General features: G+C 38.3%; 10 protein-coding genes and 2 long non-coding RNA genes across 15 annotated transcripts; 7 read left to right on the top strand and 5 right to left on the bottom strand.

The window, feature by feature from the left end:
* Window positions 1–24,424: 24,424 nt before the first annotated feature.
* On the bottom strand, window positions 24,425–25,490 carry LOC130732560 (uncharacterized). The gene is made up of 3 exons (XM_057584583.1): window positions 25,244–25,490; window positions 25,074–25,129; window positions 24,425–24,767 (listed from the first exon to the last, which is right to left on the bottom strand). Exons 1-3 carry the CDS (start codon window positions 25,326–25,328, stop codon window positions 24,621–24,623), a joined length of 288 nt encoding a protein of 95 aa, XP_057440566.1. The 5' UTR covers window positions 25,329–25,490; the 3' UTR covers window positions 24,425–24,620.
* Window positions 25,491–31,553: 6,063 nt separating this feature from the next.
* LOC130729944 (phosphoribosylglycinamide formyltransferase, chloroplastic) lies at window positions 31,554–36,972 on the bottom strand. The gene is made up of 6 exons (XM_057581798.1): window positions 36,666–36,972; window positions 33,367–34,061; window positions 32,891–33,002; window positions 32,389–32,565; window positions 32,157–32,283; window positions 31,554–31,946 (listed from the first exon to the last, which is right to left on the bottom strand). The coding sequence occupies exons 2-6, from the start codon at window positions 33,779–33,781 to the stop codon at window positions 31,833–31,835; spliced, it is 945 nt and encodes a 314-aa protein (XP_057437781.1). The 5' UTR covers window positions 33,782–34,061; window positions 36,666–36,972; the 3' UTR covers window positions 31,554–31,832.
* Window positions 36,973–44,991: 8,019 nt separating this feature from the next.
* Window positions 44,992–50,081, top strand: LOC130729945 (frataxin, mitochondrial). 3 transcript variants are annotated; one of them, XM_057581799.1, is made up of 7 exons: window positions 44,992–45,259; window positions 45,971–45,995; window positions 46,201–46,477; window positions 46,825–46,897; window positions 47,141–47,188; window positions 47,482–47,576; window positions 49,691–50,081. In XM_057581799.1, the coding sequence occupies exons 1-7, from the start codon at window positions 45,125–45,127 to the stop codon at window positions 49,818–49,820; spliced, it is 783 nt and encodes a 260-aa protein (XP_057437782.1). In that variant the 5' UTR covers window positions 44,992–45,124; the 3' UTR covers window positions 49,821–50,081. The 3 variants fall into 3 exon arrangements, with proteins under 3 accessions (XP_057437782.1, XP_057437783.1, XP_057437784.1); XM_057581800.1 differs by having other exon boundaries at window positions 45,120–45,259; window positions 45,908–45,995; XM_057581801.1 differs by lacking the exon at window positions 45,971–45,995 and having other exon boundaries at window positions 45,120–45,259.
* Window positions 50,082–51,687: 1,606 nt separating this feature from the next.
* LOC130729946 (zinc finger protein VAR3, chloroplastic) lies at window positions 51,688–57,190 on the top strand. The gene is made up of 5 exons (XM_057581802.1): window positions 51,688–52,153; window positions 52,241–52,358; window positions 54,726–55,006; window positions 55,180–55,278; window positions 55,363–57,190. The coding sequence occupies exons 1-5, from the start codon at window positions 51,756–51,758 to the stop codon at window positions 57,020–57,022; spliced, it is 2,556 nt and encodes an 851-aa protein (XP_057437785.1). The 5' UTR covers window positions 51,688–51,755; the 3' UTR covers window positions 57,023–57,190.
* A 5,960-nt stretch (window positions 57,191–63,150) lies between these two features.
* On the bottom strand, window positions 63,151–64,234 carry LOC130722524 (uncharacterized). The gene is made up of 2 exons (XM_057573276.1): window positions 63,367–64,234; window positions 63,151–63,260 (listed from the first exon to the last, which is right to left on the bottom strand). Exons 1-2 carry the CDS (start codon window positions 64,232–64,234, stop codon window positions 63,151–63,153), a joined length of 978 nt encoding a protein of 325 aa, XP_057429259.1.
* A 595-nt stretch (window positions 64,235–64,829) lies between these two features.
* On the top strand, window positions 64,830–66,885 carry LOC130729947 (uncharacterized). The gene is made up of 2 exons (XR_009016179.1): window positions 64,830–65,130; window positions 66,033–66,885. It is a non-coding gene; the product is annotated as an uncharacterized LOC130729947 (long non-coding RNA).
* Window positions 66,886–69,277: 2,392 nt separating this feature from the next.
* LOC130729948 (probable lysophospholipase BODYGUARD 4) lies at window positions 69,278–71,815 on the top strand. Its single transcript, XM_057581803.1, has 4 exons — window positions 69,278–69,806; window positions 70,091–70,434; window positions 70,812–71,008; window positions 71,318–71,815. Exons 1-4 carry the CDS (start codon window positions 69,380–69,382, stop codon window positions 71,649–71,651), a joined length of 1,302 nt encoding a protein of 433 aa, XP_057437786.1. The 5' UTR covers window positions 69,278–69,379; the 3' UTR covers window positions 71,652–71,815.
* A 1,970-nt stretch (window positions 71,816–73,785) lies between these two features.
* LOC130729952 (NADH--cytochrome b5 reductase 1) lies at window positions 73,786–78,180 on the top strand. The gene is made up of 9 exons (XM_057581807.1): window positions 73,786–74,091; window positions 74,565–74,706; window positions 74,947–75,037; window positions 75,133–75,210; window positions 75,669–75,749; window positions 75,853–75,942; window positions 76,713–76,778; window positions 77,643–77,729; window positions 77,846–78,180. The coding sequence occupies exons 1-9, from the start codon at window positions 73,983–73,985 to the stop codon at window positions 77,936–77,938; spliced, it is 837 nt and encodes a 278-aa protein (XP_057437790.1). The 5' UTR covers window positions 73,786–73,982; the 3' UTR covers window positions 77,939–78,180.
* Window positions 78,181–79,048: 868 nt separating this feature from the next.
* On the top strand, window positions 79,049–83,318 carry LOC130729949 (probable arabinosyltransferase ARAD1). The gene is made up of 2 exons (XM_057581804.1): window positions 79,049–81,318; window positions 82,382–83,318. The coding sequence occupies exons 1-2, from the start codon at window positions 80,362–80,364 to the stop codon at window positions 82,892–82,894; spliced, it is 1,470 nt and encodes a 489-aa protein (XP_057437787.1). The 5' UTR covers window positions 79,049–80,361; the 3' UTR covers window positions 82,895–83,318.
* An 844-nt stretch (window positions 83,319–84,162) lies between these two features.
* On the top strand, window positions 84,163–89,092 carry LOC130729951 (S-sulfo-L-cysteine synthase (O-acetyl-L-serine-dependent), chloroplastic-like). Of its 2 annotated transcripts, none has more exons than XM_057581806.1 (11): window positions 84,163–84,436; window positions 84,555–84,664; window positions 85,065–85,122; window positions 85,263–85,526; window positions 85,661–85,775; window positions 86,245–86,298; window positions 86,434–86,483; window positions 87,241–87,300; window positions 87,681–87,761; window positions 88,473–88,644; window positions 88,741–89,092. In XM_057581806.1, the coding sequence occupies exons 1-10, from the start codon at window positions 84,170–84,172 to the stop codon at window positions 88,551–88,553; spliced, it is 1,140 nt and encodes a 379-aa protein (XP_057437789.1). In that variant the 5' UTR covers window positions 84,163–84,169; the 3' UTR covers window positions 88,554–88,644; window positions 88,741–89,092. The 2 variants fall into 2 exon arrangements, with proteins under 2 accessions (XP_057437789.1, XP_057437788.1); XM_057581805.1 differs by having other exon boundaries at window positions 84,165–84,436; window positions 85,661–85,798; window positions 86,247–86,298.
* Window positions 89,093–99,242: 10,150 nt separating this feature from the next.
* Window positions 99,243–100,950, bottom strand: LOC130729953 (transcription factor MYB60). The gene is made up of 3 exons (XM_057581809.1): window positions 100,734–100,950; window positions 100,466–100,595; window positions 99,243–100,126 (listed from the first exon to the last, which is right to left on the bottom strand). Exons 1-3 carry the CDS (start codon window positions 100,864–100,866, stop codon window positions 99,457–99,459), a joined length of 933 nt encoding a protein of 310 aa, XP_057437792.1. The 5' UTR covers window positions 100,867–100,950; the 3' UTR covers window positions 99,243–99,456.
* Window positions 100,951–112,123: 11,173 nt separating this feature from the next.
* Window positions 112,124–113,696, bottom strand: LOC130732561 (uncharacterized). The gene is made up of 2 exons (XR_009017067.1): window positions 113,348–113,696; window positions 112,124–112,396 (listed from the first exon to the last, which is right to left on the bottom strand). It is a non-coding gene; the product is annotated as an uncharacterized LOC130732561 (long non-coding RNA).
* Window positions 113,697–120,134: the final 6,438 nt, after the last annotated feature.

The raw sequence follows: 120,134 nt of genomic DNA on the forward strand, positions 1-120,134 counted from the left end.
ACGGACCTCAACCATCATCATTAAACCACAACCATAACCCCTTCACCATCACAAGACCATTGTGGTGGAAACCATTGTAGGCTTCGTAATCTAAGGTACTATTTCTAGGTGTATTGCACAAGATCTAAGCTAGTAGAAACAAAATAGTAAAATTGAGATTGCCATGTTATTTCAATTTTTATTGACAACCGCAACATAGTAAAATAAAAATCATACCATATTTTAAGCAAATTTAAAGTCACAAATAAAAGCAGCATACAACTAACTCAATAAGCGACAATAAGGCGCTAGTGGTGGCACGACACTGGGATGACAATGCGGTAGTGGGATTGGGTGATGGAGGGATCAAGGAAGCGGATCCACTGGCATCGCCAAAGAGATGAGGAAGAGATTGAGAACATGGTTGAGGGTGTAACACCCCGATTTCGGTGGCGTCACTTTAGTAACCAAAATAAACTTAATGCGGAAAAACGTGAATATTTTTTTTTTTAATAATAACTAAGACAAGACGGAATTAAATAAAACCCAACAATAACAAAACTCAGAACTAATATACAATATATAAACAGCCCCCGCTGTAGTAGTAACCTCGTCACGAGTAAACCTCCAGTGACGGAAAGAAAAGTGTAGCGCCCGAAGGCAAAATGTACAAACCAGATCTAAAGGTAAGTGTCCGCAACACTATCCCTCAAAGCTGAGAATAAGCTGGCCCATCGGCCTGAAGCAAGACCTCCTAAGTCCAACCAACTCTCTGTGATTCCCGTAAAGAAACCACACAAAAAGCTATAGGTGGGAAACTACCCTGTCCCGAAAGAAAACAAATGATGTTCAGAGCTAAGACTCTACTCCTACACTAATCCCATCTCGAGGAGCTCACACCAGCACTAAAACCTACATACTAGCATGATCGTCGCCCGAATCTGAATCCAGAACGACCTAGTCTATGTACACCATTCGTCCTCCTCTCGCTACCGCGATACGCTCCAGTTCCCGCATCTCAACCCTAGTTCCTCCCGAAGGATGAACCATCATGAATCAGACCGCCAAAGACATCTGACAAATGGCGTTTGTTCGCCAAAGCACACACAGAAGACGCGAGGGTCAACTCCAAAGAATTATGTAAATAATAGCACCAATAAATATAAATAAGATAATAGCCACTTAGGCTTATAACTAGGGATAACATCCTAGGGTTGCATATTTCCACAAAGAATATAACGACTGTAAATCACAGTTAACATGCATCAAGTAGAACTAACAAGTATCAAACACACTCATCAACTATGTCAGTATGCATGTTGCATGAAATGATATGCAGGTTAACCCAGTCAACCAATATGCAATCCGGAACGGATGGACATCATCGGATCAGCCCTTCACCAGCCACGATGGTGCCATTTCGGCCCGTGATGCCTCTTACTCCAACATCATCATGTAGTCAGATCAGCATAAAACCCGAAGGTCTGTCATTTCGGTCTGCTACTAAGAGTCGCCTAATAGCGCTCTTACGCGGAAATCCGGGTCTTATGACCATTTTGGAATCCACCGAGGTCCGGTATCACGCCGTGTATTAACCTCCAATCCACTGAGGTCCGGTATCACGCCGTGTATTAACCTCCAATCCACTGAGGTCCGGTATCACGCCGTGTATTAACCTCCTATGTATGCATGAGTGCAATGTGATTAGCCAAACAACGTCTCCGACCTCACTCGACACGTCGCCACGTGATCTAGATAAATTAATGTCTCTAAAAGCTTACCCTAAGGTAAAAGTCGATTCTGCGACAAAATACAATAATCATAAAATGAGTGCAACCACTCACGATAACTCTTCGAGTCATCAATGCTCTCACGAAGTCTCACGCTTCAGTGGAGTCTCACATATTCACAAAGTCTCACGCTTCAGTGAAGTTTTATGCTTTCACAAGGTCTCACGCCTCAGTGAATTTACACACTTGCACGAAGTCTCACGCTTCAGTGAAGTTTCATGCTCTCACAAGGTCTCACGCCTCAGTGGAGTTCCATGCTTTCCACAAGGTCTCACGCCTCAGTGGAGTATCCCGCATTCACAAGGTCTCACGCCTCAGTGAAGCTTCATGCTGTTCACGAGGTCTCACGCCTCAGTGAAGATCCATGCTTGAAGGTATGAAAAACGGTAGAAAGGGGGGGTTTGAATAACGTTTTCAGTACAAAAACTACCACCTTAAAGATTTTAACAAATCTTTTCGAGAACTAAGTGCAAAAGATAGAGATAGAAAAGCACACAAGGATTTTATCCTGGTTCACTTGATAAATCACTCAAGCTACTCCAGTCCACCCGTTAAGGTGATTTCTTCCTTCTTAGAATGAAGGCAATCCACTAATCAGGTAAGAGTTACAACTGCACTTGAAACCTACAAGTGACTAACAATTACACTGACTTAGCTCACACTAAGATTCACTCTCTTAGTCTTCTCTAGGATCCGATCAACCTTGATCTCCTAAAGGAAAAATCAAACAACTGTTTGAGGTTGGTGTTTACAAGGGTTTGCTTCTGAATAAGCTGAGTGTAAACTAAAATAAATTACAAGATGAAAGAAAGCTTAGAATATGTCTTGCGCGTGTGTATTGCTTCTTCTTAGTTTCTTAGCCGCTTCTTTCAATCTTCAGCCTCTATATATACTCCAAGGATTAGGGTTGAGCGTTGCATGGAAATGCTACCGTTGGAGTACAGTTCTGGAAAATCCAGCTTCTGCTGTGGCTGAGAACGTTAGGTAGGTCGTCAGGAAGGTACACTTGCTTTTGTACTTGGATAGCGACTTGACCTTTTAACCTAGGAGACTTCTGATCAGAGGAATACTTCATATTGGAACTTGTGAAGCCGGTTGATCAGAGTCAGAGGGAAAGCACAGATCCTCTGACCATTGTATCTTCTGATTCTGAACTCAGAGGGAAGAACATGGCCTTCAGAGTTTCTTGCTTCTGGACTTCAGAGTTTCCACTATTCAGCTTCTGGATCTTCAGAGTCTTCTACACCATCGGAACATCTGAACCTTCAGTGTTTCTTGGTTGTCAGAACTTCTGGATCATCAGAGCTTCTAGCGACTGAGTCCTCATCAGAGTTTGTATAGCTTCAGATCTTCTGAAGCTTTTCCACTGTTCATACTGAACATGGTGAATGCGAAAGCGTTGCTTGGGTTACCCTTTATACACAGTGCTTCTGATTTGTGTGAAATTGAGTCAGGGTCAGAGCCTGTAAATAGCACACTCAGAAAAACACGTTAGAGTACCACAATTGTTCATATCAAAAGGTTAACTTGTAATCATCAAAACATAGAGTTGTACTACTAGATCAAAACTTGATCTTACAATCTCCCCCTTTTTGATGATGACAAAACTAAGATTTTTGATGAACAATTCTTAAACATTAAACTGAATTCACTCAGAGTTTAGAGATATAGAATAAGACTTATCCTGATGTGAATAGTTTATCTTGCTCATTCTGAATTCAAGTCACTGCTTGATTCTGAGCTTAGCTCCCCCTGAATCTAATACTTGATGAAAACGTTAGTAAAGTCTAGATTCTGAGCTAAATCATATAAGAGTTCAGAGTGAAAAGCTTATGACATAGATGAAAAACGAATAATCAGAGCGCATAAGTGATCAGAGTCATGGACAAGGTATCAGAGTCTTGGGTATCAGAGTCAACTTAGAATCACTTCAGAAGAAGTGAAATGTATTCCTTGTATTTGCCCAGTGACACATCTATGGTCATGAAGGTGGAACTCTTAAAATCTCCAAAAGAAAAATAAGTCACACTAACACATCTTACACATCAAAAACTGGGTTTACTCCCCCTTTTTGTCATAAGCAAAAAGCCTGGGGTGTGAAAAACTTAGCTTGAAGTACAAGGTACTCCCCCTTAGAGAAGGTCTAAGTTGAAAGAAAATGAAGACGATGTAAGAATCAGAGTGAGGCGATAATAAATAGAAGAGTTAATGCAAGGGATGAACGTTTACCACCGGTCAAGTGAGGAAATAGAAGGGTCAGTTACCAAGTACTTAACCTCGAGAAACTGTAAGAGCATTAACTTTCAGAGAGAAAGTGAAGCCTATAAAAACGTTGGAGAGAAAGGTAAGCTTCACACCTCGAATAATATTCAGAAAAAAAATGGCATCATACAGAATGGCATTAGAAGAGCTCAGAAGGAAGGCGTTTGAGGAAGATATGTTCCTCAATATTAGGCATCCCGATGGTACAAAGACCATACAAGAGCTGACGAAGACACTGCTTGAAGAAGATCTTGGTCCAGAGATGGAGAAAGATCTGAAGGAGTTCCTCTGCTTCGTGGAAGAGATTCAGGAGCTTTGCCAGCGGGAGCTGAATCTGCTGGAAGAGAAGGAGACTGTGGAAAAGAGACTCAAGACGACAGAAGATAGTCTAGAAGAAGATGATCTGAGCATCAAACTTGGCAACATAGAGTATGCATTGGATCGTCTGGAGAAGGAAAGAGTGGAGCAGCGCCAAGAATGCAGAAGAATGAGGAAGGATCCTCCATTCTAGATATAGGGAATAATGTATGATGGAAAGAATTATGATGTAAACATAGAAAAATTATGAATAAAACAGGTTTTGCAAACATATGTGCCACAAATATATATATGCATATAGAATCACAAATGAACAAATTAAAGTAAGTAAATAAGCAGAGTTTAAATAAAACAACGTTAAATAAAAAGAAAAAAGGAAGAAAAAGAAGAGATCCTAAAAACTAAGATTTGTCAGTACGGCGCAGAAGTTCCATCATCATGTGCTTCATCTCAATCAGCATGGATTCATGAGTGTCAAGACGTTGTTCCATGATGTCGAGTCTGGATGAGCTTGTCGGAGTAGAGCTGGAAGGAACGTTCTGAGCAGCTTGAGGTTCTGGAATGGAAGCAGAAGCAGCAGGAGTAAACAGAACTGGTGCAAGTCGCTCTGCCTCAGCCTCAGCTTCAAGACGTTCGGCCTCAAGTCTGGCTTGTTCAGCCTGAGCTGCTGCTTGACGGGCAGCTTCTTCTTCTTGTTCTTTCTGTCTCTTGGCTTCTTCAATGGCTTCAAGAAGCTTGGTTCTCTGTTCGAGTTCATGAAGAGCCACCCTCCTAGCAAACCTTTGCTTTGCAGCCTCAATGCTCTGACTTCCCTCTGCATGCAGGAGCTGCAGCATAACGGGAAACTGAGCCACCAGCCAAGTGCTCAAATTGTTCCACTCATCAGCCACATTTTCAGCATTCTCACTGAGGTCAGTCTGACCGTGCACATTGCGGAGCCTCAAAGAGGCTTCATGATTGAAAATATTGATGCACTCAGAGAGAGATGTGGGTTGAAGGTGAGTATAGGGAATGATGGAGAGGTTGGGTGCAGGAGAGGCTGGGTGATTGCTGCTATGAGCTTCAGAGGCACCTTGTGGAGAACTAATGTTAATTATGGGAGCATTGGGTTCAGAGGTTCCACGGTGAGGGTCTGAAGTTTCAACCAGAGGGTGAGGTGATCTAACCGAGGATTGGTTAGATACTGATTGTTCAGGTTCAGGGTCTGGTTGAATTGGCTCTTGTTGGTCAGGGACAGGGTGAGCCTGTTGGACTAAGGGGTCTGCCTCTTGGATAGGATTGGCCAAGATAGGTTCATCTGGGTCAACTAGACGTTCAGGTCTAGGGCCAGGATATTGCCTAGGGCTTGGACAGGTAAGGTAATGTTCTTCCAAGGCAGATACCTTCTCTTTCCTAACCTCCATGAATTTTCTAAGTGATTCAGAGGTATTGGAGGGAGGAGAGTCAAAGACATTGATGGGGAAGGATACAGGTGTGAAGGCTGATGAAGAGTCTGTATCCGTGGTTCTGACAGCAGGACGTGCTGATGCTCTGGGAGCAGAGTGATCAGACGTTCTGGGTTGTGGTTCTGTTGGTTTGGGTTCTGGTTGGTTGGGGATGATGGGTTCAGAAGTTAATGGGTCGTATGGAATGGTAAGGAGAGAGGTTGGATCTTCTGACCTAGAGGGTTGGTTCTGAAGCAAATTCCAGAGTGGTGCTTCAGTAGGAGAAGGTTGAAAGAATGAAGATCTTGGGAAATGTGGTGGAGAGGTGGTTTGTGCGGCTGGCTGGGATTCATGAATAGGAGTGAGGGGATTTGAAGAGTGTTGGAGTAAGGCAGAAATTGGGAGTGCATCAAATAAATTCAAATCATCATCAGAGGTAAGTGCAGGCTTACTTGTATGTGCTGATGATCGAGTCACTCTGGCAGGAGGTTCAGTCCTTCTGACCTCTGCAGCAGCTGGTTCCACCCGAGTAGGCTTCACCACAATTCTGACTTTCTTCTGCTTCTTCTTTGGAGGACCATCCTCACTATCATCACCATCATCATCATCAGGCTTGCTCTTCGCCTTCTTGACCAGAGGGACATCAGATTCCTCTGAGGATTCGTCCAGAACCATCTTCCTCTTGGTTTTCTTCTTGGGAGGAGAAGGAAACTCTGGAGCTGGTGGAAGTCTGCTGACGAAATCATCAAGGTCAATCTCGAATCCTTGAGCCCTGAGGTCTTCAACATAGCATCTGATGGCTTCAGGATGGTCTGCTTGAGTCCACAGAGGGTAGTCATTCAGAGGCATTCTTCTTCCTCTGATCTCAGAAGATGTGTCCTCATGAGCAGGAGCAATCTTCTTCTGGACCAAACCCATCTTCTTCAGAGAGTTGGCAGTGAAGACATCGCTAACAATTGTGCTCAAATCCTCTGTGCAACCAGCATTGATCAAATCTTGCACCAAGTTGCTTTCAATGAGAAAGTCTGAGATCAGCCTCCCAAAAGGGATATATTTGATGGCTGACTTGATGGAGGAGGTGGTGCGAGACTTCCGGATGCATTCCTTCAAATAGGAGAACAGGAAGTAGGGAAGGCAGATCTTCTCCTTGTCTTGAATGAAGAACAGCATCGCCTTCTGATTGAAGTTGATGTAGTCTGGAGAACTGCCCTTTGGTCGTTGATTGATGCAGTTGAGCAGGATCTTGTGCCAGACCCTGAGTTTGGGTTGAAGGTCCATCACTTTGTAGCTCGTCTTGCCCGGTTTGAAGGTGGTGTACAGGGCCTTGTTGACGATGTCCTTGGTTCTGGGTTTCAGCTTCGATTCCGTCAGTGAGAACCGATACCCATGAGCAGTTTCTGCACCTAGCAGATTCACGAATGACTTCTCCGTGATGATGATCTTCCTACCCAGTATGTAAGAGACCACCTGAGTGTCATCACAATCAGCGTGCTTCCAGAATTCCTTTACCAGCTTCTCATACACCGGTCCTCGAAGTCGATTGAAGTAGTTTCCCCAACCTTGAGCTTGGACTTCAGGACGGAGATCAAACCCATTTGCAGCCAAGTTGTCGAGGTTGAATCTCCATTCTGCAAGGACTTGGAGTTCCTCAGGAGGAAATACACAGTGAACGGCACAGCCCCGTTCTGCAATAGGAACAATCTCCTCTTGAGCTTGAGCTTGTTCTTGTGCTGGGTTCTCAGAGCCCCGTTGACCCGTTGCCAACCCGACTACCATGTGAGGGAACTGAGGTGCATCTGCAGTAGATCTTCTGGTTTGTCTCACCATTTTGAAGAGGTTGAAGGTTTGAGGTAGAAGATGAAGTTTGAAGGATGAAGAGAGATCGAGAGAGAAATCACGAAGGAGGCGGTTTTGAAAAGCAGGGAGTGCGAGAGTGAAAACCGGAAGTGAGAGAGAACGTGTGTGTATAGTGGGTTTTATCAAATAACCGTTGTTGATTCAAAAAGCACTTTAAGATCAACGGTTGAAAATTAAAGATAGACAGTAACAGTAAAATACACAATCACACACAGAAGATAAGCATATCTACACACAATCACAACAGACTGTCACACGGGCACAAGGAACTATGCATCAGAAATTCTGACGCACGTGTTGTTGTCTCAGCTTCAGAGTCAGTACCAGTGGGCACACACACTCTGATTGAGTTACCTACTGGACTAGACATCTTCTGATCAAGAAGTATCATAGTCAGAGGTTCTGATCTATCTTCACTCTGGACAAAAGTCCATGTTTAGATTTTTCAGAATAAAATTAAATCTATCTTCAGCTAAGGGCTTTGTAAAGATATCTGCCCATTGATGGTCAGTATCAACAAACTTCAGAAGAAGTACGCCCTTCTGCACATAATCTCTAATGAAGTGATATTTTACCTCAATGTGCTTTGCCCTTGAATGCAAGATAGGATTCTTGCTCAACGAAATTGCAGCAGTGTTATCACAATAGATTGGGATATTGCTCTCAAGGATCTGATAATCCTCCAGCTGATGTTTCATCCAGAGCATCTGAGTGCTGCATATTGCTGCTGAGATATATTCTGCCTCTGCAGTTGATAGAGCAATGGTTGATTGCCTCTTGCTTGCCCATGAGACTAGATTGCTTCCCAGAAATTGACAATTTCCAGAAGTACTTTTTCTCTCTGTTCTATCTCCAGCATAATCAGCATCACAATAACCTGAAAGCTTATACTCTGATGTTTTCTTATACATCAAGCCAAGGTTAGTGGTGCCTTTCAGATACCTTAGGATCCTCTTAACAGCAGTTAAGTGGGTTTCCCTTGGATCTGATTGGAAACGAGCACATAAATGAACACTAAATAGTATGTCTGGCCTAGATGCAGTTAAGTACAGAAGTGAACCTATCATGCCACGATAGAGCTTCTGACATACTTTACCACTTATATCTTCTTTTTCCAGAATGCATGTTGGATGCATTGGAGTCTTGGCCACTGTAGATTCCAGCATATTGAACTTCTTCAGAAGTTCCTTAGTGTACTTGCTCTGATGGATATATGTTCCTTCTGGTGTTTGATCAACTTGTATTCCCAGAAAGTACTTTAATTCTCCCATCATACTCATCTCAAATTCAGCCTGCATCATCTCAGAAAATTCTTTGCATAGAGATTGATTAGCAGAACCAAATATAATATCATCAACATAAATTTGCACAATTAAGATATCATCTTTATAAGTCTTGCAAAAGAGAGTTGTATCTACTTTACCCCTTACAAACTCATTCTCCAGAAGGAATGAGCTAAGTCTCTCATACCATGCTCTGGGAGCTTGCTTCAGACCGTAGAGTGATTTCTTCAATTTGAACACATGGTCTGGTTTCTTTTCATCTTCAAAACCTGGGGGTTGATGAACATAGACTTCCTCTGAGATATAACCATTTAGGAAGGCACTCTTTACGTCCATCTGATGTAGAACTATGTTGTGATTTACTGAGAAAGAAATCAATAGTCTGATTGCTTCCAGTCTTGCTACTGGAGCAAATGTTTCAGTGTAGTCTATTCCTTCCTGCTGGCTGTAGCCTTGAGCAACTAGCCTTGCCTTGTTTCTGACTACATCTCCTTTCTCATTTAGCTTGTTTCTGAATACCCATTTCGTTCCAATAACATGGACATTCTCAGGCTTCTTCACTAAGCTCCAAACATCGTTCTTGGAGAATTGATTCAATTCTTCTTCCATGGCCAGAATCCAATCCTTGTCCTGAAGAGCTTCATCTATGGACTTGGGTTCAATTAAGGACACCAATCCTTTCAGACTCAGCAAGGTCTCTTCAGAGGGTCTGAAGGCAGATCTGGTTCTGACTGGTTCATCTTTGTTGCCCAGAATCAATTCCTTAGGATGAGCTGCAGTGATTCTGCTCTTCTTCAGAGTTTGTGAGTTAGAGGGACCAGCTTCTTCCTCTGGTTCATCTTCCTCTGGCTCAACTTCCTCTGGAGCTTTGCCTTTGTCAGAAACATTAATGCTTAAATCTGCAAACTTTTCAACTAGCTTTGACTGGTCAGAGTCAAGCTTATCATCAAATCTAACATGAATAGATTCTTCAATAGTCTTAGCATCAGTATTATAAAATCTAAAACCTTTAGATCTATCAGAATAACCAAGTAATAGACACTTAGAAGATTTAGCATCAAATTTATGCAATCTATCCTTAGTATTGAGAACATAACAAACACAGCCAAAAGGATGAAAATAAGAAATGTTGGGTTTTATGTTCTTCCACAATTCATAAGGAGTCTTTTTCAGAATTGGTCTCACAGAGATTCTGTTCTGAATGTAACATGCTGTATTTACTGCCTCTGCCCAAAAGTGCTTAGCCATGCCAGTTTCTTGGAGCATGGTTCTAGCCATCTCCTGAAGAGTTCTATTCTTCCTCTCAACAACACCATTTTGTTGAGGAGTTCTGGGACAAGAGAAATCATGTGTAATTCCATAGGAATCAAACAGACTCTCAAACTTGTCATTCTCAAACTCTCCACCATGGTCACTTCTGACACGCACAATTCTACAAGCCTTCTCGTTTTGCACTTGAGCAATGAAGGTAGAGAACACAGCATGAGACTCATCCTTGCGGGTTAGAAACTTTACCCATGTCCAGCGGCTATAGTCATCAACGATAACCATCCCATATCTCTTGCCACCTATAGACTCAGTTTTCACTGGTCCAAACAGGTCGATATGCAGAAGTTCTAACGGCCTTGAGGTTGAGACAACATTCTTTGCCTTGAAAGGGACTTTTGTGAATTTGCCTTTCTGACATGCTTCACAAAGAGCGTCTGAAGCGAACTTCAGATTGGGTAAGCCCCTGACAAGGTTTAGCTTGCTCAGCTGAGAAATCTTTCTCATACTGGCATGCCCTAACCGTCTATGCCATACCCACTGCTCTTCATTAACAGACAGAAGGCACTTCACATTCTGAGCCTCCAACTCAGATAATCTGATCTTATAAATGTTGTTCTTCCTCTTGCTGTTAAACAGAACAGAGCCATCGATCTGACTTACAGCCCGGCAGGACTTTTGATTGAATATAACATCATAACCCTTGTCAGCTAATTGACTTATAGACAATAAGTTATGTGTTAAGCCGTCTACCAATAAAACATTATCAATGCATGGACTACTATCTACACAAATAGTACCAGTACCAATAATTTTACCCTTTTCATTTCCTCCAAAACCAACTTCGCCTCCAGGCTTAAGTTTCAGCTCTCGGAACATACGCTTTTCTCCCGTCATGTGACGCGAGCATCCACTGTCCAGATACCATGATTGGTGTTTCAGTGGAGCTATCAAGGATATCTGCAACATAGATAATCTTGTCCTTAGGTACCCACTTTCTGGGTCCTCTTTTGTTAGTTACCCCAAGGGTTCTGATCACCTTGGGTGTCTCAACATGATATTTTAAAGGAATATTTGCATGATATTTAGTCATAGAGAAAGATCCCTTTTTAAGAGGGTTTTTAGCAACTTCAGCAGGTACAGAATCAGGCAATATGGTACCAGAGGGAACAAAGCATTCATACAAGGATTTAGCTTTAGACACAGAAGGCTCATTTCTAATTGATTTAGAATAGCCAATGCCATGCATTCCATTTCTGCTTACACCATAGATCATTGAAGCCATTAAGCTTCTATCTACGCTTTTAGCCAGGAATCTTTGAAAAGATTTTTCATACTTAGATTCATGCTTACTATCAGAGGCATCGCAGGCAATAACTTCTTCTAACTTTGCAATTTGATTCTTAAGCACAGAGTTAGAATTAACTAAAGCATGGTTATCATTTTTCAAATCAGATATGATTTTCTCATGTTCAGAAGGAGTTTTAGAAACAGCAGATAAGTTCTTTTTCAGCTTCTTATGCTTAGACAACAAGGAGTTATACTTATCCATGATATCAGACAAAGCATGTTTCAGTTCAGAGGTAGAGAAGGAAGCAAATACCTCATTTTCATCGTCAGAGTCTGGATCTCCTTCTGATTCTGAGTCAGAGTCAACAGCTTCCTTTGACTCTGTTCCTTTGTCTTTGACAATAGCCATGAGTCCTTGGACTTCACCATCAGAGTCAACATCCTCTGACTCTGATTCATCGAATGTCACCATCAGACTCTTCTTGGTCTTGAAGTGCTTCTTTGGCTTCTTGTCCTTCTTCAATTTTGGACAGTCACTTTTGTAGTGCCCTGATTCTTTGCACTCAAAGCAAGTGACTTCCTTGATTGATGACTTCTTCTGACCTGAGGATTCAGACTTTCCTCTTGCCTTTCCAGAGCCTTTGAACTTGCTCTGCCTGTGCTTCCAGATGCGGTTGAGTCTCTTGGAGATCAGAGTCAGCTCATCTTCATCAGAATCTTCTGATGCTTCTTCAGATTCTTCTTCTTCAGCTTGAAGAGCCTTTGACTTCTCAACCTTAGCCTTTTCAGATTTGGATTTCAAGGCTATGGACTTTTTCCTCAGATCTTGCATCTCTGAGCGCTTCAGCTCATGGCATTTCAAAATGCTGATGAGTTCTTCTAAACTCATATTCTCAACATCTCTCGTGAGCTCTATTGAAGTCACCAAAGGCATCCAACTTTCAGGAAGACACCTGATGACCCTTATGACGTGATCTTTTGTTGTGTAGCTCTTGTTGAGAGGACGTATGCCAGCTACAAGCAGTTGAAATCTGGAGAACATTTCTTCAATGGACTCATTTGGCTCCATGATGAAGGATTCATACTTTTGGATCAAAGACAATGCCTTTGATTCTTTGACTTTCTTGTTTCCTTCATGAGACATCTTCAGAGAATCAAAAATGCCTTTAGCAAACTCACGATCTGTAATCTTCTGGTACTCCTCATAGGAGATAGCACTTAGAAGAATTGCTCTTGCTTTATGATGTTGTGAGTACAGCTTCTTTTGATCTGCAGACATCTCTGACCTTGGGATCTTTTTGCCATCTGCATCAACTGGACGCTCATAGCCATCCACAATAATATCCCAGAGATCTGCATCGAAACCCAGAAAGAAACTTTCCAGTCTATCTTTCCAATATTCGAACCTTTGACCATCGAACATAGGAGGCTTTGCGTTGTAACCATCTCTTTGAGTTTCACTGGTGGTGGCAGCCATTGTTTTTCACACCGGCCCGGATCACTGAACACTGTTAGGTGTGGTAATCAGAACTTGCGCTCTGATACCAATTGAAGGTATGAAAAACGGTAGAAAGGGGGGGTTTGAATAACGTTTTCAGTACAAAAACTACCACCTTAAAGATTTTAACAAATCTTTTCGAGAACTAAGTGCAAAAGATAGAGATAGAAAAGCACACAAGGATTTTATCCTGGTTCACTTGATAAATCACTCAAGCTACTCCAGTCCACCCGTTAAGGTGATTTCTTCCTTCTTAGAATGAAGGCAATCCACTAATCAGGTAAGAGTTACAACTGCACTTGAAACCTACAAGTGACTAACAATTACACTGACTTAGCTCACACTAAGATTCACTCTCTTAGTCTTCTCTAGGATCCGATCAACCTTGATCTCCTAAAGGAAAAATCAAACAACTGTTTGAGGTTGGTGTTTACAAGGGTTTGCTTCTGAATAAGCTGAGTGTAAACTAAAATAAATTACAAGATGAAAGAAAGCTTAGAATATGTCTTGCGCGTGTGTATTGCTTCTTCTTAGTTTCTTAGCCGCTTCTTTCAATCTTCAGCCTCTATATATACTCCAAGGATTAGGGTTGAGCGTTGCATGGAAATGCTACCGTTGGAGTACAGTTCTGGAAAATCCAGCTTCTGCTGTGGCTGAGAACGTTAGGTAGGTCGTCAGGAAGGTACACTTGCTTTTGTACTTGGATAGCGACTTGACCTTTTAACCTAGGAGACTTCTGATCAGAGGAATACTTCATATTGGAACTTGTGAAGCCGGTTGATCAGAGTCAGAGGGAAAGCACAGATCCTCTGACCATTGTATCTTCTGATTCTGAACTCAGAGGGAAGAACATGGCCTTCAGAGTTTCTTGCTTCTGGACTTCAGAGTTTCCACTATTCAGCTTCTGGATCTTCAGAGTCTTCTACACCATCGGAACATCTGAACCTTCAGTGTTTCTTGGTTGTCAGAACTTCTGGATCATCAGAGCTTCTAGCGACTGAGTCCTCATCAGAGTTTGTATAGCTTCAGATCTTCTGAAGCTTTTCCACTGTTCATACTGAACATGGTGAATGCGAAAGCGTTGCTTGGGTTACCCTTTATACACAGTGCTTCTGATTTGTGTGAAATTGAGTCAGGGTCAGAGCCTGTAAATAGCACACTCAGAAAAACACGTTAGAGTACCACAATTGTTCATATCAAAAGGTTAACTTGTAATCATCAAAACATAGAGTTGTACTACTAGATCAAAACTTGATCTTACAATGCTTTCCACAAGGTCTCACGCCTCAGTGGAGTATCACGCATTCACAAGGTCTCACGCCTCAGTGAAGCTTCTCGGCTCATCCCTTGGATGGCTAACAAACTGCTCAACGAGCGAAGGAGTACCAACATACTCAGAACTTACCAAACTCCTCAACACTTGGATCCGACGACACTCCTCGTTTTTCCAAAACTATGATTTGACTTCCAATGCCTTCCTTCGAGGTTGTTATCATTACTTAAAGATTTTGAGGTTATTTAAGGTCTTATGAATTTTCTTTATAAAATAGATTCCATTTTGTCTTATCGCAAGTCTTATACATTTGCAGGATCTCCCAATCCCAAGTCGCTTCCAGAGGATGTCTCGATCCACTAAACAGAACTAAGGCCCGAACCTCGTTCGTCCTATCAAACTTTCTCAAAACTCTCAAAATAAAATCGGCATGACCTGCCCGCTATTCTCACCATTCAGAATCTCAGATTTCCAATGTAAAGCATATTTAAATCATCACAATCAACAACATGTCATATATCAATAAATCGCATCATAAACACTTAGCACTTAGCATATAAAGCATGCACCACACATCCTAGATTACCCACATAGCACATAGCATGTAAGTCAATCTTCAAAACCATTCAGTAGATGAATCATCTACATTGTCAGCCGAAGCCTCAGAAAACATTTTCAATCACACACAATCCCAGTGCATAAACAGTAAACAATGTCGAAACATCGACCCTAAGCATTAACTAGAGATTCAGTGAGAAGCCCTCACCTGAAAGTTCTCCAGAATGATCAACTAGTGCTTCCTCGCACTCAAAGTGTTGGTCCTCCGAGAAATCCTCAAAAGCACATTTACAACAAAATCACAGAATACTATAAGAATCTATCGAAAACTAAGCTATCGATACTTACTAAGGTTACTCGAAGTAATCTATACTCTAAGGTACGATAATCTAGCGCGAAAGGACAAGTTTTCGGAAAAGGAAATTTCCTCCTCCCCCTCTAATAGGCTCGGCCACTTTTCACAATTAAGGGGCTCGATTTTTCTTCGATCAAACTTGGTTCCTATGCTTTCATAAGCCGTAACTAAGGGTATTCTGAACTCGGAAAAATTTTCGGATCAAAAACTGTCGCAGGGGTATTTTGGTCATGATTTTTAACTTAGGATTTTCAAAACTGAAATCCCAAAAACCAAATTTTGCAGGGACGTTACTAACGACGTTTATGACAACTAATCCTACTAACACTAAGCTAAGGCGATAGTTTTTAGCCTAAAGGTTGAAGCTTTACCTCAAAAACTCTAAAAATGGGTATTTAAGGCTAAAATTGATTCCGGCGGAATTCCGGCGACATAACGGAAAATCTAATCCGGCAGAAGTGAACTTGGGCACATATAGAAGAGGTTTAGAATCAGAAATGAAAGATTCAGGATAGTTTTGCAAAAACCCATAAACTATCCACTCAGAAAACTCTACAGAAAAGCTATGGAAAAAGCGATCAGAGGTAAGGATTAGCGACTATACCTCGAAACCTTGAAGCAGCAACTGATTAATCAACGATCAAGCAAGGATTGAACAAAATCTCTTCTCCTCCTCTCCTTAGCAAACTCGCGGCCTTTGGGTGGGTTTTGGGTAGTTTGTTTTGATTTTTTTCTCATTTCTTGGCTATATATAGAAAATGGTAATTCGCGGGAAAATGAAAGTTTCGCGAATCTGATTTTTCCGGCATCATTCTCCATGAATTCTAAGATAGGTTTTGGCAAAGGAATTCCTAAGCTAAGAAGATGTCTCCTTGTATTTTTGGCAACTAATGCAAAGTCGGTGCAAAGTCGGTGTAAAACTATTTTACCCGATAAGTTGCTTTTTGCATCGAATGTCGGAATGGAAAACTTCCTTCTGAAGAAAGATTGAAATCATCAAGAGAAATGGGTGTACGCGTGTAGAATATTCATTTGAAGCTCTGAATAGATAAAGTCTTCATTGTCGAGAAATTCTAGGGTTTTGAAATACCAGGGATTCGGTTTCGGCAAACTTCCGATGATTGGAATCGGACGTTCGTAGATCCTAGAGTTTCGCCTCGAAACGATTGTGATAAATGGAAAAAGAGAAGTTCTAACATTTCTCTGAAGATTTTTGGAATTAACTTCCGTCGTGCCTAAAAGTAAAAATTAGCTATATACTAGGGTTTCTGACCTAGGTTTAAGCGTGTAACGATCGTGCTATAACTTTTATCGATCATAATGCAATCCTTGAACTTTTCCTGAACTTTCTCCTTCATAAATATATTTCATTTAATAAACTTTCGTTCAGGTTTCCCTTCACATTACATCAACCCTAATCGTGAATAAGAAGTTTATTCACTTAGCATGAACTTAAAAACTCGGGCCTTACATTACTACCCTCCAAAAAGAAAGTTTCGTCCTCGAAACTTAAGGGTCAGTAATAGTTCTGGATATTATTCCCTGATCTTTTCCTCTAACTCTCACATAACACCGTCCGTGTCTTTATTCCAAATAATTTTCACTAAAACACTCTGCTTTCCCTTCGATTGTTTCACTCTTCTAGTCCCAATGTTGACCAACGGCGTCTCAACAGACATATCATCTTTCATCTTGCCGAGGTTTAACTACAATCGTCAAAGATGACACCACTAAAACTCTTACTCAAATATGATCTTCAGCTTCCGAAGTCGATCTTTACCCGAAGATTCTCATTCCACTTAGCAAAATTCACTCGCTAATCTCTAGCTTGTATCACCGAAATCCATAACAAGTTTCATTCACTCTTAGACTTTAAGCAACTTGTCCAAATATGACAACCTCAAGTGTTCATCTTAATACTAACACCTCCCTTTTCTGTAACTTGATCACCATCTCGTCAATCAACTTCTTAATCTCTCTATCAAATTCTAACCAACTTCGAGTCCTAGAAACTTAAGACAACAGTTCATAGACTTAAAACCTGAACCTTCACCAAGTTTGGACCTCTAATGTCCGTTAATTCTTCAATGCTTCCTAAATGAATATCCATTTCTTCAAACTATATCTCCTTCGCAAGATAACTTATACTTAATGCGAACTTTTTCCTCCCAGCTCGACTAATCCTCGATCCAATCAAGTTAATCTTACCAATCCTTCTATCAAAGTCCATAGCCAGCTCTGATTCCGAATATCACCCCCTCAATATTAAGTTGATCAAGCCTAATACATCGAAGGTGAAATTTAGAAAAACCCACTGGAACAGTCAATGAGTTCCTATCATCCAATAGTCACAATTATCCTGACCTCACATCCTCAACGATTCCGCTACGGAACTACACGCCCTCGACATCATACGTATACTATCCATAAAAAATCTCTATGAGATTCATTCTTCAGCTTCTAGCTTCCTTTTAAACGCATCGGTAGAAGACTACTTTCTAAGCTTAGCGTGTCATTCTAAACCTCGTATAACTTCTATAGCTAAAATACGAGCTACGGTCAAATAAGGTATTAATAGGCGTAATAACTATAAGGTCAAGCTTAGACAGTATAAATAAGTTAGGTGTGTTTGCACACGCTACGGGAGTAATGGAATATATTATACTAGAATGAGAAAGAATGGTTAGAAAGTTACCATCGTTCTTGCGCTCTCCTCTGGCAAACCCCTCAGCTCTCTCACCGTCCATGGTGTAAACTCTTGCTTTAGCAGCAGGACGCTTTCCACGAGCAGTGTTCACGGTTGACTCCGTCTTGGGTGCTCTGCACTGACCAGCATTATGCCCCATTTTGTTACAATTAAAGCACTTGGGCCTCTTGTCGGGACAAGCATTAGCATAATGCCCCGGCTCCCCACATCTGAAACAGGTCATCTCCTTCGTCAAAGTCTGATCTCCGGAACCTCCAGCAGTACCCGTCATGGGTCTGTAAGATCCTGAAGTAAATCCTTTTCCAGCAGGACGCTGATATGGCCCCCTGCTCTGAAATTTCTCTCTGCTCTGAAAATTTTGGGAGCCCGACCTCATCGGCCCTCCAGTCCTAGCCCGGTTTAATCTCCGGTTCTTCATCAGCTCTACTTCCGTGGCTTTCTCAACCAACGATTGGAATCGCATGATTCCCAGTGGCCTCACTGAGTCCTCAATATCCGGCCTCAGTCCATTAACGAAACGCTTGCACATGTAGCGCTCGTTCACGTGGTCATGAAAGAATTGGAAATGCTTCGCCAAGGATTCCAGCTTTGAAGCAAATTCCGGAACAGACATACCTCCCTGACGGAGGGTCAGAAACTGTGACTCCCGCTCGTCCCGAGCACTTGTTGGAAAGTATTTCTCCAAGAAGGCGTCCCGGAAAGAGTTCCAGTTGATCTCTTCATGGTTAGCTTCCATGATCCCCCTGGTGCCCTTCCACCAGTATTCAGCATCTCCCAGCAGAAGATAAGTCGCCATGCCCACCTTGGCACCCTCTACAGTCTGCAGAACGCCGAAAATCTTCTCGATTCCCTGGATCCAGAGATCCGCTGCGTCTGGATCAGTACCACCAGAGAACTTTGGTGGGTTTTGCCTCCTGAAGTCATTGAGGCCTTTGTTCTGGTCCAGAGTGACTTCCCTCTGGCGCTGATGCTGTTCACGTGCTTCTTCAGTAGTACGCCTCATGGCATTATCATTTGCCTGTGCTGTTACCGCTTGGGCCTGCGCTGTTACCGCTTGGGCCATAGTGGCCATCATCTCAGCTAGCTGATTAGTATTCACCATGTTCTGTTAAGTTTAAACAAACAGTTAGTACTCATCATAAGATAGCATCTAGTATAACTATACAATATGATTAAGCAATAACTTCAATCAATTTTTAAGCGAAAAATCGCTTGCAGACAATCAATTTTCACTCTTTGCAGAGTCACACAACCTAGCACAGAAGACTTATTCCCCAACAACTCCCGAAAGACTCGACCGTGCTCTGATACCACAATGTAACACCCCGATTTCGGTGGCGTCACTTTAGTAACCAAAATAAACTTAATGCGGAAAAACGTGAATATTTTTTTTTTTTTTTAATAATAACTAAGACAAGACGGAATTAAATAAAACCCAACAATAACAAAACTCAGAACTAATATACAATATATAAACAGCCCCCGCTGTAGTAGTAACCTCGTCACGAGTAAACCTCCAGTGACGGAAAGAAAAGTGTAGCGCCCGAAGGCAAAATGTACAAACCAGATCTAAAGGTAAGTGTCTGCAACACTATCCCTCAAAGCTGAGAATAAGCTGGCCCATCGGCCTGAAGCAAGACCTCCTAAGTCCAACCAACTCTCTGTGATTCCCGTAAAGAAACCACACAAAAAGCTATAGGTGGGAAACTACCCTGTCCCGAAAGAAAACAAATGATGTTCAGAGCTAAGACTCTACTCCTACACTAATCCCATCTCGAGGAGCTCACACCAGCACTAAAACCTACATACTAGCATGATCGTCGCCCGAATCTGAATCCAGAACGACCTAGTCTATGTACACCATCCGTCCTCCTCTCGCTACCGCGATACGCTCCAGTTCCCGCATCTCAACCCTAGTTCCTCCCGAAGGATGAACCATCATGAATCAGACCGCCAAAGACATCTGACAAAGGGCGTTTGTTCGCCAAAGCACACACAGAAGACGCGAGGGTCAACTCCAAAGAATTATGTAAATAATAGCACCAATAAATATAAATAAGATAATAGCCACTTAGGCTTATAACTGGGGATAACATCCTAGGGTTGCATATTTCCACAAAGAATATAACGACTGTAAATCACAGTTAACATGCATCAAGTAGAACTAACAAGTATCAAACACACTCATCAACTATGTCAGTATGCATGTTGCATGAAATGATATGCAGGTTAACCCAGTCAACCAATATGCAATCCGGAACGGATGGACATCATCGGATCAGCCCTTCACCAGCCACGGTGGTGCCATTTCGGCCCGTGATGCCTCTTACTCCAACATCATCATGTAGTCAGATCAGCATAAAACCCGAAGGCCTGCCATTTCGGTCTGCTACTAAGAGTCGCCTAATAGCGCTCTTACGCGGAAATCCGGGTCTTATGACCATTTTGGAATCCACCGAGGTCCGGTATCACGCCGTGTATTAACCTCCAATCCACTGAGGTCCGGTATCACGCCGTGTATTAACCTCCAATCCACTGAGGTCCGGTATCACGCCGTGTATTAACCTCCTATGTATGCATGAGTGCAATGTGATTAGCCAAACAACGTCTCCGACCTCACTCGACACGTCGCCACGTGATCTAGATAAATTAATGTCTCTAAAAGCTTACCCTAAGGTAAAAGTCGATTCTGCGACAAAATACAATAATCATAAAATGAGTGCAACCACTCACGATAACTCTTCGAGTCATCAATGCTCTCACGAAGTCTCACGCTTCAGTGGAGTCTCACACATTCACAAAGTCTCACGCTTCAGTGAAGTTTTATGCTTTCACAAGGTCTCACGCCTCAGTGAATTTACACACTTGCACGAAGTCTCACGCTTCAGTGAAGTTTCATGCTCTCACAAGGTCTCACGCCTCAGTGGAGTTCCATGCTTTCCACAAGGTCTCACGCCTCAGTGGAGTATCCCGCATTCACAAGGTCTCACGCCTCAGTGAAGCTTCATGTTGTTCACGAGGTCTCACGCCTCAGTGAAGATCCATGCTTTCCACAAGGTCTCACGCCTCAGTGGAGTATCACGCATTCACAAGGTCTCACGCCTCAGTGAAGCTTCTCGGCTCATCCCTTGGATGGCTAACAAAATGCTCAACGAGCGAAGGAGTACCAACATACTCAGAACTTACCAAACTCCTCAACACTTGGATCCGACGACACTCCTCGTTTTTCCAAAACTATGATTTGACTTCCAATGCCTTCCTTCGAGGTTGTTATCATTACTTAAAGATTTTGAGGTTATTTAAGGTCTTATGAATTTTCTTTATAAAATAGATTTCATTTTGTCTTATCGCAAGTCTTATACATTTGCAGGATCTCCCAATCCCAAGTCGCTTCCAGAGGATGTCTCGATCCACTAAACAGAACTAAGGCCCGAACCTCGTTCGTCCTATCAAACTTTCTCAAAACTCTCAAAATAAAATCGGCATGACCTGCCCGCTATTCTCACCATTCAGAATCTCAGATTTCCAATGTAAAGCATATTTAAATCATCACAATCAACAACATGTCATATATCAATAAATCGCATCATAAACACTTAGCACTTAGCATATAAAGCATGCACCACACATCCTAGATTACCCACATAGCACATAGCATGTAAGTCAATCTTCAAAAACATTCAGTAGATGAATCATCTACATTGTCAGCCGAAGCCTCAGAAAACATTTTCAATCACACACAATCCCAGTGCATAAACAGTAAACAATGTCGAAACATCGACCCTAAGCATTAACTAGAGATTCAGTGAGAAGCCCTCACCTGAAAGTTCTTCAGAATGATCAACTAGTGCTTCCTCGCACTCAAAGTGTTGGTCCTCCGAGAAATCCTCAAAAGCACCTTTACAACAAAATCACAGAATACTATAAGAATCTATCGAAAACTAAGCTATCGATACTTACTAAGGTTACTCGAAGTAATCTATACTCTAAGGTACGATAATCTAGCGCGAAAGGACAAGTTTTCGGAAAAGGAAATTTCCTCCTCCCCCTCTAATAGGCTCGGCCACTTTTCACAATTAAGGGGCTCAATTTTTCTTCGATCAAACTTGGTTCCTATGCTTTCATAAGCCGTAACTAAGGGTATTCTGAACTCGGAAAAATTTTCGGATCAAAAACTGTCGCAGGGGTATTTTGGTCATGATTTTTAACTTAGGATTTTCAAAACTGAAATCCCAAAAACCAAATTTTGCAGGGACGTTACTAACGACGTTTATGACAACTAATCCTACTAACACTAAGCTAAGGCGATAGTTTTTAGCCTAAAGGTTGAAGCTTTACCTCAAAAACTCCAAAAATGGGTATTTAAGGCTAAAATTGATTCCGGCGGAATTCCGGCGACATAACGGAAAATCTAATCCGGCAGAAGTGATCTTGGGCACATATAGAAGAGGTTTAGAATCAGAAATGAAAGATTCAGGATAGTTTTGCAAAAACCCATAAACTATCCACTCAGAAAACTCTACAGAAAAGCTATGGAAAAAGCGATCAGAGGTAAGGATTAGCGACTATACCTCGAAACCTTGAAGCAGCAACTGATTAATCAACGATCAAGCAAGGATTGAACAAAATCTCTTCTCCTCCTCTCCTTAGCAAACTCGCGGCCTTTGGGTGGGTTTTGGGTAGTTTGTTTTGATTTTTTTCTCATTTCTTGGCTATATATAGAAAATGGTAATTCGCGGGAAAATGAAAGTTTCGCGAATCTGATTTTTCCGGCATCATTCTCCATGAATTCTAAGATAGGTTTTGGCAAAGGAATTCCTAAGCTAAGAAGATGTCTCCTTGTATTTTTGGCAACTAATGCAAAGTCGGTGCAAAGTCGGTGTAAAACTATTTTACCCGATAAGTTGCTTTTTGCATCGAATGTCGGAATGGAAAACTTCCTTCTGAAGAAAGATTGAAATCATCAAGAGAAATGGGTGTACGCGTGTAGAATATTCATTTGAATCTCTGAATAGATAAAGTCTTCATTGTCGAGAAATTCTAGGGTTTTGAAATACCAGGGATTCGGTTTCGGCAAACTTCCGATGATTGGAATCGGACGTTCGTAGATCCTAGAGTTTCGCCTCGAAACGATTGTGATAAATGGAAAAAGAGAAGTTCTAACATTTCTCTGAAGATTTTTGGAATTAACTTCCGTCGTGCCTAAAAGTAAAAATTAGCTATATACTAGGGTTTCTGACCTAGGTTTAAGCGTGTAACGATCGTGCTATAACTTATCGATCATAATGCAATCCTTGAACTTTTCCTGAACTTTCTCCTTCATAAATATATTTCATTTAATAAACTTTCGTTCAGGTTTCCCTTCACATTACATCAACCCTAATCGTGATTAAGAAGTTTATTCACTTAGCATGAACTTAAAAACTCGGGCCTTACAGAGGGTGAGGGTTAGGGGGCAGAGTTGAAGGGACGGGCCTTAGGAGAAGGCGTGAAGGCAGCATCACCTCAGGGAGGAGGAAGAGGTTGGGTGAGGGTAAGGTTGGCGGAGGAAGAGGGAGGGGTCGAGTGTGAGGGTGAGAGCGACGTCACCAGAGAGTTGAGAAAAGGTCGAGGGGGAAGGAGAAGGTAGCAGAGAAGGAAGGAGGGGCTAAGGGTGAGGGTGGCAGAGGAGGAGAAAGAGGTGACTGTGAGAGTGGTGTTGGATGGAGGAGGAAAAGGCCTGGGGGAGGAGGAAGAGAGTGATTGTAAGAGTTTAAGGCCAACAGTCCTACACTATAACATTAGCATCAGTAACATTCGATGCTAAATTGACCAGTGAATTCAGTCATACACCTCCGCTAATTGTCAGCAGCTGGATGCTCCATTAGTCGATGGTTTTAGCGTTCGTTGACGCTAAATATCAATATGTCAATGTTAATTGGCCTTGACCATGCTAAAACTAAAATAAGTAATTATATCTATGTATCTAACTTGCTTTCAACAACTGAATTTTTTTGTAAATATAATGCCTTGATTTTTTATTTATTTATTTTAAAAAGATTTGTTTAACTCAATGATATATAGTCTACCAAAAAAAATAACTCAATGATATATCAAAAAGTTATAGTAACTATTTAATTTTAATACCAAAATAATTAAGAATTTTTTCTATTATTTTTATAATTAACAAAAAGATAATTTACTGTTGGGAGAGTTAACCCCACCATGATGTAAATGTTCCCGATTTTGTTCGAATCGTCTCCGAAGAAGGACATTTGTCTGACACAAAAGATATTTCTAAAAAGAAAAGATAGGTGGCACGAGAAAATTGCTTCCACGAACGCACACCTTGTGTGAATGTGCATGTTTTCAATTTATTTTTCAAACTTTATTGGCATGTTTTTTGTTTTAGATTGAATTTAAACCATTGAATCAATTTGTCGTGGGTTTCGTGTGCTATCTTGTCGTACCAAATAGCTTAGCTCATTTCTAAAACATAAAATAACTCTATAACGATTAAAATCAACTTTCTTCTTTGTTTCAAAATAAAATCTTTCTTTTCAAGTTTCATTGAACAAAATGAGATAAATCAAAATCAAAATCAAAATAGTATAAGTAACCCGCCGGCTCAGACAAACAGATTCATCCCCAATACCAAATATGTGATGAAGGAATAATATATTCTAACAGCAAGAATATGCAAGTCCCATACCAAGTTTTGTAACATTCTCTCATGTCTTAATTCTTAATCTATACAAATTATCTAATATACATGTGTCTCTCAATCTCTTCCTGGTGTCTTTGGGTCATGGCTGTTGTTTGCTCCTGTCCCTGGATAGTCATTGCTTTCCAAATCACTTCTTCCCTCTACCATGAACTCTTCTGCCACATCTAATTTTTCCTCTTCATTTCTGAATTCCAGAGGACCCTGCAGCCAAATATGGACATAAAATTGTACCGAGTTACACACCACTTTGATGCAAGCAGAGAGAACATGAATCAGATTCAAAACATGGAGCTTCTTGTAGATAGAGGAAGAGTTTTAATTTTAATTTTAGAATGAATAACTGAAAAATATCCTTAGATCAGCTATCTTTTCTCAAAATCATTGCTGAAACTCAGAAACAAGTCACATAAGCTTCTCGACCGAATTAATTTTAATTTTAGAATGTATAATTGAAAAAAAAAATCCAAACATGCACTAAGATTAATTTTGTCAAGGGTCCAAGCTAACCTGACTATCTAGTCTAGCATGGGTTGTGGATTCTCCCCTGTATGGCAAAAAACTTCCTACAAAGAATGAAACCTTAATATAATATCAAAAGTAATGAGGAAAAACAAATGAAAGGAAAAGTAAAGAGATAGAAAAATTCATGTTGACCAAAGGAGAAGTTTCATCCTTACTAGTAGTTGGGACAGCTTCTGATGAGAGAACAAATAAGAAAACCAGAAGGATTAGGAGCCAGTGCAGGGGAGCTAATTTGGACATGATGTTGGAGAAATAGAAAAGAGATCTAAAATCTAGGAAAGGTGGGGTATAAGCAAGATGATTTTTGAAAACACTTGTGTGGAGTTGCTGCTTATATATCTTATATAGAGATAGAAATCTGAGGCCAGAGAATTGATTTTAATAATATAGGTCAGCCAAGCATAATTGCTCCAACCAAGGTCAACATCAACTTTATATAACTTATCATTTCTTATGGCACAACATTGATGAAAGAAAAATTGTGGGCGGATTTCCACTTGCATGACCTTATCTCTGGTTTTTTCTTTTAATAAGGGTCGTGATTTTTCTTTGATTTTATATTTTTCATGTTATATTCTTGTACATTAATGTGTTTCTACTTTTAATTTCTCTGTGATTTTCCAATAAAATGAATGAAATAAGTTCTCTCTTTATTAATAATTTTTTCAATGAGATGACTTAGAATTATCTTTGAAAGAAGAAAACAAATTCTTCCTGAACACTTTGTTTGGTTGTGGTGAGATAGAGAAGAGATTGAGAGAAGAGATAGAGATAGAGAAGAGATTGTTGAAGCACCCTTGTTTGGTTGCAAAATAGGGAGAGAAGAGATGCTGAATTTATGTGGGCCCTACCCCATTTTTTTTCCCCAATTTGGAGAGAAAGGGAACAGTAAAAGAGGCTGGGTTTTTTTACTTTTTTTTCTTTTGCTTCTTGGTTTTTAGTGGCGGTTTTAAACCCTCACTTTCTTAGACCATATACAATGGTTAAACAAAAAATGTTTTGTTTAACCCTTTTCTACCCCACTTTTTCTCTTCTCAACACTCCACATCATCTTCTCTCTTTAATTCAACAAACTTTCAACAATTACACACTCCAATGGTTTTACTTAACTCTCAACACCCTACCCCACCACTCACCACTCACCCTACCCCACCACTTTTTTATTTCACATTTTTATTTAATTTTATATTTTTGTTTTTATAATTACATAAAATTACAATTATCGATTTAAATTAAATTAAAACAATAAACACTTAACAAATTTTTTTTTTAAATATAGACTATAATTTTTTTTTCTTAACTTAAAATGCAAGACAACAAACTAAGCATACAAGAATTTATTTTATTTTCTTAAAATAAAATGCAAGACAACAAACTAAGCACACAATATCTTAAAATGGGTTGTTTGAAGAATTCTGGGTGTTGAAATGGTGATTGTTGGGATTCATTTCAATACAAATGCTAATAGATAGATAAATAAGATGGTGAGAGAGATAATAAGAGAGTGAAAAAACTTGGTTTTTTTTCTGTGTCCAAATCAAACGAACCAAGTCTCTATTTATAGAGAAAAAAAAAATCATGAATTTTGGTATAATTTTTTTTTTCAGAAAATATTTTTTTTGATGAAATAATTGAGTTCAAAAGATAAGGAAAAACGAAATCTGGAGCAACCAACTAGAGGAAGCCACGTGACAACGGCTGAAATTTTTTTTTTATCTCTCCTGCAGACAACTGCGCGTGTAGCACACGCGCCTGCGGTGGCCACTGGCCTCGCGCCACGTGGCACACCGCAGGCTCTTTAATTATGTTGAAAATCTTCAACAATTTTCTTCTCTCTCCCCCCTTTCAACCAACTTCAACAACCATTAAACCCCTTCAACAAAATTCAACAAACTTAAACAATGGTTTCAACCATCCATTGTGGATGGTCTTACGTTTTTTTCAAACGGCGTTTTTTACTTTTTTTTTTCTACTTTTGGGCTTTTAGTGGCGGTTTTAAACCGCCACTTTCTTACAATTTTTCAAAAAATATTATTTTAATTAAAAGTTAATTTTTTTCTCTCTTTCACCTCATTATTTCTCATCTCTCTCTCCTTTATCTCTATCATACCAAATAACCTTTAAATATTTCTCTCTACTTAACTTCTTTCTTCTCTAATTTCTCTTCTCTATCTCTCTTTACCACCAAACATAGTGGAAGTGATTAGTGGAGAATGGATAAGTTAGGCTCTAAACACTATGGATACTGATCATGAATCCAACGCAATCTATTAGTCAGATTCTGAAATCTGTCCGGATTGGATTTTATTCGTGCATGATCCTGGCTGGTCAATAAACATAATCATCACAAATTTATTATTTCTTATACGATTGGAATAGCACCAAAACTATGTAGCTCATCTTCAACTTTTGTTTTCTTCTTCTAATTAAGTCATCTTCGTTCTTATCATATAAACTTGGTCTCAAACGAGAACCGCACAGTTTAATGGAGGGCGAATTCCTTTACAATTCACAAGGATGCATTTGGGTTAATTAAATATGTTCATTATTATAGGTTTTGCATGCCTTAAAAATGAATGGATACGATACGAACAATGAATGAAATCACATGAATCTTTGATTGATGTTGGACCAAACAAGCAATGAGTCAGGTTGGTGGCAGGAGTGGCACAAAAAGTCAACCTTGGGCGGTGGAGCTATATGAAGACATGACATCCTCCTTTGTCACATACTAGTTCATGTGTGTGCTTGTGAGCATGACAAGCATTCATGTTATGTCCCAATATCCTTTTGTGTTGATTTCCACTTCTACTCATGTGAGTTATTGTTGATTCAATGAAGTTTATAAATATTTTAGTGGAAAAGTTAGGAGGCATGCATCGAAATAATCGGAGTTTGATGTCCCTATCTTCTAAATTTCACCACCATCTCACTCCATTTTCAAAGCAAATGTTTTTTTCACTCCACTTATGGAAAAGGTATAGAGGAAGAAAAGAGAAAGTATAATATGTAATATATGTGGGGACGGATCCTCTCAATTTTTTGCGGTTGACATTTGAATTGTAATGAACCGCCACAAATGTTGCCAATATTTTACAACTACATTTGTGGCGGTCTGGTAATATTTTGTGGTGGCTTAAAATCGTCACAAATGTACATTGTAGAAAATTTAGAGAAAATAAAATTGAGAGGAATAAAAAGAATGGAAAGAGAAATAAAAATAAAATTAGGTGAAAATAAACTGGAAAAAAACGTAAGATTGTGAATGAATTAAAGTTGAATTTCAATCTATTCTAAAAAAAATTGAGTCTATTCAATTTTAGGTCAATTTTAATACATTTACATTCATCTTGCTCTTCCATCTCAATTTCATTTTTTTCTTCTTATCTTTCTCTTCGGGATTGCTTATATCATGTGACACTTTGACCCCACACAAGAGTAGGGGCAGAGAAAGAAATTTCACAAGAGTTACCAAGATTTAAAGGAATATGATTTATAAAAAAAAAATCAATTTTTCTAACATAAACTCATAAAGAATGTGAAAAAAATGCATATACAACTAATAAGTTTTTATAAGCATAAAAAATGTATACTTAATTTGAGTGAAGGGATACCAATTGGTTAATAAGTAATAAGCATTCTAGCGAGTACAAAAAATAATAATTAAAATATCAATATTAATTACTTTTGGGTTAATTTTTACAAATTTTGAAGGAGGTGACCAGACAAGTTGCTTTATAATTGATTATGATGATTGTCCAAATTCAACAATACTTTTAACATTAGCAAAGGCTTAATTGTCAATGGATGAAATTCTTGAGGACAACCCTTCAAGAAGGTAAAGAAAAGCCCTAGTAATATTAGAAGTGAGAACCCACAAAAACAGTGATAGCCCAGGAAAATTATTAACAACTCACTTCTCATACTACAACACTACCACCAATAAATTTTGAAGAAAAAAGCTAGATGAACCTTCTATTCACCCAGTACAAACTGCCCATTAAGAGCAACCATTAGACCACCACACAATACTACTATAGCGATACCATGCCATCTGATCCAAGCTATGAAACGATATAATAGAAAGTTTTAATTTTTGGACTTGACACAGAAACAAAAAACCTCTCGCAGCCTTCCCACCTACTTCTCCAAAGCCACAAGTTCAGGGGCCATAGAGGCCTCCCTATTTAAGTATTATAACTGTAAGAAATTTGAAGACGAGGGGATGACCTTGGCCCCTGAATGTCCCCAATGGAATCCGGGAAAGAATCAGAAAGGTAATCTCACTATATTTCTGACTAGGAACAGGGCTTACCCCAAGAATATTTTTTCATGGGACTGTAGCTTTGAAAAGACAGATTGCCCATCTTTTCTTTAATCTCGGGCAAAATACGATCGACATGGACCAATTCAAAACCAGGGCTTAGCCCAAGACTATTTTTTCATGGGACAGTAGATTTGAAAAGACATATTGCCCATTTTTTCTTTAATCTCGGGCGAAATGTGATCGACAAGGACCAATTCAAACCCTTATGGTAAAATAAGAACAACCCCTACATTTAAAGCGCCCCTTGCATATCATAAGAAATTTGAACAACTTCTTCAAATACAGTGTCGGGAAGCACCGTTTGTGGGACCTCAATATCCACAGGCTTATTGGCTAAATCGCAATTAGCACATACAATACGCTCTTATCTATTCCTTCTTCGAGTGCTAAGCAACTCAGATTAATCAACAAGGATGGAGATGCTCTAACAAAGTCCAACCACCAATAAAAAATACTAAATGAGAAGTAAAAGTGGAGGCCTCTACAACCTTTTAACTTGCTAAGGTAATTATTTTATTTTTTATTTTTTTCTTTCAATAAACCTAAATTAACTTAATTTACTAACTTAATTAAATCAAAACAAAATTAAACCCAACATTATCTTCTTCCTCCTCCTTCTTCCTCTTTCCATCTTCTTCTCCCAACCCATCAGGCCACCACCAAACCCCCCTCTCTCATCCAATACCACCACCACCACCGAAACCCCTCAAATCCATAATCAAAGCAAAATCATCACCACCAGAAGCCTATTGCTGCAGATCCTTAGGGTCCTTCCCATCAACCATACAACCACCAGACACACAAGTCCCAAGAATCTCCTTGATGGTGCCACTGAGATCTTTTTCAATGGATCTCGGCTTCATCACCCTCACGATCTCGACGACGACGTCGTCGAGCGAGATGTTTCCATTGTGCTTGATGTTCTTCGTCTTCCTCCTGTCCCTCTCTAGTGTTTCCTCTGGTTGTAGGGAGTCGAGGAAGAGACTTCTATGGGTTTCTCAATTTGATTGGATAAGGTTGGGGCTTTGGTTGGAAAGCTTGGGTTCGGTGGTTTCGGTGTTGGATAGGACTGTAATGGAGGAGGAAGGGATATGTTATGGAGGAAAGTGGGGTTTCAGATCTGGTGGTTGTGGCGAAGGGTGGGGTGGTGGTGGTGGTGGTTCTAGTTTTTTTGCTCTTCATTCAGTTCGGTTATGGCCTCTGGGTAAGCACGAAGGAAGAAGGGTGGTCTCCTTCATGATGTCTTCTTGGATCTTCTTCAAGGACAGACCAAGGGGATCGAACTACAACGCGAGGGAACTCGCCGCACCAACCTCACCGCTGGTAACCTGGACGTAGATGTCCACCATCTGGGATGTATTGAACTTCGACAGCATCTTCTTCTGCGTAGAGATGGGAGTGTTGTTCCTAGAAGAAGATGAAGGTTGAGGGAGGTCGATGTTGTGATTATTTTTCTTTAGCTTATGGATTTGGGGGGTTTCAGTGGTGGTGTTGGGTGAGAGAGGGGAGGTTTGGTGGTGGTGGGAGTCTGATGGGTTGGGAGAAGATGATGTTGGTTTGTTTTTTTGGGTTACAGGATAATGTTGGATTTAATTTTGTTTTAAGGTTTATTGAAAGAAAATAAAAAATAGAAATGAAAATAATTACCTGTGCTAACAGGTCAAAAGGTTGTGGTGTAATTTTTTTGCACAATAAAAAACTTGTGCTTGGTAGAGGCCTCCAGTAAAAGTAGATTAGTTTCTTCCTGCTGTTTCATAGACGATATGCAGTTACCTTGACTTATAAGGTCTTGGATTCTATATAGTGCACCATATATTTGCCTTCTAAAATAATCATACATGGAGAACTTCCTCATCAACATTAGTCAAAGTTTAACTGGGGTGTAAACAATCTTCCAGTCAAGCATGCTTAACAAAATAAAACTCAAATTATAAGGTGGCAAGGGACATCAGCATAGTAGCAGAAGCTTTGGATTCAGAGTCGGTTTAATGTGCTCAAGTCTTTTAGACTCAAATTAATCATAAGTTAGGATACAAATCCTTATGACACATCAAATTTCTTATCTAAATGGAATCTTGTAAGGAAAAATTCATGATAACTAAATGGAATCTTGTAAGGGGAGTGAAGGAGTCCCAAAATAAGAGCAGCAGACGAATGCTAATATGAGCTAAAAGCAGATTAAGAGAGGTTTATACAGAACAGGTCAGGAGAATTTTTTTTGGCTCCCTACTTATTGTATTCTTGGAGGACACCAGAGCATACCTACTTATGATCAAAATTCCCTGCAAGAGGAACTAAGTCCCCTCAGATGCAAGGCTTTGTAATCAAAAGATGAAGAAATGAAATAAACTATATAAACTATTACAATGGAAATCTCAAATTAAAAGGACATCAAGTGAATTTCAGACCATAGACAATCAGCGAAACTCATTGGGATTTTCCTTGTTTTGTATGAGAGGAACACCATCTTTCCTCAACACTACGCGATCTTCACATAATGCCTCTACTGCCTCCACATATAATTGATGCTCCTAATTTTGGCAATGAAAACAAACAATAATCAATTGGAATCCATCCTGGCAGTATGCTAAACTGCTAGCATGTTGGTTGCATAAATGTCAAGGCTCATGAATGCATCTTAGGACAAGTATATTTATTGAATTTTATTCAGGATTATAGTTGTTCAATGAATTAAATTGCCACCATTTTAGGGAGCTGATTGATGATATGAACTGCATTACCTCCCTGAGAACCCTTGCAGCCAACTCCTCAGCAGTATCATTAGCAAGCACAGGGACCACACGCTGAGCCAGGATACGACCTGTGTCATAGTGCTCATCCACAAAATGAATTGTAGCACCTGAAAATCTAACACAAAAAAAAACGATGCACAGATAAGTAGTCAAGAACCAATTACAGCAGTGTTTCACAGAAACAAATTTACTTATGATAGATACTCTGACAGAAGTATACCTAGCTCCAGAAGCAATTACCGCTTTATGCACATTCATACCATAGAAGCCCTTGCCTCCAAAAGCTGGAAGAAGAGATGGGTGAATGTTTATTATAGATCTTTCATAAGCTCGGATCAATTCCACTGGTATAAGTTTGAGGTATCCAGCTAAAAGAACAAAATCAACCTCGAATCTCCTGATGGAAAAATGTATATGTTAATGATATAACCACATCTCCATGTAGCATATCAACATTCTTTTTGCCTACTTTTGCAGATTTTGTTTTAGTTAAATTGATTTTTTTTATTTGAGTTTCAATTTTAAAGTGAAGCACCCACAGATCAGAATTACTCAAATACATCTCCATGTAGTATCAACTACTTTTTGTCGATTATTGCAGATTTTTTTTTAATATCTGCATTTTAACTTTGAAGTAAATCAACCCACACATTTGATTCATTAAAATACTAAACTCTAAAATTAAATGCATTTGGAAGAAATAAAATAAAGAAGCATTTGACCTTAGTGCATCAACAAGGTCACTTGGTGATAATCCGTCGGATTCATCCTTTGCTTTAGGGAACAATATAACAGGGATACCATTATTTCTTGCATACTCTGCACCTCCACATCCTGGTATTAAAATAAAAATAAAAAAACAATGAGAATTTTTTTGCAGACTACGACTCAAAGTAAACGTAAATCAAAACATAGTTCCAATATCGTGGTGTCACATGTGACTAGCAGCTTAAGTACTCCTAGAAGTTTTCTTCTTCTAGCCACATGTATAATAAATATATTTTTCAAGGCATGCCATCTTAATCAAGTGACTATTATCAATTAAAATTGAAGAAAATGTGCTTCTAGGAAAAGTACCACAACTATAGGGCATGCAAGAATGTAGCTAAGAATAATGATAATACAGAGCTGTAAAAAATTACAATATGATACAGAAGGTAAGAAATGAAAGTAAAAGGGGGGTTAGTTAGACCATTACCGCTTTTATTGGTAACCAATACAACAACATCTCCATGAAGTGATCCTTCTTTAGATGCCGCATGAATTGATCTGAAATTGGATCCACCACCAGACACAAACACAGCCAGCTTTTTCCTTCTCACTGTAACCTGAGATCTCACCTCATGCCCCTCGTTTGGTTCTGCAATGCTATTAAGACTACTGCTACACCATATGTTCCTTTGATAACTAGAACGTACTTTGTTGTGAGGTATGCTTATAGGGTGGAAAGCTCCACCTGGAACCGTAACATTCTGGGATTGAATAAAAGGGTATGAAGAAGAAGAAGAAGATAAAGGGGGGAATTTTAAAGAGGAAAGTTGTTTTGCGATTGGATTTGATGGAAGTGATGGTGCTATTGGACAAAACTCGAACAAAATTTGTTTGACTTCCATGAATTTTAATTTAAATAAAATTTCACAAATCTTTGTTCAATTCAATATTCTGTGTTGTTGGTGATGATAGAAATAGTGGTTATAGGAATGATTTGGACGGTGCAAGGGATGGTGGCAGCAATTTTGCCACTAAAGGTAAAGTGGGGAGGTTCAAGGGATCAAAAGGAACAGCACAACTACACTCTTCAAGAGAGCAATACGAGGTGTGTTTGTGTCAAGAAGTTTGCCTAAACTTCCAAAGGATGCATCACAAAGGAGCTCACGTCACGTCATTTTGTAACTGTAAAGAAAAATAAGACCATCAATGCAACATGCAAAAAAAATTATAAGTAAAAACCTATCAAATCTTAATAACATCGAAATTTAAAATCATCTGCAGGATTTGTAATCATTAGATATCCAAACCCATCTTAAAATATGTGTGCATATGCGCACACATAAAGAACTCACGGCACACAGATAGCAAGCAAAAGAACACAGCCACAAAATTTCACCGGAAATACGTATAAATTATTTTTAAAAAGAAGTTAAACAATTTAAGAAAAGCAAGGATCATGAAAAAAAAAAATCAAGTGAAACAGATTTGTTTAGAAGAGAATGGATAGTGAATGAGACAAGAAAGCAGTGAGATATGTTTCTATGAAAAATGAACCATATACTTGAAGCTTCCAAAAAGTAAAGGAGTAAGCTCATTAATGTAAAAAATTGTTTGCTACCAAAGAATAATAGAAAAATAACAAATTATAGTTCTATGTCACTTTTAATGCAACTCCCAAGAGATAATAAAAAATGCTTTAAAAACTAGCAAAGACAAGTAAATGGCCTGTAAACAAACAGCTTGAAGGCACCCTTATCAGACCCAATATTATTCTCAATCAATATCGTGTTTTAGCAATTCGGAGTCCAACCACAGTGAAAGACTAAACAAAAGTTATGCTTATGTTGTTATATTTGCTATCGAGAACCTTAAACCACAATTCATGTTCCGAATGATCTTTAGTAGCTTACAAATGCCGGTGTATATTTGAACAAACTCATTGCAGTTCTATTAATTAAAAACAAGAAGCAAAGAGTGGTCATAACAAATGATACATTAACAATGGTACCAATGTTGTTATATCAATATGTCAAAAAGCAATTCTACTACAGAACAAGAATGTTCACACACAATTATATGTCAGTTCACATCCACAGACATGTCCAACAATTAAAGACCACCGTCACGGTCACGCCAAACAAAAATCCATAAGAAACAACAAAGCTAAGCATACAAAGTATCAAAACCCAGGAAAGTCATTAAGCAAAGTCAGAAGCTTTATTCTAATTTCTACCCAATTCTACACTTACTGTCAAAAAGAATTCTACAGTGCTTCTTGTATGCTAATGCTTCAAGTTTTTGGTCCTTCTGAGGAACTAGGTTATTGAAAACCGACAAGAATTATTGAAATGAACTAAGTTATAGAGAAAGAAAGTGAAATGCTTCATCTGTGATAGTCAAAATACAGAGCTTCAAAAAAGTAGCATTGCGTTTAGCCAGTGGCGGATCCAGGACCCCGGGTCAGGGGATTCAAATTTTTCAAAAGAGCACATCGATAAAAATATAATTAAAAACAATTGTAATATGTTTATACATCAGGAAAAAACATACCATTGCTCACTTGATGGTTGCATTTCATTATAGAAAGCATATGAAACAAGTAACAATTGTAAGAAAATGACTAAAGATTATTCATATTCATCAAGATTGAAGCAGCTCAGTTTATAGAAAGATATAGAATAACCCATAAAATTAAACACTTTCCAAGGGTACATTGAATTAAGGCTACATGATTGTTCCTCAAAGTACCATAATCAAAAGAAAAACTGGAGTTTCATAAATAACCAATTGGAAATTTATATGTAAGAGTACCAAATGTACAATTATAAAAGAAGATCACTATCATCTGAACAGATTGTACAGAAACAATATTCAATGTAGAAGCAAACTAGCTTTACACAGCCATCGACCAAAGTATGAACAATTGGACAGCAAGGTAACTCAGAATCTAACAGGTAAGCAGCAATTAAGATAAACACTGAGCCAAGTTCAAATGCAGATTTTAGGTGCAAGCTTTTAACAAACAAATGATCAAAGAGAAGACACTAGATTCTTCTCCTGTCACCGAAAACCATACCCAACATAAAGGGAAAACCCACATATCCAGCAAACATCTAAGACTCTAAGAAGCTCAAGCAAGAGTAGCTAAGATATTAGCAATTTTCAAGACCTCACTCTCATATCAAACAATTGAGCTAAACAAGATAAAGAAGCTTCGAAATTAACCAAAATCCTTGTTCAACTAGTTGTGAAGTCAATTATTCATTGCTAACCTCAATGGAAACTACAATGGAAACATGAATAAAAGTCTCTCAGTTATTTCTTCAAACTTGTAAGCATTAAATCATTCAGAGCAATATGGCTGGGAGATTCATTTACTCAATTCATTCATGACAAACTTGAGCAATCTGAAATCATTTCCCTTCACATTCCTAATTTCCAATCTCAAACCAAGACAACAAGCTTATTTCTCAGTCTAATTTCACTTCAATTTCATATACACAAACTAAATTCAGCAAAAGGAAAAGCAAGACAACAAGCTTATAACTCAATTCCTACATCAGGACAACAAGCTTATGCTAAATAAACTAAACTCAATTCCCTTCATATATGATATACACAATTCCTAACTAACTAAACTCAAACTCAATTCCTAACTTTCAAGCTTCAACAGCAGCAGAGAGAGAGAGTTGGGGTTTCAATTTCCCTTCACTTCACATTTCAATTTGGGGGTTTAGGTTTTCAATTTGGGGTTTTTTAATTTGGGGTTTTCAATTTCTAACTAACCTTCAAGCTTCAAGTCTTCAACAGCAGCATCTTGAGAGAGAGTGGTGGTGCGTTGGCGGCCGCCAGTGGGCGGTGGTGGTGGACTGGTGGCGTTGGTGGCTGCCGCCTGGTGGGTTGCAGCGTTGATGAATGATGAGTGCGTGAGAGAGAGAGAACACTGAATCGGATCGGTGGTGGTGGCTGGGGCCTGGTGTGGTGGTACCGTGGTGGCCGGCGGTGGATCAGTGGTGGTCTGGATCGTGATTCGTGAGTGAATGAGGTGAGAGTTGAGACCGTGAGAGAGTGAGTGCGTGAGGAAGAGAGAGAGAGAGGAGTGAGGAATGAGTGACCGAGGGTTGGGGAGTGGGACCTGGGACCTGGGTGCAATTTTCAAATTTCAGGGGGTTCAAAAAAAAATCACTCTAGGGGGGTAAGTAGGAATTTTTTTTTTCAGGGGGTTCAGTTGAACCCCCTCAGTTCAACGTGGGTCCGCCCCTGCGTTTAGCATTCATTCTACGATGACTGAAAGTTGAAACAGATGGATGCAGAAATTACGAAACCTGAGGGTGTTTAGGGTTTAGGGTTGAGGGTTGAGACAGATTGCCAGAGTATTATGGGCGCTGAAGAAGAAGTGGAAGTACAACAGGTTGGAAATTGTCAGTTGATGGCGAGTGGGGGTGGATGTGTGTCTGCTTCGTCACATGAGGATTCTTCTTGTTCCCCAACTGAGTGTAATTCGGAAGGGCTCGCCGTGGTGATTCGCAGTGATCCCACAAGAGGTAGACCAAGAATTGTTTCAATTCATTCAGGTCAGTCCCCATCCTCTTCTAATTTGCGAGTCAATTCCTTGGGTTCGGAATCTAGGGACCTAGGCCGTCAGGTGGAATCAGCGTGCAATTCTGTGGAAGGTTCAGATGTGGCAAATTGTAATGGCGTGTTTTGGCTGAGGCATAGAGCGAGAGAGGCAAGGATGTTGTGGGAGATGAGTCAGGAGATAGGTGTGCGCTTTGAAGGAAACCATGAAGTTATCATTAACAAACTTGAAGCTATGGAGGAAAGGGATGTTTTAGGGAACAGAAGTAATGGGGACGTGAACTCTAGGAGGGCTTTGAACCAAGTTAATCAATGATTTTTCTGACCTATAACACCAGGGGGATCGGGGGCACAGTAAAAACTAGAGCAATTAGGAAGTTAATTCAAAGTGAGAAGGTTGATTTTGCTTGCTTCCAGGAAACAAAAGCTGATGTGGTAAATGAAAGTGTCTGTCAGAACATGTGGGGGAATGAAGAGATAGAGTGGATCCATTCACCTGCGATTAATCATGGGGGTGGTATTCTGTGTATTTGGCGTAAGGGCTGTTTTGCTGTCACCTCTGTTACTTGCAATTCGAGATGGATAGGGCTGAAGGGAAAATTGATGGGAAGAGATGATGACTGTGTATTGATAAATGTGTATGCACCATGTAACTTTGAAGGAAAGCGTCATCTGTGGGAAGAGATCAGAGATTGGAAAACAAGAAATGATGCTGATTTGTGTTGCATAATGGGTGATTTCAACTCTGTACGCAATGAAGATGAAAGGCGGGGGATTGGGCCATTCTCAAGTCAGAATAGAAGAGATTCAGATTTGTTCAACGAATTCCTTGAGGCTATTGAAGTAGTTGACATCCCTTTGACGAGAAAGAAATTTACTTGGGTTAGGCCCAACGGATCTTCTATGAGCAGGCTGGACCGTTGCCTGGTATCATTAGGATGGCTGGAGGCGTGGCCTAAAAGTATTCAGCAGGTCCAGGATCGCGATGTTTCAGACCACTGCCCCATTCTCTTAAAGCAATTGGACTTGGATTGGGGCCCAAAACCATTCCGAGTCCTCAATTGTTGGCAGCAGGATTCGAGATTTGCAAAGTATGTAGAGGAACATTGGTCCAAATTGGATGTGCAAGGAAGAGGTCTGTTTGTTTTGAAAGAGAAATTGAAGTGTCTCAAGGGTGATTTAAAAAGATGGAATGCCGAAATTTTTTGAGATCTTAGTGCTAAAAAGAGGGAAACAGTTGAGAGAATAAATGCATTAGAATTAAAAGCTGAAATCTCACCACTTTTGGTGGGTGAGCTAGAGGAAAGAAAACTGTTATCTATGGAGTTTTGGAAAATATCAAATCTTCAGGAGTCTTTGATGTCTCAGAAGTCTAGAATCCGTTGGTTAAAGGAAGGAGATGAAAATAGCTGTTTTTTCCACGGAATGGTCAAATGGAGACAGAGAGTGAATTCCATAAATGGGCTGTTGATGAATGGTGAGTGGATTGAAGAACCGGTAGCAGTTAAAGAGGGAGTAAAGTTATTCTTTGAAGAAAAATTTAAAGAAGCAGAAGGTGATGATCCGAACTTGGATGGCATTCTATTTAAACAGTTGTCAGAGGAGGATAACACGTGGCTGGTTGAGGATTTTGACATGGCAGAGATTAAAGCTGCTGTTTGGGAGTGCGAAGGCGACAAAAGCCCAGGCCCTGATGGGTATAACTTCAGCTTTTTAAAGAAATTCTGGGACTTAGTGAGCTCTGATGTTAAGAAAATGATGGAGGACTTTTTTGCTCATGAGAGATGGCCACGTGGTACTAACAGTTCTTTTATCACACTTATTCCTAAGTGTGCTTCCCCTCAAGGCCTGAACGACTATAGACCTATATCTTTGGTGGGATGTATGTATAAAATAATAGCGAAAATTCTTGCTGCAAGAATGAAGTGGGTGCTCCCTAAGGTCATTGATGATTCTCAGTTTGCTTTTCTTGAAGGGAGAGGCATGTTAGACAGCGCGGTGATAGCTAATGAGGTTATTCATGAGGCTAAATGCATGGGGAAACCGTCTATGGTCTTTAAAGTCGACTTCGAAAAGGCCTACGATTCAGTGCGTTGGAAGTTTCTTTTCTATATGTTGAGGAGATTGAACTTTGGGGAAAAATGGATCCGTTGGATAAAAGGTTGTTTGGTGTCTAGCTATGTATCGATACTCGTCAATGGGAGTCCGACTAGTGAGTTTAAAATGGAGAAGGGGGTTAGGCAAGGCGACCCCCTTGCTCCTTTCTTGTTTCTAGTTGTTGCCGAGGGTCTAAATGGGCTCTTCCGGAATGCTGTATTGACTGAAAACTTTAAGCCGTGCAAGGTTGGTAGGGGATTAGGAGTTGAGGTGGGTCTTCTTCAATTTGCAGACGATGCCTTATTCCTTGGGGAGGCATCCTTATCAAACATGGTAGCTCTCAAGTGCATCCTGAGGTGTTTTGAACTAACTTCAGGTATGAAAATTAACTTCCATAAAAGCAAAATTGTTGGTATTTCTGTATCAAATTTTGTTACAAATCAGTACGCTGCCCTATTGAACTGCAAAGCGATGTCCATTCCATTTATCTATTTGGGGTTACCCGTGGGGGCAAATCCAAGACGCTTGGCAACTTGGGATCCACTGTTGAATAAACTGAGAAGCAGACTTTCGTCTTGGAAGGCTAAAAAATTATCCTTTGGAGGGAGAGTATGTTTGATCAAGAGTGTCCTGACTGCCCTTCCATTATATTATATCTCGTTCTTCAGGATGCCGAAAGGAATAGTTAGGAAATGCCAGCAGTTAATGGTGAGATTTTTGTGGGGAGGTTCCGATGACGTAAGGAAAATAGCTTGGATTGGATGGGAACAATGTTGCAAACCGAAATCAGAAGGTGGTTTAGGGATGAAAGACTTGGAAAGCTTCAATCTTGTGTTACTTGGAAAATGGAGATGGCGTATTTTACATGAAAAAGAGAGCCTTTGGTGTAAAGTTCTGCTTGCCAAATACGGTGATGGACTTTCTACTAAATTTTCTGTTTGGTGGAAAGATTTACTCCTCTCTTGTGTTGGTCCTGAGTCTGGTAGCTGGTTCGAAAATGGACTTTGTTGGCGCATTGGTGACGGGGCTGCAACTTGGTTCTGGGAAGACAACTGGAGTGGGAAAGGCATCCTTAAAGATTCTTTTGAAGGGCTGTATGACATCTCTCAGCAGCAGGATATGAGACTTTCTGAAATGGGAAAATGGACTGAGGGCTCTTGGGAATGGAACCTGCAATGTCTGCAAGTGTGGAAGGGGAAAATGTTCTGAAATTGGGAGTGTTATCTCAAATTATATCCTCCTTCTCTTTAATTCAAGGTCAGAAGGATAAGTGGGTGTGGACTAAGGATGGAAGTGGCACGTATACTGTTAAATCCGGGTATGATTCTATCTATGATTTTGAAATTGAAGAGTATGGCCATGTGTTTGATTTAATCTGGAAGACTTGGGCTCCTTCGAATGCTAGAGCTTTTGGGTGGAGAGTTTTTCATAACCGTATACAAACCAAATCCAATCTGGTTAGGAGGAATATACCGATTCAGAATCCTACTTGTTCTTGGTGTGGAAATGAAGAAGAAACCACTAGCCACCTACTATTTCATTGCACTTTTGCGTGGAGGGTTTGGACTCTAACCTTGAATTGGTTAGGTATTTCACTTGTGCTCCCTCTGGACCAAAAGGATCATTTTTCTCAATTCTCTGGTTGCTGGTCTTTGCCCAAGAGGAATGGGTTATCAACTATTTGGATAGCTGTCATATGGCAGCTGTGGTTATGCAGGAACAATGCTGTGTTTAGAGATGAGGAAGCAGAGGTAGCTAGGGTCTTTGAGGATGCTAAGGCTAAGTCTTGGCTATGGTTGCGAGTGCGCAGTAATTCATTTATTCATAGCATCTCTGAGTGGTTTAATCATCCCTTGGATTGCTTGAAGGACATGTAATGTAAGATTAGTCATGGGAACTGGTTGCTTAAATTCGTGTGGTGTGAAGATTGGATAGTTATGCTTGTCTAACTCATCTATTTGGTGACATGGTACCTAAATTTGACTCTGTGCAAGTGAAGATGGGATACAGTTTGGGGTTGTGTTTTTTTACCAAGAGAGGAGGAGCTTCAGAAATGCTAATGTTTTTTATCTATCTGGTTCATTTTGATGGTGACTTACCTGTTGGGTTCTGGTATATGGAGGATTAGCAATTGGGTTTTGGGGTGGGTTGATAGACTTTTTGTAAACTTCCTTGATAATTTAGTCTTGTCTCTTCATAATCGGTACTCTTTTTCCTTACTAGGTTTTCCCAAGAGGGTTTTATCCTAGTCAGGTTTTAATGAGGCTGATTATGGAGAGACTATTTTCAAGGAGGTATTAGGTGGGGTAGCTTTGACATTGGTAGGTTCTTACTATAGTTCATTCTTTCTAGCTCTTTCTCCCTTCTTTCTCTGTATTGGGTTGAAGTACCCCTTGTACTTCTATTCAATATATTCTAATTGCCTATCAAAAAAAAAAAAAAACGAAACCTGAGGGTGTTGTGGGTAAGGATGATCTCTTCCGCTGTGAACCGCTTCCTCTACGACGGACGGCAGGCGGCGGTGACAAAGGCAAGATTCTGGGGTTGAAGTCGTGAATGTGAGAGGCTGTGCACTGTGCGTGTCTTTTATTCAGGGTTTAATTGGTTCCAAAAACTTTTTTTAAAAAAAAGTTGATTCCGAAAAAACCACATGAAACTACGTAGTTTTGAGGTAAAAGACCCCTAGAAGGTGTTGTATTTATTTATTTATTGAATATTTGTTTCAAAGTTTTGTAATCTTGACATTCCCTCTTTGTGGTGCCTGCTAGGGTGGGCAAATTTCAAACTGGTCCACCGGTGGACCATCATCATATGTCGTTGGATCTTGAAATCTAAGAATATTCCTTAGATGAATGGTTAGGATTGAAGGGATGATAGAAGGGTATAAATGTAATGTTCTTTTTTTTTCAGGTTTCTTTTTTTTTTGGAAAATACTTCATCTTCTTCCCTTAGTTCTCCAACCATTTCCCTCACAGCACCACCACCGATCTCCCCCCCCCCATAAACCACTTCCTCTGCCACAATCATCACCTCCACCACCAAATCGTTTTCACCCAGCCATCCCAACCCCCACCACCAGAAACCCAGAAGATAAGAAGAATTAATAGGAACCCAGAAAAAAGGTCTTCAAAGAGAGGAACTTAGATATGCATAGCTAACAAATTTGTGGGAACAAGATATATATAGCTAACAAAATTGGGTTACAATTAAAACTGAACATTCACTCGTTAATTCTATTTCTTGGGAGGGGGATAAAGAATTAACATTGGCATGATATTACATAATGAAGCTTCAGTTGCATTTTTTTCCAGGCGCCGAATCTCGCAAGTGCTTGAAAATTGCAATTCAACAAGCTCGCATTGGATTAATATAACACCAACGACCATGCTTTATGAGACCTTCTTGAAAAGGTTCTTCATGCCATAACCAACACACTTGAGAAACACTGACTGTGTATTTGGATCTGGTTGGATAATAAACTTCAAATTGAGAAAGTCCCTTATGTTTCTTCTTTGTGCTGGGAAAGTTTTCCAACACGAACCTTGGAAACATCTTGAGGACATAGAGCACAAAGAAGAAATAGCAAACCCTGATGTGTTGAATCTACAACTCTACATTGAGCTATCTCCCCTAGTAAAGAATTAGCAATCTCCTTCCCAATATCTTCTAGGGGCATCAGATCCCTTTTCACATCATCTGCAAGGCTAGAAGTATCTTCATCCCTAGCATGAGAAGCAGCAGTATCTACAGAGATGAAGCACCCAGAAGTAGTATCCGCAACAAGTGAAATTCCATATCCAGGTGAGTTTCCAGCCTGTTCACTATTTTTTTAACTAAAGCAAAGAGGAAAAGTCCAACAGAAAAGACAAAAAGATGAAAGCTTTCCCAAACACCCTCGGATCTGACCGGAGAAGCCAGTTACAGACAGTGGTTGCTCGCCGGAAAACCTTCGATCTGCGGCGAAGCTAGGCCTAGGTGATTTTTGGGCACTCATTTACTGTCTAGTAGGGCAGATCGTGAAACCTTGAGGTGTTTTGGGTTGGATTTGAGTGCAAAACACGATGGTGGCTGTTGGTGGGGTTTCGCCGGAAAATAGCAGAGAAGATGATGGTGGCGGCGACCTCCTCCATGGTTTCTCTTGAAGATCTTGCCGTGTCCAAAGGAAAGAGGGATCAGCGATGATGAGGAGATGAAGAAGGAAGGCCATGGTGGTGGGGGTTGCTGTCAGAAGAAGAAGAAACGTGATGAAGATTGAGAGAGAGACACGTGACTGAGGATTTCTTTTTAGGGATTTGAATTTTTTTTTAGCTTTTGTAAATTACCAATATAGCCATGGGTGCACCGGCGGACCAGTTTGAAACTTGTCCACCCTAGTGGGTACCCTCTCTTGTTAGGGTACAAAAGTGAAGAAAAGAAAACAAAAAAAAGTTACAATCTAAAGGCGGGAACACCAACAACATCGGGATAAAATGTCTTGCAAGTGGGTCCCTTGAAAGTTTATAGGGGAAGAGAAGTGAAACAAGAGGTCAATTGTAGAAGAAATCCTCAGCTTTGCAAGAAAATATGCTATTATGTTTTTTTCACGAGACAAATACTTTAAGGATTTTTCACTGCAACTGTAACATCCCTTTGATAGAAGCAATGATTGATGCAAAACAATGTTAAGGAGACTTTTATTTTCAAGCGAAACTACATTCACTAAAGTTGGCACAGGGAGCCGCTCCGAGTGTGAGAATATGATGTCGGGGTGGTGGTGGGGAAAGAAAAGCGATGTTTTTGGTATGCATGATGGAAGAGGAGAATTGCGTTGAATCGCCAATAAGGAGTTTGAAGAAATCACCACACGTTGAAATCCCAATTGCCAACAAAGGTTTAACCATGAAAGATGATCAATAATTCAGCATTTCAAAATCCTTAAAAACCCACAATAACCCAAAAACTAAGCATCCAAACACCCCCAATGTACCTAAGCAAACCCTCAAACCCAGCTTGGCCAGTGTTGAGAATTCAAGTGCGGAGTTGGAGTCTCACATTGGTTAAGTTTGGGTGATGAGAAGAATTTATAAGTGATGTGACTCATAAACTTAATGTCTTAAGGTTTTGAGTTAAGATGTGATGTCGATATCTCTTGGTGTCTCCCCTCGACCTTTACCCGTGAATCCTCACCGCTACTCTCTCCTCCAACCAGAATTACCAAGGGTGGCCTAGGAAGTAATTCATTCTTTGGATAATTCTTAAGAGACTTGTATATTAACGGTCTATATTAATTAATTTGAAAATGTATTTTTATTGAGTTATATGCTATATATTTAATTAATTTTTTTTATTAATTTTACAATATTAATATCAATATTAGTACTAGGAGTACTATGATACATACACACGAACATAGGCACAGGTGCGAGGACAACTACTACTACTGCTACATCCCTAGCTGCATTGTGCATCACTCTATGTTTACGAGGGAAAGGTAAACCTCTGTTTTTCTCGGAGGTGATAGCGCACGCACGCTACGGGCGGACCCACTCACAGGCTAGGTGTGGCTTGGTTTTTTTTTTTTAAAAATTTATATGGTTGAAAAAAAAAAGAAAAACCCTTTCTGTTTTCTCTCACGCACCACGCTCCCTCTCTGTTTTCTCTCACGAGTCACGACTCCCGCACCACTCTCCCTCTCGGCCTCTCTCTGCTCTCTCTGCTCTCTGAAGGTAATGTTTTCTGCCTTTCTCACTTCCCTGAATTTTCTTTGTATTGGGTATTTGGGTTTTCTGAATTCTGATTCTGAAAAAGGGTTTGGGACTTTGGGTTCTTGTTCTAGGGTTTGAGGAAATTGAAATTGACAGTGTGAGTGTCCTCCGTACAATTGTATTTCACTTCTGTTCAGCAAGTTGCGTTTCCTCTATTGAAGTAACTTGACTAGTTAAGTTGACTCAGAGGCTATGTTGGACATCTAATGATAGCTGTAATGAAATAAAATAAGATGAAATGGAATGTAACATAATAAGGCTATGTTGGCCTGTTATTGCTGTTTATGCTGTTGTTGTCTTGCTGGTTGAAAGAAAATTAGGATGATGCTGTCTTGCTGTTTTGTTGCTGTTGCTGTCTTGCTGTTGGAAAATTATGTTGTTGCTGTCTTTACTGTCTTGCTGTTGTTGCTGTCTTTACTGGCTTGCTGTTTTCACTGTTTTATTTCTTTTGTTATATATCGTTGTAAGCCTAGTCCTTCTTGGATTATAATGTAAACTCTTCTATTTCCATGAGAAACTTTCTCTCATGGTTTTATCTATAATATTTCTCTTTTTCAAAAAAATAAATATTTTCAATATATTTTAGTCTATAATTGCTTTTATGTTTAGCCTCACTGATATTTGTGGTCTGGATCCGCCCATGAGTCGCTACTACTCGGTTTTTCTACTCAGTCGGCAACAAGAAGCAACCGAACAGGTTCTCTCCTTCTCGCATATAAATTCCTGGGTTCTTGTAATCCTTAATTTTCTGATTTCTTATCAATTTCTGTTTGCTAATTGCTCTAAGTGTTGAGCATGATCACACACACGCATAATTTCATGCGAACATGACTCAGTTGCTAATTTTCACTGCTTCAGAATTGTGCCCACAAGGTGTTTGCTAAATTGCCACTTTGACACAGGAACATTCACTGCTGAGGTGACCAAAGCTATGGCTGCCAAGCTGCTTTTGCAGAGAAGGCTCCTCAGGTTCTTGACACTGTCACCACCCTCATTACACTCCTCTTCTTCTGGTTACATTAATGGGGCACGGTTGCTTTCTCTGAAAGTATCAGAAATAGTGGGTCTCTTCAAGGGTAATGCACTTCTTTCTCCTTTTTCAACTTCTTCTAGAAGCTTCTGCTCTCGGGGTTCCAATCTTCTGGATGAGTCTGAAGTCCCCACGGCCGTTGATTACCGGTATGACATACCCTTTTGTGCTTTCTGTTCATGTGTTCTTATTTGATTCATGGATACAATACAAAATTTGAACTTTTAACTGTTTTGGCTGTTTTTTTGAAGGAAAAAACATATCCTTTGTTAGCTTTTAAATTTCAGTTTTGGTTTTTTCTTTTAAAAAATCAATTGTTGAAATTCAAAGCATTTTCTAGAGAGGGTCTGACATTGGGGTTTGTGAGTGTTGGAAGAGCATCCAAATGTCAGTCACCCTTGCTAATGCCTCAGTCCATCGAAATGGTTGCTGTATTTTTATTTTTGGATTTTTCAATGGCTAGAAATGAATTTGCCAATGGTGAATGCGAATGCAGGTCTCTAATGGAGGAGAGTGAATACCACAGCCTGGCTGAGTCCACAATACATAACCTACAGGAAAAATTAGAGGTATCTCTAGCGTTGATTCATGTTTTGCACTGACTTAAATTTGTATTGTACATAAAACCTGGTTCCTTCCTGACATCCGTTGTAAATTTTGCCCTTCATTTTGCAACCTCACATTGTTTGGTAAATATGCATAAGTGATAAATTATGCTTAAATCAAATTTATTTTACTGGAAAACACAGTCTTATGTTATTCAAAGTTTAACCTGTATCAGTTGTTATTTTGTTTTGGTTGTTGCTTGGCAGGACTATGGAGACTCTATTGACATAGATGGATTTGACATAGACTATGGGGTGAGAATTCTTTTTTTGTGAGAATTTTATGAAGGGTTGATAACCACAATTACTTGTTAAATAAAAAGTATCCTACAACTTATGTATTCAGAAGACACATGAAGTTTTCTTGTCACATTTATAACTTAATAAGCTTTTTTTTTATGAAACTCTAGTTATTTGGTCTTTAAAAAATAACTACATTTTATTTCTTTTAATATTTTAATTAATTTCTTCCTATTAGTTTTAAGAAGTGTCTTCCCTGTCTGGGAGGTCCGTTTATTAATTGTTTTAACATGGCTGTCCCTTTTCAGAATGATGTTTTGACTGTAAAACTTGGCGATCTGGGCACTTATGTATTGAACAAACAAACACCAAATAGACAGATTTGGCTGTCATCTCCAGTGAGGTATTAGATTAAGTGTGTTTGTGGATCATTTGCTTATCTATGGCTTACTCCTTAGCTAGGAATTATTTTATTTTATTTTTAATCTCTGGCCATCATTATTCAAATATTACATTTCTTGTCAATACTTTATACAAAACTATTTTAGAAATTATATTTCTTGGATATCTTTATGTATGAGAATGAACTGGAGAAAATTCAATAGTTGGAGATAACAAACAACCAAATTGGTGTTAAAAGCAATATCTTTTTTAGAACATAAAAAGATATCTTATAATATCTAGATCATAGAGTAATTTAAGGCAATTTAGATTATTTTTTAGGATTAGTTTATTTATTTCATATTTATATTATTTATTTTCTTTAATCAGGATTAAGATTCTTAATTAGCTCCCCTATTTGACTTTAAAAGTCTACTATTAGTATAAATAAGGGTTAGTGCTTTGTTTTTGTGAGACATAATATATTATATCAATACAATTTTGTTCTATGTATTTCTTTTTTCCTCTTTCTATACTTTAAAGACTAAACCCTTAGTTAAATTTTATCATTATTTTTAATAAATATTATCTTTAGTATTAATACTTAAGTGATGCATTTATTTAGGCAACTCTCTATTTGAAACCATTTGCATATGGACCTGTCTTGTCTTATTGGTGAAGGAGAAAGAAGTAAGGGTTAAGGAATTTGACAGTGTTAGTAGTTTAATAGTTAGTTGAGGTAGTTTTGGTTAGTTTGAGTTAGTTAGAAAGTCAGAGAAAATGTTATAAATAAGACTGAGTTAGAGAGATATATTGTCTTTTGGGATCATTGTAATTGGGCATTGGGAGACGTTTGCATTGTAGTGTTCGCTCGGAATTAGTCAAAGGGGTTATTGCCCCAGCCCACGTGGGTGTAAGGACTGTGGAGCGTGGTGGGATGTTAGGATCCAATTGCAAGGGTGTGGGGTTTATAAGGCCTTCAGCTCTCCAACTACACTGGCTAGTTTTTGTGGTATGGTTCACCCAAGGTTCTTTTCAACAAATCTCCGGGACTGCAATTGCAAATCACCATCCCTACTACAAATCTACCCTCCCTTGCATTTTCATGCACACTATCAATTGCTATCAGCCCACAGCACCAGAACACTTCTTTAATACCAATTTGATAGACACAAGCACTAAAGAAGAAAGAAAGAACTGTTTATTGAAGAAAATTAATAAAACTCCTGGATATTCGAGAGATCCAGGTCTCTCGCAATGGCTAATTACAATTGAAGAAAATTAATAAAACTCCTGGATATTCGAGAGATCCAGGTCTCTCGCAATGGCTAATTACAATGATCCCAAAAGGTAATATTTCTCTCTAATTCTCACTTATTTATAACATTTTCTCATACTCTCTAACTAACTCTCTCAAACTAACCAAAAGTGCCTCAATTAACTAACTAAATCACTGACTATGAGTATCAATATCAGAATTTCAATAAAATTGGTCTTTGGTTTGATTTCATTGTTTAAATTGCTATGTTCATAGTGCGGGGAACTGGGGGTATATATGCCAGGGTTCATTTTAATATTTTTCTTCCTTTAGGTAGAAAGTACTCACAATCCCTTATGAAAACTGAATTGAGATCATGGAGGAGTATCATTATTGATACGATACAGTTCTATTAAGATATAGGTTTAGTTATTTGTAATTGGATGTAGAGATCCTGCTATTTTATGTAGCAAATGACATGGTGTCATACAACATTGTATCTCCCCTCTCTGCTATTTTTATCATCACCCCAATAAAGAAGTAGAACACAGACTGTCTCAAGTGACATTTTGATTGCAATGTCAATTGTCTGTTTATTTTGGAGGCCTTTATGTGATTCCAAGGCTTTAAGTGTAGTTCTATTATTGAAGTGGAATGCAATTTGATCCAAATATTTTACTGGAAAAATGATCTGCTATTTCTTCTGCTGTCTTCTTAATCTGTTTTGCTTAAACTATATGGCATTTGATGTCAAACATAGGCCGAAATAGGTACAATAATCAATTATTCGATATGACTTGTATAATCATATTATCTACTTCTCTTTACATATTCTTCTATCTCTTGGAGCTGTCTAAAAAACTCCATCTCTTTTGCAGTGGTCCATCAAGGTTTGATTGGGATCAGGATACTAAAGCTTGGATTTACAGGCGGAAGAAAGTAAACCTGTATAAGCTTTTAGAAGCCGAGTTGGAGCAGTTGTGTGGCAAACCTTTTGTTCTTTCCTGAGGTATTGAGGTGCCACCTACTCATGCTTTTTGATTAAGAAGGCAAATCATTTATGATGAGCGTTTTGCGTTCCGAAATTATTTTCTCTTTCATCCCTTAGCCACCTTTTACTTATATCAGTTTATGTATCAGCTGTTATCATATCTTTTACAGACATAAAGTGATTGTATCTTCTAAGTTCTAAATAATAACTTCTACAAAGAATTCTTGTGCAAATATGTTATTGTCATTTTACTTGTTTGAAGGATTACAATTGCGACAGGCACTCTAGTAAGTTAGTAATTGCATTTTGGCATCCAATTCGAGGTTTAGACAGATGATAAGTATGCAATGCATGATAAAGGTCAAAGAAAATAGAAAGTTTCTCTAAACAACCATTCTTTTGTTTTAGCCCATGTCAACCATTTGTATTCAAGATGGTTGAAGAAGAATTGTCCACCCTACCCCTAAGGAATCCATAGTTGTTGCCACGAGTTTACTCAGGCTTCAAAACGTGTATGGAACAAGGATCTTGGTAGAGCCCTTAGAGTTAGACAAGCATGAGATTCATGGATACAAGGGCTCATCGACCATACTGCTGAATAATTTATAGGACACTTGATGGTATTTGGATTCTATGACGGGCGCTTGTGGAGCGTTAAAGACCCAAGAAGCACACATTTCACATGGAAGTGTGAGTTTACCATCAATAAAAGATGTTATGAAAATGTGCATTAGGGTTAACAGACAATTCACTACTATGCTTATTTTATGTCAATGGCAACCCCTGGCACCATTACCATCAATTGTGCAAAGCAATAAACTATGACCATATGCATGTTTTCAACTCATGTTCATTGGTCCAAATATGAGTAATAAATTCAAAGGTTTCACCATGAAGATCCATATTTAGCATACAAGAGAATGTAAACTCTCGATCTAATCCGTTGTGGTATTGACTCAACATTGCCTCATTACAAGTGTGTTGACCCCCATTTCAATATAACTTTTATTTGATTTTACTAGTACATTGATTTCATCCTCCAAGAGTGGCCTAGTATATGGTTTGGACAACTAAGGCTGAAAATTGTTGGTTTATATTCAACCACATAAACATCAAGTTTAACCCAACAAGTAGATAGCTGAGTTCTTTAAGCATTTAGTCTAGAGTTTGATCTCAAAGCGATGTGCATGGAGAATGATTTATTGAGAGAAATTTACCCATTTAATGTGATCTCTGAGTTTTGAGTGAATCAGTCTTATGACCGCCGACTAGGTGATACCAAGTGAAAAAAATTCAATCAACTTTTATTATATATAAAGTGTGTAATAGTTATTTGAATAGTGTGCTTGTGCTTGCTATCAAAATGTGAACCCATACAAACTTCATCACTCTTGTATACATAACTTTTCTTTGGTTTATGCTCCATAATTAAATTAACTAAGATAACTTACCAACGAAAATCAATTGAGGAAACTAATTTTAGGATGATTGCATTAATTTCTCTTTTATCTAAATTAATTCTTAAACTCAACACACAAAAAAAAATGAGTTAGAGAATAGTATACAATTATTTTTAATTACTTGAATTATTACCACCCTAACAGTTCTACCAAATTCAAGTAGAATTACCGATACTTTGAAACAAAGTGAAGTGTGTGTTTGGTTTCTCGTTTGAGAATTTCACAATCAATTTTTATAGAATTTTAATAGAGTAGAATTAATTTTAGATACAATGTAGAGGTTTAGAGTTATTTTAGAGAACTAATTTCATAATTTCAAAATCAATTATGCTAGAAGCTTTGAGTTGAACACAATCAATTATAAGCTTTTACTTCATAATTTCAAAATCAATTATACTAGAAGCTTTGAGTTGAAAACAATCAATTATAATTGCACTAAGCCTGAGCCAGAGGCATATCAAAATCGAACCAAGGCAGCTTCACCCGACAAAAATGGGCGGCGCCGCCCCAAGGTTCCTTTTCCTCCTCACCACTCCCCTCCCTCCCCTCCTCCGCCGCAACCTCCGCCTCTTCTCTTCCTCTCTCTCCTCCCATTTCCACCACCGCCTCTCTTCCTCTTCCTCTTTCTCACCCTCTTCTCCTTCTCTCACTCCCAAACTCAAACCCAAAGCTTCCCAGCACCAACAACAACAAAGCCACCTTCACACCCAACCTCCCTCCTCCCTCACCACCCACCCATGGCCCGAATGCTCCAGATTTCTCTCCCACATCTCCTCCGTCGGCTACGCTACCACCGCTCCCGAAACCGGCTTCCCGGCGACCGGGGAGTTGTCGCAGCGCGAGGTCAGTGCCTGCTTGGCGTTCGCCCGCGACCGACCGAACCTTCTCCGGTTAGTTTCTTGTTCCATGTTCCAAGCTTTTGCTTCTGTTTTTGGGTTTGAATCGAATTGTGTTGAATTGGATTGAATGGGTTGTAGGTTGCTTTCGATGAGAGATATTGCGGTTGTGGTTGAACATGGCACTCCCTTTCTGTTTCCAGATGCTGAGGATTCCATGAGGAAGATGAAGTCTCTTGTTCAATATGGTGACTCCACTGTTAGTGCTACTGCTGAGTTTACTCTATTTTGCATATCTGATATTTCTCTTCATTTTCATTTATAAATGGAAGTTCATGCATTACTCATTCTTTATAAAGCTGCATTGGTACTAGTACTTCCATCCTTTTCTATTCAATGTTGAGTTAGTTAGTAGTTTGCCTTTGAATTGATTAATGCTTTTGGTATTAAGCTGAGCGTGTTAGTGTGCTATTGTTAAAGTGCAATTGTTTCATTCCATTAGTCGGGGCCGAATTATTGTGTTTGCAGACAGTAAAACCCATTTTCCTTTAATTGATATTTGATCGGATAATCAGTCAATTTCAACCATAAGTTTGTTTAGAGTCCTTCAAATTCCAAGCTATATTTGTTTCCTCAACTTGGAATGTTACTGATGTTATGTGGCCCTTCTCAAATGGTTGCTATTTTGGATGACTGGATGATATCCTCTATTCTGTAATGGTGCAATTGGTGCTTTGTATCGGTTGGGGCCTGCTATATGAGTATTGGAACTTGCAGATTTCTGTGGGTTTAGTGATCAAACTGGCTTTTTTATTTGTTTAAGCTATCTATCACCTCTCACCTAGCACAAGGCACGTGACTAGGTGCCAGAAGCAAGGGCATTCCCTGACCTTGCAAATGGTGCTTGCATGTTTTGTGGTCTTGCTCAATCAATAACATGTTCTGAGGCTTCTAGCTGTTGGGTAAAGACTTGCGCACACACACATCAAAATCAAGAACACAACACAATGAACATCACAAAGAGAGAACATTGGAAGACATGTGATATTTCTGTGGTTTGGCACCTCTTGCCTACATCCACAGAAATGTCTCATTGCCTCAACAGAAGTATTTCCTATATCAAATAAAGATATAAGGTTTACCGGATAAACTTGAAAACCCACCCAAGTAGTGCATGCCATCACCCTTCAAAGTTCAAACATGTGTCACTCACTCAAGAGTTACAAGGAATGGTAACTTTACTCTCAACGAACCTTCTCACGTCTTGTATGCTTGGGAGATATCCTTCCTTTGTTTCGTATGACCCTGCCTTCAGCTTGGGTGGTGCCATCTCCCTTCACATGACCCTTTATCCTTGATTTATAGTGGTGGTATATGGTGATAGATATAGACCTCCAATTAAAAAGGTCTATCATACAAAGATTAAGAGTGGGCCTGAGCCTGACAAGCTAGAAGGCTGATAAGGTGGTTATAGTTAGTTAGTTGATTGACAACTGTAACTGTCAATTAGTTACTGTTAGCTGAGTAGTTAGGAGTTGTACAATTCCTATAACAGATTGTGATGTAGACAGGAAGGATTTATTCAGATGTTGGATCAGTAAGGAGAGACTAGCCTCTCGAAAGCTAGATTGTTGTACTCTGTTACCATTCAATTCCATAAGAGAATCTTTTCTCTATTCTTTTCTGATTTTCCTTCTACAACTGATCCAATTTCTATCAACTGGCTTCTTGGATAAACACACACATGCTTTTCCCATTTCCAATAGTCCTCCCATTCTCACTATCACTATATTACATTACACCTTGTTCACTCTCCCTTGAATTAATGTTCATAAGATTGAATTTTGTTCTACAACTCTAGCTCCCTTGACATCACCGGCGCACTAATTTCTTGGACTGGAAGCTTTGAATTCTTCAATTTTCATTTTCATTAACATAGGCTAGCTAAATAGGGGAAAAAGAAAAGGGTAACAGTTTAGGTCCACTTTACTTTTTTATGCAATTCTTTGGTATTAAATACTTTTTTGGAGGTTGGGGAGCGGGGTATAACGTATTTAGAGTTAAATTTGCCAGTTTCATTTATTTGCTTTCCTCTCAAGTCTCCTGGATCATGCTTAGCCTTATAATCATTTGTCTTTTTATGTTAGGCCCTTTTAGGCTTTTGGCTTTTTTCAAACAAAATTGGTTATTCTTGTTTAAAATAAATAGATTTACCTCTATTACAAGTTTCAAAATTCATATTTAGTTATAGATCCTTTTTAATTCCTATTATTGGGATTATATATTAAACCCTATAATTTATTTATCCTTTTCTGGTTGGTGTATATAACCAGAAAATAGAGAGCAATTTAAAAAATTACATAGTGGTTGGAAATTTTGACCATGAAACCTTTTTTTTTAATGCATATTTCTTGTGGATCAAAAAAATGAAGAAAAGTGAGAATTACTTGAAATCCTTAACTTCTGCCTAGGCTCATCTTTTCAATTCATTCCAAAATATTTGAGAATACTTACATGCATATTTTACGGAACATATCTTCTTTCATCTCTTAACGCTTAATTTCAATTTTTGACAAGTGTGTTGAAGCTGTTGCTGATATATTTATGCATGATATGTTTTTCATAGGTGTTGGATACTGATAGGCCAAATATGGTTGACCTAATGAAATTTCTGCTGAGTTATGCAAGTAACCCATCGGCCACTTCAGAAAGTAACAGTCTCTATAACAGGGATCTTGTTGAATCATCTGTCAGAAATCTGTTTGGTGAACTTTTCAAGCTGAGTTACAATGCACCTGGACCTAACTCTTTTGATTCAGTGCAAAATCAAATGCCTGGTAGATTTGAACGGGCAATGCCTCCTGGTCAAAGAATTGAAATGAAAAGGGGTGATTGGATTTGCCCAAGGTAATTGTCTAAATTATTTTTAATTTTTACTTTTGAGTCCCAATGAACTGTGTTACATTTTAATGCAGGATTTACCAAGGTGAGTGCGGTTCAATAGTTATAGCTAATTTCATTTCCTCAAGTATTACCTAACATTCTGATAAGTGAGCATACTCTTTTTCTGTGTTGAGCAGGTGTAATTTCATGAATTTTGCAAGAAATACTAAATGTCTTGATTGTGAGGAAGCTAGACCAAAAAGACAACTAACTGGAGGAGAATGGGAATGTCCTCAGTAAGTATTTTCTGCCTCTAAAATCTTTTTCACCCCCTAACCTTTGATATAGCCATCCAATTAATAAGGATTTTCATTTTCAAGGTGTGATTTCTGTAACTACGGGAGGAACGTGACTTGCTTAAGGTGTGACTGCAAGCGGCCTGGCCAAATATCGTTGGGTGCCACCAATCCCGTATCACATGTGGGGTATGGAAATGGAAACAATTCTGATATGTCAGATGTTGATGCTAGGTTAGCTGCTAATGAAGAGAAGGCGCAGCGTTGGTTTAACAAGGTTTCTCAACTAGACAGTAATGCTGATATTAACAGTGTGATGGCAGATGAGGATTTTCCGGAAATAATGCCGTTAAGGAAAGGAGTTAACAGATTTGTTGTGAGCACAAGGAAAACTCCATTGGAGAGGAGGTTGGGCAATGCTCAATACAAGAGTAACTTGGGAGATAATGACATTCCCGGGGTTGAGGATTTTAAAGCTGGCCTTCCCCAATCCGACAAGAAAAACATTGGTGCAGAACAAGATACCAGTAGATACGGCCCACCTTCAATTGCTAGCAATGCTTCAAATTTCAAAGATGTGAAAGGGAGCAACAGTAGTTCCATGCCTCCCTTTCCATTTTCTTCAGATGCGCTTCCCCAAAAGTCTGAGAACTTGCGAGCAGAGGATAGAAAAACCGCGCCATTGGGCGCCAATGTTGGATATGTCAGTCCTGGTGGTGACAATCCACACTTTTCTAATAACACTACAAGTGAAAATGTGGAAAAGGAGAAAGAGCAAGCTGAAAAATCTGAGAGGTGGTTTAGAAAGGTTGTGGAGCTGCATGATGCTTCAGATATGACAAGTGCGGTATCTGATGAGGATTTCCCTGACATAATGCCTATGCGTAAAGGAGAAAATCGATTTGTTGTTAGCAAGAAAAAAGACCGCTCCTTGACATCACCGGCATACAAGAGACGTTTGGCCGTGGAGCAATCTGGAAACACCAACTTTGTCCCCTTTGTCCCTTTCCCCCCAGATTACTTTGCCAAGAAGGACAAGCAACAACAGGAAGATGGAACAGAATCAACAGTTAGGTCCAGTGTTGAATCATCTTCAATATCGGATGATGCTAGTGCTAGATCTGGACAGAGTCCAAAACCTTCTGAACAGGGCTCAAATAACAACAACCAAGTTGGTTCTATTCATGGGGAAACTAGCAGTAGATATTCAAGCCAGAGTTTCAATCATGTGCCAAATTTCTCTGGGAGTTCATCCCCAGGCTCAGCATCTGAGAACCAGAAGCCAAATTTGAGAGTGAGTTCATCTGCAGGCTCACTGTCTGATAACCAGAATGTCAGAGCAGGATGGACAGGAAAGAGCTTGGAGGGGTCGGCCGTGAAGCCAAATTTGAGAGGGAGTTCATCTGCAGGCTCAGTGTCTGATAACCAGAATGTCAGAGCAGAATGGACAGGAAAGAGCTTGGAGGGGTCGGCCGTGAAGGAACCGGATCCTTTGGACATGTCAGAGGAGGCAAAGGCGGAGAGGTGGTTCCGTCGTGTCTCGCAGATTAAGGATATATCTGAGCTCAGTCAGATTCCAGATGAAGATTTTCCTTCAATAATGCCTATGCGGAAAGGGGTGAATAGATTTGTTGTGAGCAAGAGGAAAACACCATTGGAAAGAAGGTTGACATCTCAGCAGTACAAAAGAAATCTTCCAATTGTGAACTCGGATCCGGTTAAAAGAGAAAATGAAGGTAGCTAAAGAGTGGTGTTATCATTGTCCATTTGATTTAACTTTCACTGTGATGTTAAAAGATTATTAGCAAATATAGAAAAGGAAAATGAAGATGATGGAAAGCTTCTATTGTCATCTCACATCTGCAAGAGAATTTTGATATAAATATTGCTATGTTGAGGTGATCTTCCTTTATATCACGTTGAGGACTTAGCATGTCAAATTTCAGAAGTTAAGATGCATTGAAACCATGTTTTCTTGATTAAAAAAAACCTAATATTTTCATACTCAGTTTATCTATCAGAAGTGTTGAACAAATTTGATATTTTCACACCACCTCTCTTTCATCCCATTTTCATTGACTTTTTCTTTCTATATCTCTCTTCTTTTCCTATTACATCTCTCAATCTCTTCTATTCCTATCTTTTTCTTAGTAGGTGTTGGTGGAATGATGTGAACAATCAATTTTCCAATATAGAAAAGTAGAATTCAAATTTAAATTTAAATTCTTAGGATTAAAGTGTCAGTATTTTTTTTTTTTTTGATAAAAAAGAAATTAGGGTTAGGGGATAGTGCAGTTGTCCAATGCAGCAAAATATGCAGGGTTCAAACAGTACTAATAGAAGACTTACATTTACCTCAGTTTGATGAAGACAAGTGAGGGCTTGAATCTATAGCGTGTGAGAAATGAGGTCTGTGCGCCAACATCTTAAAGTATTATATATTAGTTAAAATATGTATGAAATTAAATTCTCTGTGTCAGCCAGCCACTGCCTCTAGAGAAACATTCACCTCTTTTACAGTCATGTGGCATCCAATTTTTAAGCTTTGGTATCACTTTGACTAGTGGTCGCTTGATCGGTGCTAGGTAAGAAAGTGAGGGGTTGCCCCTTCGATCATTGTCGTAGGTACGACTGTGTAAGAGGGTTTCACATTTTTGGTAGTCGTTCTAAACCTAAAATCATTACCAACATTTTTTTAATTTTTGAATTTGCGTTGGAAATTTCAAGCACTGAGGTGGGGATTTGTTTGAAATTATGCTCCTTCATTTGAAAATTCTAAATCTTTTCCCAATTTTTTGATTTTTTAATATATTTTAAAAAGTATTTTTTATCATTATTTTAATATCAACTGACGACCTAAACCAACTCGACCCTAGGTTCAAAATTAGAAAAGAAAACATAAAATGTGAGTCAACTCAACCCGATTCTTCTTGATCGGTGTGGTTTCTAATTTGGTCAAAACCCGACCTGAACGGACATATGTGCACCCTTACCCAGTTTTATAGCCTCATATGAGATGTAGCTTTAACATATTTAGTGATGAATGAGTTTATTTTTTCCGGTATTGAGGAAGGATTTGAAATTAAAAGTTCTTATGTAATTTTAAAATAATATAAAATATATCTGAAACATTACAACGAGATGGAAAAGTTCGAAAGAATTAAAAAACAAAGGAAAGAAAGTAGGATTTTATTTTGATTATTTTAAAAATAATTTAGTTCGCGCATACATATTCAACTTTCGCTTCAATCAACTGAAACGGAAGTTGAAAATGCATGTTTAAACTAAATTATTCTGAAAATTAATCCAAATGAAATCCTTATTTCTTTCTTTTGTTTTCCAATTCTTCCAAAAAGTCATTATTGTGACTCAAAAGGAAACAATTGAAAGAGGACAGGTCAGCACTCAGCAATGAGTAGCAACAAATCAACGGTAATCAACAACACAAACAAACAAATGACAAACAAAAGAGACAGACAGCTGATTGGCTTCATTTCCTACAACGTGGCCGAACCTTAATCACCATTTCATATTTTACCCCACTCTGCAAACACAATTCCACTTGTTCAATCTCCAATTCATGTGATAGTTTCCTATTTCTTCAACACTGAGCAGTGTATGCTTGGATTCTAGCTTCACCCATCACCATCACTCTCTTTATTTATAGATGAGCAACATCATCAACATTATGGTGGTGTATGATGTGTGGCTAACTCTCTCAATCAACTGAGCTGAGATTTTTCTTTTGAATGTACACAACTGTGAGACCCAAGTTTTTAAGCTTAGAATAAATTAGTGAAATTTTCGATTCACGAATAAGTTCGATGTAACGTGAAGTAAGAAAACTGGATAAACGTTTATTAAATGGAATAAATGTATGGAGAAGATATTTCACGAGAAGGTTAAGGACAAGATTCGAATCGACGAAACTTATGACGCAAGTATTATTCGTTTACGCATAGGACAAGAACCTTAGGAAAAGATTAATTTAACCCTTGGAACACTATAGGAATAAATTCCAAAAATCTTCAAGAGGAATATAAGAATTTCTCTTATTCCTTTCCATAACAAGCGTTTCGATACGAAACCCTGGAATGTACGAAGGTCAAATTCCAATACTCGGAAGTTTGCCGAAACTGAATCACTGATAGTTCAAGAAACCTAAAATCAGCCAACGATGAAGACTTTTTCTATTCGGAGCTTCAAACGAAGATTCCACACGCGTGCACCTATTTCTCTCGATGTTTCTAATCTTTCTTCAGAACGAAGTTTTCTCATCCGACATCAACTGCAAAAAGTAACTTTTCGGGTAAAATCGATTTACACCGACTTTGGATCGTTTGATTTAATTCCAAGAAACCTGTTTTGAGTTCTGGAATTCTGTCACCGGAACCTATCTTAGAATTCAGAGGAATACGTAGGAAAAATCGGAATCGCGAAATTTTCATTTTTCCGCATTTTCCAAAACCTATAAATAGCTTGAAAAATGAAAAAAAAAAAAAAAAAAAAGATCACATTTTCCACCATAGTTGGTCGTGGGTTTGAGTGGAAGGAGGGGAGGAGAGCTTTTCGCCGATTCTTGCCTGATCGTCGCACAGTTCGTTGCTACGCGTAGGTCTCAAGGTACTGATGCTTTTCCTTACCTCTGATTGTAAATTCTGTCGCTTTTCTCTATGTCTTTCTGTGCTCAAAGTTTTGAGCTTTTTGTAAAACTGTCCAAATAACTCGATCTCTTTATCTAAACTTATTCCCTGCATGCCCAAGAGCATGTTTAGCGGATTACATTTCGCCGAATTGCCGCCGAGTTTCAATTCTGCTTGAAATACCCATTTTTGGTTAAAGTTTCACCCTTTCGACTTAAAACCCTCGACTGAGCTTAGCGTTAGTAGGATTAGTCGTCATAATCGTCGTTGGTATCGACCCAATCTAATTTGTTTTTCGAAATTCTGATTTTTAGTTTCTGAGCTAAAAATATTGACCAAAATACCCCTGCGACAGTTTTCGACCCGATAATTTTTCTGAGAGTTTCCCTGGCCTAGATATCGCCTAAGAATACCTAGGAATTGATTTAGATCGAAGAAAAAGTTCGGAAACCCTATTTTTGAGAGTGGCCGAAACCTATTTGTTAGGGTACCGTGTCCAAAAATAATTTTTGGGTCTCTATGACCTGAGCTATAGCGTAGCTCTTTCCGTTGTCGAAATTTTGGCTCCGGTTTCGTGTCATTCCGAGTTCTGTAGCTCGAGTTATGCTCGTTTTAGTGAACGAAGTCTTCGTTGTCCATTCGTGCCTAAATAGGAACTCTGAAGCTTTAAAAACGTTCTTTAAGATTTCGATTAGTATTATTAGATTGTGTTGCTCCTTGTGAAGCTTGTGTTGATGATTGTGTTTCCTTGTTCTAGGTTCACAACTTCCATGCACAACTTCTACTCACGAAGGTAAGGGTAACTCAGTTTTAGCGCGTCTTTGAGTCTTGCATGCTTTTACCGCACTGTCTGCGTTTGAGATGAAGATGTTTATATTAATTGGCATTGGATTATGATTATTATGCTTGCAATGTTGTATGCTTGCTTATATTGACTGTTTCTGAGGCTTGTGCCAAATGTTTTCTGAAGGCTTCGGCCGAGTAAACTTATTGAGACGTGTGTCTCCGTTTTCTGAGAGGCTTCGGCCGTTTACTGGTTTCTGTCATTGAACTGAGTTGGTATGTAATTGAATTGATTTATGTTGGTTGATAATATGAATAACATGTGGTTATCCTGATTTGGATTATTGAATATGAGATTGTTGTTTGAGTGAATTGCTGTGTTGGATGAGATGTTTTGGTTTGCTTGAAGTGGCAGTGGAGTGGATATTTTCACATGACTGTCCCGTCTTTCGGGGCGTTATCAAGTGGTAGTGGAGTGGATATTTTCACATGACTATCCCGTCCTTCGAGGCGTTATCAAGTGGCAGTGGAGTGGATATTTTCACATGACTATCCCGTCCTTCGAGGCGTTATCAAGTGGCAGTGGAGTGGATGTTTTCACATGATTGTCCCGTCTTGCGAGACGTTATCAAGTGGTAGTGTAGTGGATATTTTCACATGACTATCCCGTCCATTGTGGCGTTAAGTGGCGGTGTGGTGGTGATTGTCCCACGTGATCGTCCCGTCTTGCGAGACGTTATCAAGTGGTAGTGGAGTGGATATTTTCACATGACTATCCCGTCCTTCGAGGCGTTACTTAGTGACAGTGGAGTGGATATTTTCACAGGACTGTCCCGTCTTGCGAGACGTTATTGTTGACTGATATTGTTGAGGATTATTGGTATCTGATTTGTGTTTATATTGTTGAGGATTATTGATATCTGATTTGTGTTTATATTGTTGAGGATTATTGATATCGGATTTGTCGTTATATCGTTGAGGATTATTGTTATCTGATTTGTCATGATATTGTTGAGGATTGTCGATACCTGATTTGATGTTATATTGTTGAAGATTATTGTTATCTGATTTGTCGTGATATTGTTGAGGATTATCGATACCTGATTTGATGTTATATTGTTGAGGATTATTGTTATCTGATTTGTCGTGATATTGTTGAGGATTGTTGATATCTGATTTGATGTTATGTTGTTGAAGTTATTGTTATCTGAATTAACCTATGCTGTTAAGTTATTGATTCCTGAGTTAGGCTATGTTGTTAGGTTTTGTTGGTATCTGTTTTAAAACCAAATCGTTGATTTTGCTGATATGCTGATAGGTTTAATTCTGTTAAATATATGATTTGATTTCATGATCGATAGGATGAGTTGTCATCTATCCTGAATTAAATTGGTAGCTTACTTACCATGGCATGTATTAGATTTGAATAACATGCTTTTCTCTTTATTATGTGGTAATTGCATGGAGTTAACCCTTTCTATTTGCTACTTGTTATTTGGGCGCTTAACGCTATTAGGCGATGGAGAGCCTTCCGCTGAAGCTTAGCTGTTCGAGTTGGAGACCGTGACTGTGGGCGGTCGAGTAAGGGTGGATGAAGCAGTTGCTTCTCCTTTTTTGGAGGACTATGTCTGAGTTTCTCCCTCCATCGGAAAACTCTGTTGTTTAAACCTTATTTTCGCCACTTGTCTAAGTGAGCGTACTTATTTTGGAACCCCGTTTATGGTGTCGTGAACTACTCTATGTTATGTATATTATTATGTCGGGAAACAGGTTATTTAAATAAAGTTATGTATGTTTCCAACCTTTTAGCTGAAGTGTTTAGTTGTTTCTCAGAAAAAAATTCCCTTGGATTTTAGGGATTGCAGAATAGTCCTTAGACTTTTTTTAGGTGACTAGTGTGACTCCTCAGTTGAGAAATTGGGGCGTTACAACAACGACTTAAACATGAAACAATGCTTTAAAATAATTAGATATACAACTCAAGTGGTAAAAGTTAAGAGACATAAGGGTTGTGAGGGTGAAGGGTCAGATTTCGAATCCTGAGAAAGACTAATTTACTAACATTACTAACAACTAACATTTGTCTATAAAAAAATCACTTTTAAGCATTTAGAATCTTGTTTCTTTAAAAAGAATTAATTTTTTAGGATTTTACATTTCAAAATCAATTTTATTTTTTAGGTTTCATATCTAGTTTTTTTTTGTTTTTTTTTGGGGGAGCGGTTTGCAGGTTTTATCTTTATTTGTAGGTATAGTGGGGTTTGGGAGGAGAAGATGCTGAAGATGGGTGGTTATGGGGCTTGGCGAGGGTTGGAGAGGAGAAGATGATGAATGTGATTGATTATGGAAGGAGGAGAATATAACCATATGCAAAATTGAAATTTGGCACCAGTTTCTTATTAAACCACCAAATTCTTTTTTTTTTTGAAAGGAAACTGCAAATTCATTAATCAAAAGCAGGCATAGAAGCCATTACATTCTTATGAACCAAAGTTATGGCCTCTCTAGGTACCTCTTCAACCCAAACCATATCAGTATACTTGGAAGCGGTACCAGCTAAGAAATCAGCAACAAAATTGCCCCACGACGAACAAAAGACAAGTCAACATAATCAAAAGAACGAGATAACATAAAGCAATCACCAACAATACTAGATAAATACGATCGACCATCTGGAGGTTTCTTCCAAAGCTGGAACAGCTGCAAACAATCTGTCTAAAAAGAACCCGACGAAACCCCATCTGAATGACAAGCTGCATAGACCAGCGGAAGGCTAAAGCCTCCCCAAGAATCGCTGAAGCTGCATGGTGAAAATATTGTGCTGCAGAAGCAAGGACCTCACCGGACATATTCCTCACAATCAAACCAAAACCCACATCTCCCGTGGTAGCCACAGCTGCATCAAAATTCAGCTTGTAGATACCATAAGGTGGCCGGGCCCAAGTTGCCTCCAACAACGGGGCTGGTCTAGGCACCACCGTCACCTCTGACACCGGCGCGGCAGCTAGCATGGAACATCGCTGGATCACGGCTGCTACGGGCACATGAATCTCACCATCTCGAAAAACCACACGGTTGCGCATCTCCCAAAGAGCGTACACTCCAGCATGCCATAGTGCGAGTGCATCGTCATCAGCTGCTCGGAAAAAGTCCGCCAAGAAGTCCTCCATGGAGCTAAATCCGTGCACACGAAGGGAAAGGGGAGAGCCAAACCAGAAATTCTGGGTCACAGGACAAGACACAGACAAGTGAAACACGGTCTCCTCCTCATTATTACACACCGGGAACAAAGGGTCAACATCCATGCCTCTCCGACGAAGCGCTACACGGACTGGAAGTAAAGATGAAACTACACGCCACGCCACCTCCTTGCAATGGGGCTGGGCACTAGTACGCCAAAACTTCTTCCACAAAGGAGCTGGAAGCGATGGCTGGGAAGAGGTTGACGAACAAGCGCCAAGGAGCTTCCTGCGAACAAAAATATAACTAAATTTGGAACAATAATTGTCATCAACAGTTTCTGGCCACATGAGAGTATCAACACTACCATTCAAAGGTAAATGAATTTTTAAAATATGAGATACAGTGGCTGAGTGGAAAATAAAATCCACCAAATTCTTAATTTTTCATTCTTCAGTTGCATTAAGATACTACACGTGTATCTGAACACTCGACGACAGTAATAGGATTGAACTTCCATTATCTCCATTAATTTTGCCTATGCAACTTGATTAAGAATTGCTCTCTCTAAAAATAGGTGTAAAATTGAAAACAAAAAATTGTTGTTTTCCAGGTTTCTATCCGAACTGAGGAAATGATAAATTGAAAATACTCTAAAAACGTAATGGTAGTCCCTTAAAAATGTGAACTTTGTATTCAATATAAAAAAGATGCTAACTTGTTTTTGGTCATAATGGTTTACTTATTTTTTCAAATAGTGTTATAATATAAGGTGCATTAGTGTGTATGAGTATTGGGCTTGGCTCAAGATGTGAGTTTAGTTCTAGAGTTTTATAAAAAAAATAAAATACAAATGGATCCATTTCAATAAAAAAAGACCCAAAACGGTCAAAGTCACATTCACATTTAAAGAACCCTACCTCTCCAAACTGATCTAAAAAACCCTACCTCACTCACACTCACACTCACACTCACACTCACACTCACAGAGCCTCCTCTCCCTTCACGCTCTGATTCACGGCCTCCCTCTCCCTCTCCTCCCTTTCACTGCCTCTCTCTGAAGGTGTTATCGCTGCTTCCGCACCAACTGTTTCCCTCTCTGCTACATTTTAGACTCTTTGGCTTGGCGGCGCATCCGTGCTGTTCTTCCAATGGTGCGAACCTTAATCCCAACGCAGCTGGATATCCATTATGAAACGGTCCACTCAGCTTTCAACCTCGGAGGAAAAGATACCCGCTATCATCGGTAATGAATAATTATGTTTTATTATTTTGAAAGTTTGAATAATTTTTAAATGGGGTGACTGATTGAATAGTATTATAAGTTCTTGTGAGGGGGGCGGAGCCTTAGAAAAATTGGCAAGGATGTCCGCAGAAGACTAGTTTCTAGTGCGTTATATGCTGTTTAGTTATAAAACATATTTGTTCAAAGTTATGTTAACATCTTATTATTAATGAAGGGATTGTTCCTTTTATGATTCAATGGTGAACTCCCTGCGCTATGGTTTTCATTCTGGGTGGGTATGTATCAATTTGCGTTTGGGTTATTCATGAGAATTTGTAACATTACTCTTTGTCTATCAATGGGTAACAATACTCTTCCCCCAATTTCTAATCTAGGGGCCTGGGGTTTGTTGTTCAAGAGATTGGGTTTTAGGCCGTATGTGGTCACTTAGGTAGGTTTGTTCGCATTAAGTTATAGATTGATAGAATGGATACATTGCATATGAAAACATTGAATTTAAAAGTTAAATTAGTGTGGATTTTGTTCACATTGAAAGATTGTTCACCGAAGTTGTTCAGATGTTTACCGTATATAATTTTTCTGGTTTCATGTCAATTCGCTCCTGTCAAGTGTGTTTCAAACTGTTGGCCCTTGATAGTGATTATGTTCTCCTGTTTTCTGCCTTATGTATAATTATACAGGGGTTGAATTTAGCCCATTATAGTGTCTATGTTTTCATGTTTCCAGCCTTATGTCTAATTATTATACACTGTATTTGCCTTTCAAAAAAAATTTAAATGTGTATACCTTTCACCATTTATTGATTATACTCTGTTCTGATTTGTACATATATAGCTAATCCAGTTGAAATCATCATGTTTTATCCAAATTATTTAATACTTATTACCTATTTTGGGTTCAAGTTTTAGGAGCTACATCTGTTTTGGATACCATGGCACAAGCCAGATTGTCAGGAGGAGCGAATAACTTTATCCTTATCCACCACCCTGACCCAGTAAGCATTTAGCTCTCTAAGAGTTCGGTAAGGAGAAACGAATCCGTGCTAGGGATCAACTGCGGTTCTATAAGACGCACGCATACCGGCTTGAAGTTCGCCGCCACTAGATTATTAGATGATGAAGGGTTATTTATTTTTAATTGTGATGTTTATTTCAGACGATGTTAATTACCTAATGTTCGTTCTTCAATTTTATTTTGTATTGTGTGTTAAGTTTGTAAAATTGTGTTGTTAACTTTCATCAATCATGAGCCAAAGGGCATGCCACATATGTTCAAAACAATGACAGCTCTCTAAGAGTTTGGTAAGGAGAAACGAATACATGCTAGGGATCAACTGCGGTTCTATAAGACGCATGAGCCAGACATGTATCGGCTTGAAGTTCGCCGCCACTAGATTATTAGATAATGAAGGGTTATTTTATTTTTAATTGTGATGTTTATTTCAGACGATGTTAATTACCTAATGTTCTTCAATTTTATTTTGTTTTGTGTGTCAAGTTTGTAAGATTGTGTTGTTAACTTTCATCAATCATGAGCCAAAGGGCATGTCACATATGTTCAAAACAATGTCTGTATTTTCAAATTTGGATTATGACATGTACCAAGGCTGCTTTTGTATCACTCTAAATGCAAGTCTATTATTTCTGTTTTTATTAGCCATATTTTTTCTTGGACATCATTGGGGTTGTGCTAACTAAACAATGTAGTTATAATATGCTTGATATGTGACATTTGATAAAAGAGATAGTTTCAATACATTTGTTTACAAACTGAAAAAATTATGAATAAAGACCCCGTGCTATTTAAAATCCTAGTTAAACAAGTTTGTTAAAAAATTTGGGTATCTCGATAAACGAGGAAGGCTAGTACCACTCCCATTTATATTTTTTTTATAACACTATCATTTTAATTTTTTAAAATTTATGTAGATTTCACAAAATTAGGAGTGAGACATATAATTTAGGCTTAATCCTCATATTAGTCCCTGTCTTTGTGTCCCCGTCTGAACCAGGTCCCTGACCGAAAAAATTGTGGATTAAATCCCTCACTTTTAAAAACGTATGGAGCCAGTCCTCGCCGGAGCTCAGAGCTCCGGCGAGTGATGATATGGTATGCTGACTGTGTAAATGAAGCTGACATGGCACTAAAAAAAATAATAATTAATTTACACATAATATAATTAACATAATTAACCTAACTCTAATTCTAAACCAAAACTAATTAAACAATCTTAATTCCCCCAACTAATCCTAATTCCCTAACCAATTACCCCAACTCATCTTCTTCAGACTCAGAAACACAAAAGCTCACTTGTTCCACCTTCAGCTGAAACATTTGTTCCAGTCAAATCAACAAGCACAGAAAGCACAAACCTTGTTCTTCCAATTAAGGTTTTGGTCACGCTTTTGGCAACAACAGCAACAACAACCTATGAACTGTTATCACGAGATCCAGTTGAAACCGAGAAAAAAATTAAGAAGGAGAAGAGGAGACAGTGTGAAAAATGTTGAGGGTGGGGGTGGGTTTGTTTGCTCCGGTGAGTGATTTTTTTTTTAAACAGCCAAATTAATGAATAAAAAAGGTAGCATTAAGGGATGCTACAAACCCATGTACACAGCAAGCGCCAGATCAGTACAGGAAAAACAAAAGAGTACATGGGCTAGTAAAGAGAGAAGACACTAGACTAAAAGAGACAGCAAAAACCAATAAATGAAGCTCCCGTGGGTTTTTGGGGTTCGGTTGGGGGTTTGATTCTGGGTTAATGGGTTTGATTTGGAAATCTGGATTCTGGGTCATGCTCTGGTCTTCCTTCTTCCTCTCCTGAAAGTTCTGGTTATGGGTCATGCTACTGCAACCTCTTTTCATCTCCTCCCCTTCTTCATCATCTTCATCCTCAATCCCTCCCTCACACAAACCAAAAAAACCCAGATCTGAGCAGATTGCATCCAATGCAGATTTCGTGTTTTTGTTTTCCTTCGCCAAAGCTGGACTCGGTGGTTAGAGAAGAGGAACGAGTGAGGAGAAGGGGAGTGGAGGGGAGAAGAGAAGAGGAAGTGGAACGCGATTGAAGATTTTGTGTTTCGTATACCTCAGATTGTGGAATTCCAGATTGTGTTGTGTGAGGTATATGATTGGGCATTGGGATAATTTGGGGGAAATTAGGAAAAGATTGGGAGGAAATTAGGTTATGTGAATTAGTTTAGGGTTAGGATTAGAAATACTTAATTTATGTTGATTAAACCTTAACTTTTTAATTTTTAATTTTTTTTAAAACCACATCAGCATTAGTAATACAGTCAGCATGCCAAATCATCACTCGCCGGAGCTCCGGGCTCCGGCGAGGACTTGCTCCAGACGTTTTGCATTGATGAGGACCTTTTCCACAAATTTTTCCGGTCAGAGACATGATTCAGACGGCGACACAAAGACAAAGACTAATTTGAGGATTAAGCCTATAATTTAATGAATTTTACGTAAATTTTAACCCATTAAAGAAAGCGTTATAAAGAGAATGTTGTCAGTCTTTATCTTCAATAAACATTTCTCTAAAATTAATTTATAAGAAAATTCTTTCAATTTGCTAAGCTTAATTTTCTTGATGTAGAAAAAGTCTAACATGCCTTATTTTTTGTGTCTTCTATTTAAAAAAAGTCTAATATTAGTATTTTCCTTTGTAACTAAAAAAATTAAATATTTAGTCCATGGTTTGATTAGGTGTTGTGTTTGTTGAAAGATATATACTCACTTAATGTAATTTTCAAAGCTCGAGAGATTAGTCTCATAATTGTCAGCTGTGAAGATACTCGAAAAATAAAAATAAAAAATGCAAGCACGTACGTAATCATGTGTAGATTTCTGTGTTTTAAAGAGTGTATGGGCCTGTTTGATAGCAGTTTTAGTTTTCAATTTTTAAAATAGTTTTCAGAAGCAATTCTTAAAAACAGTTTTCAGAAAAAGAAAACAGTTTGAATGACATGTTTTCGAACATTTAGAAAACTGATATCTGAAAACTAAAAACTGAAACTGAAAACATCTTTTACCTGTTTTGGTTTTTTAGTTTTAAAAACTAAAAACGAGAACTGTTTTCAAAAACAGTTTTTGAAAACAGGTCTCACCAAACAAGTTTTCACTCTTTTGGAAACAGTTATCAAACAGGCCATATGTGTATCAATCATCACCTTATCAGTTTCCTGTCAAAACAAGTGTTTGTATGACACAAAACTGACTCTCACTTTTGTTCCCACTTTCCATGTCTCTACCACTTTCCTCACCAAAATGGTTGACCAATTGTGCTCAAATCCTCAACTCATTCATATGTTTCATTGTTTTCTTCATATTTGATCTTCTCGATGCTGTTTTCTGTGTCATCTACAGAATCCTTGATAAGCACATTGAAGGGGAATCCTCACCTTGTTGCTGCAGTAAATTGGAAAAACAGAACAAGAAGCTGTTGAATCATGAATATGATGGTGAATCAGATAGCCTGTATGAGAGGAAGAGCATCTTCAGAGAAATGGGTTTCCTTCAATTTGGGAGAAAACAGGAAGATTCCAATAGAAAATGTGGTGAAATTAGGCCATTGAATCGTTGGTCTGATTGTGGGTGTGAGTCTTGCCTTTCATGGGTGAATGGTGGTGACTATAAACTTCATTTTGTTGTCAAGGAACCCGTAATGGGTATGTTAATTTAATTCTACTATTTGGTGTTCCTTTTATATTTGTGTCCTTTTTTTTCTGTTATGTATAGCTGATCTTGTTGAGCGTAGTGGTGGTTGCTCACTTCGTCTATTAATCATGAGGTTATGGATTCCATCACCGTCCATGAGAATGAATCATATTTTGTAGTCCATAGTTTACTGTTTAGTGCGAGCCCCCACAACATGATATTAGTTACTGATATCGGCAGTGATACTTGATCTAAAACAAAGAAGCTTAACTTGTTGCCTATTTTTGTTTTGCAGAGCATTGCAGGGGAAATTACCCTTCTGAGAATGTGATATTCTTACATGGATTTCTCTGTTCTTCCTCATTTTGGACTCAGACACTGTTTCCATGTGTTTCTGAAAATGTGAATAACTACTACCGGTTGATTGCCATAGACTTGCTAGGATTTGGGAAGAGCCCAAAGCCAAGAGATTGCTCATACACTTTGAAGGATCATGTGGAGATGATTCAGAAATCTGTGATTCAACCATTGCAATTGAGTTCTTTCCATTTGGTTGCTCACTCCATGGGTTGCATAGTTGCATTGAGCTTGGCTGCAAAGTACCCTACATGTGTAAAATCAATCACCCTTGTTGCACCTGTAAGTACCTTCACCCATGAGAGATATGATTCCTGAAATGATAGAAAAAAATAAAAAGATATGAAGAGAAATTGAGTGAAAATGGCATGAGGGTTTTTAACTCCAGTTGTAGTTAAATTGCTGACAAATGTTGTTTGATGCAACCACAATTAAAGTCGCGATGCCATTTCAAAGACTCAAAAGCAGCTGTAATTGCAATTGTGGACTGCAATTTACAACCTGAATAAGATAGAAAATAAAGTGAATGTGGATATATTAAAGCAGTTGTTTTAAATATGGCAACTATTTCTGCAATCAGAATAAGCATTTTATATTTCAATTTTTGGCTGGTAAGTATCTCCTGAATTTTTCCATTCTCCTTGTGGTTTTGATGGCAGCCATACTCTTCTTCTGAGTCAAGCGATGCTTCTTTAAATGCAATCACCAAGCTTGCTGGAAAGAAATTGTGGCCCATATTATCATTTGGTTCTGCATTTATGTCATGGTATGAGCACTTGGGTCGAACTCTTTGCCTGGTCTATTGCAGAAATCACAGGATATGGGAATGGATTCTAAAATTCATTACTCGCAAGAGGTACTAAATATTTATTACAAGAGTATAATGCAAAAGACATCAAATATTTGTAGTTACATGCAATAAGATAAATCATAAATTCACACGGTCAAGAAATTTGAGTCATTCGATCAAAATATGAAAACTCAAATTTGAGTTTATCTGAGCTGTCCTATTTTGATGAAACCTATGAGTCGTGTGATCTTTGATCGAACGACTAAAATTACTTGAAATCGTGAATTTATGATTGCCTTGATCGCAGGAACTCAGATCTCTTAAATTGCTAAGGACAAAGAGATGTTAAACATTCTTTTGTTTTACCTTTTTCAGGGATCTACATTTTATGACCATAGACTTGACCAAGCATACGCATCATTCGGCTTGGAGTTCCATGCATAATGTGATATGTGGGGGAGCGAAATTTATGGACAGTTACTTGGAAATTTTGACCAAAGCTAGAGTTAGAATTAATGTTATTCAAGGTGATCAAGACCAAGTTGTCCCAATGGAGTGCTGCAGAAACATCAAATTGAAAGCTCCAAATGCTGAAATCAATGTCATTCCAAATGCAGATCATAGCACTGTACTCTTCGGTAGAGAGAAAGAGTTTTCATATAGTCTGGAGCATACATGGGAATCTGTTGATAGAAGTAAATTGCAGTGATGAATCATGAGAATTTCTAATTTTCATATTCAATTCTAAAAAATAGTGGAGAAACTAACTATCCCATTCTTATGATTTAATTTCCATAGAAACCATTTTTTCTCTAAGATTTCTGAAAATAATATTCCCATGATCATATTTTTAGATAATTATTCCTTAAAATATATTTGTAAACCATTTGCGCCCGCTGGTAATCTGAAAAGCTGGAAAAGAAAACCATGTGCGTGACAACCCCTTGTTGTAATAATTACTCAAGGAGTAATAATTACATAGTGTTCCAAAATGACAAGTGTGTTGATTTTGCATTGAATGGATTGGAATGAAGTCCCACATAGAATGTGGAGCAACTTTCCAAAGCATTTATATATCATTAAATGCCAACCATTCAACAAAGAGACAAAGTGAGAATATAGTGCCACATGTGCATGGTTTGGTGGTCCCAAGCTTTTATGTCACATGTTCCATTCACACCATCCCTCGCCGGTGGCGACACCGGCGTGGGCGTAGAGGCGCTAGTGGCGGCTTGTAGACGGCACGACACTTGAGGTAACAGACACAATATATGAAGGGTCGCAACCTTATACATTGTTCTGTTTTTTGCCTATAAATACAGTGCATATTCAGAGTTCAAAATATACATTTTTCATATCTCTGTTTCCAGAAAATCACTTCCCTTCATTTCGAGTTTTCATTAGTCTTATGCAAACTCGAAGCAAGGCTGATTATCCTGGGTATTCTTGCATCCAAACTCTAAGACGAAATCAGAGAGTGCTTGAAATACTTTAAGGAAAGTGATTTCCATCATGATCAAGCCTATTTTTCTAACACCCCTCAACTCTATGGTCAAATAATATTCAACCTTGTTTAATTTCATTTTGATATTTGAATCTTAGTGAAATTCTAATGTATTCCATACCGAACCATTTTAGTCAAATTTGGTGAGAGATTACTTATGAGATAAAATATATCCAAATAATTGCTTAGTCTTGGTCAAGTATAAATGCTTTACTTATTTAAAATATTAGAAAATCACCCATGAATAAAAAAATAGTAATAGAAGAAGTGGATGAGGTTAGATGTAATATTTGAGTAAGTTGAGAGTTTAGTGTCATTTAGAAAATCTTCAAGATAGTGAAGTATAATTTACTCTTTTATATATTTGTATATTTTATTAAATGAAACTGTGTTTTTAAACCTTAAAATGTGTGTTTTCGAATGATAACTCAAATGGTAAGAGTTAGAAGACATGTGAGTTTGGTGGGAGAGATCCAAAGATGCAATTTATATTTCTGATGTAAAAAACACTTAATTTTTTTTATTTAGAACTATTAAGTAAAAGTGTGCAAGCTTAACACTAACCGAGCCTACATCCCTTCGCTTCAGAGGATGGGTATGAGAGGCCTGGTTTGCGAAGCTACTGGAGATGAGATTTTGAGCTTCATGGCTGGCAGCGATGGCGGGATCTCCTCGAAGTGGAACTCTTAGCGTTACGGAGTGAGTTCTATCTTATGTGGGAGACAAGTATTAGCGATGCCATTTGTGAGGTGGACTGCTTAGAGATTGTGGATGTGTTAAGAGATGATGGTTTTCAGTTTCATGAGCTTGCTCATGACTTTTGGGAGGTTCGGCAGCTTTTGCAACACGATTGACGAATTCAACTAATGCATGTTCCTAGGAATGCAAATGATGCAGTAGACTGTCTTGCAAATTTGGGAGCGGATGCTCAATGTCCTCTTCTGCGCTTGGGATCCTCCTCTGCAACTCCATCCCATCTTGGCTAGGAATTTGTTAACCTTATACTAATTTTCCTTCTTATCTTACATTTTCAATGTACCAAAAAAATGTCATTATTTTATTATATCAAAATATAATATAATTTTTAGAATTTACCCCTATACATAATTTTCAAAACACATAATTTTCTTCTAATAATTTTTTTGAGGTTTTGTCAAACTCTTTTTTTTTTTGAACTTAGGTTTTTCCAAACTTTAAATGAATAAAACCTAGAATTCAATAAAAAAAAGAATAAAACCTATCAAAATCACCTCAAGAGTCATGCCATTTTGTTCCTCATGGCCCAAAAAATTGACAAAAAAATGTTAAAAATGTGTGACAAAAGATAAACTGATAAGGTTGGTAGTTGCACCAGATCCCTTTGCTGCCAGTGACAAGTGACAACCCTTCTTCCAATAGCTCACTCTTCTCACCTACCCCACATTCCATTCCACACCCCATTTCTCTTCTTATATTCTCCATTTCCACCATCCCTTGCAAATTTCTCCATTCCATCTACCAATCACAACACAAACCCATCTTCCTCTTCAACCCATTATGGATTTTTTGCAGATACCAGAAAATCAGATAATTGTGGGTGTTGCTGTGGCTATTGTAGCTGTTGGGGTTGGTGCTTACTACCTCTATTCATCTAAGAAGCCCAAAGGTTTGAACTTTTTCAAATTTATGCTTTGCCCATTTTGTAATTTTTCGATTCTGCTTTGATTTCACGCATTAGGCTCGATACTCCCGATGACTTGTCATTTTTTGGGGATTTTGAATTCTGGGTCTTACCCAACATTGTTCTGTCAATTTTTCATGTGAATTTGATGTAAAGGATGGAGCTTTTTGTTTTTTTTAAAGGTGTTATGATTCTCAGTTTTGTTTGTAATGCTAGGTACATAAATGTCTTATTTAACATTGCTCAATATGAAGAGTAGACCTTATGGGTTAAGAAATGTTAATAGTTAATTCAGTGAAATTTGATGGCAGCTTGTGTTAATGTAAAACTCAATGCACTCAGATTTTTTGTGATTAGATTTGAAGGACTAGTTTTTGCTGTTATCATGTCTAATTTGGCTGTTATGTATCTAGTTGAAGGGTTCATTGACTTCATTTTAAATTATCCTATTTTTACAGGTAACTTGGACCCAGATAATTTCAAGGAGTTTAAACTTGTGAAGAAAGCACAGCTGAGCCATAATGTTGCAAAGTTCACATTTGCACTCCCAACACCTACTTCTGTTTTGGGTCTTCCAATTGGCCAACACATAAGTTGCAAGTTCTGTTGTCTTATCTTTTCTTTGTTTTCCTGTTTTCCCTGTCATTGTAAATAGTTCAGCATATTTTTGTGTTTAATTTAGTATCTTCTCACTATGTTCTCTTAATGCTGATTGAGAATGGCTATTGCAAATACTGAATTGTAGAAGTAGCTATTAAATATAATAAAATTTCTTCCTGTTATTTTGTTTGTTTATCAATGTTTCCTTGTCATATGGTTAAAAAGCTTCTTTACAAACAGGGGTAAGGATCCTCAAGGGGATGAGGTTATCAAACCGTATACCCCTACAACTTTGGATTCCGATGTTGGACACTTCGAGCTAGTTATCAAGGTACATTCATAATTAATTGACTTTATCCTTACGTGCATTATTCTTCATTTGCTCCTTAATTATTTGGCTCTCGGTCTAAAATATGACTTTATTAGATGTACCCGCAAGGAAGGATGTCACATCATTTCCGTGAGATGCGTGTTGGTGACTATCTTGCTGTTAAAGGACCCAAGGTAAATGCTTTTAGTACTCATTTGTACACTAAGTTTTAAGGGTTTCCCATTCTCTTAATTCTCCTCGTAACTTTTATGCTTCATTATTGTTCAAATTAAGTATTGGGGAAATTGTCTTAATAATTTCTAGTTTGATATCTTATTTTAGTTTTTATTCTGAGACATGGTGGATTTGTGACTGCAACAAGTCAAAATCATGTTAAATGAAAGATCTGTTTGTGTAACTAATTTTGTCGCATTTTCTTAACAATTTTTTTTTGTTATTCAACTAAATAATACTCTGGCCTAGGTTTTCCCTCTTTGTCTTCGCAATGAACTGTTTCTTTAATCATCCTTTCCTCCAAAAAAGTCATGTTTTTTGTGTAGCACAGTTGAATGCTTTTTGGCTTTTATAGTGTTTTATGCCAAATGAAAGACTTTATTTGGATTCTTGGGTTTTAAGACATAATTGATTCCAGGGACGTTTCAAGTACCAACCTAATGATGTTAGAGCATTCGGGATGCTTGCTGGAGGGTCAGGAATCACTCCAATGTTCCAAGTATATCATTAAGATAAATGCTTTTCTTTTATTCATCTTTAAGAGGTTAATTCTTTCATGGAGTTCTAAGTGTTATTATTTTGGTTGCTTGTTGTGCTTCAAGGTTGCTAGAGCTATATTAGAAAACCCAAATGACAGGACCAAGGTGCATCTTATCTATGCCAATGTTACATATGAGGACATTCTTTTGAAGGTAAATAATAAGCACTTATTCTTCGCCTGATATATGACATTTTTCACTTAATGTAAGAATTTCCAAACTTCACACTTGACTCAATTAATCCTTTGCTTCATACCAGCTATAAGCTCTATGATATTATGTTCACTGTTTGACAAATTGAGAGAGTGAGAATGCATTATGATGGGATTTATGTTCATTACTTGGCATGCCCCACTTAATTTATGTAGTTAATAATCTTGTAGTGAATTGCACTTTACAGTTCATGATCTTTTTGGGACACTAATTAGTTTTGCAGTTTCACATTATGTGATAGCTATTGCAAAAATGCTGAAGTCAATTTGCTAAAGTTTAAAGTTATTCTTCAGGTTCAAAGAAAGGATTTATCGACAATTGGGGATAAATACTTATGTCCATTGGAAAGCTATTATATTGTCTCTCCCTCCTGCATTTTAGCCTCTGGGAGAGTTTACAAAATATTATAGCAACTTCCTATCTTGCCACAAAAGAATATAATTCCTCGATACATTTTTTGCTATAAAGTGGAGAAAATATCACACTGATGGAGGGGGTTTTGTGAGTTCCTTCAAATTACTGATAGTTTTTGAAATCTATTATTCAGAATTTAAGATCTGTTTCCCTGTAGAGACAATGTATACTATCCTCAATTCTCATTTTCTATCCTTAGCTCATTTCCTTGTCGATGCTATCATAGAATAATAAGTTTGCATCTCAAATTCCTCTTACTGGCCAATGCCTAATTAAATCCACTTATGCATGTGCAGGAAGAGCTTGATGGTCTTGCTACTAACTACCCTGATAGCTTTAAAATATACTATGTATTGAATCAGGTTAGTTGCTAAGGCACGCAGATCTTTTTCTTGGTCTTTTGCATTTGTTGCTTTTGCTTTGTTTGTGGAGTGGCCTTACAATTTTTTTGTCTTCATAAACATCAATTTATAATAATTGCTTAAAGTTCAGTTTGGGTTGATTAAATTGGTTTTCAAAATGCAATCTGAAATCGATCCAATAAAAATTTCCGTTTTAATTTTTCTCTCTTTCAATTTACAGTTTTGTGGATTGGTTTTTTCAATTTGTATTGTATTGGATCTGTTGATGAACGCTGTTTGTTAGTAGAACTTGACTGATTTTTTGGAGTTTCCTGATCCAATTAACCTCTAAACAATGGACGTTTGTTTATAAATTTTACAACTACTGTGATGCATCTGCTCCGATGCATATTTGTATTACAGCTTGTTTGATGCATTCACTCTCATGCTATCTGTGTTCTAACTATAAAAAATTAAGGGCTATGACTATTATGTTTATGCTTTCTAGAAACATTTCACCTCTCAGGTTACTGAATGTTGACACAGATTATCTAGTAATATCTTGAGAATATGTTATTTAATCAGTTAGTTATCTAATTGAGGAAATAGTTTAGAAGTTGTTTCCTGATTTTGTAATATTTCCTGTTACTATTAATCTTTTTTGTTACTGACATGGGCTTGTACCTAATTTATAGTATAAGTAGTAGTGTTAAGTGTTAACTGTTAGGTTAAGCTATTTTGTCAGATTACTTGTATGAATATTATTTCCCCTTGAGCTATCTTTCTCTCTTCTTCCTGAACGCTAAACCTATCATTCTTAACAGTTAGTTATGCGTAATAATCATATGTTTTCATGTTACTTCCTTGAACATTGTTAATCTCTAGCCTCCGGAAGTATGGGATGGTGGTGTTGGATTTGTATCAAAGGAGATGATTGAAGCCCATTTGCCTGCTCCAGCACATGATGTTAAGGTAATTGTTTTAATTATTTAACCTATTTATCCAAATTGATGTCGTTATTTTTAATTTTCCTTATTATCATGTAAAAGGAAGATAAATGATTAGACTTGTTTCCTGATTATTTTCAGATATTGCGATGCGGCCCGCCACCGATGAACAAGGCCATGGCTGCTCACCTGGAAGCCCTCGAATATGCTCCTGAGATGCAGTTCCAGTTCTGATCGTCTTCATTTGGGTGCTTAACATTGAATTTGATGGCCTTCTGTTAAACAAAAATAGCAATTTTTTCTTTCTGGCTATGAGTATGTGAAACCTTGGATCAACATTGCATTTATTTTAGTAGCTTTGTTCAGAGTTAAAGTCTGAAATAATTGCTTCTCATGTGTTATTGGGACTGATACATTGACCATGTGCTAGAAGTGCAGATTATGAATTAGACTTGCCAGACTTTTTTTGACTAAAATTTTCATGTCTTGAGCATTATTTTTCAAGCAGATTTTGAATCAAATTGGTTGAGTTAAAATCAATTTTCAATGTTGAGGACTTTGATGTGGAAGTATGAACCGAATGCCAGACAAAGATGGGGTACCTTAATGGTACGCACGTACAGTTGAAACTTGAAAGGTTCTATTTCATGTGAATAGACCGTGGTTGAGTTGTTGGTGGCATGATTAAGGTTTGGTGAAGGGAGAATATACATGAAATATATTAAAAGTATGAAACTATTTTCAGTACTTTCAAATTATTTCTTAATGAACTGTTAATGGTTTTAGGCGCTTGTTACATAAATATTTATTGGTAAGCTAATTAGAGAAGTTTACTGCAGGGAAACTTATCTATTTATAAGCTAATGTTATGAAAATTGAATGGACTAATGTTATGAAAATAAGTTCAAAAGAATTACTTTGTTATTATTTTTTTGTCAAGACTTATTTAGGTAGTCTTGAGTTTTTTATTCTAAACGTAACAAAAAAAAAGTTCAAAAGAGCTAATAGATAGATTATAAACTATTTTTACAAGTTTATCTAAACAATATTACCAATGTGTTGACATATGATTTGAAATAAATGTATGTGAGATAAATTTTCAATTTCAATATTATGTTAAGTCATAAAAAGAACTCAACAGGGGGTAGGTCCTAATGTAAAAAACTCATAAGGCAAAATGCTGAAGTTGTCGAGCATCTCTACACGTATAGTTCTATAAGGTCAAAGTTGACTGTTGGTTCTGATTGGAGACATTAAATGAAGTGCAATTTTAGTATATTATGAAGTGTTCATTAATGAGACAATAAAGCATACTAAGTCGGAACCCTAGTAGAAGTGTGTGGGGGGGGGGGGGGGTGGTTTAATGACTATGCCGCTGTAGATAAATCAAGTGAACATGCCTTTTACAAAAGATCCTCTTCCTTTTATATGGAAATGTGTAAAACCTTAAATATGATCCCTAATTAGACTCTTTGACCTTATAAATTAATGGCCTAAGAGCCCTTACAGATCGTCAATTAGACTTGGCTCACCTTAATTGGATCGAAGCACTAAAACAAAGAACCAAATCATCGTGCTCACAAAGGCTTGTCAAAACGGGAGGCCCTCAAGGTGGGTGCTTAGTTGGCTCGAACACAGGTTGCCAGCTATGCCTTAGTCATTGATGACTCACCTTTAAGTCTACTTTCAGAGATCCTCTGTTCACCATGACCACAACCATTTTGAGAGGGTTCGTCTCGCTCAGACACCACCAAGACGAGCTGATAATCGGTCCATGAAGCCTTGGTTATCAACTTATGTTTAGTTCATAACACCTTTACTAGTAAGATTCTTTACATTCCTATCTATTGAAAAGTAAAATCAAACAATCTTTAGAAATTGTAAATACTAGTAAGTAACCAGTTTGTTGGGTAGTGGTTCAACACTTCGTTCCTTAAGTGAGTGGTTGAGAAATTAATTTCTGACTGTTGTAAATGAAAAAAAAAACCTTGTTAGTCAGCCCTTTACTACTCAGAGTGTTGACCATGGAGTGAAGAATTTGTCTAAGAGTTTTCGACTGTCGTAATACCTTATCAAGGCAAGGAAAATCCCAAACTCAAAAATCCAACAAAAGATAGAACGGACTTATATTTCATAAAAATAGGAAATAAAATAACAAAGTCAACAAAACTGAAAAAACAGTCCAAGCCAATTCAATTTGTGAGATGATTTGATATAATGGGGAAGATGAAATAGTTAGTCTTCCATTAGAATTTTTTTCTTTTTTATGGCAGTCTTCCATTACCATTAGAATTTGGCCAAGCCAACTCTTATCTTAGTGCAAATATATACATATCCAAAACGTAACGTACGTGGAGACCTCTATGCTATGAAGAACGCTTCTTCTGTTAGACCCTATTCCCACGCTTCCTTCTTCCATTCCAACTCCTATCACCTAACACAATCACACACTACTCTTCTGTCACCACTTACAATCAACAATAATCTTCATATCATACCCTTAATTTTCTTTAACCATTAATTATATCTTGTTTAACTTTGTTCTAATACAAGTTTTTGATGTCTACCATGGTCATGGTTGTTTCAAATAGAGAATTTGCAAGGTAGTTCTGGTTTCATGTGTTGATCATTGCTTGGAAGAATAGAATGCAATTGCAATGTCAATTGCAGATCAGAGAAACGTGTCTGCCATCAAAGTTTTCTCTAGAAAGTCCATGTGTTGCTTCTTCACGTTGACAACATTCCTCTTCATCACATCATGTTTATTTGTTCTTCGCTCCACCGGCTCCGACGCCGCACCGGTCTCCATTGATCATGTTTCACAGCTTCTCCCTACCTTGAACAAGACCCAGAATGCAGAATCCTCATTTGGAAACAGAGCAATACTCGTTGACAGTGTGAAAAAAAATGCAGAACCACCAACCATTGAGAAAAACATACAACAATCATCTGGTGTGCCATGTAACAGTGACAAGACTGCAACAACAAGTGACAGCGTTGTTTTGAAAAGTTTGAAAGTTTTCATGTATGATTTGCCTTCTGAGTTCCATTTTGGACTATTGGATTGGAAACCTGAGGGAAACAGTGTTTGGCTTGATATGAGAATCAAGATACCTGGTTACCCTGGGGGTTTGAATTTGCAGCATAGCATAGAGTATTGGCTTACTTTGGATATTCTAGCTTCTGAACTACCTGAATCTTCTTCTTCTAATGCAAGGACTGTGATCAGAGTTAGAAACTCTGCTGAAGCTGATATAGTGTTTGTGCCATTCTTTTCTTCTCTGTGCTATAACAGACACTCCAAAAAGAACAAGGGTTTGCAAGAGAAGTTAGTGAGGTATTTGATGGCTCAAGAGGAATGGAAGAGGACAGGGGGGAGGGACCATTTGATCTTGGCTCACCATCCAAATAGTATGTTGGATGCTAGAATGAAGCTGTGGAATGCAACTTATATACTCTCAGATTTTGGGAGATACCCTCCAAACATAGCTAATGTGGAGAAAGATGTGATTGCCCCTTATAAACATGTTATTCCACTCTATGTTGATGATCACTCCACCTTTGAGAGCCGTCAAACATTGCTTTACTTCCAAGGTGCAATACACAGAAAGGATGTATGTTCCTCTTTCTCTTTGATAACTTGGTTTTGTTGTTTCTTTAGCTTTTAAGTGAGTTAAGTCTTTAGGCCCTGAATTCATAAGCACTGTCTTAGTTATGTTTGAGGAATTGGGGTCCTTCCTTGAGTGTCTTCTACATGTCTGCTTGGGATCCCTAAATGTTTTCTCACGTTGCATTACATACACCAGGGCTAAAGTGCTCTGAATTTTATTTGTGCTTTCTACAAAAATCAGTATCTCATAGGAGTGTCATCATATGCCTAATAATGTGAGTAAATATTTAGTTGGGTCCCTAAAAAGGTGTTACTTGTGTAGCTTAGTTATGAACTTTCTAACAAGATCACCTTACAAAGTTTTCAACTTGCTAAAACAAGGACCAATTTGCATCAATAGAAACCTTGGGGGGGGGGGTGTCAAAGTATGTCAAGTAATAATTTGCATCAATAGTCTTTGATGGGTGCAAACTCATTCGAGAAACTGTTGCGGCCCCTCCCAACATATGACTTTCTCGGAGTTCGAACTTGTGTCCCCAAGGAATCTAGCTTGCCTACCACTACACCAACATTATATTAGTTACTCAACAATGTTTAGTTATTTACTTAGTGAACATTCCAAAATAGGACTTAATTGATAAATGCTTGAATCTTTAAAGCAAAGTCTTGAGTTCAAGTCGTCTTATGTATGAAAAGAATCTCCTGAGACTGCTGGCCCCATCAGGAGGAAGTGGATGTTTCCGGTATTGTCTTCGATGGAGATACCTTAAAAATAGGACTTGACAATATTTCACATTTTTTACACATAATTCTGCATAATTAAACCATAAATGGATTCTGTCAAATCAAGTTAAATTGAAAGCTCTATCTAATGCCATGGCATGTATACAAATGCTTGTAGCCAGATTTTTACAACTGTTCTTTAAAAGGAATTTACATCACATCCACATGAATGTCTTGTAAAAAAGAGTTTGACATTTTGCAACTTTAACTTTCAGTACTTCCTTTTGCTTGTTAAACTTTAGAAAATTTCCTATGTAACTGATTTGAGTTTTTCTCATGCTCAGGGAGGCCATGCTCGGCAAGAACTATTCAATCTTCTGAAAGATGAGAAAGATGTGCATTTTTCATTTGGGAGTGTTCAGAAAGGTGGTATCAAGAAATCCACCGACGGCATGCGTTCATCCAAATTCTGCCTCAACATAGCCGGCGACACCCCCTCATCAAACCGCTTGTTTGACGCCATTGCCAGCCACTGTGTCCCTGTCATCATCAGTGACCAAATTGAGCTTCCATACGAGGATGTCCTTGACTACTCCCAGTTCTGCATATTCATCCGTACAAGGGATGCTCTCAAAAAGAAGTTTTTGATAAACTTTATCAGGAGCATTGGGAAAGATGAGTGGACTAGAATGTGGAACAGGTTGCAAGAGGTTCAGAGTTTCTATGAGTTTCAGTATCCATCTAAGGAGGGTGATGCTGTCCAAATGATTTGGCAGGCTGTCGCGCGTAAGGTCCCTTCCATGAAGTTGAAGATAAACAGGTCTAGGAGGTTCTTCAGGTCTCTTCATGGTAAATAGATGGGGCTCAAATTCAAATCAATGCCTGCATTAGATAACTTCTGATTAGTGAGAAAATGTTTTGCACTTCAGAGCCTTTGGATGTGATAGACTACTTTAGGTTTTGCCTTTCGAAATGCAACACTGCTACACATATATAGTGCTTATTTGAATACATGGTAAATTTTCACAGTGGAAGGATAATTGATTTTGGGAGAAACTACTCCTAGTAGTTTTTGTGGTAGTAGAAGTGATTCTGGTAGATTAGATTTCTAGGACCTCAGATTCCATATAGCTGATGAGGAAGTTGTTTTTGTGAGTAAGTAACTTTGTAACCCTTAGGATTCAACAATTCACACAACCTGATGATTCTAATTGTGTCTTTCACCATAATTCTTTGTGTATTTTATGTGAGTAAATGTCCATGTAGCCTTTTATTCTTACAACATTAGCCACAAATTTGATGAAATCAATGATTTGTTAGAATCTTTCATCAGAACATTCTTCTTAACATTAACTAACTTTGTATATTTGGGGTTCTATTTTATTACTTAGCCAATTTGTAACTTACCCCTCACATATTTTAAATGGTACAGTTAAGTTGGAGTCATAAGCTTGAAGAGTTGAACTGTTGAAGTGCAGTGTTCACATTTTCTAATCCCAAGTATATACCACCCTCCCCCCTTCCCTACCCAAATCTCCATTATTATGAACAAATTTATCATATGACTACACTCATACTTTGTCTCTCAAAACTTGATAATTGTTTTTCTTTAACTTTGTTAAAAAATATAAATGAATAATCATATCACAATAAATGACACTATTACAATTACAATGGTGTAAAGTGCATCACACTACAATAACTACATAGTGTTGCGTGGTGGTTGCTCACCTCGTCCCTTAACCATGAGGTTGAAGATTCAATTCTTATCCATGAGAATAAAACACATTTTCACCTATGGATTAAAAAAAAGGTGAAGCACATTTCATGGTCAGCCATTTAGTGTAAGCACGCATGACGACGAAATTAGTCATTGCTTTCGGTGGCGGCGGATGCTCTTGACTAAACAAAAACAAAATTGCATGCTACTGGTATTTTATTTTGGGGGAAATTTGTACCACTAGAAAAAGCAATTTCAATAGCAGCCCAACATAGCAACACCTTGAGGCCCAAAGCATATCCAAATTCCAACTCATTATCTAAGAAAAAATTGATCCAAAAAAAAAGATGATGGAATTATGGAACCAAATAAAAAACAAAACATGATAGAATGAAAATAAATTGTAAAACCCATGTTAAATCTCAAAACATGTTATAGTTCCTTTCCTTCAAGAATGAAAATGGCGGTGTTATCATCTTCTTCTTCTTCTTCTTCTCCTACACTGCTTCCACCTCGTCCTTCAATTTCTCAACCAAAACGCTACCCTATCCACACCCTCAAACCCCACACTCGTTCTCGCCACACCCTCTCCGCCGCCGCACCCGCCCCCTCACTCTTCTCCACCACCAGCACCAGAGAAGGTCTTGACACTGTCAACATTGCCGAAGATGTCACCCAGGTACCTAAAATTTCAAGAACTTTTACTTTCTAAGTTTTAGTGTGTCCTGCTCTTGATAATGCCAATGGATTCTAACCTAAACTCACATTAATTTTGAAATTTTGAATGATTGTTGCAGTTGATTGGGAATACACCAATGGTGTACCTTAACAAAGTTACAGAAGGTTGTGTGGCTAATATTGCTGCAAAACTTGAGTCCATGGAGCCTTGTAGAAGTGTCAAGGACAGGTAATAGTTACTCACTCTCTTCCTTTTCATCTGTTCCTGACTATGAAAAATGCAATGAATGTCATCCTTTATGTTAAAATTGTTATTTAGTTTTCTATTTTGTAGTTTTTTTTTCTTAAACAACATTTAGATAGGAGTTAGAGTATGTTCATGAAAATCTATGTAATGATATGCTTTAATTATATTTAGGGTAGGTCCTGTGATATGTTACTCTTAATAAGAATTTTCTCTAAATTGTTTGGTACTAATTTATCCATTCATTTTTCTTTTTCATAAAGTGAAGGCTGTTATTTACCTGACAGCATTTCCTGATTTGCACCTTGCAATTTGCTTTTTGAGTTTGATCCTCGGACTAAACATAAATCTATGTGTTAACGTGTGTTATTGTTCGAAATGTTAGAATTGGGTATAGCATGTTAGCTGATGCTGAAGAGAGTGGAGCAATATCCCCAGGGAAGGTATGTTTTGAAGTTTTGTGGTGTATAGAATTATCGATCAATGTTTTCACTGCAGCAATCTTTACTTTCTGATGGTTTGTTCAAAGCTGAGGTCTATGATCTTGAATTTTCTTTAAATTCCTGATTTTGTATTTGTGCAGACTACTTTAGTTGAACCAACAACTGGAAATACAGGACTTGGCATTGCTTTTGTCGCTGCAATGAAGGGATACAAACTTATAGTCACAATGCCTGCTTCCATAAATATTGAGAGGAGAATACTTTTACGTTCATTTGGTGCCGAGGTTGTTCTGACTGATGCAGAGAAAGGACTGAAAGGGGCAGTTGACAAAGCTGAAGAAATTCTTCACAGAACACCCAATGCTTACATGTTTCGACAGTTCGATAACATGAATAACACAAAGGTGATAATAGTCCATCTCATATAAGACCTTCACCCTACTAATCACTTGTTTTAAATTATATGGTGTATCCGTGAAAATATATCACATCATAAATGAAGTTACGTGTTATTAAGGTTTAAATGCAAAAATTACAGATCCACTTCGAAACTACAGGGCCAGAGATATGGGACGATACCATGGGTAATGTTGATGTATTGGTTGCTGGGATTGGAACTGGTGGTACTGTTACTGGCACTGGACGTTATCTGAAGATGATGAACAAAAGAATAAAGGTTTGATTATTCCTTTGATATGTATTTTTTCATTTCGAATTTGATGAGATACTTATTGGTCTGCTGGCACCAAATTCTACTGTTCAGTGTATCAGGTCCTGAATTCAAGTTCCATAACCTGCACTTTTTGGTATTTAAATTGTTATTGAATCAGTATGGTGATGACTTGGGCATTACATTTCTCTTATTCTAATTTTCATGTTCCTGATTTTTTTTTTTGATGTTGGGATGGAGATAAAGAAATAGGATTCAGAAGGAAGGTGTAGAATATTAGTTTGACTATTCTAGCATACATTTTATTAAACCATATTGTGTCCAATATTTTCTACTTTTCTAGTATGACATGAATTTCGTGACATACCTGTCTCACATAATTTGCAAGTGGCGCTTTACCTCTTATACTGTCTTTCACCTTGCATTAAAGTGTGCCGTATTATGCCTTGCTTAGGTGGTTGGGGTTGAACCTGCAGACAGAAGTATAATATCAGGAGACAATGCGGGTATAAATCTTTTACAAAGTGTATAATGTTTTTTTTTCCCCTTTTCTTTCTTAATGTTGTTAGTTTCAAGCTCAATATCCACTTGAAATAGATTTTCTTCGTCAGCTATTCACTATATTAGAGAGTTTTCTGCAGGATTCATACCAAGCATTTTGGATATCGAACTGCTTGATGAAGTCATCAAGGTAAACAAAAAAATTACCGCCCCTTTGTTGCATACTTGGCTTTTTATTTTGGTCATAGTATCCTGCTTGTGGTTATTCTCTTTTGCTTTCGCATTCCTATACTAAAGAACAATAGCTTTATGCTATTGCTTATCATGATTTAAGATGATAGAGAGTTCAATCTTTGGAGTCTGATAAGGCAGATGAAATAGAGATAGATGGATATTATTCAATCTGTAGAGATGAAGAATCTCTACTGGAAATAGTACAATACAACCGGAATTCGAGAGCCTGATCTCTCCATTCTACTACACCCTTATAATTTTCTAGACAGCCATCTAATAGGCTGCACCCTTTATTTATACAACTGCATAGTACAGTTTTTATTCTGAATACAACTGACTTACACACATAATAACTGCTAACTCCTAATAACTACAGACTGCCAACTGCTTTTAACCATCTGCCACATTTGAATTTTCACTCTCTCCTTGCTGTTCTGGCTGCTTAACAGTCTCCATGGCCACAGTAGTGGCTGCGCCACCCTCCATGGGGGTTTCAGGCCTGAAATTCTTCTTTTTCTGGCGATAAACATGAATTACAAGAGGTTTAATCTTATCAGAGTCATCTACATAAGATTCAAATGTTATACGGTTTAGTGTCATCCACTGATTGCTTTGGGGGATTTTCTATTTTCATTATGCAATGCTATTATCTTCATAATGTGTACGTATAGATTATTTTGCATAATAAGTTTTCTTGGAACTTGAAAGGACAGGTTACCAGTGGTGAGGCAATTGACATGGCGAGGAGATTAGCATTAGAAGAAGGTTTATTGGTAAGCTATAATTTAAACATCATTAGATATAAGTTTTATTATGCTTCTTATTTTAAAGTCAAATATTGGCGAAGTTTTGCTATATTTTGCATTGTAAACTTCTCTGTTTTGCATGTAAACCAAAGTAGGTAAATACAGAAAAACAGAAAATATAAACTGATAACTTTTTTCCAAATCTAATAGACCCTTTGTTTTCCATAGGTTTTTTTAGTGTGTGTATATATCGTAGGTACAAAATTCAATTTAGTTATTTGTTTGACCTTCTTCATCTTTAGTTTTGTATGTTGCTGGATATTGCATTGTCACCCTGAGCTACAAAGTAGTTTTGTTTATATTTTTGGAATAGGTTTTTATCATAACCATTTCAAATTTCTATCTAGGTTGGGATTTCGTCAGGAGCTGCAGCAGCTGCTGCCCTAAGTTTAGCAAGACGGCCTGAGAATTCTGGAAAACTTATTGTGGTGAGTTTGTTTCTTTTTATATTACTTTGGCTTTCTTTATGTTGTTTTCATTGCATGTACCCTATGTATTTTATATATTTATCATAGGCACTCCTTTGCTTTTAAATTGATATTGATAGATGTGAAGCTTTGTGAGTAGAGTACTTATTGTAACAGGTCTGTTGTGCCTGTAGATATATTTCTGTGTTTACTTCAGTGCTTAATGCTTATGTTTAGCTTGAGTTCTGGAATGTTGAACCCATTATTCCATTTTGCTCTGTGCATCGTCTTTGAGCCTAGGTTATGCTTTGCCGTTGATTACATGCTTACTCTTATTTTTGTAATTAAATTAGAACATTTTGCAAAATGAACCTCTTCTAAGCAAGATCTCTCTAGAGACATGATGCTTTTGTCTTCATTTTGTTCACAAAACTACAAGATCAGTGGGGGGAAGCAAATTAAACATCTTTTGGGTCTAGATGAAGTTGGGTATCTGTGCTTCCCTTCATAGAAATGGAAATTTATGGTAAGTATAAGAAAGTAGCAAATAAGGGCCTAGGCAAACTTGAGAGTGATGTTTCCCCTGAATTTTCAATGGTGGAAATTTAGAGAACATTTCTGCATTTAAATGTTCTATTTTACGGCTTTCTATGAGAAATTGTTCTCTTGTTAATGTTAATAATGCTCCCTAATGCTGATGCTTTCTTCCTTTATAATTTTGCCTATTTGAAGGTTATTTTTCCTAGTTTTGGTGAGAGGTATATTTCCACTCCCCTCTTCAATTCTATCTATGAAGAGGTTCAGAAAATGTAACAAATAGATTCTCCCTTTACACATTGCCTTTGGATTTTGGAGCTGCTTCATGGCACCATTCAAGAAAGTAGCTGCCTTATGCTTTGAATAGGTATCATCTCACACTGTATATGTCATTTTAAAGTCAGTATAAAAAGACAACTGGTTTGTTTATTTTGTTTTTTTAATCCTTGGAATTTTGCTTCAGATGCACCCATTTGGACAAGGCACTGCTCTAGGAGTTGAGGCCAGATAGATGCAAAAGGGTACTAACTTGCACTTTATGTACAATGTAGTTTTTCATTTTTACAGTATTCCACAGTCATCAATGATGAACAGTATTCCAGTATTTTACAGGAATGTTGACACTTTTTTTTCAATTACTATTTTCCTACAATGTATCATATATGATATATATTGAAGCATATTACAGATCGACGATAGTATAGCTGAGGATGGTTTTTAAGTTGTAATACCAATGTTTGTTCAGAAGAATTGGTACTTGCTACCTGTTAAATATTGCATATCTTAAAATAGCATAGAGCTAAATTTCAAAGTTATGAGTATGAAGAGGAAATTCGGATGAAGTTCGCACAATGAGTAGGATCCAGAGTACTATAGCATTTGTTCTCTTATCTACATTTTTTCTGTCCATGAAATTTAGATTAAAGCTACTAGGGCTCAGAGGGCACTTACATTGCATCATGTAAATATGAGCGGTGCAAAAGGGCAATACCACTATGTTACAGATTTAATCACTACACAATGTATTATGTTTACTCAGAAATTCATCAAACAAACAAACAAAAACAATAACAAGGACAAGGGGGAAGAAGCACGATTCCACAGTTATGCCCTGAAATGTTGATTTAGGGTTTGATTGGCAAGAAGACCGAGAATGGCAAGGCTTACGAGATTTCTAGTCAAGCATCCACGGTCGTCGTACTGTGAGTCTACCCTAATAACAGAATCGGGGATGAAGAGGGACAAGACCCTGCATTTCCAAAATAGCAGGGCGGTTTGCACGATGACTCAAGCACGTGCAAGAGCGCCGAAATAGACCACCAAGCGGCTACCACGGAAATCGCCACATCATTCCTTTGCAAGTAAGATAATTGTCAAATTTTCGTCGTCTAAACCCACCTGATTTTTTTTGGGTATGAAAGTAGTTGGCTCTAGGGATGGCGGAATACAAGAGCGGCATTCACCCATAAGAGCAAAAATAATCACCAGTGCAAAATAACCTGGGATGGAGCCTCTTGACTGTGGATTACATATCAGAAATTTTGTAATTTTTCTTTGTTTGTATTTTGGATCAATTCTTCAATTCTTTAGCTTGTATTCAATCATTCACGTTGAGGACAAGGTGAATGAATGTTCATGCACAGAGTATTGATAGGTAGTTAGGTACCATCATCATATAGGTAAGTTAGTTAAGGGAGTTTCACTTAGTTGGAGAGTTAAATAGAGAGTAAACCTATAAAGAGAGTTAGAGAGAGTATTATTATCTTTAGGAACATTTAGGGTTGGGATATAGGGAGGGTGATTGAGACTCTCAAATTACTTAACAACAATGTACTTTTTGGTATTGAATAATAACAGCTTTTTATCTTTTTCTTGGCTAATTCTATTAGATTTCCAATTCTCGTGAATGAAAAAACTCAATAGCTAGTTTTCTACCGCTTATTATGCTGACAATATGCAAGAAATTAGTTTCGTGACTATCGACTGTGATGACTGGTTCATTGTAAAATATTAGTGTTTGTTAAAAAGATATTAGAACATGTGAGCTCAGTTTTTCAAAATTATTAACATAATAACATACAATACTAATGAGCGATTAATATTCAAAGCACCAATGAAGTATTTTCTTCCAAACCAGACTAGTGACAATCTCTGCCTGAAGTTTCATAAATTGTTCCATATTTGCACTTCACCTGTTAAGTCAAGCATCCATAGGTATCCATATTTTCTATTCTAGGTCTCAAAATGGAGAAACCAGCTATGGACAACAACCATAATACCTTAGTTCAAATGAATGAAATTTAATTCCCATTTAAATATCTCTATCTTCTATTTGAATGACTTGTTTTGTTGTGGCCATCCTGCAAGTACCTAAAAGGTTAACACTAACAGAATCTTTAATATTCCTTAAACTTAAACTTGTTTCTCAAAATTATAAGGATGGTTCCAAAATATGATCCCAATCGTAATTTTTAGAAAATGCCACTCCTTTTATGTCATTACTGATTCATATGCTTAGCCTAATTTGAAGGCCAATTAAATGCTGTGGACTTGCGTAAGCAAATCACTTCATTTTCCACATTATAGCATGGATGTTGATTTACAATAGAAGGACAAAGAAAAAAGGGGCAAGAGACAGAGAGAGACCTTAATGGTTTATATTAGAAACAAGACAAAACTTAAATTGCATTGAAGGCAGTGGGATCACATAGTAATTGGGCAATAACAATGATTTAGTCGGTTGCCATGTTTTAGTCTTTCCCTTCATTGGCTTAGATTCTTGTATGGTGTAGCAACAGGTTTTCTTAAGAAAGGTATCGCGTTTAAGTCTTGTGAATAGAAAAAATACGAATGAGAGAATTATCCCAACATGATGTGGATGTTCTCAACTCTAACATGATTGTTGGAGGATATATACTTGAGCTAAGACCAAAAGATTCTTGTACGGCTGGGAAAGACCTAGGTAAGAGGTATATGTGGCGGTCGCCCCCATAAAGAAAAAAAAACTTAACAGAATAGTATCCAAATGTTAAATTCGCCCCTAAATTTTCTATATATTTCAATTACTTTCAATTAGTAATTGTTAATTTTACTTGATGTATTAAATTTTCGTTACGCTTACTCATTTTTTCTGGTTCCTTCCGGGCGTATGGGTGTGTATTTAGAAACCGGTTATCAAATTTGGAGAAAATTAATTCTAGAAGAAACTACTAGAAGTAAATCTTGTGTGAGTAAAAGTGATAAGAGGATTAAAAAAGTTGATGCAAACATGTTGATAGATGAGACTCCACAACAGAGAAAATCAGTGCTAAATGACTTTGATATAGCCTTATTGAAAAAGTGTGGCGCATATAACTTTACACATGTGCAGTATGGGGCATGAGAAGCTTCACATTATAGCATCTGGTTGTGGTCCTTTGTGTGCACTTGTTTCATGTTTTGTACAAAAGGGAAGGCCTATTCATGAGGATCAATTCAACTGGAGGCTTTTATCTCACATGACAGCCATGCAATGTTAGGTACAAATTTTTAAGACCAATGTGTGCATTAACTTCAAGATTTATTTTTCTATATATGTAGTTTTGTCTCAAAACTGAAAAGTTGATTTCCTTTTTAACTATTCTCTTGTATTATTAGCCAAAATATATATTCTCTCTTATATACCACACATGATTGGTTGAGAACCAAATTATTAGTAGCTGTGCTCTTTACAAATTTTCTCCTTTTGTGATTCTTCACATGTGAAACTAAATGCTGTCTTCATCTTCATTAATAAAATTGACTGTCTTCTTGGCATCCAGAAGGAATTTCCATGAATTCAAGAAAAGCTAAAAAGAAAACAAATTGAAAATATGGAGGTACAGTTTCTTTAAGACAATAAAAACAAACATATCATTTGGGTAATCTTAAGAAATAAGTTGCACATTGTACTGGGATCTGCCTGTGATGGTTGACAGAGTTTTAAAGCCTTATCTTACTCTTGATCTCTTGGATGACAAAGACCCACACTTCATCGTACGAGAATATATATATATATATATATATATATATATATATATATATATATATATATATACATATACATACCCTATTATCTATCTTAATGATTATCTATATGTATTAAACTTCAAAAATAATTTAAACATTCATACATGTTCCGACTTGGCCTCGTCAACCGGTCCATAGTAATTGGTCACCATAGAATGTAGTTATAGTTTTCATTGATTTAGACGGTAAAGTCAACCCAATCCAATAAGAGGATCATTGACAACTTGATCCGAGTTCATAACTTGAACCACATTGCGCTGCGCTACAGTGAACACCCGAGGGATATACCTGTAGAAGGATCCAGAACCTATCATTTAAGTTACTGAAGATTTTTCCAAGATAAGAGTCTAGAACCTAGGATGTGACATGCAACAATGTTCACCGGTCAAGATGAAACCATCTAATCGTCCAATGAAGTGAGAAAAAGTGTGTCCCCTACTACGATTTGATGGCTCTGCATCATACACGGAGTATATCAGAGAATGTTATTGCGACATGAAGTGAAAAACGAGTGACGTCATACACTATTCATCAGGTACTGCATAACTAACCCTAAAGTCACTTTGCTCAAATTATTGCTGATTTTCCTGGCAAAGTGTCTTTGCAAGTTCTCCCAACACATGCTACACGACGACAAGGATGATAGAGGACCCCAACTATGACGGAGAGGATGACAAATGACCCTAACTCAACGACTGAGGACCCCAACTCAACGATAAAGAAGACCATAGAGGATCACCAATTCAATGACAGACGAACCACCCAATTATACGACAGAACTAAGCGAGACGAAACCATCCCTTTATAATATGTGATATTGGTATGAACAATTAGACTCTACTTATAATTCAGATATAATATAATATTATTATAATAAAATAAAGTGTGATAACAAGAAAAGAGTCTCAAACAGTGATTTGTGATTTGTTATTCCTGTTCACTTTCCAACAAGAATCTATTATAGAATTTTAAAAAATAATCATATGCGGTAAAAGAAGCAAAGTGAGAGGCTGAATGTCTTGAATGTCACCACCAGTTTGTGAATTGGCTATGTTATGATAAACATTAATGGTAGCAGCGGAATAAGTCAGAGTGAATAAATGTACTACTACACCACATACATACTAGGAGATCATAGAGGAAATTACAACACTTTATTAGGGCAGCAAATTTTGGAACCCCACTTTTTCATTAGCCAGAAAAGGTGGCAATGAAGAAAAGGTGTGGCCTATGGGGCACATTCAACACAACACACATAAATGACTCCTCCCTCCACCACAACCCTACACATATTCATTTATTTATTTGCCGTTACTCTGTGATTCATTTTTCACTTTTTAACTTTTGAGTTTGCTCACATCATCACTCACATGCTTTCTCTCAGTCTTTGCTACATTCACAGGATACTCAGAAATCAAAATTTTCTTTCCTATGCTACAAGTTTTGCTAAAAAAAGTGTATTAATGAAGCCATTCCAAAATATGATAGTAATTTAATTTGTAGGGGGAGATTAATTACTTTAATTTGGACAAATAAGAGGGATCAGGGACGAATTCATACATTTGATATTGTGAAGATAATATATATATATATATATATATATATATATATATAAATTTGTACAAAATTATAGAAGTGATGGTATTTTTTACCAAAGAAAACACAAGTTAGAGCATTTTTTTTACCAAATGGGCCATAAAACCTCATACTTTTACTACTCAAGTGAGAGCATTTAGCAATATGAACTCAAGTGATGACATTTAGCAATGTAAACACAAGTGAGACATCTTTTACCAAATGATTTCTAAAAAACCACATACTTTTATTACTCAATTTTTTTTCTAATGATTTTTTTCAAAATCTCTTATAGCCTTGTACCTTGATACGTCCTTGAGAGGATGATGTTCAATTCCACCAATCGTGTAACTTTTATATTCTAATACAAGTATCATCGAATACAATTCATTTTGAGTATGAAACATTCATATTCTAGTAGTGCTATCTCTTAGAATAAAGTTTATTTCCATAATCAAAACTCAAACTCAAAACCTAACTTAATAGGAATCAATTACTTACTGTTATACTTGAACCATATCGGATGATTTTTCTTTGCCATGAAGTGTCTTGTCTAATTAATTTTATTGGCAAAATGTGATTTCATTAATTAGAACAAAAAATATAGTAGGTCCCTCCAAATTGTGATTTTACGTTTACTTTTACTGAACAACTTATAATATATATCAAGTCTCTCATATTATTATTTTGTTTTGTAAAATGAGTTAAAAGATATTAAATGATGCACCTCATCTCTAGTTGTCCACTGCCAATCACAACATGCCGCATCTAGTCCCAATGCTGATGCATTAAATAGAGACTTAAAGTCAAGGTGGGCTATCCACAAATTTAACATCAAATTATTGCTGTTATTATTATTCTCCTATAAATAATTTATTATTAATATATAGAGGCTGTTATTATATTTTTGTTCTGAATCACAACTCATCATTCAATATTGTTTGTCAGCAGTTGTGAAATATTCATTTTCTCAGCTACTTAAATAAATTAAAATTCTTAATTATCAAGCGTATTTCATTTTGAAAATTACTCATCCGTCTTTTATTATAAGACCCCTTATTATCTCACAACAAAGGACGAAGGAAGTATTCCTTTTCAAAATAAAATCACTTTTCTTTTACTACTAAATTAAATTTTCTCTATTGCATTTAATATTTTTACTCATGATTTTAATTAGTTGTCATGATCACGACATCAAGGATTCAAGGTTTTGGAAGTCTCCCTGATTATTACTAAAAAAAGCAAATTGTGGCGGTCAATTTTTTATGCGATTCCAACCATTGGTATAAATAGGGGTGTTTGAGGTTTGGTTTGGACCAGTTTTAGGTGAAATAGAAAACCGATCCAATCAAAATTTCTTGGTTTGGTTGTTGGCAAATTTTTTTTTCTGAATTCGAATTGAATCAAATCGATGATGAACAGTTGGATCAGTTCGATTCATCGATTTCAAAACTTTTTTTATGACAACTTCAAATATATAACAATAACCAGGTATATACATACATATGGGGGCTGCAATCACATATGATTCAACAAAGCAATGCAGAAAAATTGCAAATCAATAACTCACTTAATAATATCTTCTCAAATCCATAATCCATAATCCATAATCAACAACTTAACAATAAATGAATGCTTAAAGTAATGTTTAATATTAGTACCATTACAAACTAATAATAGAAAAGAGAAACATAATTAAGTTGGGGCAAACACTACCTAAGTCTAACAAATATAATGAGTTCAACATAAACAATATTTCTTCAAAACATTTCTTCATTCTCTACGATCTTTATCAAAACACTTAACATAAAAATTTATACCTGTCCCATTATTAATTTTTTAAATAAATATAGATCATCGTTTCGGTTTTTCCGGTTCTTCAGTTTTTAATTCTTCGAACCGTGAACCGTACCAATCTTCATTGTTTTTCATTGATTTTAAACTGAATACAAAAACAAAGAAAGATCCAATTTAATTGGTTTAGTTCGTCGGTTCCTGACAAACACCCCTAGCTATAAAACAACGTTGACATGCAAACACCATATTATACATTGCATTAAAGTAAATGATAGTCGATTGTAAAAAACAAAAATTTAAAACGCCAGTGTAATACTAAAATAATTTTTTCGTTTGAAAATAATGACGTCTTTAGCTATCGTAAAATTTGGTATAAAGCGGTGGTAATTTAAAACCATTATTATATAAGTTTTTTCTTCACCGTTGTTAATTACAACGGTCTAAACCGCCCCTATATAATTTTTTCTTAACAAATGTGACTTAGCAGTTTAAATCATTGTTTTGTGCCTTTTACAGACTTAAATTAAGCGGTTCTAACCACCATAATCTGCAGTTTTTTACTTCAATTATATTCAGTTTCTTAAATCACCAAAACAATTTGAATGAGAAAGTTGGAAAATTGCCTCAAACACCTAACCAAACCATATCTAAATCTCCACCATGAGCTCATGTCAACAAAAATAACCACAAAAACCCTAATAGCACTAAGGAAAATCTAAGCAAATGAACCATTTGCGAGAATCATGTTACCTTCAGAAAGAAATTGAGATGGAGCTTAAATAAGCTCAAATTAGAATAGAGTATTGGATGAAGCTCAAATTAGTGTGGTTGAGGTGAAGCACCTCAAATCAATGAGAATGTGAGAGAGATAAGAGTGAGTATTGGAATTGATTGAGAACACAAAAGAGATTTGAAAATTAATAGGGAAATTAAGATCGCGAACCTGATTGAGAGGAAGGAAAATTTGTTGAAGCCTGCACAGTGTGAGAAAGCCATTCATTGAAAGGAGTCACGATCATGGCTAGGCAAAGCGATTCAATGTGAGAGGAAGAAACCATAGTCAAGATCATAGCAAGGAAAAACGATTTAATGTGATAGGAAGAAACCCTAGTCACACTCTTTGGAGTGGAAAGCAAGAAGAAGAGGGATGGGGATTTTGAGAAAAGAAGCAACGAAAATGAAGGCTAGAGCGAGTGCGAGAGGAAAGAAGCCAAACGAGGGGCGTTAGGAAAGAATCAAAACGTCACATAGGGTCTCAAAAACAAAAAAGTAGATTACGGCGGTTGTAATCACTATATTTTCAAACAAACAAACAAAAAACCGACGCGGTATTTCTGAAGATTTTGGCAATCAAGTTCCCGCAATATTATAAATAAAATTGTGGCGGTTTTTCCTAGCCGCCACATTAAAGGAGAGCTTCAAGGAAAATGTTGGTGATAACAATTTAATACCTTATTGTTCTACTTAATAAAATACTTAAAGAATAGCACATATTATTATAAATATGTAATTTTATCATATAATTAAAATCCATTATATTTACTTGATTTTGTGTAACTATCATCAACCACATTTTGCATGTAATTTTCTCCAATATCAAGAGTTGCATTCACTTGAAACTTTGTTATTTATCATAAATGAGATATATAGTCAACATGGCAGTGCCATATGATTGGTCCAGCAACTTGCCTTGAGAGAGTTAGATAATTTTTGCGTGCATCAGCAGCAGAGGAATGGAGCCCCAATATTGTTTGCAATTGCATCCTGTGAAAGCTATACACATATATGGAAGCCAAGCCATGATATTAGCAATGGTGGCCAGCTTCACACACCGAAAGGTGAAAAGAGAATCACATGCATCCCATCCGATTTTTTCCAAAAGAAAATGAGTTTAATTTCAGACACACATTTTAGTTTTACCTCATTTGCTAGCAAGACTTTCGTGACAGCATCCTGTTTCACTCAGTTATGGCTATTCTTCTGGTTTCGCGCAGAAGCATCATTTTTATGCCTAGTATTAGTTAGTGGAATACAATTATTTGTTGACTGTGTGCCGAGAAAAATTTATATAGTTTATATATTAAAAGAGTTTTTCAGCAAATTAATTAATCTTAGCATAAATAAAATATATTGAAAATAAAATGTATTTAATATAATGTGGACAAACCATTTCTTAATACGATCCACCGTAGAATTATTATAAATTCAATTCATGTTCGATCCCATTTTACATAAGAAGAAAAAAGGGGTGGTTTCTTGAATCTTAATGAAAAATAGCTTGAGACTTTCAGTCCAAATGGCACCGCCCTTGCCCATCTTCCATTATCATTATATTGTTACATCCCTCTTAATGACTTGAAATTCAAATGTACTTTCTCTATATTACTGACAGAAAAAATAGCAATGATAATGAGAAAAATTGTAGTTTTTTTCCAAGTATTTGTTGGTTTATTAATAAGTGCATAATTCAATTATGATTTTATTATTTCCTATCATAAAAAAAAGTTAATTAATTGTCTATAATGTTAACGGGCGATAATATCAATGTCTTTTTGTGTTCATTAACTTGTACACTTGGACAATGTGGTCACATCATATCTTCCTCTCATAATTGACAATTGAACTCATATATGCTAATTATCACCAAAGTAACCGTTCTAAGTTGAAGAGCAATAGAGCATACAATTGTCAATTGTGTAACTTCATTGTTTATTTCCCCCATTTAGTGGGTTGTGTACAATTTGGCTATGCAATAATGTGTTTGTTTTTCATATTTATACCCTTTGTGAATGATCATAATAGGAAAGGAAATTAAAAGAGATATAATGAGAATATATTAAAGAAAGAGATAAAGAGAGGTATAAAGTGGGTTTTAATTAAAAAATGCAACAAAAAATTCATTGCTCTTCACAAGATACCACCAATAGTGGGAATATGTAAGAGAGGAATTTTATTTTTTATGTCTAAGTTTAATTTTGTTTATTATGGCAAAAAATAGAAAGCAAGAGAAATTTAAGTATAAATTTTCCAATCTTCTTTTTTACCATAAAAAGAAAGTTGCGGAGTAAGGTATAAAATTTATGGGGTAAAAAGAAAATGCAATTATATGGTGGAATAGGTTAAATTAGTCCACTTACAAACCATGTTTTTTTTTTTTGGTATTTACATTTGGTAACCGATCACCCTTTGTATGCCGTTAGATTCGGGATTTACAAACCATATTTTTACTACTAACATCTAATGCACATAATTTACAATCTACTCCTTATATATATACTAAAATTAATTTGTGAACCAAACTTTTTTTAATCCACCGAAAGCCCAAAAGAAAAATAAAAGGCAAAACAATACAAAATAAGCTTAAAAGCTCTATAGAGTTCCTTCATGCCAGTATATGAAAGATTGTTTGTCATTCCAGTCAAAGAAAAAAATAAAATTTTGTCAAATAATGTTTGGATATAACTGTTATTAATTCTATTTATTACTTTTGCTCAAGTTAACATCTGTAGTTTTCTACAAGGAGAAGAGCATCATGCACTAAGCTAATTAAGTACTTGAAAATAATTAAACCATTAATCAATTCATAAACTTCAGTTACAAGTTGTTGAAAGAGATCCTCCTAGCTTGTTGGAGCCTCCCTCCATCCATGTAAATGGATTAAACCCTAGTCAGATCAAAAGAACTTCCTTTAATTCTTCTTTCTTCTGACTTATTATGATTTCAATCATCATATGATATCCCAAACTTTTCAGGATTGGTGTCAGAATATTGGAGACATTTCCATCATCTCCTCCACTTGACCAACATTCTCATCCAATAGCCACTTCTCAAGATATGACAATGGAGGAGGAGCACTGTTAACAACATTGATCTCATGATGTTTTTGCCTGTTGTTATTCTTGTCAGAAACAGAAGCAGCTTCAAAAGTACTCATCTTTTCAGGCATGGAATCACAGGTTGACTTGTCCCAAGCAGCATTATTGTTCAGATTCTCAAATGACAGAATCGAATCAAACTCTTCATGTGACATCATGTCTTGCTTCAGCTTATGATCATTTTCATTTCCTTGAAGTTCTTCCTTTTCTTCTTCATGATCTCTGGTTGTTGTGCTTGTTCCTTTGAGTTGTGGCTTTTTTGATGGAGAAGATCTCATCCAACCTTCTAAGAGCCTTGAAATGTTCTCAGTGCTTGATGCATATGTGGTGGAGGACTGAGAAGTTTGAGTCATTGATGAGGCATGGTTGTTATTAATATTGCTGCTGCTGCTGATATCTAAGCTTCTGTCACTGAAGCTCCTTGGTAGGTAGTTCGTTGAGTCTGGTTCTATGGACGATTGGAATTTCTTGAGCTTCTTCTTAAGATGTGTGTTCCAATAATTCTTTATGTCATTATCTGTTCTTTGTGGAAGGTAGGAAGCTATGGCTGCCCATCTGCTCAACAATTAATAACATCATCTTCACCAATTCAGACATGTCATTTTCATTTACATGCTAAAATAATAAATAAATAAATAAATTAGAAGTAGTAGTTGATTTAATTTTTAATCAAATTAAAATTGATTTTGTAAAATGGTTTCCTGAGCGGTTTGTTGTTTTGGAGAATTTCTCCCACCCAACAAGTCCTCGGTTCGAAACCAGCAGATCATTGAAAAAATTTGATTTCATAACAGATTGGTTGGGAAGAAATGGTAATGAATTAAGATGGTGATTTTTATATTTTTGTTGAGCAAATTAATTTAAAGAGAGGTAGGATATGTGAAGATTAATTACTTGTTACCCAGTAGAGCTTGCAAGTGAATTATCATCCCTTCTTCATGAGGAGTGAAGTTCCCTCTCTTAATTCCTGGCCTCAGGTAATTTGTCCATCTAAGTCTGCAACTTTTGCTGCACCTTGACAACCCTTTTTTATACAAGAAAGGTTAATTTGAATCATCATCACTTGGTTCAATTTTTCATAATTGATATAGATCAGAAGAAATCATCATAAATAGAAGTAATGATTATATAGATAAGGAAATTAATAGGTGAATTGAATTACCAGTATTAGTAGGAACTGATCTCCAATTTCCAGGACCATGTTCTTGGATGTAAGAGACAAGAATGATATCTTCCTCAGGTGTCCATGGACCCTTCTTGATGCCAACTTTGTCACAGCAAGGAGGCCTTCCCATGGATTCTTTCCACTCTCACCTTCTCTGCCTCAAAAACTCTCACTCCTCCTCAGTCTCTTTCTTTTAGGCTAAACTTGAGAGAGAGCTTTCAAATAGTACCAATGCATGTGATTGCTTTATATACTCCCATGACTTTGAAGAATAGAAAGCCGCTTAGTTTTTACTCTCATGATGAGTCACCTAACTCTTTTACTGGCTTTATAATTTATTTATTTGTTCTTAGCACATGTGTCCCCTCTCGTGTTAATTCTATTCGAGCAAAAAACATTCACAACGATAATGCGTAATTGACATACAAGGTGACTCAACCACCGATCGGCATACGTGGATTGTGGCATTTTATGTACAATATCTAAAAAATGAGAAAGAAAAAACATTTCATGACAGCTTGGGAGCGTGGCATATAACGCCGCAAAATTGGCGTGTTTAATTTGCAAAGGTTTAAAACTTGGCTAAACTATTTTTTTCTCTTGATCCGTATGTTGGACATATGTCACGGAAACTTGAGACCTATAATCCATTCACGACTAGCTAGTTTTCTCAATTTAAGTTTTTTCCATTCACACAACTCAAATTTAAGATTCTGCTTAACAGAAATCAAATATGTACCATCTAACCTAATAACTTGTCGGCTTACTAGCTTTATAAATATGGAGTCAATGCAGAAAGCCAAAGTCAACGTGGAGTTTCATGAGCATTTTTCTTTCCTATTTGCTTTGTCACGTGGCACCATGGCCTTCCACTAAAGTTAGGAAATTGCATATTACTAGTATATTACCTATTTACCTACCCTTGTTTAGATATTTCAAATGTTTGCCTATCCTTCATATCGTTAGCACACTAATTAATCATGGGATTAAAGTTATACATAAATTTGGTAGACATTTAATAATAGAGAGGGTATGCAAGAATTATATACGTATTTTTCTTCTTGTAGATTCTTTTGATTGATTGAAATTAAAGTCCTTAACCAAACATAAAATTGAAAGCAAATGTAATCATGACACTAATTTCCAGCAAATCATTTGTATTTTTCCTCCCCCAGCTCTACAAAGAGCAAAATTGAATATGTGGTACTGACCAAAACTTGCAATAAAGGAAATTTTTTACATAAGAGAGCAGGAAATACCAAAAGGGTGCCCAGAGGTTTTGAGATTTTGGAAAAGGTTGTCGCTAGTTTTTGGGGAATGTAAAGAGAATCTTGAAACAAATGAATAATGATTTGTGGTTACTTGTCTGTTATCATATGCAAGAAAAATATTTTATTTGTACTTGTGTCAACTTGTGAAGATGAATTCCACCCTGAGGAGATGATTACGGATATGAAGCACTCATTAAGATCATATGAAGGGACAACAACTCTTTCATGTAACGAGTAATGTTTTAGCTTTTTAGTAACATCAAATTTCAGCCTATTCTTATGTCTTTTTGGCTTGAACAAGAATGAAAAATAATCAAACATAGCTAGAAAGTGATTATCTGTAATCAAATAGTTCAATTTTGTCCTAACAGATTCTTCATGATTTGATGCATACAGAATAATTTTTCCTTTCTTCTTCATCATCTAATATGCACAAAGTGTGAAATATATTATGTTCTTTTATCAGGAGCAAGGAACATCTCCTCATGTAGTATGTCTGGATCAGTTTCTCTTTTATCAGAATCAATTTTGATGAGTCTTTAAAATGAATTGTAGACAAATTTCCTAACATATACATAACCATGTGTTGAAGCTGTGCTATATTGTACTGAAATGGTGTGTGAGTACTTAGTTTGTGTCACTTTCCATAGGTCTTTATTGCTCCTTCTTTGTGTGTAAAGAGATAACGATATATTTTGCCATCCACCATTGTTTACATTTCTTAAGGAATTGATTATCACCGCAAGTCGGTGTCTAGCGAGTAATGAGCATTTAATAGCAGGCTTGAATGGCTTCCACTCTCTTCTAGAGATGAGTTTTGAATTTCCATGTGTTATGATCAAAGTCATCAAAAACATGTACCCCACATATAACTGACCTTCTTGTAAATATCTATACTATACACCATACACCATCCGGTCACATATATAAGCAAAAAATATTTTTTAGGTTCATTCATTTAATGAATATATCTAGTCATTAAAACAACTAGATACATTCATTAAATGAATAAACTTAAAAAGTGTTTTTTGCTTATATATGTGACCGGAGGGTGTACATATACTAGGCTTGTACGTAACCCATGTATGTACTCATCCATATCCTTCAACATGTCCTTGAATCCGTTTGCCACTGTATTACGTGCTTTCAGTTCTTCTTGGGAGTTGTTATTCAGACGCCCCTACATCTATTTGGACCTCATTTAAAATGTAAAATTACTAAAATGTCTTTAATGAAAAAAAATATAAAAAAATCGTCACCCTCATCCTCACATTCTCTATCATCTCTCCTTACCTCTTTCCTCTTTCTTTCCTTACCACCACCACACGACACTACTGCCGCCGCCACCACCAGAACCTCCATCTTTTGTCGTTTATGAAAATTTCCAACTTTAGGGAGTTATTTTGTCCTTTTTTATTTTTTTCTGCAACTAAACACACTTTAGAGGTGCGTGACTCACACACTTTAAAAGTGCGAGATAAAAAATTGTCAAATTTTTCAAACCGCACCGCTCCTGATTGTGAAGCGACTACTAGAAGGTGTAGGAATTTGGAGATTCTGATTGCATATTTGAGCTCAGAATTGTCCTATTACCTTAACTAAGAAGTGACAGTCCAAAATTCATTCCATAAATTAAACAGGAAAAAAAAAGAAATATGTGCGTTCCGCTCGCACTTTGAAAGTGTGTGACTTACGCACTTTCACTTACACTTTCAAAGTGAAAAAAATTTATAAAGAGTCTTTTCAAATTTTACGAATTTAACAAGGTACGAATAGATATGTGGAGGGTGTCCGAATAACAACTCCCTATAATTTTATGGATATAATCGTGGATATTGATTCATGTGAAAAGTAAATTTTCTTATTGTTCTAGTGCCGGTAAATGTACGCTTACTCTCGAGGATCACTGCTCGACCAAGAGTAAGTGCGTAATTCTTTGAGCTCTCACTTAAGTAACTAACATCGCACGAACCACACCGACGGGGAATTGTCCCAAAAGGCAGTTCAAACGAAGCCAAAACACGAACCATGCATAAGGACTAACATGTCGTAAGACCATGATAAACGATAAGTCGTCACAACCTGATTAATGATTGACGAACATTCCTAACTCAACACGATGTCCCCCCTCCGTACGCACAACAACAGATGCCGATAACCCAAGATATTGCCGATGTAACACCCCGGTTTCTCAACTGAGGAGTCACATTAGTTACCTAACAAAATCTAAGGACTATTTCGTAATCCTAAGAAAACACAATATATTTTTTCCCTTTTCGAAACAACTGAACATAATTGAATATATAACATAGACTTTATTCAACAACCCGTTCCCGACATAATAATAATAGTGTCTTACATCATCATGAACAAGTTTCCAAAATAAGTACGCACACTTTAACAGTGGCGAAATAAGGTTTAAACAACAGAGTTTTCATAAGGAAAAAGAAACTCAAACATAGTCCACCAAAAAGGGAGAAGCAACTGCTTCATCCACCTCTACTCGACCGCCCACGATCACGGTCTCCGACTCGAACAGCTAAGCTTCAGCGGAAGGCTCACCATCGCCTAATAGCGTTAAGCGCCCAAACAACAAATAGCAAATAGAAAAGGGTTAACTCCATACAATTATCATGTATGAAAGAGAAAATCATGCTATTCAAATTTAACTACCTATCATGGTAAATAAACCAGCAACATAACTAAACTCATATATCAACAACCTAATCATATAACATCAATTCGGATATCGACAACCTAACATATAACATCAATTCAAATATCAAAAACTTCAACAGTATAATATCAATTCAGATATCAATAAACCAATAACTAAAATCCAACAACATAGGGTCAGGTGTTAGTTCCCTATAATGCAACTATATGCTTCTACCAAAATGGATCGATCAGCAACGTCTCTCAAGACGGGACAATCACGCGGGACCACACCCACCTCATTGCCACTTTACGCCACTCCGGACGGGACAATCGCGTGGGACCACACCCACCTCATCGCCACTTTAGAACATCTCGAAAGATGGGACAATCCCGCGGGACCACACCCACCTCATTGCCACTTTATAACGCCTCGAAAGACGGGACAATCACGTGGGACCACACCCACCTCATCGCCACTTAAGAACCAAAGCCTATATGCCAAGTCAGTCAACAACAATCCCCAAACCAATGATTAATTCGGAGTAACCACATGTTATTCCTATTATCAACGAACATAACTCAATTCAATTGCATACCAACTCAGTTCAATGACAGAAACCAGTAAACGGCCGAAGCCTCTCAGAAAACGGAGACACACGTCTCAATAAGTTTACTCGGCCGAAGCCTTCAGAAAACATTTGGCACAAGCCTCAGAAACAGTCAATATAAGCAAGCATACAACATTGCAAGCATAATAATCATAATCCAATGCCAATCAATATAAACATCTTCATCTCAAACGCAGGCAGTGCGATAAAAGCAGGCAAGACTCAAAGACACTCTAAAACCGAGTTACCCTTACCTTCGTGAGTAGAAGTTGGGCATGGAAGTTGTGAACCTAGAACAAGGAAACACAATCATCAACACAAGCCCTACTAGAAGTAACACTATCTAATAACGCTAATCGAAACCGGAAAGAAAGCTTTTAAAGCTTCAGAGTTCCTCTTAAGGCACGAATTGACAACGGAACTTCGTTCGCTAAAACGAGCATAACTCGAGCTACAGAACTCGGAATGACATGAAACCAGCGCCAAAATTTCGACAATCAAAAGAGCTACGCAATGGCTCAGGTCATAGAGACTCAAAAATTATTTTTGGACACGGTACCCTAAGCAATAGGTTTCGGCCACTATGTAAAATAGGGTTTCCGAACTTTTTCTTCGGTCTAAATCGATTCCTAGGTATTCCTAGGCGATATCTAGGCCAGGGAAACTCTCAGAAAAATTATCGGGTCGAAAACTGTCGCAGGGGTATTTTGGTCAATATTTTTAGCTCAGAAATTCAAAACTGAAATTTCGAAAAACAAATTAGATGGGGTCGACACCAACGACGATTATGACGACTAATCCTACTAACGCTAAGCTCAGTCGAGAGTTTTAAGCCCAAAGGACGGAACTTTAGCCAAAAATGGGTATTTCCTACAGAAATGAATTCCGGCGGCATTTCGGCGACATTCGGCAAAATGTAATCCGCTAAACATGCTCAGGGGAACGCAGGGAATAAGTTTAGACACTAAAATCAAGTTATTTGGACAGTTTTACAAAAAGCTCAAAACTTTGAGCACAGAAAGACATAGAGAAAAGCGACAAAATTTAAGATCAGAAGAAAGAAATAACATCAGTACCTTGAAGCCTACGCGTAGCAACGAACAGAGCGACGATCAGGCAAGAACCGGAAAAAATCAAATCTCTTCCTTTCCTCCAAGAAGTTCACGGCCGTGTGTGTGTGTTGTGTGATTTTTTTTTTGATTTTTTTCATTTTTTGAAGTCCTATTTATAGGAAATTGAAAACGTGAGAAAATGATTATTTCGCGATTCCGATTTTTCCTACTGATTCCAACGTATTTTAGACACGATATTCTTCCCGCTGAATCTTCTAATTCTTCAAAGAAATATCAATATGATTTTTGGTTTTCGAGGCTTGTTTTTTAATGTTTACCGGCTTAAAATGCACTTTATGCACTTTTTGATTTTGACCTCGGATGTAGAAACTTCCTTCTGAAGAAAGATTTGGAACGTCGATTAGAGTGGGCGTACGCGTGTGGAATCTTCGTTTGAAGCTCCGAATAGGAAATGAGTGTTCGTAAATTCCAGGGTTTCGTATCGAAACGCTTATTATGGAAGGATTAAGAGAAGTTCTAACATTTCTCTGAAGATTTTTGGAATTAGTTTCCCATCGTGTCTTTAAGTGCAAATTAGTCGTTTACTAACGGTTTTGCCCTAAGGCAGAAATGAATGAAACTCGTGCCGTAGCCTATAACGACTATGTTACTATTCTTAGTCATTTCCTGAACTTTCCTCTTCTTAATATTAATCCAAACATTAAACACGAGTCAAGTTCCTCTCACGCTTACACAGAATCCTATGCGTGAGCTGGAAATCATTTATCTATTTAATTCTAAAATTTTGGGTCTTACAATACTACCCCCCAAAAAGAAAGTTTCGTCCTCGAAATTTAAGGCTCAGTGAAGAGTTCCGGATACTGTTCCTTCATCTTCTCTTCTAGTTCCCAAGTAGCATCGCCCGTGACTTGGTTCCAAATCACTTTTACCAGAGGAACCTGCTTGTTCCTCAACTGCTTGATCCTACGTTCCTCAATCCTCATTGGTGCCACTTCAAAAGACAAGTTGTCTCTAAGTTGGATGTCATCTTCCTTGATGATGTGAGAGGGATCAGGAATATATTTCCTTAATTGTGACACGTGTAGCACATCATGAATCTTGGACAGAAATGGTGGCAACGCAATCCGATACGCTACTTTACCGACTCGCTCGATAATCTGATACGGTCCAATGAACTTCGGTGTCAGCTTCCTCGACTTTATCGCCCTTCCCACTCCGGTAGTTGGTGTCACGCGAAGAAACACATGGTCTCCCGCCTCGAACTCCAGTTCTCTCCGACGTGTGTCAGCATAACTCTTTTGTCGACTCTGTGACGTCCTCATCTTCTCTTGTATTTGTTTTACTTTCTCAGTAGTCTGTTGTACTAATTCAGGTCCAACGAGAAGATGTTCGCCATCTTGAAACCAACATAAAGGAGTTCTACATCTCCTCCCATACAAAGCCTCATAAGGTGCCATTCCAATACTAGCATGAAAATTGTTGTTATAAGTAAATTCGATCAACGGCAACAGCTCATCCCAGCTTTCTTGACTATCCAGTACACAGGCTCGCAGCAAGTCTTCCAATGACTGTATCGTCCTCTCTGTCTGCCCATCCGTCTGAGGGTGATAGGCAGAGCTCAACCTCAACTTCGTGCCAAGCGCCTCGTGCAAGGCCTTCCAGAAATGCGAAGTAAACTTCGGATCTCTGTCAGAAACAATACTCGAGGGTACTCCATGAAGTCGTACAATCTCAGCGACATACACTTTTGCAAGTGCCTCCACATTGAACGTGGTCTTCACCGGTATGAAATGTGCTGACTTCGTCAGACGGTCCACAATGACCCAAATGGAATCAAATCTCTTCCTCGTAGCTGGCAAAGCTACCACGAAATCCATAGAGATACTGTCCCACTTCCACTCCGGCACATCAAGTGACTGTAACATACCCGCAGGCTTTTGATGTTCTATCTTCGCCTTCTGACATGTCAGACATGCCGCCACATATCTGCTACATTCTTCTTCATTCTTGGCCACCAGAAATTCAACTTTAGATCTTGGTACATCTTTGTCGATCCCGGATGAATACTCAATCTACTCTTGTGACCTTCGTCAAGGATCATCCTTCTCAACTCCATGTCCAATGGCACGCAGACCCGTCCTTTGCAACGCATAATGTTGTCGGTTCCTACCTCGAAATCCGGCGCTTTTCCCAAAATGATCAAGTTCCATTTCTCGATCAGCTCCTCATCTAACAGTTGCTTCACCTTGATCTCGTTCAGAAAATCACTAGTGATTGTCACCATCCCAAAGCTCAATTTTCCAGGTGTCACTTGCATACCCAAACTGAGGTCGCGAAAAGTCTCGATAAGTTCCAATTCCTTAATCATCAGCGATGAAACATGAATTGTCTGGCGACTCAGTGCGTCTGCTACAACATTTGCTTTTCCTGGGTGGTACAACAAAGTGAAATCATAGTCCTTGATAAATTCCATCCAACGCCTTTGTCTCATATTCAGATCCTTCTGATCGAACAGGTACTTCAGGCTCTTGTGATCACTAAAAACAGTGAAAGTGCTCCCATAAAGATAGTGCCTCCAAATCTTGAGTGCAAATACCACAGCCGCTAACTCCAAATCATGCGTAGGATAGTTCCGCTCATGTATCTTCAACTGCCTTGAAGAATAAGCCACAGCCTTTCGGTGTTGCATCAACACACAACCCAAACCTTGGTACGAAGCATCGCAGTAAACCTCGTAGGGTTCCTCCTCTTGTGGTAAAGTCAGAACTGGCGCGGTCGTCAAGCGCTCCTTCATATCCTGGAAACTCTGTTCACAATCCTCTGTCCAAGCGAAAGGTTGGTTCTTCCGAGTAAGCTTTGTTAATGGTCCTGCAATCTTAGCGAAACCTTCGATGAATCGTCGGTAATATCCAGCTAAACCGATGAAACTTCTAATATCCGTCACAGTCTTAGGACGGTCCCATGCAAGTACCGCTTCTACTTTACTAGGATCCACAACAATGCCCTCCTTTGAGATGACATGTCCTAGAAACTTTACTTCTTCCAACCAAAATTCACACTTTGCCGCGTTAGCATACAGTACCTTCTCCCGAAGAACTTGCAATACTTGACGCAGATGTTCCTCGTGTTCTTCAAGATTTCTCGAGTAGATCAAGATGTCGTCGATGAACACCACAACGAAGCGATCCAAGAATGGATGAAAGATCCTATTCATGTAATCCATGAATACAGCTGGTGCATTCGTAACTCCAAACGGCATCACTAAGTACTCGTAGTGCCCATAGCGTGTCCTAAGCGCCGTCTTTTGGATATCCTCGTCTTTGACTCTAATCTGGTGATATCCCGATCTCAGGTCAATCTTCGAGAAAATAGCAGCACCCTTCAATTGATCCATCAAGTCGTCAATCCTCGGCAACGGATAACAGTTCTTTATCGTGACTTTGTTCAACTGTCGATAGTCCACGCAAAGTCGTGATCTTCCGTCTTTCTTCTTCACAAGTAGCACTGGCGCTCCCCATGGAGAAACGCTAGGTCGGATAAACCCCTTCTTGGTTAAATCCTCAAGTTGACTCTTCAGCTCCGTCAGTTCTGCCGGTGCCATACGATAAGGTGCGATCGATATAGGTCCAGTGTCTGGGACTATATCAATGGTGAACTCCATATCTCTAACTGGAGGTATTCCGGGTACGTCTTCGGGGAACACATCCTCGAACTCTTGCACAACAGCTATTCCTTGTATTCCATTCTCCTTAGCTTCCATTACGGTTGTAGACATGAGAGAACTCAAAGCTCCTTTCCTCAAAGAGAGCTTCGAAAAGTACGAGTTCAGAAACTCGGCGAGTCCAGCATCGGGAAAGATAACTACCTTATTGGCGCAATCAAGAAGAACATGATGGTGGGACAACCAATCCATGCCTATGATCACATCCAATCCCTTGAGAGGTAAACAGATTAAGTTTGCTATAAACTTCTTATCTAGGTACATCCAAGGACATTCCAAACATGCAGTGTTAGTTACTAAGCTCTTAGATGCAGGGGTAGACACTGTTAAGTCAAACGGTAACTTCGACACTTCTAGCTTTAACCTTGTCGCACAAGCTATATCTATAAATGAATGCGTAGCACCAGAATCAAATAGCGCGATAAGGGAATTACCCGCAATCTCGCAGGTACTGCGGATTAGACCATCGTCTTCCTCAGCTTCAGTTCCACTGATTGAGTAGACCCTTCCACCAGCAGTAGGCCTCCTAGCCCCAACAACATTTGTAGCATCCTCAACCTTAGGAATCCTGCAATCCCTAGCGAGATGGCCTGGCTTGTTGCAGTTCCAACACATCAGAGGACCCTCGGGACAGTGGCTGGCGTAATGTCCCTTTTGGTTACACTTGAAGCAAGTCACACCGTCCAAACTCACTCCTAGAGGTCTCGGTGCAATAGCATTCCCACCCGTGGGATAAAAAGAACCAGAAGCTGTCCCCCTACCCTGGGGACGAACATACGGCTTCTTCTGGAAATACCTACCCTTGTCACCTCTTCCTTGGTTAGTCCTAGCCGGACCTCCACTTCCTTGGTTAAGCTTGTTCTGACCTTGGAATTTGCCCCTTGCATTATCAATGGCCTCAATTCCCTTGGTCTTTTCCACCAGCACTTGGTAGCGATTCAATCCTAGGGGTTGCACCGCCCTCTGTAGCTCATAACTCAGCCCATCAATGAAGTGCTCGCACATATAGCCTTCATCTATCTGTCCTCGAAAGTAGCGGAAATGTTTCGCCAACGACTCCAACTTAGAAGCATACTCAGCTACGGTCATGCCTCCTTGACGGAGTCTCAGAAATTGTGCTTCCTTGGCGGCTCTAGCACTCTTAGGAAAGTACTTGTCCAGGAAAGCTCCCCGGAAGCACTCCCAAGTGATAGCTTGATGGTCGGCTTCCATCATAGCTCTAGCCCCGCGCCACCAATACTCAGCTTCACCAGTCAGCAGGTAAGTCGCATAATCCACTTTCATCTCTGCAGTGGTACGCAGAAAGGTGAAGATCTTCTCCAACTCCTGGAGCCATAAGTCAGCTTCCTCCGGATCGAAGCCCCAGAGAACTTCGGCGGATCCTGACGCTTGAAATCGTTCAGACCTCTGGTCTGAGCAGCAGCTTGTTCACGCTCCTCACGCTGAACACGGCGAGCATTTTCTTCAGCATGGTTTTGTGCAGCCACCAAAGCAGCAGTAGCAGCACGTTGAGCTTCAGCTTCCTCCCTTGCAGCGGAGTTGGTAACTTGTTGTGCCATAAGGGCAGTCAGGTTAGCAATAGCTTGCTCCATCGGATTCATGTTGTCTGAACCTTGAGTCTCGTCCAGCTGTGGAAACCTCCTGTTCCTGTTTTCATGAACAGTCAAAGACCACAACAGAAACTCAGGTCAGAACAACACAAAGTTCTATAATAACTAACTATGTATATACTTATATCAAATGTATAATTAACGATAACTAGCATAAGGTTATTCACCATAAACAACCTTCAAGAATAATTTATATGAATAGTAATCAAGCACACTCTTCCTCCGATTGACACCCCATCAATCGGTCTCAGAGTTCAAACATCTTAAGAAGACACTCTACCCAAAAGCTCTGGTTTTCTCAACCAAAGCTCTGATACCACAATTGTAACACCCCGGTTTCTCAACTGAGGAGTCACATTAGTTACCTAACAAAATCTAAGGACTATTTCGTAATCCTAAGAAAACACAATATATTTTTTTCCCTTTTTCGAAACAACTGAACATAATTGAATATATAACATAGACTTTATTCAACAACCCGTTCCCGACATAATAATAATAGTGTCTTACATCATCATGAACAAGTTTCCAAAATAAGTACGCACACTTTAACAGTGGCGAAATAAGGTTTAAACAACAGAGTTTTCATAAGGAAAAAGAAACTCAAACATAGTCCACCAAAAAGGGAGAAGCAACTGCTTCATCCACCTCTACTCGACCGCCCACGATCACGGTCTCCGACTCGAACAGCTAAGCTTCAGCGGAAGGCTCACCATCGCCTAATAGCGTTAAGCGCCCAAACAACAAATAGCAAATAGAAAAGGGTTAACTCCATACAATTATCATGTATGAAAGAGAAAATCATGCTATTCAAATTTAACTACCTATCATGGTAAATAAACCAGCAACATAACTAAACTCATATATCAACAACCTAATCATATAACATCAATTCGGATATCGACAACCTAACATATAACATCAATTCAAATATCAAAAACTTCAACAGTATAATATCAATTCAGATATCAATAAACCAATAACTAAAATCCAACAACATAGGGTCAGGTGTTTAGTTCCCTATAATGCAACTATATGCTTCTACCAAAATGGATCGATCAGCAACGTCTCTCAAGACGGGACAATCACGCGGGACCACACCCACCTCATTGCCACTTTACGCCACTCCGGAGGGACAATCGCGTGGGACCACACCCACCTCATCGCCACTTTAGAACATCTCGAAAGATGGGACAATCCCGCGGGACCACACCCACCTCATTGCCACTTTATAACGCCTCGAAAGACGGGACAATCACGTGGGACCACACCCACCTCATCGCCACTTAAGAACCAAAGCCTATATGCCAAGTCAGTCAACAACAATCCCCAAACCAATGATTAATTCGGAGTAACCACATGTTATTCCTATTATCAACGAACATAACTCAATTCAATTGCATACCAACTCAGTTCAATGACAGAAACCAGTAAACGGCCGAAGCCTCTCAGAAAACGGAGACACACGTCTCAATAAGTTTACTCGGCCGAAGCCTTCAGAAAACATTTGGCACAAGCCTCAGAAACAGTCAATATAAGCAAGCATACAACATTGCAAGCATAATAATCATAATCCAATGCCAATCAATATAACATCTTCATCTCAAACGCAGGCAGTGCGATAAAAGCAGGCAAGACTCAAAGACACTCTAAAACCGAGTTACCCTTACCTTCGTGAGTAGAAGTTGGGCATGGAAGTTGTGAACCTAGAACAAGGAAACACAATCATCAACACAAGCCCTACTAGAAGTAACACTATCTAATAACGCTAATCGAAACCGGAAAGAAAGCTTTTAAAGCTTCAGAGTTCCTCTTAAGGCACGAATTGACAACGGAACTTCGTTCGCTAAAACGAGCATAACTCGAGCTACAGAACTCGGAATGACATGAAACCAGCGCCAAAATTTCGACAATCAAAAGAGCTACGCAATGGCTCAGGTCATAGAGACTCAAAAATTATTTTTGGACACGGTACCCTAAGCAATAGGTTTCGGCCACTATGTAAAATAGGGTTTCCGAACTTTTTCTTCGGTCTAAATCGATTCCTAGGTATTCCTAGGCGATATCTAGGCCAGGGAAACTCTCAGAAAATTATCGGGTCGAAAACTGTCGCAGGGGTATTTTGGTCAATATTTTTAGCTCAGAAATTCAAACTGAAATTTCGAAAAAACAAATTAGATGGGGTCGACACCAACGACGATTATGACGACTAATCCTAACTAACGCTAAGCTCAGTCGAGAGTTTTAAGCCCAAAGGACGGAACTTTAGCCAAAAATGGGTATTTCCTACAGAAATGAATTCCGGCGGCATTTCGGCGACATTCGGCAAAATGTAATCCGCTAAACATGCTCAGGGGAACGCAGGGAATAAGTTTAGACACTAAAATCAAGTTATTTGGACAGTTTTACAAAAAGCTCAAAACTTTGAGCACAGAAAGACATAGAGAAAAGCGACAAAATTTAAGATCAGAAGAAAGAAATAACATCAGTACCTTGAAGCCTACGCGTAGCAACGAACAGAGCGACGATCAGGCAAGAACCGGAAAAAATCAAATCTCTTCCTTTCCTCCAAGAAGTTCACGGCCGTGTGTGTGTGTTGTGTGATTTTTTTTTTGATTTTTTTCATTTTTTGAAGTCCTATTTATAGGAAATTGAAAACGTGAGAAAATGATTATTTCGCGATTCCGATTTTTCCTACTGATTCCAACGTATTTTAGACACGATATTCTTCCGCTGAATCTTCTAATTCTTCAAAGAAATATCAATATGATTTTTGGTTTTCGAGGCTTGTTTTTTAATGTTTACCGGCTTAAAATGCACTTATGCACTTTTTGATTTTGACCTCGGATGTAGAAACTTCCTTCTGAAGAAAGATTTGGAACGTCGATTAGAGTGGGCGTTACGCCGTGTGGAATCTTCGTTTGAAGCTCCGAATAGGAAATGAGTGTTCGTAAATTCCAGGGTTTCGTATCGAAACGCTTATTATGGAAGGATTAAGAGAAGTTTCTAACATTTCTCTGAAGATTTTTGGAATTAGTTTCCCATCGTGTCTTTAAGTGCAAATTAGTCGTTTACTAACGGTTTTGCCCTAAGGCAGAAATGAATGAAACTCGTGCCGTAGCCTATAACGACTATGTTACTATTCTTAGTCATTTCCTGAACTTTCCTCTTCTTAATATTAATCCAAACATTAAACACGAGTCAAGTTCCTCTCACGCTTACACAGAATCCTATGCGTGAGCTGGAAATCATTTATCTATTTAATTCTAAAATTTTGGGTCTTACAATACTACCCCCAAAAAGAAAGTTTCGTCCTCGAAATTTAAGGCTCAGTGAAGAGTTCCGGATACTGTTCCTTCATCTTCTCTTCTAGTTCCCAAGTAGCATCGCCCGTGACTTGGTTCCAAATCACTTTTACCAGAGGAACCTGCTTGTTCCTCAACTGCTTGATCCTACGTTCCTCAATCCTCATTGGTGCCACTTCAAAAGACAAGTTGTCTCTAAGTTGGATGTCATCTTCCTTGATGATGTGAGAGGGATCAGGAATATATTTCCTTAATTGTGACACGTGTAGCACATCATGAATCTTGGACAGAAATGGTGGCAACGCAATCCGATACGCTACTTTACCGACTCGCTCGATAATCTGATACGGTCCAATGAACTTCGGTGTCAGCTTCCTCGACTTTATCGCCCTTCCCACTCCGGTAGTTGGTGTCACGCGAAGAAACACATGGTCTCCCGCCTCGAACTCCAGTTCTCTCCTTCTCCGCATAACTCTTTTGTCGACTCTGTGACGTCCTCATCTTCTCTTGTATTTGTTTTACTTTCTCAGTAGTCTGTTGTACTAATTCAGGTCCAACGAGAAGATGTTCGCCATCTTGAAACCAACATAAAGGAGTTCTACATCTCCTCCCATACAAAGCCTCATAAGGTGCCATTCCAATACTAGCATGAAAATTGTTGTTATAAGTAAATTCGATCAACGGCAACAGCTCATCCCAGCTTTCTTGACTATCCAGTACACAGGCTCGCAGCAAGTCTTCCAATGACTGTATCGTCCTCTCTGTCTGCCCATCCGTCTGAGGGTGATAGGCAGAGCTCAACCTCAACTTCGTGCCAAGCGCCTCGTGCAAGGCCTTCCAGAAATGCGAAGTAAACTTCGGATCTCTGTCAGAAACAATACTCGAGGGTACTCCATGAAGTCGTACAATCTCAGCGACATACACTTTTGCAAGTGCCTCCACATTGAACGTGGTCTTCACCGGTATGAAATGTGCTGACTTCGTCAGACGGTCCACAATGACCCAAATGGAATCAAATCTCTTCCTCGTAGCTGGCAAAGCTACCACGAAATCCATAGAGATACTGTCCCACTTCCACTCCGGCACATCAAGTGACTGTAACATACCCGCAGGCTTTTGATGTTCTATCTTCGCCTTCTGACATGTCAGACATGCCGCCACATATCTGCTACATCTTCTTCATTCTTGGCCACCAGAAATTCAACTTTAGATCTTGGTACATCTTTGTCGATCCCGGATGAATACTCAATCTACTCTTGTGACCTTCGTCAAGGATCATCCTCTCAACTCCATGTCCAATGGCACGCAGACCCGTCCTTTGCAACGCATAATGTTGTCGGTTCCTACCTCGAAATCCGGCGCTTTTCCCAAAATGATCAAGTTCCATTTCTCGATCAGCTCCTCATCTAACAGTTGCTTCACCTTGATCTCGTTCAGAAAATCACTAGTGATTGTCACCATCCCAAAGCTCAATTTTCCAGGTGTCACTTGCATACCCAAACTGAGGTCGCGAAAAGTCTCGATAAGTTCCAATTCCTTAATCATCAGCGATGAAACATGAATTGTCTGGCGACTCAGTGCGTCTGCTACAACATTTGCTTTTCCTGGGTGGTACAACAAAGTGAAATCATAGTCCTTGATAAATTCCATCCAACGCCTTTGTCTCATATTCAGATCCTTCTGATCGAACAGGTACTTCAGGCTCTTGTGATCACTAAAAACAGTGAAAGTGCTCCCAAAGATAGTGCCTCCAAATCTTGAGTGCAAATACCACAGCCGCTAACTCCAAATCATGCGTAGGATAGTTCCGCTCATGTATCTTCAACTGCCTTGAAGAATAAGCCACAGCCTTTCGGTGTTGCATCAACACACAACCCAAACCTTGGTACGAAGCATCGCAGTAAACCTCGTAGGGTTCCTCCTCTTGTGGTAAAGTCAGAACTGGCGCGGTCGTCAAGCGCTCCTTCATATCCTGGAAACTCTGTTCACAATCCTCTGTCCAAGCGAAAGGTTGGTTCTTCCGAGTAAGCTTTGTTAATGGTCCTGCAATCTTAGCGAAACCTTCGATGAATCGTCGGTAATATCCAGCTAAACCGATGAAACTCCTAATATCCGTCACAGTCTTAGACGGTCCCATGCAAGTACCGCTTCTACTTTACTAGGATCCACAACAATGCCCTCCTTTGAGATGACATGTCCTAGAAACTTTACTTCTTCCAACCAAAATTCACACTTTGCCGCGTTAGCATACAGTACCTTCTCCCGAAGAACTTGCAATACTTGACGCAGATGTTCCTCGTGTTCTTCAAGATTTCTCGAGTAGATCAAGATGTCGTCGATGAACACCACAACGAAGCGATCCAAGAATGGATGAAAGATCCTATTCATGTAATCCATGAATACAGCTGGTGCATTCGTAACTCCAAACGGCATCACTAAGTACTCGTAGTGCCCATAGCGTGTCCTAAGCGCCGTCTTTTGGATATCCTCGTCTTTGACTCTAATCTGGTGATATCCCGATCTCAGGTCAATCTTCGAGAAAATAGCAGCACCCTTCAATTGATCCATCAAGTCGTCAATCCTCGGGCAACGGATAACAGTTCTTTATCGTGACTTTGTTCAACTGTCGATAGTCCACGCAAAGTCGTGATCTTCCGTCTTTCTTCTTCACAAGTAGCACTGGCGCTCCCCATGGAGAAACGCTAGGTCGGATAAACCCCTTCTTGGTTAAATCCTCAAGTTGACTCTTCAGCTCCGTCAGTTCTGCCGGTGCCATACGATAAGGTGCGATCGATATAGGTCCAGTGCCTGGGACTATATCAATGGTGAAACTCCATATCTCTAACTGGAGGTATTCCGGGTACGTCTTCGGGGAACACATCCTCGAACTCTTGCACAACAGCTATTCCTTGTATTCCATTCTCCTTAGCTTCCATTACGGTTGTAGACATGAGAGAACTCAAAGCTCCTTTCCTCAAAGAGAGCTTCGAAAAGTACGAGTTCAGAAACTCGGCGAGTCCAGCATCGGGAAAGATAACTACCTTATTGGCGCAATCAAGAAGAACATGATGGTGGGACAACCAATCCATGCCTATGATCACATCCAATCCCTTGAGAGGTAAACAGATTAAGTTTGCTATAAACTTCTTATCAGGTACATCCAAGGACATTCCAAACATGCAGTGTTAGTTACTAAGCTCTTAGATGCAGGGGTAGACACTGTTAAGTCAAAACGGTAACTTCGACACTTCTAGCTTTAACCTTGTCGCACAAGCTATATCTATAAATGAATGCGTAGCACCAGAATCAAATAGCGCGATAAGGGAATTACCCGCAATCTCGCAGGTACTGCGGATTAGACCATCGTCTTCCTCAGCTTCAGTTCCACTGATTGAGTAGACCCTTCCACCAGCAGTAGGCCTCCTAGCCCCAACAACATTTGTAGCATCCTCAACCTTAGGAATCCTGCAATCCCTAGCGAGATGGCCTGGCTTGTTGCAGTTCCAACACATCAGAGGACCCTCGGGACAGTGGCTGGCGTAATGTCCCTTTTGGTTACACTTGAAGCAAGTCACACCGTCCAAACTCACTCCTAGAGGTCTCGGTGCAATAGCATTCCCACCCGTGGGATAAAAAGAACCAGAAGCTGTCCCCCTACCCTGGGGACGAATACGGCTTCTTCTGGAAATACCTACCCTTGTCACCTCTTCCTTGGTTAGTCCTAGCCGGACCTCCACTTCCTTGGTTAAGCTTGTTCTGACCTTGGAATTTGCCCCTTGCATTATCAATGGCCTCAATTCCCTTGGTCTTTTCCACCAGCACTTGGTAGCGATTCAATCCTAGGGGTTGCACCGCCCTCTGTAGCTCATAACTCAGCCCATCAATGAATGCTCGCACATATAGCCTTCATCTATCTGTCCTCGAAAGTAGCGGAAATGTTTCGCCAACGACTCCAACTTAGAAGCATACTCAGCTACGGTCATGCCTCCTTGACGGAGTCTCAGAAATTGTGCTTCCTTGGCGGCTCTAGCACTCTTAGGAAAGTACTTGTCCAGGAAAGCTCCCCGGAAGCACTCCCAAGTGATAGCTTGATGGTCGGCTTCCATCATAGCTCTAGCCCCGCGCCACCAATACTCAGCTTCACCAGTCAGCAGGTAAGTCGCATAATCCACTTTCATCTCTGCAGTGGTACGCAGAAAGGTGAAGATCTTCTCCAACTCCTGGAGCCATAAGTCAGCTTCCTCCGGATCGAAGCCCCAGAGAACTTCGGCGGATCCTGACGCTTGAAATCGTTCAGACCTCTGGTCTGAGCAGCAGCTTGTTCACGCTCCTCACGCTGAACACGGCGAGCATTTTCTTCAGCATGGTTTTGTGCAGCCACCAAAGCAGCAGTAGCAGCACGTTGAGCTTCAGCTTCCTCCTTGCAGCGGAGTTGGTAACTTGTTGTGCCATAAGGGCAGTCAGGTTAGCAATAGCTTGCTCCATCGGATTCATGTTGTCTGAACCTTGAGTCTCGTCCAGCTGTGGAAACCTCCTGTTCCTGTTTTCATGAACAGTCAAAGACCACAACAGAAACTCAGGTCAGAACAACACAAAGTTCTATAATAACTAACTATGTGTATACTTATATCAAATGTATAATTAACGATAACTAGCATAAGGTTATTCACCATAAACAACCTTCAAGAATAATTTATATGAATAGTAATCAAGCACACTCTTCCTCCGATTGACACCCCATCAATCGGTCTCAGAGTTCAAACATCTTAAGAAGACACTCTACCCAAAAGCTCTGGTTTTCTCAACCAAAGCTCTGATACCACAATTGTAACACCCCGGTTTTCTCAACTGAGGAGTCACATTAGTTACCTAACAAAATCTAAGGACTATTTCGTAATCCTAAGAAAAACAATATATTTTTTCCCTTTTCGAAAACAACTGAACATAATTGAATATATAACATAGACTTTATTCAACAACCCGTTCCCGACATAATAATAATAGTGTCTTACATCATCATGAACAAGTTTCCAAAATAAGTACGCACTTTAACAGTGGCGAAATAAGGTTTAAACAACAGAGTTTTCATAAGGAAAAAGAACTCAAACATAGTCCACCAAAAAGGGAGAAGCAACTGCTTCATCCACCTCTA

This window comes from Lotus japonicus, chromosome 1 (genome assembly GCF_012489685.1).
Source record: "Lotus japonicus ecotype B-129 chromosome 1, LjGifu_v1.2".
Lineage (NCBI taxonomy): Eukaryota > Viridiplantae > Streptophyta > Magnoliopsida > Fabales > Fabaceae > Lotus > Lotus japonicus.

Bases quoted from the DNA above. Each gene is read 5' to 3' on its own strand.
- LOC130732560 (XM_057584583.1), bottom strand. From the start codon at position 25,328: ATGTCCAAATTAGCTCCCCTGCACTGGCTCCTAATCCTTCTGGTTTTC. The intron at 25,130-25,243 runs GTAAGGATGAAA...CATTCTTTGTAG, and splicing joins AGAAGCTGTCCCAACTACTA to GAAGTTTTTTGCCATACAGG. The intron at 24,768-25,073 runs GTTAGCTTGGAC...ATTTGGCTGCAG, and splicing joins ATGCTAGACTAGATAGTCAG to GGTCCTCTGGAATTCAGAAA.
- LOC130729944 (XM_057581798.1), bottom strand. From the start codon at position 33,781: ATGGAAGTCAAACAAATTTTGTTCGAGTTTTGTCCAATAGCACCATCA. The intron at 33,003-33,366 runs GTAATGGTCTAA...TTTTAATACCAG, and splicing joins ATTGGTTACCAATAAAAGCG to GATGTGGAGGTGCAGAGTAT. The intron at 32,284-32,388 runs GTATACTTCTGT...TTTTTGTGTTAG, and splicing joins GTAATTGCTTCTGGAGCTAG to ATTTTCAGGTGCTACAATTC.
- LOC130729945 (XM_057581799.1), top strand. From the start codon at position 45,125: ATGGTTGAAAAAAAAAAGAAAAACCCTTTCTGTTTTCTCTCACGCACC. The intron at 46,478-46,824 runs GTATGACATACC...ATGCGAATGCAG, and splicing joins CCCACGGCCGTTGATTACCG to GTCTCTAATGGAGGAGAGTG. The intron at 47,189-47,481 runs GTGAGAATTCTT...GTCCCTTTTCAG, and splicing joins GATTTGACATAGACTATGGG to AATGATGTTTTGACTGTAAA.
- LOC130729946 (XM_057581802.1), top strand. From the start codon at position 51,756: ATGGGCGGCGCCGCCCCAAGGTTCCTTTTCCTCCTCACCACTCCCCTC. The intron at 52,359-54,725 runs GTTAGTGCTACT...TGTTTTTCATAG, and splicing joins TTCAATATGGTGACTCCACT to GTGTTGGATACTGATAGGCC. The intron at 55,007-55,179 runs GTAATTGTCTAA...TGTGTTGAGCAG, and splicing joins GGTGATTGGATTTGCCCAAG to GTGTAATTTCATGAATTTTG.
- LOC130722524 (XM_057573276.1), bottom strand. From the start codon at position 64,234: ATGTGGCCAGAAACTGTTGATGACAATTATTGTTCCAAATTTAGTTAT. The intron at 63,261-63,366 runs GTATTTATCTAG...CTGATTTCTTAG, and splicing joins AAACCTCCAGATGGTCGATC to CTGGTACCGCTTCCAAGTAT.
- LOC130729948 (XM_057581803.1), top strand. From the start codon at position 69,380: ATGTCTCTACCACTTTCCTCACCAAAATGGTTGACCAATTGTGCTCAA. The intron at 70,435-70,811 runs GTAAGTACCTTC...TTTTGATGGCAG, and splicing joins CAATCACCCTTGTTGCACCT to CCATACTCTTCTTCTGAGTC. The intron at 71,009-71,317 runs GTACTAAATATT...TACCTTTTTCAG, and splicing joins AAATTCATTACTCGCAAGAG to GGATCTACATTTTATGACCA.
- LOC130729952 (XM_057581807.1), top strand. From the start codon at position 73,983: ATGGATTTTTTGCAGATACCAGAAAATCAGATAATTGTGGGTGTTGCT. The intron at 75,038-75,132 runs GTACATTCATAA...TGACTTTATTAG, and splicing joins ACTTCGAGCTAGTTATCAAG to ATGTACCCGCAAGGAAGGAT. The intron at 75,750-75,852 runs GTATATCATTAA...TTGTGCTTCAAG, and splicing joins GAATCACTCCAATGTTCCAA to GTTGCTAGAGCTATATTAGA.
- LOC130729949 (XM_057581804.1), top strand. From the start codon at position 80,362: ATGTCAATTGCAGATCAGAGAAACGTGTCTGCCATCAAAGTTTTCTCT. The intron at 81,319-82,381 runs GTATGTTCCTCT...TCTCATGCTCAG, and splicing joins GTGCAATACACAGAAAGGAT to GGAGGCCATGCTCGGCAAGA.
- LOC130729951 (XM_057581805.1), top strand. From the start codon at position 84,170: ATGTTAAATCTCAAAACATGTTATAGTTCCTTTCCTTCAAGAATGAAA. The intron at 84,437-84,554 runs GTACCTAAAATT...TGATTGTTGCAG, and splicing joins TTGCCGAAGATGTCACCCAG to TTGATTGGGAATACACCAAT. The intron at 87,301-87,680 runs GTAAGCTATAAT...ATTTCTATCTAG, and splicing joins CATTAGAAGAAGGTTTATTG to GTTGGGATTTCGTCAGGAGC.
- LOC130729953 (XM_057581809.1), bottom strand. From the start codon at position 100,866: ATGGGAAGGCCTCCTTGCTGTGACAAAGTTGGCATCAAGAAGGGTCCA. The intron at 100,596-100,733 runs GTAATTCAATTC...TGTATAAAAAAG, and splicing joins ATCAGTTCCTACTAATACTG to GGTTGTCAAGGTGCAGCAAA. The intron at 100,127-100,465 runs GTAATTAATCTT...ATTGTTGAGCAG, and splicing joins CAAGCTCTACTGGGTAACAA to ATGGGCAGCCATAGCTTCCT.